This window comes from Staurois parvus, unplaced genomic scaffold (assembly GCF_062004578.1).
Source record: "Staurois parvus isolate SC_StPar_1 unplaced genomic scaffold, SC_StPar_1.0 ptg000575l, whole genome shotgun sequence".
Taxonomy (NCBI): domain Eukaryota; kingdom Metazoa; phylum Chordata; class Amphibia; order Anura; family Ranidae; genus Staurois; species Staurois parvus.
In genome coordinates, this window is record NW_028318371.1 from 6,847,813 (window position 1) to 6,991,991 (window position 144,179).

The 144,179-nt window shown below is 45.6% G+C and overlaps 2 protein-coding genes across 3 annotated transcripts; both read left to right on the forward strand.

The window, feature by feature from the left end:
* The first annotated feature begins 29,233 nt into the window (after nt 1-29,233).
* On the forward strand, nt 29,234-88,488 carry LOC149450403 (cytochrome P450 2C20-like). The gene is made up of 10 exons (XM_089692086.1): nt 29,234-29,380; nt 36,267-36,450; nt 42,490-42,652; nt 44,279-44,419; nt 48,956-49,116; nt 49,529-49,702; nt 77,318-77,459; nt 81,858-82,045; nt 83,171-83,312; nt 87,707-88,488. Exons 2-10 carry the CDS (start codon nt 36,271-36,273, stop codon nt 87,901-87,903), a joined length of 1,488 nt encoding a protein of 495 aa, XP_089548212.1. The 5' UTR covers nt 29,234-29,380; nt 36,267-36,270; the 3' UTR covers nt 87,904-88,488.
* A 38,052-nt stretch (nt 88,489-126,540) lies between these two features.
* On the forward strand, nt 126,541-134,747 carry LOC149450404 (E3 ubiquitin/ISG15 ligase TRIM25-like). Of its 2 annotated transcripts, none has more exons than XM_089692087.1 (2): nt 126,541-127,210; nt 133,819-134,747. In XM_089692087.1, the coding sequence occupies exons 1-2, from the start codon at nt 126,541-126,543 to the stop codon at nt 134,745-134,747; spliced, it is 1,599 nt and encodes a 532-aa protein (XP_089548213.1). The 2 variants fall into 2 exon arrangements, with proteins under 2 accessions (XP_089548213.1, XP_089548214.1); XM_089692088.1 differs by having other exon boundaries at nt 126,541-127,201.
* Nucleotides 134,748-144,179: the final 9,432 nt, after the last annotated feature.

Here is a 144,179-nt window from a genome sequence, read left to right on the forward strand (position 1 = left end):
CCTTGCCCCCATCTTCACTGGAGGAGATGAGGTGCTGGGCACATGCTGACGGAGCCTCCACGTGCTGGGCACATGCTGACGGAGCCTCCACGTGCTGGGCACATGCTGACGGAGCCTCCACGTGCTGGGCACATGCTGTCGGAGCCTCCACGTGCTGGGCACATTCTGTCGGAGCCTCCACGTGCTCGGCACATTCTGTCGGAGCCTCCACGTGCTCGGCACATTCTGTCGGAGCCTCCACGTGCTGGGCACATTCTGTCAGAGCCTCCACGTGCTCGGCACATTCTGTCGGAGCCTCCACGTGCTGGGCACATTCTGTCAGAGCCTCCACGTGCTCGGCACATTCTGTCGGAGCCTCCACGTGCTGGGCACACTCTGTCGGAGCCTCCACGTGCTCGGCACATTCTGTCGGAGCCTCCACGTGCTGGGCACACGCTGTCGGAGCCTCCACGTGCTCGGCACATTCTGTCGGAGCCTCCACGTGCTCGGCACATTCTGTCGGAGCCTCCACGTGCTCGGCACATTCTGTCGGAGCCTCCACGTGCTCGGCACATTCTGTCGGAGCCTCCACGTGCTCGGCACATTCTGTCGGAGCCTCCACGTGCTCGGCACATTCTGTCGGAGCCTCCACGTGCTGGGCACATGCTGTCGGAGCCTCCACGTGCTGGGCACATGCTGTCGGAGCCTCCACGTGCTGGGCACATGCTGTCGGAGCCTCCACGTGCTGGGCACATGCTGTCGGAGCCTCCACGTGCTGGGCACATGCTGTCGGAGCCTCCACGTGCTGGGCACATGCTGTCGGAGCCTCCACGTGCTGGGCACATGCTGTCGGAGCCTCCATGTGAATGTCACATGCTATCTGAGCTTTTACGTGCTCGGCACATGCTGACGGAGTCTCCATGTCGATATCATATCTCTTCTCGCTCACTGTGGCAAGCCTGCCGGGTGAGCTGTGTTTGCAGTAAATAATATTTACATCTACAATAAAAAAGAATTGAATTTAGCACCTTAATCTACATTTTATATATTTTTCTTTATACAAAATCAAAATACAGAGAAAGTTAGAAACACCTGTGCCAGGGACAGTAAGGAGACCTGACATGATAGGGACACAGGGATGACTATAGTGGCCTTCATATAAAAATGCTAGTTGGGTGGCAGTTAGGCCAAGCCTCTACAATTAAATGACTGAAGAAACCGGCAAGTTAAATGAGTGGGCGGGTCACAAGGGAAGTGGCAGTAGGAAGTAGTGGTGTCACCCGCCTGGCTCTGCATTGTGGCTGGGGTTTGTGAATCATTGGGCCAGCTAAGCACAGCCTTTTTTTACTGGCAGTTTTGCCCAGAAAGTGTCATTTATCAGCCCTGAGGTCACACAGGATACGGGTCACCCACTATGGGGGGGTCATACACCAGCCTGACAACAGCTGATTGTTTGCATTGGCAGGGAGAGTAAACACGTGACTAATGTAGTAGGAATATTTATGTCTAGTCATATGTTCATATATTCATACTTTTGCTGGTGGAGTTGCAATGTGAGCGTCACATGTATTCATGACCATCCCTATACATGTGTGCATATGGGAATGTCAGCCGTCATCAGTGTCTATGACCATCCGTATACATGTGTGCATATGGGAATGTCAGCCGTCATCAGTGTCTATGACCATCCCTATACATGTGTGCATATGGGAATGTCAGCCGTCATCAGTGTCTATGACCATCCCTATACATGTGTGCATATGGGAATGTCAGCCGTCATCAGTGTCTATGGCGTTCCCTGTACATGGATACATATGGGAATGTCAGCCGTCATCAGTATCTATGGCGATCCCTGTACATGGATACATATGGGAATGTCAGCCGTCATCAGTGTCTATGGCCCAGGGATGATGAATTCCTATCACCCTACACCTGGGACATCTTCAGTCCTGCTGCGGGCAAAATAAAAAAAAAAAATTTCTAATTTTTTTAGTTGTAAACCATGAAAGGTACACCCAAGTACATATCATCCAATCCCCCCCCCCCAGACATATATGCACGTACAAACGTAAAAGCACACGCTGGGGCTCCTACACATGAAAACGTTGATTGCAATACACGTTACATATCGCCGCACACGCCAGAATGAGCGCAATAATTCTAGCAGCAGACCCCCTCCATACACTATACTGATCACCTAGAAGGGGCTGTAAAAGCGTCAACTACAGAAAATGTCGGACTGTTACAGCCCCTTCTAGGTGATCAGTATAGTGTATGGAGGGGGTCTGCTGCTAGAATTATTGCGCTCATTCTGGCGTGTGCGGCGATATGTAATGTGTATTGCAATCAATGTTTTCATGTGTAGGGGCCCCAGTGTGTGCTTTTACATGTGTACATGTGTATATGTCTGGGGGGGGGGGGTGTTATGTGATTGGGAGGAACTTTAATTTTTTCAATTAAAAAAATATATTTTATTTTTCCTGAATTTGTTTCCTTGACATAGGGAACAATGTGCCGTCTGGGATGTATTTTGGTGACAGGTTCTCTTTATGGAGACATCTGAGGTGTAATAGACCCCGGATGTCTCCCCTGTACTACACTGGATGGACTGCAATGCACATCGGATTCCATATGTCCCGCCCTCGGTGGGCGGGGATCTCTGACCGGTAACCAGGAAGTGACATCACACCGGCACTTCCTGGTCAGGACCAGACGGGGACGGACGCTCTTCTCCTTCCTCTCCTGCTGAGGGCGGTGAGCCGGCCCCGGGGCCCGCAGATGAGGGGGCGGAGCCCGGGAGATAGTGGGCGGGGGGAGGGTCACACGGGGCGGGGGGGCCGGCACTGTGTGGAAGCGGCTGCCCCGCCCCTCCAATGCTTCCACCTGACAGGTGAGCCCCGCAGCAGGGCTGAAGGGGAGAGGAAACTACCTGCCCCACCCCCGGGACGTGTCCGGACATGCCCGGCCATATGAATTCCCCATCCCTGCTGGAATGTCAGCTCTCCTCAGTGTCTATGGGGATCCCTGTACATGTGTCCATATGGGAATGTCAGCCGGGAAAAAGGGGAAAAAAGGGTCCAGTGAGAGGAGGTGAGTTCCCTCGTCTCTCTCTAGATCCACAATACATACCATTTTGGTGTTCTGCCTTGTGGTGGCGCCCATTGACTTTACAGCCGGCTCCTAAACATCCAGCAACGGCTCTGAAGCAGCCGCGCAGAAAAGCCCGAGTCCTCTTCATGGTGGTGGGCCTCTTGGTGGTGGGATCTGCAGACTGCTCAGTGATCCCTCCTTCCATAGGGGGCTTTCCTTCCCCCGATTCCTCTTTGGTGGTTTTCTGAGAAATAAACGTTTTAATCTTCAATTGTCTCATTACGGAAAATAATGAAACCCGCTTCAACCTGTGTGAGAGAGGAAGTGCAGCCAATCGGATCAAATCCGAACCGATGAGACTGCAAGCCAAACTCAGGAGAAGGAACAATCACGTCTGCTCTGTACCGGGTACAAGGAGCGACTGAAGGGACTCTGGGAGAGCTGGCTTAGGGGGGAGAAAGGGGGGGGAGGGGGAAGGGGGAGGAGTCAGGTGATGACATCACGGTGCTGGAGAGCCTTTTTTTTTTTTTCTTCAAAGTTTTCTTAAAGGGGCCACGTCCTTTTTAAATTCTGCCACCTGCAGGTTTAATTCAAAAACAAGGACGTGGCCCCTTTAAGAACTCTAGGTGACTGTTTTTTTTTTTGTTTTTTTTCAAATCTCCTGGTACTCAGACAAACACAACTGACGATTATTCCTAAAGGGGCGGCAGTTATGTGAATGCAGCCTCAGTACATAGATCTCATATACCAGGAGAAGAGGTTTTCTCTTTTTTTTTTAATTTAAGTGAGTTATTTTGATTGATATTTCAACCTTACAGTCCCACGGCTTAAAATAAAGGTCTTTATTCCTATGAGAACTCTGTGATTGGAGCCTTATCGCTGAATAGAAAGATTTCCTGCCCAACAAATATTTTCATTTCTGTCTTGCTTTTTTTATTTATATTGTCTTTTATCGTTATTTCCCTAAATGGTGGAATTTTTTTTTTTTTTCCAATGCGAAAACGTCTCCCATAGACTTTAATGCAAAATCCCCTCCCATAGACTTCAATGTGAAATCCCCTCCCATAGACTTTAATGTGAAAACACCTTTCAGTAGCAATCCTATGTGAACTCTTATGTTCTCTTGAGGCTCTGCTCTATCACTTGTGATTCTGGAACGCACCGCAACAAACTCGCACGGAACCCTTTCCATAATGGCACTCAAAGCACAATGCGTGTGGGTGGCATCTGTGTGAACCTCCTCAATAGGAGCACATAATATCTCGCCTGTCATGTCAATCTGTGAGTTTGAAAATGCATCCAGAATGGCATATGTGTGAACCAGGGCTGCTCCTTTCACATTTGGGCATTTTGGGATTGCGGCAGAATCGCTGTGACCGCAAAACGCACTTTCAGGCGCCATTATTTATTATTAGGGTCATGTAGACGGGGCGTTTGGAAAACTCTTCTGACCTCTGGAAACTGACTGCTAGAAAACGTAGGTTATAAAATGTCAGTTTAGCCGCGTTTGCATACCGCGTTTATGCGCGTTTGCGTTTAGAAGCGTTTTTAAACAATAGCGTCAGGAGACCTTCCAAATGCCCAGAATGCACTGAAAATAGTAAATATTGAACTATTTCAGACATTTTGAGAGGAATAGAGAGAGCAGAAGCAGAGAGAGCAGTATGTGTGGAGATGACCTGTCTATTCTGGTTGTAGTCACTATGGATCCCATCATAATGCGACGCGTTTTACCATTTTTTCCTTCACGCGAAACCTGGAACTGACTGCGCTGGTGTACCGGGTCCATTGGAATACATGGAAAACGCTTTGCATGCACTTTTGATGAAGAAAATCGTCTCTGGACAGCATCTGGATATGAACCTGTCAAAAATCGCGTCTAAACGCAAACGCTTGTAAAGGCGGTTAACAGCGTTCATAAGCGTTTGGCGTTTGAAATGGCGGTAAAATCTACTCCTGAATGCAATTTTGGGGCGTTATAAAAAAGCCGACTAAACTGATCTGCCTATAAACGTCTGTAAACGCCTGTGTGTACATGGACACAGGGAGACATAAAGGAGAGTTCAGGGGCTGCTGAAAAATCTGCTCCACAGTTCCTGACCGTCAGTGTAGCAGCTGCAGTGTACATGAGCCCTGAAAACGTTTCAGTTTTGCCGTGATTGTCGTGCGGTAAGTCACATGGTGTGAAGCTTGTCCCCCAAAAGTTGCCTTGTCCCAGGAGCTGACAATCCACGCTACTCTTTACAAAAATCAGTCCGCTGGGTTGAATGAAAACAAAGCTTGTAGTGTGTACCCGGCTACAGCGCCCTCTGCTGGAGGTAGTGAGTAAACAGATGAAGGACTCCATCTCTTCCACTCTCTGCCCCTGATAACAGTCAGGTCTGTGATGGTTGAACAGTGACTGATGAAAGGTTATAGCCTGTGATAGCCGGGTGTGAAGAAGGGCAATAAACTCACAAATGATAATGTGTTCATTTCCAGGTCTTATCCCAGAGAGGTGCCTCTATGTCTGTACCACAGGGTGTTGCAGTTCATCTGCTCAGCCGGGATCAACTCTGTTGTCTCTCTTGTTACAAACTGTTCATGACCACTGTGGTTCTGGGTATGGTGCCGTGTGGTTCTGGGTATGGTGCTGTGTGGTTCTGGGTATGGTGCTGTGTGGTTCTGGGTATGGTGCCGTGTGGTTCTGGGTACGGTGCCGTGTGGTTCTGGGTATGGTGCTGTGTGGTTCTGGGTATGATGCTGTGTGGTTCTGGGTATGGGGCTGTGTGGTTCTGGGTATGATGCTGTGTGGTTCTGGGTATGGGGCTGTGTGGTTCTGGGTATGGTGCCGTGTGGTTCTGCGTATGGTGCCGTGTGGTTCTGGGTATGGTGCCGTGTGGTTCTGGGTATCGGGTTGTGTGGTTCTGGGTATCGGGTTGTGTGTGGCTCCTGGGTATCGGGCTGTGTGTGGTTCCTGGGTATCGGGCTGTGTGTTTGGCTCCTGGGTATCGGGCTGTGTGTGTGGCTCCTGGGTATCGGGCTGTGTGTGTGGCCCCTGGGTATCGGGCTGTGTGTGTGGCTCCTGGGTATCGGGCTGTGTGTGGCTCCTGGGTATCGGGCTGTGTGTGTGGCTCCTGGGTATCGGGCAGTGTGTGTGGCTCCTGGGTATCGGGCCGTGTGTGTGGCCCCTGGGTATCGGGCCGTGTGTGTGGCCCCTGGGTATCGGGCCGTGTGTGTGGCTCCTGGGTATCGGGCCGTGTGTGTGGCTCCTGGGTATCGGGCTGTGTGTGGCTCCTGGGTATCGGGCTGTGTGTGGGGCTCCTGGGTATCGGGCTGTGTGTGTGGCTCCTGGGTATCGGGCTGTGTGTGGCTCCTGGGTATCGGGCTGTGTGTGTGGCTCCTGGGTATCGGGCTGTGTGTGTGGCTCCTGGGTATTGGGCTGTGTGGCTCCTGGGTATCGAGCTGTGTGTGGCTCCTGGGTGTGGGGCTGTGTGTGGCTCCTGAGTATCGGGCTGTGTGTGGCTCCTGGGTATGGGGCTGTGTGTGGCTCCTGGGTATCGGGCTGTGTGTGGCTCCTGGGTATCGGGCTGTGTGTGGCTCCTGGGTATCGGGCTGTGTGTGGCTCCTGGGTATCGGGCTGTGTGGGGCTCCTGGGTATCGGGCTGTGTGTGGCTCCTGGGTATCGGGCTGTGTGTGTGGCTCCTGGGTATCGGGCTGTGTGTGGTTCCTGGGTATCGGGCTGTGTGTGGCTCCTGGGTATCGGGCTGTGTGTGGCTCCTGGGTATGGGGCTGTGTGTGTGGCTCCTGGGTATCGGGCTGTGTGTGGCTCCTGGGTATCGGGCTGTGTGTGGCTCCTGGGTATGGGGCTGTGTGTGGCTCCTGGGTATCGGGCTGTGTGTGGCTCCTGGGTATCGGGCTGTGTGTGGCTCCTGGGTATCGGGCTGTGTGTGGCTCCTGGGTATCGGGCTGTGTGGGGCTCCTGGGTATCGGGCTGTGTGTGGCTCCTGGGTATCGGGCTGTGTGTGTGGCTCCTGGGTATCGGGCTGTGTGTGGTTCCTGGGTATCGGGCTGTGTGTGGCTCCTGGGTATCGGGCTGTGTGTGGCTCCTGGGTATCGGGCTGTGTGTGGCTCCTGGGTATGGGGCTGTGTGTGTGGCTCCTGGGTATCGGGCTGTGTGTGTGGCTCCTGGGTATCGGGCTGTGTGTGGCTCCTGGGTATCGGGCTGTGTGTGTGGCTCCTGGGTATCGGGCTGTGTGTGGCTCCTGGGTATTGGGCTGTGTGTGGCTCCTGGGTATCGGGCTGTGTGTGGCTCCTGGGTATCGGGCTGTGTGTGTGGCCCCTGGGTATCGGGCTGTGTGTGTGGCTCCTGGGTATCGGGCTGTGTGTGGCTCCTGGGTATCGGGCTGTGTGTGGCTCCTGCGTGTCCTGACCCGGAAGTGACGTGATGATATGACTTCTGGGGCCCCATTGACAGACTCCTGACCATGGAGGCCAGGATAGAATGTAATGCAGTGCACTGTATTCCTGTCAGTGTAGTACAGGGGACACACCCGGGGCTTTTAGAACTTTGATGTCTCAATAAAGAGAACCTGTCACACAGAAAAAAAGAAAAAAAAACAATAAAATTAATGTAATAAATGAAAGTTACCCCCAAGCACATCTCCTCCCCCCTTCAAAAAAAAAAATTGAGACCCCCCCACATATATGCATGTTGAAACAACAAAGCACACAGTGGGGCCCCTACACATGAAGATGTGGATTGCGATACACGTTACATATCAGCGCACACGCCAGGATGAGGCAATAATTCCAGCACCAGACCTCCTCCATACACTACACTGATGACCTTTAAGGGGCTTTAACCCCTCCCACCTGACCAATGTACATAAACGGCCAGCTGGGAGCTCCCCCGTTCTGATTGGACGTTCCTGTACGTCCCTCAGAACATTCGCTTGTGTGCGGCCCCGGGGCCACGCAACAGCACGGATCTGTGATGGCCGCGCCCGTCGGACTCAGCCCATTACGGATCGGGATATGGGCTCTCTGATTGGACCTTCCAATGGTGATGGCAGTGTCCAATCACAGCCATCTCTGAATGTCAGCTGACACGTGTCTCTGTAGCTGTTCCCTCAGCTGAGGTCTGTGAGAGCTCAGTGAGGGGGGGAGGGGGGGATGCTGCAAATTGTGACAGTTGATGTGTGTAGCTGATGATTTTATTCCTCCATTACACAGCTCTGCAGCCCCCCCACACCAGGACACCAAGCAGCATCTGTCCCTGTCCACATGTCAGCGTCTGTCAGTGTCCCACATACATGTCACCACCTGTCAGTGTCCCACATACATGTCATCACCTGTCAGTGTCCCACAAACGTGTCAGCGTCTATCAGTGTCCCACAAACATGTCATCACCTGTCAGTGTCCCACATACATGTCATCACCTGTCAGTGTCCCACAAACATGTCATCACCTGTCAGTGTCCCACAAACATGTCATCGCCTGTCAGTGTCCCACAAACATGTCATCACCTGTCAGTGTCCCACAAACATGTCATCACCTGTCAGTGTCCCACAAACATGTCATCCCCTGTCAGTGTCCCACAAACATGTCAGCGTCTGTCAGTGTCCCACACACATGTCATCGCCTGTCAGTGTCCCACAAACATGTCATCGCCTGTCAGTGTCCCACAAACATGTCATCGCCTGTCAGTGTCCCACACACATGTCATCACCTGTCAGTGTCCCACAAACATGTCCTCACCTGTCAGTGTCCCACAAACATGTCCTCACCTGTCAGTGTCCCACAAACATGCCATCACCCGTCAGTGTCCCACAAACATGCCATCACCTGTCAGTGTCCCACAAACATGTCATCACCTGTCAGTGTCCCACAAACATGTCCTCACCTGTCAGTGTCCCACAAACATGTCATCACCTGTCAGTGTCCCACAAACATGTCATCACCTGTCAGTGTCCCACAAACATGTCCTCACCTGTCAGTGTCCCACAAACATGTCATCACCTGTCAGTGTCCCACAAACATGTCATCACCTGTCAGTGTCCCACAAACATGCCATCACCTGTCAGTGTCCCACAAACATGTCATCACCTGTCAGTGTCCCACAAACATGTCATCACCTGTCACAGTGTACAGGGCACAAAAACAAATAAATAATAAAAAACAATGTAAAGTTCCCCCATCCCCCCCTCGCTGAAGTGCAAAGGTGAGTGCAGGCATTGGTGTCATACACATACATGACCAGTGATCACATCACACATGTGAGGTATCGCGGTGAATGTCGGAGGAGAGCAATAATTCTATCACCTGACCTCCTCTGTAACTCTAAACTGGTAACCTGGAACGGCTTATAAAGTGTCTCCTATAAAGATTTTTATGTTTCAATATTTTTATTAAGTGTTTTCAGAGATAAACAGGAAAAAAAACATTGAAAAGAGAAATGGTTCAATCATCCAATATTGCAATAGACAAGATATGGCTGATGATTGTGTTGCGGTTCCCCCCGTTGGACGGAGGAGGTGTTGGTCTTATTTAGCAATATCATCCGAGGTATTCGTGTGCAATTGGTGAACCCCGGTGAGGAGATTGGTATATTAGGGGGGTTTTGGTGGGGGGGTGGGGGAGGATAGGATTGGGGGAGGAGATTGGTATATTAGGGGGGTTTTGGTGGGGGGGTGGGGGAGGATAGGATTGGGGGAGGAGATTGGTATATTAGGGGGGTTTTGGTGGGGGGGTGGGGGAGGATAGGATTGGGGGAGGAGATTGGTATATTAGGGGGGTTTTGGTGGGGGGGTGGGGGAGGATAGGATTGGGAGAGGAGATTGGTATATTAGGGGGGTTTGGTGGGGGGGTGGGAGAGGATAGGATTGGGAGAGGAGATTGGTATATTAGGGGGTTTTGGTGGGGGGGTGGGGGAGGATAGGATTGGGGGAGGAGATTGGTATATTAGGGGGGTTTTGGTGGGGGGGTGGGGGAGGATAGGATTGGGGGAGGAGATTGGTATATTAGGGGGGTTTTGGTGGGGGGGTGGGGGAGGATAGGATTGGGAGAGGAGATTGGTATATTAGGGGGGTTTGGTGGGGGGGTGGGAGAGGATAGGATTGGGTGAGGAGATTGGTATATTAGGGGGTTTTGGTGGGGGGGTGGGGGAGGATAGGATTGGGGGAGGAGATTGGTATATTAGGGGGGTTTTGGTGGGGGGGTGGGAGAGGATAGGATTGGGGGAGGAGATTGGTATATTAGGGGGGTTTTGGTGGGGGGTGGGGGAGGATAGGATTGGGGGAGGAGATTGGTATATTAGGGGGTTTTGGTGGGGGGGTGGGGGAGGATAGGATTGGGGGAGGAGATTGGTATATTAGGGGGGTTTTGGTGGGGGGGGTGGGGGAGGATAGGATTGGGGGAGGAGATTGGTATATTAGGGGGTTTTGGTGGGGGGGGGGGGTGGGGGAGGAGATTGGTATATTAGGGGGGTTTTGGTGGGGGGGTTGGGGAGGATAGGATTGGGGGAGGAGATTGATATATTAGGGGGGTTTTGGTGGGGGGGAGTGGGGGAGGATAGGATTGGGGGAGGAGATTGGTATATTAGGGGTTTTGGTGGGAGGGTGGGGGAGGATAGGATTGGGTGAGGAGATTGATATATTAGGGGGGTTTTGGTGGGGGGGAGTGGGGGAGGATAGGATTGGGGGAGGAGATTGGTATATTAGGGGGTTTTGGTGGGGGGGTTGGGGAGGATAGGATTGGGGGAGGAGATTGGTATATTAAGGGGGTTTTGGTGGGGGGGTGGGGGAGGATAGGATTGGGGGAGGAGATTGGTATATTAGGGGGGTTTTGGTGGGGGGGTGGGGGAGGATAGGATTGGGGGAGGAGATTGGTATATTAGGGGGGTTTTGGTGGGGGGGTGGGGGAGGATAGGATTGGGGGAGGAGATTGGTATATTAGGGGGGTTTTGGTGGGGGGGTGGGGGAGGATAGGATTGGGAGAGGAGATTGGTATATTAGGGGGGTTTGGTGGGGGGGTGGGAGAGGATAGGATTGGGAGAGGAGATTGGTATATTAGGGGGTTTTGGTGGGGGGGTGGGGGAGGATAGGATTGGGGGAGGAGATTGGTATATTAGGGGGGTTTTGGTGGGGGGGTGGGGGAGGATAGGATTGGGGGAGGAGATTGGTATATTAGGGGGGTTTTGGTGGGGGGGTGGGGGAGGATAGGATTGGGAGAGGAGATTGGTATATTAGGGGGGTTTGGTGGGGGGGTGGGAGAGGATAGGATTGGGTGAGGAGATTGGTATATTAGGGGGTTTTGGTGGGGGGGTGGGGGAGGATAGGATTGGGGGAGGAGATTGGTATATTAGGGGGGTTTTGGTGGGGGGGTGGGAGAGGATAGGATTGGGGGAGGAGATTGGTATATTAGGGGGGTTTTGGTGGGGGGTGGGGGAGGATAGGATTGGGGGAGGAGATTGGTATATTAGGGGGTTTTGGTGGGGGGGTGGGGGAGGATAGGATTGGGGGAGGAGATTGGTATATTAGGGGGGTTTTGGTGGGGGGGGTGGGGGAGGATAGGATTGGGGGAGGAGATTGGTATATTAGGGGGTTTTGGTGGGGGGGGGGTGGGGGAGGAGATTGGTATATTAGGGGGGTTTTGGTGGGGGGGTTGGGGAGGATAGGATTGGGGGAGGAGATTGATATATTAGGGGGGTTTTGGTGGGGGGGAGTGGGGGAGGATAGGATTGGGTGAGGAGATTGATATATTAGGGGGGTTTTGGTGGGGGGGAGTGGGGGAGGATAGGATTGGGGGAGGAGATTGGTATATTAGGGGGTTTTGGTGGGGGGGGTTGGGGAGGATAGGATTGGGGGAGGAGATTGGTATATTAGGGGGTTTTTGGTGGGGGGGTGGGGGAGGATAGAATTGGGGGAGGAGATTGGTATATTAGGGGGTTTTGGTGGGGGGTGGGGGAGGATAGGATTGGGGGAGGAGATTGGTATATTAGGGGGTTTTTGGTGGGGGAGGATAGGATTGGGGGAGGAGATTGGTATATTAGGGGGGTTTTGGTGGGGGGAGGGTGGGGGAGGATATGATTGGGTGAGGAGATTGGTATATTAGGGGGGTTTTGGTGGGGGGGTGGGGGAGGATAGGATTGGGGGAGGAGATTGGTATATTAGGGGGTTTTGGTGGGGGGGGGTGGGGGAGGAGATTGGTATATTAGGGGGGTTTTGTGGGGGGGTTGGGGAGGATAGGATTGGGGGAGGAGATTGATATATTAGGGGGGTTTTGGTGGGGGGGAGTGGGGGAGGATAGGATTGGGGGAGGAGATTGGTATATTAGGGGTTTTGGTGGGAGGGTGGGGGAGGATAGGATTGGGTGAGGAGATTGATATATTAGGGGGGTTTTGGTGGGGGGGAGTGGGGGAGGATAGGATTGGGGGAGGAGATTGGTATATTAGGGGGTTTTGGTGGGGGGGTTGGGGAGGATAGGATTGGGGGAGGAGATTGGTATATTAGGGGGTTTTTGGTGGGGGGGTGGGGGAGGATAGAATTGGGGGAGGAGATTGGTATATTAGGGGGTTTTGGTGGGGGGGTGGGGGAGGATAGGATTGGGGGAGGAGATTGGTATATTAGGGGGTTTTTGGTGGGGGAGGATAGGATTGGGGGAGGAGATTGGTATATTAGGGGGGTTTTGGTGGGGGGAGGGTGGGGGAGGATATGATTGGGTGAGGAGATTGGTATATTAGGGGGTTTTGGTGGGGGGGTGGGGGAGGATAGGATTGGGGGAGGAGATTGGTATATTAGGGGGGTTTTGGTGGGGGTGTGTGGTAGGATAGGATTGGGGGAGGTGATTGGTATATTAGGGGGGTTTTGGTGGGGGGGGGGGATAGGATTGGGGGAGGAGATTTGTATATTAGGGGGTTTTGGTGGGGGGGTGGGGGAGGATAGGATTGGGGGAGGAGATTGGTATATTAGGGGGGTTTTGTTGAGGATAGGATTGGGGGAGGAGATTGGTATATTAGGGGGGTTTTGGTGAGGATAGGATTGGGGGAGGAGATTGGTATATTAGGGGGTTTTGGTGGGGGGGATAGGATTGGGGGAGGAGGGATATATCTGGGTAATTGAGGAGACACCAGTCTCGGTATGGGATGTGATTCCATCTCATGAAAGGTCATCAGGGTTGTACAGGACATTTCGGGTGGTTTTCGGCTCCATTGGATAATAGATGTGTGATGGGATGAAGTGTTCATTGCGGATAATGTTTCCATCTGACATTGAATGTTAAGGTCTGTAATCAGTGAAGTGATTGGGGGGGATTGTTTGTGTTCCAGAATCTAGTAATATTCATTCTGGCAGCAAAGAGTATGTGGGTAATAATTGTTGGGGGATGGGAAGGGAGTTCCTCGATCCCGATGTGTAGGAGTGCTAATGAGGGGTTCGGGACTATCACGATTTTGTGTATTTCGGAGATTAATTGAACAGTAGTATTCCAGAAGGATGGAAGTGACTTGCATGACCACAGAATATGTAATGTGGAGCCTGGCTCACCACGTTGTCTCCAGCATGTAGGAGATTGTTTCGGGGAGTAGATGGAGAGTCTGACCGCGGTCAGGTACCATTGGTGGAGTATTTTTCGATATGACTCCCACTGGGAGCTGCATCGGGTCACTTTATAGGTCACGTTGAAGGTATTTTCCCAGCATTTTAAAGTTATTTAGTCTGATAAGATTTTTTCCCAGTTGGTTAGGGAGGTTGTTTGTAGAGTGAATTGTGAGTTTATGAGGTGTGTATAGAAGGTGGATATACAGGTGAAACTCCAAAAATTAGAATATCGTGCAAAAGTTCATTTATTTCAGTGCAGCAACTTAAAAGGTGAAACTAATATATGAGATAGACTCATTACATGCAAAGCAAGATAGTTCAAGCCGTGATTTGTCATCATTGTGATGATTATGGCTTACAGCTCATGAAAACCCCAAATCCACAATCTCAGAAAATGAGAATATTCCATGCAATCAATAAAACACGGATTGTACATAGAACAATATCGGACCTCTGAAAAGTAGAAGCTGCATATGTACTCAGTACTTGGTTTGGGCCCCTTTTGCAGCAATTACTGCCTCAGTGCGGCGTGGCATGGAAGCTATCAGCCTGTGGCACTGCTGAGGTGTTATGGAAGACCAGGATGCTTCAATAGCGGCCTTCAGCTCTTCTGCATTGTTCGGTCTCATGTCTCTCATCTCTCTCTTGGCAATGCCCCATAGATTCTCTATGGGGTTCAGGTCAGGCGAGTTTGCTGGCCAGTCAAGCACAGTAATCCCACGGTCATTGAACCAGGTTTTGGTGCTTTTAGCAGTGTGGGCGGAGCCAAGTCCTGCTGGAAAATGAAGTCAGCATCCCCACAAAGCTCGTCTGCGGAAGGAAGCATGAAGTGCTCCAAAATCTCCTGCGTTTACCCTGGACTTAATGAAGCACAGTGGACCAACACCAGCAGATGACATGGCTCCCCAAATCAACACAGACTGTGGAAACTTCACACTGGACTTCAAGCATCTTGCAGTGTGTGCCTCTCCATTCTTCCTCCATACTCGGGGTCCTTGGGCCTCTCCATTCTTCCTCCATACTCGGGGTCCTTGGGCCTCTCCATTCTTCCTACATACTCGGGGTCCTTGGGCCTCTCTATTCTTCCTCCATACTCGGGGTCCTTGTGCCTCTCCATTCTTCCTCCATACTCTGGGTCCTTGTGCCTCTCCATTCTTCCTCCATACTCGGGGTCCTTGGGCCTCTCCATTCTTCCTCCATACTCGGGGTCCTTGGGCCTCTCCATTCTTCCTCCATACTCGGGGTCCTTGGGCCTCTCTATTCTTCCTCCATACTCGGGTCCTTGGGCCTCTCCGTTCTTCCTCCATACTCGGGGTCCTTGGTTTCTAAATGAGATGCAAACGTTGCTCTCATCAGAAAAGAGGACTTTGGACCACTGAGCAACAGACCAGGTCTGTTTTTCTTTAGCCCAGGTAAGACGCTTCTGATGTTGTTTGTTGTTCAGGAGCGGTTTGACCTGAAGAATACGATATTTGAAGCCCATGTCCAAGATCCGTCTGTGTGTGGTGGCTCTTGATGCACTGACTCCAGCCTCAGTCCACTCCTTGTGAAAGTTCCCAACACTTTTGAATGGCCTTTTCCTGACAATCCTCTCCAGGCTGCGGTCATCCCTGCTGCTTGTGCACCTTTTTCTTCCACACTTTTCCCTTCCACACAACTTTCTATTAATGTGCTTTGATACAGCACTTCGGGAACATCCAACTTCTTTTGCAATTACCTTTTGAGGCTTTCCCTCCTTATGGAGGGTGTCAATGATGGTTTTCTGTACAACTGTCAGGTCAGCAGTCTTTCCCATGATTGTGATTCCTACTGAACCAGACTGAGAGACCATTTAAAGGCTCAGGAACCCTTTGCAGGTGTTATGGCTTAATTATCTGATTAGAGTGGGACACTTTGAGCCGAGAATATTCCACCTTTTCACAATATTCTCATTTTCTGAGATTGTGGATTTGGGGTTTTCATGAGCTGTAAGTCATAATCATCACAATGATGACAAATCACAGCTTGAACTATCTTGCTTTGCATGTAATGAGTCTATCTCATATATTAGTTTCACCTTTTAAGTTGCATAACTGAAATAAATTAACTTTTGCACGATATTATAATTTTTGAGTTTCACCTTTACCTTTACCTGGGTATTGGGGTTTGGTGAAGAAGATGTAGGCTGTAATTGGTATCGTAGTGTTGTTGGGTAAGCTTCTTGTTTGTAGACAATGAGCGATTCTTAGGTATGTATATTTTCGGTAGAAGGGATATTATATTTGGATTGAAGAATTTAGAAGGGGCATAAGGATTGATTGATATAGAGGTCTGTTATGTTGGTTATTCCTTGTTCTGTCCATTGGGATAGGTCTAATGAGGGAATGAGGAGGTGTAGTATGTTGGTGGGAGTAGGTATATGTTTAATGTCTTTGAATTTAGTGGATAGGAGGCCCCGCCAAGCTTGTAGGGAGGCTATAATACAGGGAAGTTTTAGTTGGGGTTCTATTCGTTTGGACGGTGGGGTCAAGAGTATATTTTGGGGTTTAAGTGGCTGAACAGGGAGGGTTTCCATTATGGACCAAATTTTTTCCTTCGATGGATTCCACCAAAAATATAATTGGTCTAAGAGAGTAGCTGTGTAATAAGATTTGAGGTGTGGGAGTCCTGCTCCTCCTTTAGTTGTAGGTCGTATTAGAAGATTGGTGGTACATTTCGTTTTTTTTTGAGTTCCATAGGAACTTTGTGAGGATTGTTTGAAGGTTAGAGAAGAATGAATTAGGGATTGGTATGGGGAGTGTGCGGAATATGTACAAGGTTTTTGGTAAAATATACATTTTTAGAGTCACCACTCGGCCTAGTTTGGAGAGTTCTGAGGTGTGTAGAGTGTTTAGTTCTCGGGGGATAGTTTCAAGCAACGTTTTGTGGATTGCTGTGTATAGATGGTCTGTCGATGGTGTGAGTCTGATTCCTAAGTAAGGAAGGCTGTTTGTTTCCCATAAAAGTGGGAATTGTTTGGCTAATTGGGTTTTGGAGTTGGGCTGAGATGTGAAGGTTAAGTATGGAAGATTTGGGTTCATTTAGTTGTAATATGAAACTGTAGAGTAGGAATATAGGTGTGAGCGAATCGTTTGGAGGGATTTTTTTGGGTTGGTTACCATTAATATTATATTGTCCGCAATTAGGCTGATTTTGTGTTCCATATTAAGATGTGCGATTCCTGTGAATGTTCAGTCCTCTCTGAGTTTGGAAGCTAGGGGTTCAATAAGGAGTGTAAATATTATCGGGGAGAGTGGGCAGCCTTGTCTTGTACCGTTTGAGATGTCAAAGGGATCAGATAATGTGCCATCTGTCAGAACTCTAGCAGATGGGTGTCAATATAATGACAAGATGGCTTTCATCATCCATCCTGTAATGCCAAATTTTTGGAGTGTGAGTTGCATGAATTGCCAATGTATCCGGTCGAATGCTTTCTCTGCGTCCAAAGATAGGAGCAAGGAGGGCAGTAAGGAGGGGGTCTTAGTAGTTTCTAAGTTGTGTAGGAGGGATATAATTCTACTGGTAGCATCGGGTACTTGGCGACGTGGGATGAAACCAACTTGATCCGGGTCTATAAAGATTTGTAAATCACCTAGTTTGGCACCATTCCATAATCGTGCACAATTATAAAGCATGACGGGTTTTTATGTATTTACTTGGCGCAACACCAGATTTTCTATTTTACCAAAAATGTGGGTATTATATAGTGAGGAACAGAAGTATTTGAACCCCCTGCGATTTTGCAAGTTCTCCCACTTAGAAATCATGGAGGGGTCTGACATTCACATTGTAGGTGCATTCCCACTCTGAGAGACAGAATTAAAAAAAAAATTCAGGAAATCACATTGTATGATTTGTAAAGAATGTATTTGTCTTGCACTGCTGAACAGAAGTATTTGAACCCCTGAGAAAATCCGTGTTAATATTTGGTACAGAAGCCTTTGTTTGCAATTACAGAGGTCAAACGTTTCCTGTAGTTCTTGACCAGGTTTGCACACACCGCACACTTCACATTGCACCTACAATGTAAATTTCAGACTCCTCCATGATTTCTAAGTGGGAGAACTTGCAAAATTGCAGGGTGTTCAAATACTTCTGTTCCTCACTGAGCCGCTCACTCAGCCGTGGGGAAACCTGTCACTGGTTGTGTCCACGGAACACAGCCGATGACACATCACTACACCCACCCGTTACCAGTGTCATGTGACCGATGTGGCCAATCACAGCAGATCACATGTCAATTGTCAATAGTAAAAAAAAAAAAAAAAAAAATAGAAACATTTGAAAAAAAAATACAAATTCAATTATTATTATTATTGTCACCAAAGAAATGTAGCAGAATACATTTTGACTTAAATTTATGAAGAAAGTTTATTTTATTTGTACAATTTTATAACAGAAACAAAGAAAAGGGTTTTTTTCAAGTTTCCGTTGTTTTTTGTTTTAATTAAGCAAAAAAATTTAAAAAAAATTAGTGGTGATTAAATACCACCAAAAGAAAGCTCTAATTACGTGAAAAAATGATAAAAATGTCATATGGGTACGGTGTTGCATGACCGCGCAATTGTCAATGTGTGACAGTGCTGAAAGCTGAAAATTGGCCTGGGCAGGAAGGGGGTATAAGTGCCCAGTATGGAAGTGGTTAAATGATTTCATTTATTAAAGGAAAAAAGCTGTCCAAACCTGCTTGGTCCTATGTGAAAAAGTAATTGCCCCCTAAACCTAATAACTGGTTGTGTCACCCTTGGCGGCAACAACTGCAATCAAGCGTTTGTGATACCTGGCAATGAGTCTTTCACATCACTGTGGAGGAATTTTGGTCCACTCTTCTTTGCGGAATTGTTTTAATTCAGCCACATATGAGGGTTTTCCAGCATGAATGGTTTGTTTAAGACCATGCCATGGCGTCTCATCCAGACTTAAGTGACGCCAAAACCTTCATTTTTTTATTTTTTTTGAGCCCTTCAGAAATAGACCTGCTGGTGTGTTTCGGATCATTGTCCTGCTGCATAATCCAAGTGCTCTTGAGCTTGAGGTCGGGAACTGATGGCCGGATATTCTCTTTCAGGATTTTCTGGTAGAAGGCAGAATTTTTGGTTCCATCAATTATGGCAAGTCATCCAGGTCCTGAAGCTGCAAAGCAGCCCAGGACCATCACACTACCACCACCATGTTTGACTGCTGGTATGATGTTCTTTTTATGAAATGCTGTGTTAGTTTTACGTGAGATGTACCGGGACGCACACCTTCCAAAAAGTTCAACTTTTGTCTCATCAGTCCACAGAATATTTTCTCAAAAGTCTTGGGGATAATCAAGATGTTTTTCGGCAAATGTGAAACAAGCCTTTGTGTTCTTCTTGGTCAGCAGTGGCTTTCACCTAGGAACTCTCCCATGAAGGCCATTTTTGCTTGGTCTCTTTCCAATTGTTCAATCATGAACACTGACTGACACTGAGGCAAGTGAGGCCGGCAGTTCTTTAGATGTTGTTTTGGGTTCTTTTATGACCTCCTGGATGAGCTGTTGTTGTGCTGTTGGAGTAATTTTGGTAGGCCAGCCACTCCTGGGAAGGTTCATCACTGTTCCAAGTTTTCTCCATTTGTGGACAATGGCTCTCAAAGTGGTTTGCTGGAGTCCCAAAGTGGCTTTGTAACCCTTTTCCAGACTGATACATGTCAATTACAGGTGAAACTCGAAAAATTAGAATATTGTGCAAAAGTTCATTTATTTCAGTAATGCAACTTAACCTCCCTAGCGGTCTGATTATGTCCATATTTCTGTGCTCAAAGCGGTACATTGCATGGAAATATGTATTTTTTTTATTGTAGGCCTGTAATTTTTAGGAATAATTCACTGAAATCTGTCCGAAAAAGAGTCTAGTAAACATTCCGGGTATGATAAAACTTGAAACACGAAATCATAAATTATAATTTAATAAATAATCATAAAAAATAATATAATAATAATAAATTTAATTCAATAATATAATCAAACCAAAAACACTGAAATGTGAAATATAGCGCCAAGTTCGCACATCGCTGAGCTCAGTCGCAGAATCGTTTTCAGTGTCTGATGATGAATTTCCCCCACCAATCATTATCACTCAATTCTGCAAGTGGTTCTGATTTACTATCGCTGTTCTCTAGCCGGTCTAAAACCGCTTTTGACGTAAAGAGACGCTTTTTGGACGCCATGGACGTTTCTCAGTTTCCAGGCAGAAAGAACAGTAAAAATGCAGGCAGGGCGCCGGACAAAGCACTCGGGACAAAATGTATGTGAAATGGTTTGATACAGGAATGTTATACTATGTGATTTTAGTGTATTTAGTGAATGTCACTTTTTGACATTTTCAAATTTCCCGCCAGTTCCGTCCCCCGTACGTCCCGATGCTCGCAGGGGACGGAACACAGATAACAGATGCCGGCATCGGCCGGAGGAGATGGCCGGGGACACTGCAGGGGGGACATCGCGGGAGCGCAGGACAAGGTAAGAGAAGAACAGATCCCGGATCGGCGCTGAAAGGTATTCCTGAGTGTAGCTCGGGGGGGTTACCGCTTGTGGTACTGAAACTTTACCCCGAGCTACACTCGGGAATACCGCCAGGGAGGTTAAAAGGTGAAACTAATATATGAGACTCATTACATGCAAAGCAAGATAGTTCCAGCCGTGATTTGTCATAATTGTGATGATTATGGCTTACAGCTCATGAAAACCCCAAATCCACAATCTCAGAAAATGAGAATATTGTGAAAAGGTGCAATATTCTCGGCTCAAAGTATCCCATTCTAAATCATCATGTAAAAACTGCATTTTGTATTTACTTATTTTTGTGTAATATTAAACTTTGTTTGATGATCTATATCATTTAAGGTTGAGAAATAAGCAAAAATAAATTAAAAACCCAAAATAAAATATCAGGAAGGGGGGGCAAATACTTATTTCATGGCACTGTAAGGGGACACTTTTTCACTGACCACCAATGTAAGATGTAATTTTTTTTCTCTGACCAGCAAGGGTACACCCACTGACCACTAATGTAAGGGTACACTTCTCCCACTGACCCCTAATGTAAGGGTACACTTCTCCCACTGACCCCTAATGTAAGGGTACACTTCTCCCACTGACCACTAATGTAAGGGTACACTTCTCCCACTGACCACTAATGTAAGGGTACACTTCTCCCACTGACCACTAATGTAAGGGTACACTTCTCCCACTGATCACTAATATAAGGGTACACTTCTCCCACTGACCACTAATGTAAGGGTACACTTCTCCCACTGACTCCTAATGTAAGGGTACACTTCTCCCACTGATCCCTAATGTAAGGGTACACTTCTCCCACTGACCACTAATGTAAGGGTACACTTCTCCCACTGACCACTAATGTAAGGGTACACTTCTCCCACTGACCACTAATGTAAGGGTACACTTCTCCCACTGATCCCTAATGTAAGGGTACACTTCTCCCACTGACCACTAATGTAAGGGTACACTTCTCCCACTGACTCCTAATGTAAGGGTACACTTCTCCCACTGATCACTAATATAAGGGTACACTTCTCCCACTGACCACTAATGTAAGGGTACACTTCTCCCACTGACCCCTAATGTAAGGGTACACTTCTCCCACTGACCACTAATGTAAGGGTACACTTCTCCCACTGACCCCTAATGTAAGGGTACACTTCTCCCACTGATCCCTAATGTAAGGGTACACTTCTCCCACTGATCCCTAATGTAAGGGTACACTTCTCCCACTTATCACTAATGTAAGGGTACACTTCTCCCACTTATCACTAATGTAAGGGTACACTTCTCCCACTGATCACTAATGTAAGGGTACACTTCTCCCACTGATCCCTAATGTAAGGGTACACTTCTCCCACTGATCCCTAATGTAAGGGTACACTTCCCCCACTGGCCCCTAATGTAAGGGTACACTTCTCCCACTGACCACTAATGTAAGGGTACACTTCTCCCACTGACCACTAATATAAGGGGACACTTCTCCCACTGACCCCTAATGTAAGGGTACACTTCTCCCACTGATCACTAATGTAAGGGTACACTTCTCCCACTGATCACTAATGTAAGGGGGACATTTTTCGCTATCGTGTGCTGGTTGTTGATCGTGATCACGTGTACATATGGAATGCTTCCTGTAAGATATTTAGTTTTCTTTGTTTATCTATTTGTTATTAAATAAATGCTTCGCTTTATCAGATGGTTATTATAGTATTAATTGGTCAGAGGAAGGGGAGAGGGGCAGACAGACCCTGACATGTTATGGGATGCCTTTAAATGTCCCCTGTAATAAGCAATGTTAGATCACCAGATTTAAATGTGCCTGAAAATTTTTACTTGTTAGTCAGGCACATCTAAATCTGCTGATCTTACATTGCCTTCTTCCCAGACTGACAAAGCTGCTGTCCAAAGGTGGCTCCATTGCCCCTGCATCCAGAAAACAGACACCCTAAGACAGGAAGTTTGTTACTGGATGGATCACCAGGTGCAATACAGGGAAAACAACCTAAAAAAGAAAACTAATGCAGCCACCACATCTAAGGATTGATACTGGCTTACACCCTACCCATATACCTGGAGAGGATATCGCCACTTATACGCACATCTCTGAGAGGGAGATCGTTGAAGGGAGAGGTATCCAGAGTTAGAGGAATCATATGCATGGAGGATCCGGTTTTGTGATCCCAAAAGTGTTTTGACCCCTGCGGGTGGAAGCAAGGAGGTGAGCGGCTAATCCGGCTACTTACAGATACCATTCTGTGGTTACCCACATTCACCATCCATGGGCACGAGTGTTGTTTTGGTTTTCTGGATTACATGGTGTTGTCAACACCAATTTTGGACTTTTCACAGATATATTTGTTGTTTTGGGTCATGCGTGTTTTCCATGATATAGTCACACAGATATTTGTCACTATTGTATAGATTGTTTGTTTATTTCATATATATATATACTTATATCTGTGTATGGAAACACTATGTAGTGTTTGGGGTTTATTTATTTGTTATGCATGGTTTATGCACTTCTGATATGCACTTGCATGTTTATGCATTTTTTTTTGAGTCCTAATTGTTGGACATTCCACTTATTGGTCCCCATTTGGACTAAGTTTATATATATTTTATTCATATTCACCATCACTTCCGATCCCATTCAGGATTTATTCACCTTTATACCATACGTTTTTAGTATTGGTTCACATAACTCTGCTATTACCATCCTTGTGGTGGTTTAGTATTCACTGCGTTCACTTCTGGATCCATTGAGGATCAGCTCACAGTTAGATATCTGAAGATCCCAGGAGGATCAGGTCACTTTTACGTTCTCCTGCACATTGTGTCACTTTATATATTGCCTTCACATTTATTTATATTATGTATATTTTAGGTTATATTATATGATTTGTATCTTTGGAGTAGCGCTGCATCATTTCCTTTTTATCGTATTTCACCGTGATCATTTGGTATATGATTGGATGTAGCAGCTTCTCCCTAATTTTTGCATCTATCATAGGTAGAAGTGCAGGAGGTTTACACCATTATTTATTGAAGAAGTATTGCCCAGACTTCTCCTATGGGTCACAGGAGTGCACTTAGCTCTGAACTTCTGTGACTCAGATTCATAGCAGCAGTGTGGACTATTGCACTCCTGGCGTATGACATTACATACCGTAAATTCTGAGCTGTCTGTATAAAGGTAAGAAAATATTGTCCCATTTTCTATGTCACCATTTTTTGCCTGTTTTTCCCTCCAGGTGAGGGCTGTCAGCCCCCTGTATTTTTACAGATGGTTTGAAAAAAACAAAAAACCTCCTTGCCCCCATGTCTGTGATGTGAGTTTATGTAAAAGTTTATGTAATAAAGTCTCAGGTACTGAAAGGTGGAGCATTTCACCCCCAGGTACTGCAGTTGTGCTGGCACTGTTAGTCCCACAGTGACACCATAGTTCTGGTGTCTGTAGAGAAGCACCGCTGACCACCAATACTAGGTGTTTGTAGTGGGATGTCGGGGTCACACAAGAGGATTGCCCCTGTTATGGGTTCTTCTGGGCTACACTAGGCACCTGTAACAGATCACCTAACTTTACACCCACATGGAAGAAAAATATATTTGAAATATATTTTAAAAATATTCTTCCCAAATATATTTACATATGTTTGAAATGCTACAATTTTGGACATATTCAATATATTTAAAATATATTTCAATATATATATATCCACTCTTAGAGATGAACACACATCGCGTACACTTGCACACTAACTGTCCTTCAGGTAACTCTTGGGTACCCGTACAAATACACACCTTCACTATCCACTTGCAGTTAGGAGGGATACGCTGAGTCTGTGTCCTCCTCCACCTGTCCAGCATTCTCCACTACCTCCCTCCCAGTAGCAGAATGGAACCCCACCGTGCACCTAGCGTGGACTCCATGCATGCACTTGACTCTTGACTTCTCTACCTCTGCACTAGCTGGGAACCTCAGGGGTGCTGAGCCGCTCCCATTGTTCTGGGAAACAGACAGCTTTGGAAGGAGTGCTTCCAACACCTCCCTTGCTGCTAAAGGTTGTCCCACCTGACACAGGCACACGCTTATAGGATGCTTGACTGATTGCTGGCTTCCATTACCCTCAGTAACCACTTGCTGTACGGCACTAGGATGACTCTGTAAGTTCTGTCTTCATACCCCAATGTGCCTAGTGACCCAAAGTTTTAAGTGAAGTGTACAATGTGTCGGTTACTAGCGTTACACTTATTTAAGAACTTCGGACCGAGCAGAAGGCTGGCTTTACTCAGAAAAGTGCCAGAAACATTAGAGTCCAACATATGAGAACAGTCCTTTTTTCTATGTCCCTAAACCCTAACTCAGGCTTGTGTGCTGTCCTGGCATACCTACAAAATGTAGAGTCCATTAGTGGTAAGTCCATTAGGATCTGCAGAGTCCAGCAACTGGTGTCTTCGGTGTGAACCCCGGGCCCCAGTGGCTTCCTACATCACATTGGGTTCCAAGATAACAGAGAGGTGTAATGTCATTCTCTTTCAGGCCCAGGATTCACAGCAAGAGCCTCAGATCAGTGGGTCTGACCCAAGAAGCCCGCCGAGCGGAAAACCCGGGAACTCAGGTCAACCCTAATCCTCCCATCCTGGGACATCACCTAGCTAGCTGTATTGCAACCTGCTTAAATGTTTAAAGTGGTTCTAAAGGCTGAAAGTTTTTCTATGCATAAAGGTAACAAAGCTTCAGTGTGCAGTTCCCCCCTCAGCCCTCTAATACTTACCTGAGCCCGAAATTAAAGCCCCATGAAGAAAATTATGCCACCATTGAGAAAGGAATGCTTAGCAATAAAGTGGACTTTAGACTCTCTCCGGTACTATGTCTTGGGTAGACAGTTTGAACTGGTAACAGATCATGACCAATAAAGTGGATGGCACAAACCAAAGACCAATAGGAGGGTGAATAGGTGGTTCCTGGCCCTTCAAGAAATCAGTTTTATCATAAAACACCGCCCCGGTGTTTGGGGAATGCAGATGCCCTGTCCTGAGTGCACGCATGCTTGCCAACCTGTGTTTGTTCCAACCCCAACCCCGTTTGAAACGGCAAGGGGGGGTGTATGTGACAGGAAGCCAGGAAGAACTATGGGTGTGTCCAGGATGGGGGTATTTGTTCCAGATTCATGCTGTACACTGACTGTTTTTCCTTTTGTGCTGTAAAGTGAATCTGTTTGGGTTAGTGAGCTCAGCTGTAGCAGGTTGAGTTTGTAGTGTGGCTTTCTGGGTTGAAGTGTGATCACTGCAGTGTGGTATACACAGTATTGGAGTGAAATATTGTTTTTGTAGTGCACATTTGTTGTGTTTTTCATGTTTGTAGGAGTTGCATAGGTGTGTGTATTTGTGTATGTATATATATATATGTATATGTGTGTGTATATATATTAATATATATATATTTTTTTTTTTTTCTTCTCCACGTGTGATGTGCACAAATTATATGTGTTTGCATGATCCACTATTAGTGGCACATATGTTTGATTTTTTTTTTTGAAGGGTATAACACTATGTTAGTTTATATATTTTTTTGAGGTACATGAATATTGGAAACTTCACATTGTAATCACAGGAGAGAGAATCATCTTGGAGGAAGAAGAAGGATTTTTATTATATGGTACTTTTTGAATATTGAGGACACTTTTCATTAGGGGTTTAGTGTTCATATAACAGCAATGGTCAAACTACGGCCCGGCGGACCTTTTAATCCGGCCCGCGGAGCTAGGCTCCCGCTAGGCTCCTCTCACAATCCACCCTGAAGACCGGTGTAGCATGAAAATCTGTCTCCTATGAGGATCTGTCCCCCTCGACGTATCTGCGCATGTGCCGGAGATCGCCGATCGGCTGCTAATGCCTGAAACTGGCACATGCGCAGATACGTCGAGGGGGACAGATCCTCATAGGAGACAGATTTTCATGCTACACCGGAACGGCGCTGGAACACGGCGAGAGGAACGCGCGGAGCAAAGGTAAGTGAATTGACACAGGGGGGACTTGGGGACTTAATATGGGGGATGAATTACTATATGGGGGATGAATTACTATGGGGGATGAATTACTATGGGGGATGAATTACTATATGGGGGATGAATTACTACGGGGGATGAATTACTATATGGGGGATGAATTACTATATGGGGGATGAATTACTATATGGGGGATGAATTACTATGGGGGATGAATTACTATATGGGGGATGAATTACTATATGGGGGATGAATTACTATATGGGGGATGAATTACTATATGGGGGATGAATTACTATGGGGGATGAATTACTATAGGGGGGATGAATTACTATGGGGGATGAATTACTATATGGGGGATGAATTACTATATGGGGGATGAATTACTATATGGGGGATGAATTACTATGGGGGATGAATTACTATATGGGGGATGAATTACTATATGGGGGATGAATTACTACATGGGGGATTAATTACTATGCTTACTATGGGGGAATATTACTATACTTACTATGGATGACACATACACATCATTCATCTACTCTTGGTCCGGCCCCCGGGTCCAATATATGAACCCATTGCGGCCCTCAAGTCAAAAAGTTTGCCCACCCCTGTCATATAAGAAAAGGTTTTGGACTTTAAATGAGGTTTAATGTTGATAAATGTAAAGTTCTGCACTTAGGAACTAAGAAAATGCATACATCATACATACTAGGGGGGGTACAACTGGGGGAATTAATGGTCAAGAAGGTTTTGGTAGATTACAAGCTTAGTAATGGCATGCAATGCCAAGCTGCGGTTTCTAAAGTGAGCAAAATCCTCTTGGGGGGAGGGGGGGGAGAGATCATTTTACACCGGTACAAATCATTCACCTTTCTCTCCTCTCCTTGCAGTGATGACAATACGGACTAGACATCATCTGATTGATCAGAACCGTCCATGTGACCGTGTTGACCAATCAAAAGCCTTCTAGCCCAAACTGTCATCTATGCAAGGAGAGGAGAGAAAGCCGCTTCACAGGTCTGGGGATTTGAAATCTCTGCGGCTTTTTCTCCTCTGCTTGCAGTGATGACAGTAAGGGCTAGACGGCATATGATTGGTCAGCACCATCCATGTCTCCTCCTGCTGAGAATATGGAAAATATGTCACTGTAGTATACATACCTACTCTCCCACTCTCCGCTGCCAGAAACTTCCCTGCACCGCTCCTGTGTGAACTCTGGCTATGACAGTCCGGGTTCACAGGAGCAGTGGGAAAACCGCATGCGATTTGGACAGGAATCACATTCCTGTTCAAACCGCATGCTGTTCTTTGCAGTGCAATTTGCGCCAATACATTTTTATATTGACTCAAATCGTACCGCAAAGTATTAGTAATCGATATCGTACTTGCACTTGCCAGGTATGGGTATCGTACTTGCACTTGCCGGGTATGGATATCGTACTTGCACTTGCCGGGTATGGGTATCGTACTTGCACTTGCCGGGTATGGGTATCGTACTTGCACTTGCCGGGTATGGGTATCGTACTTGCACTTGCCGGGTATGGGTATCGTACTTGCACTTGCCGGGTATGGGTATCGTACTTGCACTTGCCAGGTATGGGTATCATACTTGCACTTGCCAGGTATAGATATCGTACTTGCACTTGCCGGGTATGGGTATCGTACTTGCACTTGCCGGGTATGGGTATCGTACTTGCCGGGTATGGATATCGTACTTGCACTTGCCGGGTATGGGTATCGTACTTGCACTTGCCGGGTATGGGTATCGTACTTGCACTTGCCAGGTATGGATATCGTACTTGCACTTGCCGGGTATGGGTATCGTACTTGCACTTGCCGGGTATGGATATCGTACTTGCACTTGCCGGGTATGGGTATCGTACTTGCACTTGCCAGGTATGGATATCGTACTTGCACTTGCCGGGTATGGGTATCGTACTTGCACTTGCCGGGTATGGGTATCGTACTTGTACTTGCCAGGTATGGATGTCGTACTTGCACTTGCCGGGTATGGGTATCGTACTTGCACTTGCCGGGTATGGATATCGTACTTGCACTTGCCGGGTATGGATATCGTACTTGCACTTGCCAGGTATCGGTATCGTACTTGCACTTGCCGGGTATCGGTATCGTACTTGCACTTGCCGGGTATGGGTATCGTACTTGCACTTGCCGGGTATGGGTATCGTACTTGCACTTGCCGGGTATGGGTATCGTACTTGCACTTGCCGGGTATGGATATCGTACTTGCACTTGCCAGGTATGGATATCGTACTTGCACTTGCCGGGTATGGGTATCGTACTTGCACTTGCCGGGTATGGGTATCGTACTTGCACTTGCCAGGTATGGGTATCGTACTTGCACTTGCCAGGTATGGATATCGTACTTGCACTTGCCGGGTATGGATATCGTACTTGTACTTGCCAGGTATGGATATCGTACTTGTACTTGCCAGGTATGGGTATCGTACTTGCACTTGCCAGGTATGGGTATCGTACTTGCACTTGCCGGGTATGGATATCGTACTTGCACTTGCCGGGTATGGGTATCGTACTTGCCGGGTATGGGTATCGTACTTGCACTTGTTGGGTATGGGTATCGTACTTGCACTTGCCGGGTATGGGTATCGTACTTGCACTTGCCGGGTATGGGTATCGTACTTGCACTTGCCGGGTATGGATATCGTACTTGCACTTGCCGGGTATGGGTATCGTACTTGCCAGGTATCAGTATCATACTTTGTATTTGCACTTACTGGGTATTGGTATCAGCATCGTACTGTGTTTTTATTTTTAACAAATCCTCTAACCCAGCTGATCAGAAGTCCTTGCAGCATATTAAGTTAAAAGAATTTGGGCCAGTGAATTCCCGCATTAGTTTGCTGGGACCCCAAACCTCAAAATACACAGAAATACCCTCAGACCCAAACCCCACCTTCATCCCTACTTGAGATCTGGAAGTTCTTGTTAGACAGGTTGATAAGGTAATGTTACACAAGACAAGATCATATCCAGTGACTGCGCACTCCTTGTTTACAGGTACTGATGGCTTAATCATTAGCAGGATCCATGGGGAGGACTTTACTGAGGACAGTCAGGACTGTTAACACCAAGCCACCAGTAAAGATACAGGGAAGGCACTGATTAGTGGTCCCACCTCTACTAAAGAGCAGGTAATGATAATGGGGTTCTTTATGGGGGGCTATCATTCTGTACCTACTATTCCACCTTTTATAGAAGTGTGCATTGAATTCTTTGATAAGTGTGTCCATTTATGATGTATACCTCCAATCGTGTGTTTCCCATAGGATCTCTTGAAGGGGAATTGTAGTCTTTGTAATGCTTCTTTCTTTTTATTTATATACTGTATGAAAGATCAGCTGTACATAACCTTTTTATTATAAAAAGTGACTTTGTGGCCCAAATGTGATCATTGATCAGTGCCCCCCACCCTTGCTGTGAGTCAAAAAGCACTTCTTCTGGTGAGGATTATCTTTCTGTTCCACTTGCTGTTCTCCGATCTCCTCCAAGCACTCAGTAGTACAGAGCATAGTAATGATGGTGCTTCAAACAAAAAAGAGGGGAAGAGGGACCACTCATAGTGTAGTAATAACTTTATTAACAATAGATTGTAGAAATACATTTATATTTTCATAAAAAACATTCAGCTTTAAGTATGTAAATCTGTTGGGCAGCTGGATTGCATTCTGGGAACACCACTGTTCCATGTTCATTACACTGATCGGATGTGACGTCACCGGACACCAGAAACTCCATCCAACACGTTTCACCCCTCCCACTGGGCATCTTCAGAGGTCTCGTAATGGAGAACAGCAAGTGGAACAGATCTTCCTCACCAGAAGGAACACGGTTTTTGTTTTTATTATAACCTTTTTATTGTATGAATGTCCTAACATCTTTTTATTTATGTGTAGATTGTATTATACATGTACATAGAAGGCAGACCTGTTTACTTAGACCAGCTCTGCTTGCTGCTCAGTGATTTTGTCTGGCTGCTCCTTATATCTCACTGTGGGTCCAGGGAGAACTTGTCCCCCTCCAACCAATACAAATTTGATATGTTGCGCTGGTAGCCCTGAGTGGAGATACTCCTCCATTCACACATTGATCAAGAGAGGGGTCCACAGTGAGTGGCCCATGCTGGGCATTAGAAAGCTACCTGCTCCTTCAGGGCCGGTGCTTCCAATAGGCAAACTAGGCGGCAGCCTAGGGCATACTGCCACGTAAGGGCACCTGCAGCACTCTCTCTGTATATGATACCGCCACGTCATGAATGATCCTCCAGCTGGAAGGAGGGTTGACAGAGGGGAGGAAGAAAGGACAGAGGAAGATGTCGGGTGTCTGGGGCCAGTGTAGCAGCTGAACTGCGGCTCCTTCCAGTACTCCTCTCAGACTCAGTTCCTTACTGCAAGCCGACTGGCAGCTGCTGATCAATGTTGAGTTCCAGCCCTTCTCTTCCCATTCAACAGAGGAGGCAGAGCTGTGCCTGCGGAGGTAGGTAATGTCTGTGTGAGTGTGACCCAGCCATCCATCACATGTGCAATGTGTCAGTGAGTGATGACATCACAATCCCACAGCCTGCTCTTCTAGTGCCTGCTGATCTGTGTCAGTGTTGGTGGTGGGTTGTTGTGTCGGACCTGTCACTGTGTGGGATCACTCAGTTCAGCTGCCTGCTGTCATGGCATGTTATCCCCCCCCCCCTCCATTGCCTGGGGAATTCCAGCCTGGGATCTGTCAGTGTGGGTCCATCATCCTCCACTCACTGCAACTGTCTCTTTGCCACTGCCAGCCACAGACACAGTCAATCCGAGGCTCTGATTTTGTCTTTAATATTGGTGCTGGTGCATCTTATGGCACTTATTTTTGCAAATCAAAAGAAATTTAGCAGTTTCATGTTTTGTTGATAGAATTTTTTTAAATTAATTATGGTATATCTTTTTTGGGGGGTACAAGTAGCTGGTCTTGCCTTAGACCTACAATCACAGCTTCTGGCGTAGTGACAGGTGCTGTGATCAGTGGTCTGAACTTGGGGCAGGTATGCTATAAAATGCCTAACCTCTATCACTGCCTGCGGATACATATACAATGGGGAGGATTTACTAAAACTGGAGCACTCAGAATATGGTGCAGTTGTGCATGGTAGCCAATCAGCTTCTATCTTCAGCTTGTTCAGTTAGGCATTGGCAATAAAATCTGGAAGCTGATTGGTTTCTCTGCAGAGCTGCTCCAGATTTTTCACACACCAGTTTTAGTAACCTCCGCTATATACTGTATATACATGCATTCCACTTGTCTGTCATTCTTCTACAGCCAAGCCTCGTTGCTTATAATCTGTCTTGTTTCCACAATCTACTTTCACTTCACACCTCTCCCTCACACAATATGATCTTGTCGACTCCTGCACCACATTTAATACTCTGCCCTGCTTCCTCCATGTTCCCCTTAACAACCTGGTCTTTCTGCCTTCTCCCTCCCATTCCTTTATAATCCAATCTCATTGCTTTTGTTTTCTTCCTCCTCCACAAATTTTGATTCTGCTGCCTCTTCTGTTCCACACCTTCTCATCTCCCAACAATTCCATCTTTCTGCCCCACCTTAAAATGTCTTGCTGCCTCTTCTCAACCCATTTCCACTATCGTGATTCATTGCCTTCCCTCTACTCCCTTCCATTACCCAACTCCACTGTCTTCCCACTATTCTCTTCCATTATCCAATTCTCCCTACTCCCCTGTGTTATCCAACCCCACTGTCTTCTGTGTTTCTGCCTTCTCTCTACTATCTTCCATTATCCAGCCCCACTCCCTTCTGTCCACTCCCTTCCGTTATCCAACCTCACTCCCTTTCATTATAAAAACCCCACTGCCATCACTTCACTCCCTTTCCATTATGTGGCTTCACTCCCTTCTCACTACTCCTTTCCATTATCTATTCCCTACTGCCTTCCTTCTATTCCCTTCCATTATCCAACCCAAATGCCTTCTCTTTTCTCCCTTCCATTATCCAACCATCAGTGCCTTCCCTCTACTCCCTTCTATTATTCAGCCTCACTGCCTTCTCTCTACTCCCTTCCATTATCCAACCATCAGTGCCTTCCCTCTACTCCCTTCCATTATTCAGCCTCACTGCCTTCTCTCTACTCCCTTCTATTATCCAACCCAATTGCTTTCTCTCTACTCGCTTCCTCCAATTTTCCAGCCTCAATTATTTCTCTTCTTTCCATTATCCAATCACACTAGTTTCTCTCTACTCCCTTCCATTATCCATCATCACAGCCTTCCCTCTACTCTCTTCCATTATCCAGCCTCACTGCCTTTATTTGAACCCCTTTTATTACCAAGCTTCATTCCCTTCTCTCTACTCCCTTTCATTATCCAGCCTCACTCCCTTCTCTCAGTGCCTTTTCATTATCAAACCCTGCTCTCTTCGCTTTACTCCCTTCCATTTTGCAGCTTCACTGCTTTACCAACACTCCATGATCCATCCCTACTGCCTTCCCTTGACTCCCTTCCATTATGCAACTCAATTGCCTTCCCTCTATTCCCCTCCATTATGGCTCTCTGTTCTCCTAGATTGTAAGCTCTAATGAGCAGGGCCCTCTGTTTCCTCTTGTACCAAATTGTATTGTAACTGTTATGTCTATCTTCATTTTGTAAAGTGCTGATCAAACTGTTGGCGCCATATAACTCCTGTATAATAATAATTATCCAACTCAACTGTCTCCTCTCTACTCCTTTGCATTATCAAACCCAAATGTTTACTCTTTACTCACTTGCATTATCCAACCTGAATGCCTTCTCTCTACTCCTTTCCATTATCCAGCCTTTCTCTATTCCTTTCCATTATCCAGTCACACTGGTTTCCCTCTACTCCATTCCACGATCCAGCCTCAATGTCTTCCCTCTACTTCCTTTCATTATCCAGTGTCACTGCTTGCTCTCTACTCCCTTCCATCATCCATCCCTACTGTTTTTTTTCTACTCCCTTCTATTATCCAACCCAACTGCTCTCTACTCTTCCATCATCCAACCCCATTGTCTTCCCTCTACTCTCTTCTATTATCCAGAGGTCTGACATTCCGTCTACTAAGTCAAACCTCATACTCCCTTTTAATCATAGAGCTCTGACTAAGCAGGGGTTATATGAAACCTCTGAAAGGAGAGCAATGGTCCTTCACTACAGCATGCTGGCAGTGGACAGGTGTTTCTACTCGGGTTGTGGCTGTTTTTTAAAAGAAAACAAACTGTAGGTCTTTGCACACCTGAATGCCCTCTAGGTTCTTTTGGTATATAGAGAAGTTATTATTCCCACAATCAAACCTCGCTCATAGACTCTGAAAAACAGGAACTGTAAAGCAGAGTTTCTAACCAGCAAAGGAGGGTTTGGAATATTTGACCTGGGGGCAGGGGCGGGCTGACAACTCATGGGGCCCCCCGGCAATAGGGGATCATGGGGCCCCTGTGTCCTTGCCCAAACTCAAAAAAGCCTATGAAAAAGGTACCAGGGGCATCTCATGGGGCCCCCTACTGACCCCGAGCCCTCGGGCATTGCCCGAGTTTCCAAATGGTCAGTCCGCCCCTGGCTGGGGGCAAGCACAACCAACTAGTCTTTTCATGGTGGGGATGGATTTCTGAGGGCTAATTAAAGTCTACAGCACAAAGTGTACTATGGTGCCACAATGATTGGTGAGAAAGGTGGGTGTTCCTAAAGGATGTGGTTTATTGTGACTCAATATTTCATATCTTCTAGAATTGGCTTCTCTTGCAGCTTTTAGCATTCAGTCACATGATATGAGGTCAATGTTAGGAGACTTTCCTCTGCCAGACACAAGACCTAGTGGAGTGCAGATAGCTATATAATGCCCACCATGTGTCAATGACTACAGATCTCTATAATTCCATTTATAAAATAGAACCAAAGGAAGGAGAAAGCACATGGACAGGATGAATTGAACTATCAGAACCTCCAGTTTTCGGAGAGCATATGGAAAGGACAACATTGTGAGGTCATTTTAAAGTAAATCTAAAAGGAAAGGTTTTGGTTTTACATACACGAATGTATCTTTTCCAGTCTTCGTTCCTGGAGCTCTTTTAATCACAAATGAAATATAATCTTTGGCACAGTGAGCGTCCAGCCCAGAGAAGCGATAAGATAAGAGCAATGCAGGCGGCTTCTAGTCTGATGGACTAATATGATAAAAGGATAGCAGATAGATAGATCGATAGATATTTTGTTTTTGTTCCACATTTTGCTTTTTGATGCTATTTTGAGAAAATTGAGTCATCAACTTCAGGTGGCGAAAACTAACAGTAAGATACTATTAGTCAGGAAGTCTTAAAATGCTAAATAAAAATTATACAATAATAAATAGTAATATATAAAATACTATAAATGTAATATTACTACTAACAAAATAAATAAAAACCTAATAAAAAGTAAAGTTCTCCCAAATTACCTTAAAAAACCTATACAGAAATGTATGCTTGCAATAATCTGAGTCAGAGCCATGGCAATAGCTATAGCAGCCCAGTTGGCTGCTATGGAGCCGAGGGTGGAAGGGAGCTCCTTCGGAGGGGTTGTTGAGGCAATTTGAACATTTGAATTTCAAATCAAAAAATGTTATCAAATGTACAGGAGAATTCAGAATTATTGCTGCCAATAATAGATTTAATTTGTTGGCTTGCAGTGCGGAGAATTTGTTTGGTTGTCTCACACAGTGTAGATTTATTATTACTACAGCTTCTGGTCATCCCAGCAAGCACTGAAACTGAATCCTATCTTTGATTTAGAAATACTCTTACATTAAGCTCAATGACAGTAGGGAGGTCGCTGGGGAGCCCCATCAAAATTTTGCTGTGAAGCCCCACAGTCTGTAGTTATGCCCCAATTTAAATTGCTGCATCTAAAGCCTAACTTCACCCCATTGCTTTTGCTGTCCTGGATAGAGTTTAAATTTGTCACATTTCTATTTCTCACAGTAACCTCCTTGGGGAGGTTTTCCCTCAATTCCTGTGTCCATTACACAAAAACAGGAAATGGGGAGGATGTTTTTACTGGGAAAGAAGAGCCGAGAAAACAAGGAATATGCCATCAGATGTTCTAACACCTTCCTTATTCTACTGTAACACCCCCTGACCCCCAAAGACATGTGGGACCCCATAGGGGCAAGTTCGGCCAACGTCAAGCTATAGACTTCATACTTCTGGGAAAGAGGATTAAGGCACATAATACTCCTGGATTAGGCAGACTCCAAATAAAAAATGATATTTAGAGCTGCCAGAGAAAGAGAACCTTGAAGCTACTCCTACACTCTGTGAATTTGGCTATTATGTACAACATGGTCTAACACCCTAGGGAGTAGCCACCATACTCCACTGAGGTACAAGCTTCAATTCAGCTTCTCAATACATTTGGCATTACAGCATGGCACTTTGATCTCCGTGTTACACAAGCTAGGCCTCATGCCCAAGCCCCTATCCAACCACATGGTCACTCTCCTCTGGCAGCAGGTTCTAGGAGGATCTCACAGCCAATAACATCTGTACCCCCAGATAGGAGGTCCAGAGGAGAATTGCCTTCCACAGGTCACTCCTGAATATTTATACCCTCCCCCATTCCCCACCACTGACAAATCTCCTAGCGAGATGCACAATCACTGGTGACACTTACTGGAAGTAGGCAAAAGAAAACAATAACTAGATCCCAGGAAAGCTGTACTATCCAGCTAAGGCTGACTACAGCTTGGCAAATACTACATCTAAATAGAAACGCCTGTCTTGGGGTGGCTACATTAAAAAAAAAAAAAATTGTCTATGTTCCTGCTGGACAGATTGTCAAGGAAATACAGGGACATCTCTTGCAGGGAGACACAGGAAAAAGGAGTACAGAAAGGAGCTGATTTCAGTTATTTTGCAACTAGAGAAGAGCAAAAAAAGTATAATTAAATAATTTGAACTGAGTCATAGTCATGTGAAGAGGTGGGCTGTACAGTAGAAGGAATATTGACCTCTCTCATAGTTGGTATCTATGTGTTTCTTCCAGGAAGATGGGATTCTCCACAATCCTCGCTCTGTTGGTCACTGTTCTCATCACCCTCCATTTTATTATATCGTGGTGGAGACAGCACATACGGTACAGGTCACTGCCCCCCGGACCCACCCCACTGCCTTTCCTGGGCAACCTGAAGTATATGGATATGAGAACTGCTGATAAAAATTACACCTTGGTAAGTGACTTCTGGGATCTAATCAGATTTTGAGAGACTGTTTATTTCACGATCAGGGGTCAGGCTCAAAGACCAGTTGCTATAGCAGTGGAAAGGCTTACCTGAAACCAGCAGGATAGGTACACAGGCAGGTCACTGTGGCAGAGGAGTGGGCTCATCTAAGGTGCGAAGTCTAAGTACTAACTGGTGTTCACCAGAGCTTCTGATGTTGGAGATGGAGTTTGCTGCGTGTTAGCACCAGGTTGCGGTCCTCAGGATCACCCCACCAGGAGGTGAGCAAGGGGAGGTCCAGTAGCGTATTAAGCAGGTAAGGAAAACACGGAAGCGTGGTCAGTACACAAGCCAAAGTCAGTAATGAACAGTTGCAGGTTGGGATCAGACAGAAGCGTAGACAAAGGTCCATAACGAGTGGTAGCTAAATATGGATGACAGCAGAGAAGGCAAGGAGCACAATACTGGCTGGACAGCACAATAATCTGACAAACAGGAAGTGCAGAGACATGGCTTATATCAGGAAGTTCATGGGAGGAGCAAGGGGTTCAAGGTTCATGACAAACAAGATCAAAGCAGGATTATCCAAATATTTGTCAAGGGAGCTGACAACATTCCAGGTGGCTCAGCAAGAAGAAACATTGCCACTCACAGCAGAAGGCCCAGGTTTGGACCCAGGCTCTGACAGTTATAGTGCTGCCTTTGATGGAACTGCTGGTTAAGATGGGTTCTTAGCCTCCACCTCCAAGCGCCTCAACCCTTCTGACACACCAGGATAAGAGAATACAAACCCAATGAAACACAGCAAATAACTCTGGCGTTAGGTAACAGGAATTATCTTAAAACCAGACCCCAAGCAATGATGGGGGTAAATTCAATGTATTATTCTCTCAGACAGCTGATAACCCCACAGGTACAAGCAAAATAAAATATAAAAAGTTACAGGGGTAGCACAGTCCAGCACACTAAAGGACTAACAAAAAAAAAACTAGGTATAAGAGGTGTAGGACAACTTAATCAACAGGAACAGTAGCAGTGCCATCCTAGGATGCAATTACAGGTAGTAGTGAAACAGTCTAACAATAACAGGACTATACTGCTAGTATGCACTAATGGTGGCTGTGCTAGGCCTTGACAAGCTGATTAAATGTAGTTAGAATTTAAATAACATAAACAGTGTAAGAGTATGAGGGGAACATGTAAAATGGCTGGTTGGGTCAGGGGAAGGGGGGCACTCTCTAAGGTTGATCTCCTGCCGGCTAACATTGGGCCCCCTTTGAGGAGCATTGGTGCACTTATGATGGCCCTTAAACCTGCATGCAGTTAAGAGGTGAGGGTGCAATGTAGACTGTGGTACAAGGAACAAACTGGGCCAGAGGTGGTGATGATGCACTACAGCTGCCGTTCATAAATGGCAATAATGCGGCAGAGATATTGAGGGCGACAGTAATAAAAAATGGAGGGGTGTGGAAAGAGTACTACTTTCAGTAACTTGAATACTGCTGACAGTACAAAGTGGGTCAGAGTCCCTCTCAATGACTCCCAAAGGTGGTGATAGGCTGTTAGCGGTGGAAAGGTTCCCTTCAGTCTGGTTCCAGTGTGGTTGCAATTCATTCAAGAGGAAGGAGGATGGTGAACTCTCCAGTCTCTCCTCACCAATCTCTTATGGTCGGAGAGGCTGTTGGATGTGACTAGCTCCTTGGCGATGTCACCCATGGGTCCTCTGGCTCGATTTCCTGATCCCACCAACAGGTTTGAACCTGGACTCCTGGAATATTATGAGGGCAGGCTTTTCCTGGGCAAAAAAAGGCCTCTAGGCTCCTTCTGCATCCCACAGCCAGTTTGCATCATTCTACGGCTGCCACCTCGAACTACACCTCCCATGATTCCAGATGTCTTGCATAAGTCTATGAGAAATGAAAACAGAACCATGTATTTGTGTCAATATGTAGTAGCCCAGTGCCTGGCTACACTGTACTCAGTGGTTGTGCAAAATTTGTTTCCTACACTTGATGACAAATAAATCATCATCCATAGCAGCAGGCAAGTAAAGCTCCTCAGTAGGCGTCCAGTGGGGTTCCAGTGTGTAGTACAGGTATTTATAGTTAGCAACTTTTTTAGGTAGCAAAAAAACAGCAGAACAGTATAATATAGCACTGATGTCATCATAACAACACAGTTAAGCTTGGCCCCCATCACCCCCCACGCCCCTCTAGTGGACCTTTTTTAAAGTAGTATTAAAACCAAAAACATTTTTTGAATATTGCTGTGTATTAAATATGTTGGCTGCATTGATTTTATTTTTTAGGATTTTTTTTCCCTTCCTGCCTTGAAATGTCTATACTTAAGATGGAGGAGCAATGGAGCCACCCTTTGGGCAGCAGCATTGTCAATCTGGGGGGAGGGTAATGTTGATTGGACTTGATTAAAGCAGACCTCCAGCTAACAATGGTAGTTGTAGGCAGTTAAGTATTTTTTTTCCCCTTTTGGGATAAAGGTTTTACATAAATGAATAAAAGCTGATCATTGTAAGAACCCCTGTCAGTGTTAAATGGTTTGTTCCAATCATCTATTTGCCGCTTTTGCTATAACAGACTTGCTGGCAGGATCATCAGGTGAAAATGAAGGCAAAAAGTAAACAAATGCAGTCACAGCATCTAAAAAGTGGTGTTTTTGGGTTTAATATAACTTTAACATGATTCAGAATGTGTAGGAAAACTGAAGTGTTACACCAATAGTTCTGGAGTCCGTAATAGAAATCCAAAGTACCAATCCAACTCCTTTTGGGGATAATACAGTATCCCCCTTTCATCATGGCTGAAAGAATCTTATTATAGATGTAACAATAGAGACATTTTTTATTATTTACATACACATTATCTATGTTTTTTTTTTTTGCCCTGATGGGGGGGGGGGGGTACTTTATAACCCCACAAAAAGTGTTGGCTAGTTATCGTTGATGAAATTTATATTTTTGGATTCCAAAACTATTTGCAGTGCCCTCCTAGTGTAGACTAGGCCACTAGGTAAATTTAGTTTGCCTCGCCTGTAATCAGAGGAGTAGAGGTTGATTACTTAGGTCTGCTCACTGTTTCACTGGGTGCTGCTCTGCTACTTTCTCCTTTCGTCTAGAGGATTCTAGAATCGGAGTGGGAGGAAGGACAGAGCATGCGGCCTGAATATTTATGGGACTCTAGCTAATCCCTGTGGAGGTGTGCCCAGTAGGTGGTGAGAGAGCCCATAAATAGTTTGGGCTTCAGGGTGCATTGTTCCTGGGTCCAGTCTTGCAGGAGGAGACCCCTGTGCAAGGGCTCTACCCTTGGTGCACAATGAAGAGGAAGTCTTCAAGAAGACCCTGAGGTCCCAGCTAGGCTTAGCCAGGGGGTCTATTTGCAAATCCACTTCTGGAGATCAAGTCTGGTCAGGAAAAGCTCACTGGAGAAAGCCATGAGTAAGGTGGTGGGAAAGAGTCCTATGGTGGTGTGAGTCTGCATGTCCCTCACTAGGATGAGCCTGGTGCATATCAACAAGATGCAACTGGTGATCCTGTGGCTATGTAAGTAGATGACCCCAGTGCTGCAGAATGGTGACCGCATGTAGCTTTTAACTCTGGAAGGAGTACAAGTCACCATCAGCATAGAGATCCTGTGGGACATTCATTTTTGGGCATCGCAGCCAGAATTTGAGGAATCCTCAAGTTGTTCAGTTTTACAGTTTATTGGGGTAAACCATGCTCTCTATCACTATCGAAGTTCATCGTACCCAAAAAGAAATCCCTAGACTGTTCTTTGGAGCCAGTGGAAAAGTGCAGAAAATGTGGTGTGCCTGGCAGAGTGTGCTCTAAGGGGGAAATGGGACCAAATTCACCTTAGAGGGTGCACTACATATTGGTGGGAGTTCCTGTTTCTGTACAGCTTCTGGATTTTATCTACGATAAAAAGGTAAAAAAATCAAAGATGGCTGCAAGTGTTCACTCATGCGTGGTGGCGTACATCCCTGCTTCACCCAATGAGTTTAGTCAGATATGACGTCATCAGGGGAACTGACACCAGGATCTGTACCATCCATTCATCGGGAACAAACAATAAAAAGCGCACTTTAATAGAAGTATTTTTTTAATACTAGTAATGGCAGTGATCAGCAACTTATAGTGGGACTGTGGAGGGCATTCTGACACTGGTGGGGAACTGACTAACTGCCACTGACATCCCCAGTGACACCAATACAGTGATCAGTGCTAATAAAAAGTACTGACACTGTACTAACGACACTGGACAGGAAGGGGTTAACATATGTGGCGCGATCAAAGTGTTAACTGTGCTGTGTGTGGTTTTACTAGGGAGACATGCTGTGCAGAGCAATACAAAGCAAGTGTAAGGAGCATTCTTCTCAATGACCACAAGTGTAAGGAGCATTCTTCTCAATGACCACAAGTGTAAGGAACATTCTTCTCAATGACCACAAGTGTAAGGAACATTCTTCTCAATGACCACAAGTGTAAGGAACATTCTTCTCAATGACCACAAGTGTAAGGAACATTCTTCTCAATGACCACAAGTGTAAGGAACATTCTTCTCACTGACCACAAGTGTAAGGAGCATTCTTCTCACTGACCACAAGTGTACGGAACATTCTTCTCACTGACCACAAGTGTAAGGAACATTCTTCTCAATGACCACAAGTGTAAGGAACATTCTTCTCAATGACCACAATTGTAAGGAACATTCTTCTCACTGACCACAAGTGTAAGGAGCATTCTTCTCACTGACCACAAGTGTACGGAACATTCTTCTCAATGACCACAAGTGTAAGGAACATTCTTCTCAATGACCACAAGTGTAAGGAACATTCTTCTCAATGACCACAAGTATAAGGAACATTCTTCTCAATGACCATCACACTAATGTATCATGAGCTGTAGATTCAGTAATGTTTAGCAAGGGTTCCCCGAGACCAAAAATCATTTCAAGGGTTCCTTTGTGTTGAAAAGGAGGTCCTAGAAAATCAGACCAGTCATTGCTACTTAAATGAAACTTCTTTTACAGAAGCAAATCATTTGTACATACGGCTCTTTAGATTTTAATCGCATACAGTGCAACATTACAGAGAAACATGACATGGACCTTCTCCTATTAAAGTGCGCTTTTTATTGTTCGTTCCCGATGAATGGATGGTACAGATCCTGGTATCAGGGTCACTCCACACCTCAGCTGTATGGTCTCCTTCCAACTCCCAAGAGAGCCCGAGGGTCCAAACTCCTCCTACATACATTGCTTCTCAACCTGAAGTGACATATGCAGGAGGAAGACATTATTAACCCCTGTGTTACCAAACATTAACCCATCTGTGTTGACTATTATTATTAGTACAGGTACTTATATATCGCCGTGAATTTACGCAGCACTTTACATATATATTACACATTCACATCAGTCCCTAACCCTCACAAGGTGTACAATCTAAGGTCCCTAATGCACATTCCTACATACACATACTAGGACCAATTTACACAGGAGCCAATTAACCTCCCAGCATGTCTTTGGAGTGTTGGAGGAAACTGGAGTACCCGGAGGAAACCCACACAGGCACAGGGAGAACATGCAAACTCCAGGCAGGTGGTGCCGTGGTTGGGATTCAAACCAACAACTCCAGTGCTGCCAGGTGGAAGTGCTAACCATTTAGCCACTGTCCTACCCAAATACTACAGCATTCTCGCACCTGCCTACACATTGACTGAAATGTTATCTCTAGACATGGGCAGAATGAAAAAAAATTTGTTTTGTTTCAATCCAGTATTTAAATCAGCTGTGATTCGAACCATCTTTGGCCGGCCTTATTCCCAGCTCCCCCCTCCTTGCATGTCCTGAAGCAAGAGACAGGCAGGGAACAGGGAGGTACATCTACATTAAATATTGGGTTTAGCTGCTACATATTTGGCAACAAGGCGTGATCTGGGGGTGCCCTGCAAGTCTCTGATCCCGCAGAGGGACAATTCCTGATGCTACTGACCTCTGACTCTCTCTTGTCATTTTATTTTATCTATGACAGCTCAGCCAAAAGTACGGCTCGGTGTTCACCATCTGGAAACTGACGGAGCCGGTGGTGGTCCTCTGTGGTTATGAGACGGTGAAGGACGCACTGCTGACCCACGCCGAGGAGTTCAGTGCCCGCCCATTTATACCCACACTGCACATCCCCACCAAAGGATACAGTAAGAATTCAAGGACACTTAGAACTCATCCCTCTATATTGTACATTACGGATGAGCTGAACACACCTTGGTTCAGGTCATGGGAGGTTTGCCAAATGAGCCAAAGTACCAGGGTTATTCTGAACCCCATTTTCTCCCCACAAATAGAGCTTTATTTTTGGTGGGATTTGATTGCCTCTGTATTTTGTTTTGTTTTTTTTGAGCTATAAACAAAAGACTGACAATTTTGAAAAAAAACCCTCCAACATATCCAGTAAAAAAATAAAAAAAATTAAATTTCTTCATAAATTTAGGTCAAAATGTGTTCTGCTACATGTCTTTGGTAAAAAAAAAAAAAAGAAATCCCAATAAGGGTACAGTATATTTACCACTTGCCCTCCAGAGGATCCCCCCCCCTTCCTATCCAGGCTATTTTTTTGCAATATGTCACTGTGTCATTTTTACTGACAATTGCGCAGTCATGTAACGCTGCACCCAAAAGAAATGTATGTCCTTTTTTTCCCCCCACAAATAGAGCTTTTTTTTGGTGGCATTTGATCAAAAAAGACCGGGTAGGTGGCACATGTGAGCAAGCCATTGGCTGTCAATCATCGGGTCCCGGCGAGTGATTACCCACCAGCGCCTGGTGATTGCCAAGCATCTCTGATGGGGAGGGGGACTGGTTTGTTTACCAACAGTCCTCCTCCCTGACGGCTTTGGCACATTGCTCTGGATGGCTGTGCACATACGGTTCTGTATCTTGCTCTGTAGCTGTTCCCTATGTAAATTGATACTCGAGTCATAGAACATTGTCTGCCGTTTCAATAAGAATTACAATGTAGCAAAATTGTTACATTGTAATTACTCGGTTTCATTCAAAGCAGATCAAGGATTCACTTTTGACCTGTATATGATAGGGGTTAGTTAACCCCTTGACCTGTTGTTTTTGTGTTTGTTTTTTTCACACAAATAGAGCTTTCTTTTGTTAAAATTTGATCACCACTGTTTTTTTTACGTTTTTAATATATAAACAAGACAAACGTTTTGGGGAAAATCCCCCAATATGTTCTCAGAACTCTGCGTATGATTGGACACAGCTGATCAGCAGGTTTCAGGTGAAATCTTCTGCAAATTTGTGCTGTGTCCAATCACAGCATGGGTCGCCAAGGAAGTAGGCCAGCCACATACATGTACATGACTGTACCTGCCGCCCGCTCATAGTATATTTACTGTCTGGTGGTTTTTAAAGCAACCTTGCAAATAGCAAAAATGAAAAGTAAATAAATGTAAACCGTGTTCATAATTATCTCTTAATGTACCCCTTATACACTACAATGAACCCCTTCCTTCCACTCCTCCTGTTTGTGTTGATTTATTTTTTATTTGTGCCATGTTTAAATGTTTTTAATCATTTGTTTTCCTTAATTTTTTCATGGACACGTTATAAAAAAAATGCGCACAATCAATAAAAAAAAACCAAAAAACCATCTTCATTTAATTTAAAAACAAGTTTGCCATGCTTTTTTAATAGAAATTTAATTTTTAGAACCATTATAAATGCTCCCCTGTAGAATGTGGCTTGGTTTGCCTTTTTATTGTTGGTCGTGTGGTTTGTAACTTATTGCTGATGATGATTTTCTTCTTCAGGTATTAGTGGCCCCCGATGGCGTCCTCTGCGCCGCTTCACCATCTCCTCTCTGAGGAACTTTGGGATGGGAAAGAAGAATATGGAATCCCGTGTGCAGGAGGAGTCGAATCATCTAGCACAGGCAGCAGCCGAGACAGAAGGTGGGAAAAATGTAGTTTTATTGAAAAATTGGCTGAAGTGAAAAACATAGAAGCTTTCATGTTCAGAAAATGTAAAGGGGGCCTAACTGTCTAGGAATTAAGGCCCACTGGCTGCTTCACTCAGCTCCTCCAGCAACAGAGTACTATTGCATGTACACACCAACATCATTATTATTTATTATTATTCAGGATTTATACAGTTTGTAAAGTTTGTGCAAAACGTTTGTGCAAAATAGGAAGCGACGCAAGATTACGTCACTTTTCCCAGAGCTGCTGTTCGCCCGTAAAATGTGGGTAAGCTGTCGGCAAGTAGTTTGGAAAAAAAAAACCTTTAAAAAAAAAAAAAAATCTCAATATGGTGTTTTTTATTTTATTTTTGTAACATTTAAATTTGTAATAGTAACATTGTACTAGTGTGTGTGTGATCCGGGATTATTATTATTATTATTTTTTTTTTTTTTTACTTTGCTTTGCTTTGCAGGAGAAATAAAGATCATTTTCTCCTGCAATGCATAGCTTTCTGCCATAAACCTAACTCCTTCATGAACTGTCATGAAGGAGTTAGGTTTTTGACAGCTTAATAGTGATTTGTGATTGGCTGGAGCTGGTCACATGGTACAGGCTGCTGTGATTGGCCCCATGTATCAGCTGTGGGCCAATCACAGCTCACTAGGAAGAGAAGCAGAGCTGCTATGAATTAGATTGATTCATAACAGCTTTGCTTACATTGTGATCGCGTAGGGATCACATGATCACCAGGTCCCATTAACCGGGATCTTCATTCCGCTGTGTCCGCTGGACACAGCAGTCACGGGTGGGAAGCGCTGCGCACCCCCCTGTGTTAGTACGGCCAGAGCGATGTACACGTACATGGCTTTGCCTGTAGCTGCCGCCTGGTACAGCGGGCGGGAAGCCATTAAAATATAAAAGGAGACTACAATTACAATACATTTCAATACAGAAGGGATAGGAGAGAACTGCTCACAGAGCTTACAATCTAGAGAGGTGGAACTGGTACAAAAGGTAATACAGTAACTGTGGGGGATGATCTGATGTGGAACTAGTTTTAGGGGGAGGTGGGGTAGGCTTCCCTGAATAAATAAGTTTTCAAGGATCTTCTAAAGGCAGACAGGGTTGAGCTAACTGGACATATTGGGGTGAGGAGTTCCTGAGTATGGAAGACATTCTGGAGAAGTCCTGGAGTAGAGCATCGAAGGAGGTAACGGGAACTAGAGAGCAGGAGGTCTTGGAAGAAGTGGTGAGGACAATTTGGGTGGTAGCTGCAGATCAGATTGGTGATGTAGCTGGGGGCAGTGTTGTAGATGGCTTTGTACATTGTTAGTATTTTGAATTTTATATGTTGGGCTAGTGGAAGCCAGTGAAGGGATTGGCAGAGAGGCATGGATCAGCAGCATTCATGATAGACTGAAGGGGGGATATTCTGTATAAAGGTGGTGTAGCACCATCCTAGGTAGCTAGGGGGAGTTAGATTCTAATTTGTAGATAGGGGCTGAGTGGCAGCCCAGGTGTAACAGTCAGGGGGGCAGATTTCAGTCAGGGGCTGAGAGGTCCTGCAGACCAGCTCTCTGGGACTTTCCCCTGCTTTAGGATTTTGCAGAAAAAAATAGAAGCAGGGGGAGAGAGTGAGGAGTGGCTTTCTGCGCTGTCAAGGGATCCTGACCAATCCTCAACAGGAGGCTTGGCATGGAGCCAGGACAGCCCTTGAGAGTGTTTGAGTCTGCTCAGCAGTGGGGGAGTTCAGGTGGAAGATGGAGACGTGAGGCTGGAGAGGAGGAGCCAGGGAAGGGGCCCAGATGGGAAGGGACTCATCTACAGGCAGGGAAGCTTGGAAGGAGAAGCTTGGGACTTCACAAGCCCTTAGAGCGAGGACCACCTATGCAGCAGCGAGTGGCCCAGCAAAAGTCCTGAGAGCAGCCACCAACCCAACAGCAGCATAGGAGAAGGACTGAGTGAGTAGACCTGCACCTCCTGGGCCAGTAAGGGGAAGGAGCACTCTGATTGGAAACTGGATTAGCTACTATCTGGGACTTCTCTTAAATTGACTGCCCAGGGATTCACCCAGAACAGCTGGATAAGGGGTATCTAGGGTCTTGGGAGGTATTACAGGAGATGCTGGCTAGCTCTCCAAGAAGGATTTGTTCTTTTGCTGCTAAGAGACTTGTATATAGTTTAGGAAGATTGTCCTGTTGCCATTACCCATACACACCTTACCCCATCCACATTTATATCCCCCTAATAAAATCCAAAAAACAAACTCAAGGACTGGTTACTATCTCATGGATGCAAGTTTGAATGGGAAAATGTGAGCAGGACTATGGAGAGACCCCAAACCAGCAACTCCTAAGGGTAGTGCTACAGTAGGCCAGTAAGGAGAGAGCTGCAGTAATCAAGGTGGGATATATCCAGGGAGTGAATAGGTTGTTTTGTGGTGTCATTAATTAAAGTGGTTGTAAAAGTAATTTTTCTTTACATGAATGCCTTCTGTGCACTGAGGTAAAAACCCTCTTAATAGTATCTCCCCTGCAGCCCCCCAAATACTTACCTGAGCCCAGTCTCTGTCCAGTGCTGTGAGATGTGTAAATTCTCCAGCGCCTCGAGGGAACCAATGCCAGGGGAAGGCCAGGAGATCAGATGTATAAGTGGCCTATGGATAACGTTCCAGAGATGCATCCCTCCTCAGATGAGGAGATCAACAAACTGGAAGAAAGCATGCAGGTGGTGCAAACATCTAGTGCATTATCCAAGGTTTATTAAAAGTATAAAAGGACAAAAAATATACACGTTTCATATAGCTCTGAGGAAAGGGATTTGTCCCCGAAAACTTATTTTAGACACATTTGGGAGGTTCTCACGTTTTTAGGGTTGACCATATGATTGCACAAAGATAACCTGGGTATTGTGGGGGTTACCCATAAATATTTAATGCTATATTTAAATAAGTAGATTCAGGTGAAGAACATAAGTTGTGTAGAAGACAATATTAATTGTGATTGACCAGAAACGTGAGAGCTGATTGGACAAATATTGGGTATAAAACAAAGACAGGAAACATAAGAAAACGGTAACCAAGATTTAGCATCGTTCTGCTGTGTTGGTGGGGCACATGCTATTTGCTGCTAAAAAACAAAGGGTTTCCCTATGCTTGGTCTACACTGACTTCATGTGGTTAACCAGACATGTTACCTTCTCTCTAGAAGATGCAGACACATTCAAGGATATTCTTAAATGGCATATAGTGAAGATTTAGATTTTGAAAAGATCTACTTTACCACAGGTGGATCTTTCCATCCAGTGGCTGCCCTTACACCAGTGGCCAAAGGCGTTTTGGACCAATCATGTTGAGACGGCAATTTTGGCTGCTTCTCCTATAGAGGATATAGTAGCTGCCTTGCAAAACATCAGACTTGTGTCTTGTTTTGTTGGAGAACCAACTATCAACATTGTATGTTTGTGTGCCAGAATTGCTCTGGTCCATGACAGCCAAAAGTGTGCTCTGGCTCAAGCTGTGGTTGGTTGACTCATCCTCAAAACAATGACGTGAAATACCCTCATAAGGCTACTCCTTGTTCAATGATAAGTTGGAGATTATCAATAAAGCTACTAGGGGAAGTCTTTGATGATTCTGCAGGACCAAAATCTTCCTAAACAGCAACAGAACTCTAGGCCAGAAGATGAGGCTCAGAACGAGCTGGAAAAATCCAATAACCTGGAAAGGCATTCCAGTGAAAAACTTTCTAAGGTTACCACCTCAGCTCAACTTGAATCCAGCCCAATATAAGGGATGGCTATCCAGGCCTACAAGATCAGGCAAGACTTGTAGGTTTTAGGCAGGTCTGGATAGAGAACATTTTGGAACTGTGGGTACTATTCCTTAGAGGCATTCATAGAAATTTGTTAGAATGAAATAAGAAAAATCCACCATTACCTGGATGGTCTGTAACATCTGGCTCATTCCAAAAGAAATCTAATCACATTCGGAGAAGTAACTGTTTGGACTCTGACCAACTTTGGCTTGATAGTCCAGTTTAGGCCATCCTCAAGATCTGGCCTACCTCAGAGCTAGCTTACAACAGGGTCCACCCAAAATGGCGAGCTTACTGCTAGGTTCAGTCTCTGACTGAGGTCTTCCATACCCCAAAAAATAAATAGGACCCCAGTTAGTAACTGAACTTAGCAGTTGGCTCGCCATTTTTGGTGGAACCTGTTTTTGGAGTTAAGTTTCTACCTCAGAGCTAGACTGAAAACCCAGTTAAAAATATTATTTCTTCCACAAGAAAAGATTGCAGTAGTCCGGGTCTAAGAGTGCTTAGCTCTGGGTGTTTATCATCTAAAAGCATTGCAGTGCCTCAGTTATGACATGATGGCTTTGTCTACCCCCATGGACCCATATTGGCCCCAATGGCACAGTTCCCTTTCAGACAAGTGGCTCTTATTTTTTTCATCTCAAAAGTGTAACGAAATTGTAAAAAAAAATTTGAACTGTAAAAGTTACTTAATTTTTTTTCTCTATTTCAGGAAAACCATTCAATCCGCTACTGATCATGGCCAGCGCTGTTGGGAATATTATCAGTTCAGTGCTGTTTGGAGAACATTTTGACTACAAAGACACAAAGTTACATGATCTGATGTCTCACACCTCCCGACACATTAAGAATGTTACATCCCCATTACACATGGTAGGTTACAGTCATTGGTGGATTTGTCTTCCACTAGCACCTCTAATTACATAGTCACTGGAGGAAACCAGTAGAGCATATTACTAGGTTTTCTTGAATGACTTATACTGGGCCTAAAATTTCAGTGCTGTTTTTTGGCAAACTTTTCTTCCTGTATTGTATTTTATCAAAATTGTTAGCATATCATTGCATTTCCTATCTTTAGAAATTTCGGGTGTACATTTAAGGTATTTTAGATTTTATGGTTAGTTTTAGAGTTTACACTGAGGTTAAAGTATATGTAAACCCAAAATCTATTAAAAAAAAAAGGAAAATGTGCATTATTGCAGAGACGTACATATGTGCATTTTTATTTTACACCAACATGCATTGTAATTCTTCATTTTTTACTCCTTGTGTTTCTTATGGTCAGCTCTGCAACGTCTTCCCATTCCTGCTCAAGCTGCCATTATTACGAAACATTGCCTTTAAAGAAAACGCCTACCTGCAGAACTTTGTGCTAGATTACATCAAGGAACACAAACGCACCCTGAAGCTGGAGGCCCCCCGAGATTTGATTGATTATTTCCTGCTGAAGATAAAAGAGGTACATACACTGAACCTTATCTATTTGAAGAGTCTATGATTAGCTTTGGCCGTATCACCATAAACCAGCCAATCCAAATTGAACTGGAGAATGGTGGTGTGCAGGGCTGGTGCTACTACTAGGCGAACTAGGCAGACACCTAGGAACACTGATGCCTATGCTGCAGCCACAGCTGCTGGTTTCCTTACTCTCCACCATGGCTGGATCTAGGGGGTCACTAGGGTGAGCTACACTATCCCCCAGATTGTGGTTGTACTACCCCAGACCGGTCTTTCCATAGACACTGATCCTGGGGGACAATTTATGCTGGGAAGGGTAATTTGGAGATGTGTTAGCTAGAGAAGGGATTTGGGGGAATTTTTCATAGGTGGGGGGGGGGGGGGATTGAAGGAAGAGGATTGGTGGTGGGAGAGGAGATTTGAGGTTGGGAAGGAATTTGTGTTAGGAGAGGGGATGGGGGGATTTGTGTTAGGAGGGGAGATTCAGGGGGGGGTTTGTGATAGGAGGGGGGGGGGGGAAATTTGTACAGTCAGGTCCATAAATATTGGGACATTGACACAATTCTAACATTTTTGGCTCTATACACCACCACAATGGATTTGAAATTAAACAAACAAGATGTGTTTTAACTGCAGACTGTCAGCTTTAATTTGAGGGTCTTTACATCCAAATCAGGTGAACGGTGTAGGAATTACAACAGTTTGCATATGTGCCTCCCACTTGTTAAGGGACCAAAAGTAATGGGACAATTGGCTTCTCAGCTGTTCCATGGCCAGGTGTGTGTTTTTCCCTCATTATCCCAATTACAATGAGCAGATAAAAGGTCCAGAGTTCATTTCAAGTGTGCTATTTGCATTTGGAATCTGTTGCTGTCAACTCTCAAGATGAGATCCAAAGAGCTGTTACTATCAGTGAAGCAAGCCATCATTAGGCTGAAAAAACAAAACAAACCCATCAGAGAGATAGCAAAAACATTAGGCGTGGCCAAAACAACTGTTTGGAACATTCTTAAAAAGAAGGAACGCACCGGTGAGCTCAGCAACACCAAAAGACCCGGAAGACCACGGAAAACAACTGTGGTGGATGAGCGAAGAATTCTTTCCCTGGTGAAGAAAACACCCTTCACAACAGTTGGCCAGATCAAGAACACTCTCCAGGAGGTAGGTGTATGTGTGTCAAAGTCACCAATCAAGAGAAGACTTCACCAGAGTGAATACAGAGGGTTCACCACAAGATGGAAACCATTGGTGAGCCTCAAAAACAGGAAGGCCAGATTAGAGTTTGCCAAACGACATCTAAAAAAGCCTTCACAGTTCTGGAACAACATCCTATGGACAGATGAGACCGACATCAACTTGTACCAGAGTGATGGGAAGAGAAGAGTATGGAGAAGGAAAGGAACTGCTCATGATCCTAAGCATACCACCTCATCAGTGAAGCATGGTGGTGGTAGTGTCATGGCGTGGGCATGTATGGCTGCCAATGGAACTGCTTCTCTTGTATTTATTGATGATGTGACTGCTGACAAAAGCAGCCAGATGAATTCTGAAGTGTTTCAGGCAATATTATCTGCTCATAGTCAGCCAAATGCTTCACAACTCATTGGACGCTTCACAGTGCAGATGGACATTGACCCAAAGCAGACTGCAAAAGCAACCAAAGAGTTTTTTAAGGGAAAGAAGTGGAATGTTCTGCAATGGCCAAGTCAATCACCTGACCTGAATCCGATTGAGCATTTCACTTGCTGAAGACAAAACTGAAGGGAAAATGCCCCAAGAACAAGCAGGAACTGAAGACAGTTGCAGTAGAGGCCTGGCAGAGCATCACCAGGGATGAAACCCAGCGTCTGGTGATGTCTATGCGTTCCCGACTTCAGGATGTAATTGACTGCAAAGGATTTGCAACCAAGTATTAAAAAGTGAAAGTTTGATTTATGATTATTATTCTGTCCCATTACTTTTGGACCCTTAACAAGTGGGAGGCACATATGCAAACTGTTGTAATTCCTACACCGTTCACCTGATTTGGATGTAAATACCCTCAAATTAAAGCTGACAGTCTGCAGTTAAAGCACATCTTGTTTGTTTCATTTTAAATCCATTGTGGTGGTGTATAGAGCCAAAAATGTTAGAATTGTGTCGCTGTCCCAATATTTATGGACCTGACTGTAATAGGAGAAGGGATGGGGGGGGGGGATTTATCATAGGAGGGGGGGGGATTTGTCATAGTAGAGGGGATAGGGTATTTGTGATAGGAGAGTGCATGGGGGAATTTGTGATAGGAGAGGGGATGGAGGGGTTTTGTGATAGGATAGGGGATGGAGGGGATTTGTGATAGGAGAGGGGATGGGGGGGAGATTTGTGATAGGAGAGGGGATGGGGGGGAGATTTGTGATAGGAGAGGGGATTGGGGAGGTGGGAATTTGTGCTAAGAGGGGGATTGTACGAGGAGAGATGGGGGGGGGGGGTTGTGATAGGAGATGGTATTGAGGGGGATTTGTGATAGGAGAGGGGATTGGGGAGGTGGAAATGTGTGCTAAGAGGGAGGATTGTACTAGGAGGAGGGATTGGGGGGGGGGGTTTGTGATAGGAGAGGGGATTGGGGAGGTGGGAATTTGTGCTAAGAGGGAGGATTGTACTAGGAGGAGGGATTGAGGGTGGAGGGAGGATTTGTGCCTGGAGAGGGGATTGGGGGGGGATTTGTGTTAGGAGGGGGGATTTGGGGGAGAGTATTTGTGCTAGCATGGAAAATTTGAGGTAAAAGAGGATGTGTGCTAGGAGGGGTGAAGTAAAACTACAGTTAAAGTCGTTGGTTTAGCCTAAGGCACACAATAGTCTGGCACCAGCCCTGGTGGTGTGAATGTAATAGGTTGTAGTGGAGAGGATGACATCTTGGTGATTGCTTTGAATGGTCCTTTATGGTGTTCTATACTCACCACCCTACCAGATATACCAATGTTATATAAACAGAAGTTATTTATGAGGGCTATTTGTGAATGGTGCTGTCAGCCTTGGGATTGTGTCATTTCCTGTCATAGGGTATCTAGATTTGGGCTTCTTGCTTCTATGGGAAAGCGGTAAAGGCCATACAGGAGAGATATAGTTACTACTTAGCGTGGATGAGTGAACCTTGGTGGGATCCAAACATGGGAATGGAGGAAAGAGCTGAATAGTCACTAGTGGGAGGGGTCATAATTAAAGGTATGCACCCCACTGCCATAACCACAGCTGTGTATACTGTATATTGAGTCTTTGCTGGCCTTCCTAATAGCCATCTTTGCTGTATGTGAAAGCCGCTCTGTTGCTGGACTATATTCAGTGTATTTAGGTTTCATGCTGCCCTAGGCAACACAAACATAGTCTGCCCCCAGGGACACTGACCAACACAACCCCCCTTCCCCCTCCATCAGAGAGCCTGACATTTACCAACAAAACCCCTTCTCCCCACCCGGAAGAACCTTCCACAACCCCCCCACCCCAGTGATAGAGAGACACTCATCTTCACAACTCCGAACATCACCGGACACAAAAGTCAGGCTCTACATACACCATCAAGCGGTCTCTCTGGGATCCCACATGGTTCCCACAGTGCCACGTGTCAGTCCCTTCTTTCATCCCTTCTTCTGGGGGGAGGTTCTTCCCCCTTGAAAAATGCCACCCTAGGCAAGTGCCTTGTGGTAAATACACCCCTGACTATATAGATACAGTGCATAAAGTGTAAAGACACCATCTTCAGTAAAGCAAGTTTTGTTTATTCAACAATGTCTGGTTTGGTCATTGGATGAGAAAGGAAAGTGTTCTCCTGCAGTAAATTCTAACAGGGAATGAAGTGTAATGGAATGGTGATGGTCAAGTGAGTAGGAGAGTAGCATCTATGCAAGGAAGGAAGAGCAGCCAGTTTGTGAGAGGGAGCAGTGGTGGCCGGTGACAGAAGTTCTGTTAATGGGGTGGATTGATGATTGTTTAGTCTGCCTTTCTAAGCAGTAGGGACCCTATCTCAGGGCACGCTGCAGAGCTTCCCAGGGACTGGGCCTGGACCACGAATGTGCCAAGTATATGGTCGATTCCCTACACGCCTTCAGGTGGAAGCATGTGAAGTGTATTGCATGTAAGGACTGGTGGAGGATAATTCGTGTTCAGAAATATGTCCCTCAAAATTACTGTAGTAAATGCTGGGAGAGGTGTCATCGAAGGGAGTGAAGATAAGCTTGTTCCAGTGTGGAGCCCGGTGAGGTGGTCTGGTTATTGGCCAGTAAATTCATACGTCATTCAAGCAAACAAATAAATTCTGTTTGACAGCATGTAGTTCCCTGGTGCTGTCAGCACTTGGCTTAGTCAGCAGAATACATTGTATGACAGGAATTCACTATGAAGAAAGGAACAAAAGATCAGCACCTGAACCAGACTGGAAACCAGTACATGGCCAAGAGCATGACCAAGTGTGAGGACAGAAGCATTATCAGCATGTGGTCAGGTGATGTAAGTGCTTTGTGATTGGAAGATGCACAAATGTTTGGGACTTCATGTGGCTAAAGTTTGGCTGGAATTCAGGTCATAATGATACCATGGAAGCTTCCCACCCACATCCCGATCCAACCCCTGAGGGCTTTGACACCAGCCTTTGTTTCCAGATGTGGAAAGGGTTTGCCCTGTGTCATTATGGGAGCCAGTGACAGGAGTAGGGACAGTGGCAGGGATTTTGGCAAGAAAGTGACTGCTGGGTGTAGGATCTCCTAAGCTTGCACATCATGAAAGGGGGTAGCGTGGGCACAGTTTGGCATCTTTTGCCCTGGATGCTAGATGACCTTGTCCCAGCACTGATGGGAATGTCATGTTTCCTTGTGTATCCTGATGTTCACTGACATATATGAACATCATATTATAAGTATGGGGACGTACTGCATTTAACAGAGGGGACTGTAGACAGATGCAAACTGTTTGTATTTGTAATGTGAGTTATGGAATTAGTAACCGGAGTTGTTGGAGTTAACTGTGACCGCTGGTGCGTTGGCCTTGGGATTATGTCATTTCCTGTCAGAGGGTAAATAGATGGAAGGAATCGGCACCTTTTGGACTTTTGGTTTTATGGAAAGCATGTGACAGCCCATACCATAGAGATGTAGTCACTCCTCAGCACGGTGGAGTAACCCTTGGTGGGACCCAAACATGAGACTGGAGGAAGAAGCTGAATCGTTACTAGTGGGAGGTGTCATAATTCAGTGGTACACCACTGCCATAGGCAAAGCCATAGCTTATGTTCCCAGTAGAATACTGAATGTTAAGTGTTTGTTAATAAAGAAACCTTCTAAATAACCATAATTATGTAAAAAACTTCTCTGTTTCTGGACTGTATTGATACCACTCATAAAATGTAAAGATGCCATTTTCAGTAAAGCCTGGTCTGATCACTTGATGAGAAGAGAATGAGTGTGCACTCCTGCAGTGAATGCTAATGGGGAATGAACATCTATGCAAGAAAGGAGGAGCAGCCAGTTCAGGAGATGGAGCGGTGGTGGCCAGTGATGGAAGTCTGTCACAGGGGTAGATTGATGCCTGTTTAATCTGCCCTTCTCAGTGGTAGGGACCCTATCTTAGGGCCCGCTGTGGAGTTTCCCAAGGCTGTGCATGGACTGTGAATCCGCGAGGCCTCGAATTATACAGTGGCTTCTCTTTATGCCTTCGGGCTGAAGCAAGTGAAGTGTAATGCATGTAAGGACTGGTGGAGGTTAATCAGAGTTCAGCACTATTACCTTCAAAATGACTCTGTAATCCATGCCGGGACAGGTGTTACTGGTGGGTGAGAAGATGTGACCCTTCCGGTGTGGGGCCTGTTGAGGTGGTCTGGGTATTGACCACTAAGAGATGTTCTCTCATACATCAAGCAAACCAATACATTCATGTTCTCCCTGTGCCTGCGTGGGTTTCCTCCAGGTACTCCGGTTTCCTTCTGCACTCCAAAGACATGCTGGGAGGTTAATTGGCTCTTGTCTAAAATATGGCCCTAGTATGTGTATGTATGAATGTGAGTTAGGGACCTTAGATTGTACGCTCCTCGGGGGCGGGGACTGATGTGAATGTACAATATATATGTAAAGCGCTGAGTAAATTGATGGTGCTATACAGTATAAGTACCTGTAATAAATAACTATTAGCCGCCCGGCCAATGGCCGAATGGCGGCCGGCAAATCCCAATCACAGCAGGTCACATGACAGTTGTATACAATGGATGGCTTCATTCATGCCATCCATTGTATACTAGTGTCTAGCTGTGAATGGTCACAGCGATCACATGCACATGTCATGTGATTAGCTGTGGCCAAATCACAGCTAAGCACCAAAAAAAAAACAACAACCCTGAATGAATCGATGTCATTCAGGTAAATGCTTGCTTATAGCAAAGTAATTCTTTGCTATAAGCAAATTGTGTAAAAAAAAAAATACTGATCACTTCCCCAAAGTAGTACAATGTTACTATGGTAACATTATACTACTTTGGTCATAGTGAAATATGAAAAAGAAATCTTAAAAAAAAAAAAAATTTACATTTTTTTTCATAATGTCACTAGTCAGTGTCCCTGATCACCACCATGCCAGTTATATGATGACGCTGTACTGCACTGGTGACAGTATGTAAAAAAAAAAATAGTGAAAATAATTGTTTTCATTTTTTCATTTTCTGTAAAATTATGACAAACAAAATACAACTTCAAAAAACTCGCCATTCCTCTTATGAAGTACGTCGGACTGTCTACTTTACAAAAAGGGGTCATTTGGGGGATATCTGTACTGTTCTGACATTTGGGGGATATCTGTACTGTCCTGACATTTGGGGGATATCTGTACTGTTCTGACATTTGGGGGATATCTGTCCTGTCCTGACATTTGGGGGATATCTGTACTGTCCTGACATTTGGGGGATATCTGTACTGTTCTGACATTTGGGGGGATATCTGTCCTGTCCTGACATTTGGGGGATATCTGTACTGTTCTGACATTTGGGGATATCTGTACTGTTCTGACATTTGGGGGATATCTGTACCTTCCTGACATTTGGGGGATGTCTGTCCTGTCCTGACATTTGGGGGGATATCTGTACTGTCCTGACATTTGGGGGATATCTGTACTTTTCTGACATTTGGGGGATATCTGTACTGTTCTGACATTCTTGGACCTCAAGAAATTAGATTGGCCGTCAGTACTTCAGGATTGATCAATATTCAGATCTATACCATAGTTTGTGAACTCTATAACTTTCCTACAAACTAAAAAATACATCCTAATTTGGGTTATTTTCACCAAAGACATGTAGCAGAATACATCTCGGCCTAAATTTATGAAGAACAATTATTTATTTGTAAACTTTTATAACAGAAACAAAGAAAAACATGTTTTTTTTCAAAATTTTCGGTCTTTTTTTTGTTAATTTAGCAAAAAATAAAAATCCCGGCGGTGATTAAATACCACCAAAAGAAAGCTCTAGTTATGTGAAGAAAATGATAAAATTTTAGTTTGGGTACAATGTTGTATGACCGCGCAATTGTCATTCAAAGTGTGAGAGCGCTGAAACCTGAAAAATGGCCTGGGCAGGAAGGGGGAAAAGTGCCCGGTATGGAAGTGGATAATAAGAAAATACATTTCTGACAGCATGCTTGCTGTGCTCAGCATCCTCCCTTCTCTATTCCTCTCTTCCCCTCTCAATTCCATCCTTACCCTCTCCTCTCAATTCTTCCTATCTCTTTTCCTCTCTCCCACTCTCAGTTCCATCCTTTCCTTCTCCTCTTCACTTTTCCTATATCTTTTCTTCTCTTCCTCTCTCAATTCCATCCTTTTTCCTCTCCTCTCCATTCTTCCTATCTCTTATCTCCTTTCCTATTCTCTCTTACCTCTTTTCTGTTTCTTTCCTCTTCATTTCTCTCCCCAGCCCCTTCACCTCTCTTTCTCCTCTTTTTCCTCTCCACTCCATCTAGCCCTCCTTTCCTGTTAGAAATTCTATTCTACAGAACTGACTGTGCACAGACCACATGTTTTCTGCTTCACTACAAGCAAGGAAATGGGAAACTTTATTCAGAGTAAAGACATCGGGGTTGATTCACTAAAACTGGAGAGTGCAAATCTGGTGCAGCTGTGCACGGTAGCCAATCGCCTTGTTCAATTAAGCTTTGACAAAAAAAACTGGAAGGTGATGGCGTCTATGCAGAGCTGCTCCAGAGTTTGCACTCTCTAGTTTTAGTAAATCAACCCCAGAGTATACCAGAGATGCAGTTACAAACTTAAAACCGCTGCCATCTATTGGTTGAAAAATATATCTCTAATGAATAGTGATGTAGTTGCACAAAATACATAAACACTGTATTCCAGCACCCTCACTCAACAACTACTCCTTATATTAGTCCCATTTGAGATCTCGGTTCTATAAATCTGTTCTTTGTCAGCGAGCAGTTTTAGGTAGCTCTGAAAGTGTCCATGTCTGCAGTTCACTAAGAGATGTCATCTCTTCATCAGCAGCTCTGATCCAACTTTGTTTCTCCTGGGTTGGCAGTCTTTGCATCTGATCCCATGAATCTGGCTCTGGTTTTAATTCTACATGAGCAACATAGGACAAACGTTTGGCTGGGATGCCTTTTATTACTTCTGGTGGATTTCCTGATTAAAGCCTCTCGTGGCCTGGTTTATTCTTTTACAGTAATTGAATTGTCTGTGTTAATTTTATTTCTGTGTCACTTTGTTGCTTATCTTCATTTGACACTGATGTGGAATTTCCAGTTTTTTCAGTTTGAAACATTTGTGTTCATGAAATGTTGAACACACTGCAGTTTCATCGACAATTGCACTTCTACTGATGGTTACCTAGTTTGTGTCTTGGTGTAGAATTCTGTATCCCTTTTGAGATTCCCTGTACCCTGCAAGTACACCTTTCTTTTGGGATGTGCATATAGGCTTTGCTTCCCAAAAGTTTTAGATGGTTTATATTTCATAGCTCATATAGAGTTTTCTCAGCTGATTTTTCTGGTAGTCCTTTTTTGGAGATGGCATGCGGTCATAATTGCCTCCCCCAGTATGTGGTTGGCATATCTGCATCCAACAGCATGGTTCTTCCACTCTCACATAGAGTACAGCTCATTCCTTCTGCAACCCTGCTTTCTGTTCTGGGTTGTATGGTACAGTAGTTTAAAATATTATGCCATGCTTTCTGAGAATCGTCTGTGTATTATCACCTGTATATTGAGCTCCATTGTCTGTGCGCATTACATTCTGCAATTTGCCAAATTTGTTGCTTACGTGATCCAAATGTTGTTCAAGTTTCTCTGGCACTTTCTTACATTTTTCTTTTTATACAGCTGATGCATTTCATTGTTTGATCACATGGACTAATTTTTATTTCACTTCCATTCTCAGTTAATTTCTTTATTATGTCAGCACTTTTGTGCCCAATCTGTCTGTGCCATGTGTGAATGCAGTTTGAATTTTTTTCCTCCTTGGTAGTATTAACCATCTCACTGTAATGTTAGCCTTTTCAAGCAAGATATCTCTTTTTGATGGCACAACTAATCTTGGCAGCTCACTACATTGCTTTGTTTTTGTGAGCTTCTTCACTGATAAAAGATTAGTTTCAAGAGCAGGGACACTCTGGGAAATAGGACAGTAAAGAAAATATCTCCTATTCCTTCTGATTCCATTATTTGCTCATTAGCTATGGTGATTTTTTTTCTGTTTTTACTCTGGTCAAGGTGAATAAACACACCATGCCTGTGTAGCACCACCCCCTTAGGAGTTGCAAGAGATTTGGGTCCCCCTATAGCCCTGCACAGCCAGGCAATACACCTTTCATTCACTCAGACTTGCAGTAGGAGACAGTAACCAGTCCTTGAGCTTTGTTTTGAAGTTTTTTTTACTGAAGGGTTTAGAACTTGGATGGCGTAAAGGGGTGTATGGGATTCCCAAGGAATGGCAACTGAGGACAAACTCCTTAGCAAATATGTACAAGTCTTTACAGCAAAGATTTTCTTCTGGAGAGCTAGCTAGAATCTCCTGAAGTACCACCCTAGATGTCTCCTCTCCTCATCCAGCTGTACTGGATGAATCCCTGGGCAGGAGATCCACTGCCTGCCACTGCAGTGTGAAACAGTCCCGGTTAAGACAGCAAATCCAGTTCCCCACTACAGTGCTCCTTCCCCCTTACTGGCTCAGGGGGTGCAGGTTTACTCACTTGGTCCCTCTTCTGTGTTGTCGGTGGATACTACCAGGCCTTCTGCTGGGCCACTCCTTCCCTGCCACACAGGTGGTTCTCTTTCAGGGGGCCAGTGAAGTCCAATGTTTTCCACCATCCAAGGTCCTCTGTCTGCAGGTGAGCCCCTTTCCATCTGGGCCTCCTCACAGGCTCCTGCCCCCAGCCTCACATCCTCCTCTCTCTCTTCCACCTGAACTCTTCTACTGCTGATCAGGCTCAATCACATTAAAGGGTTGCCCTGGCCCCTTGTCAAGCTTCCTCTTGGGGATTAGCCAGGATCGCCTAAGAGTACAAACCAGCCACTTCTCAGATCCACCCATTGCTTCTAGACCTTTCCTCAAAGATCTGGAGCAGGGGGGAATTCCAAAAGGCTGGTCTGCAGAGCCTCTCAGCTCCTGACCCAAATTTAACCTTCTGACTATTGCACCTGTACTGCTACTCAGCCCCTGTCAATTTAGGATCTAACTCCCCCTAACTACCTAGGAGGGCGCTACACCTGCAAAGATGAGGTCCAACTTTTGGATTGCAAAACATATTCATTATCTAAAGAAAAATAGGTTTCTTCCTTCACACTTTTGGCCTTTTGCAGTTTAGTTCGATTTTACATTCCAGCTTTCCAGATTCTGCAATCTGCTTTTTAAAGTACCTTGTTTTTTGCACACGTAGCAATCAAGTGTTTTCTTGTTGCATGTTACTGTTTTTTATTTTTAATCTTTAAAGCAGACTTTGCCACAGAAGCACCGTTACTATTAATGCTGTTTTGCACTTATATTCATCCACCAGCTTGCCCTTACACATTCCATTGTCCATTCATTATTTGGATATGCATAAAGTGCTGTGACAAGCGTTTCATAACTTTTCTGGTAAACCTCTAAAAGTGATAGTGCTGCAACATGAAAACCTTTATTTCTTCTCCTATAACTCACAGGCGTTAAACCATTTCCATGGTGTTCCTTATGTAATCCTGCATATCCTGGCTTTTCATCAGCTTGGTTTGGTATAATCAAAAACAGTTTATTGCTGAGATTAGCTCTTTCATGCAGCTTTTGTAATCCTTCCCACATTTCTTTAGCAGTTTCATCATTGGCGTAGAAGTTGATCAAATCATACATATATTTAAGAGACATTGTATTCTGAGCTTTCTGATCTTTCTCTTTCCACTCCTCCTGAAGGGTGTTATGGCCTGACTTACTTTATACATTTTCACATACAGTCATGGCCAAAAATATTGTCCCCTCCTGCATTTGTCAGATAATGCACTACTTCGCACAGAAAATTGTTGCAATTACAAATGTTTTGGCATTCTCATTATTATTATTATACAGTATTTATAAAGCGCCGATAGTTCGCTCAGCGCTGTACAAAGGGGGACAGAACATGTGACAGAACAATACCAATACAATGCAAAACATGAGGGGATTGAGGGCCCTGCTCTTTCGAGCTTACAATCTAGGAGGGAGGGGATGGTGGCACAGGAGGAGATAGCTGTGGGGGATGGAGTGGTAGGAAGAGTGGAGGAGGTTGGCAAGTTAGCAGGGGGTGGGGTAGGCTTCCCTGAAGAGATGGGTTTTCAGGGTGCGCCTAAAGGAGAGGAGAGTAGGTGATAATCTGATGGGTTGGGGCAGGGAGTTCCAGAAGATGGGTGACACCCTGGAGAAGTCCTGTAGGCGGGCATGGGAGGAGGAGACCAGGGAACTAGAGAGAAGGAGGTCTTGTGAGGAGCGGAGTGTGCGTGTTGGGCGGTACTTGGATATTAGGTCAGTGATGTAGTTCGGGGCAGTGTGGTGGACGGCTTTGTACGTCAGCGTTAGGATTTTGAATTTGCGTAATCGGAAGCCAGTGGAGGGATTGGCAGAGGGGGGTGGCGGAGATGGAGCGGTTCTCATGTTTCTTTTGTTTGTATTGGTATGATACAAAAAGCCAAGAAAAAGCCAAATCTGACACATTCCACGCAAAACCCCAAAAATGGGCTGGACAACATCAATTTAATATTTGTTAGCACGTCCCTTGGAAAAAAATAACAAATTAATGGCTTCCTGTAACCATCAATTAGTTTCTTCCACCTCTCTACTGGAATTTTAGAGCACCCTTCTTTCTCCAACTGCTCCAGGTCTCTCAGATTGGAAGAGTTCTGTTAGGGATCCGGGTATGACCAGAAATGTGTGGACTGACACAGGGAAACACAGGCTCCAGGTATAGTATAAACAATACAATTTATTAAAGACTAAACAATACATAAACACAGTGCAACCAAACCTCCAACAGATAACAATAAGAACAATACTAAACGTAGTCGGGCAGGCCGGGTCGGTAGCAAACGGGCAGGCAAGGTACAAGGAGCAGGCGGAAGCGTAGTCAGGAATAGCCGAGGTCAGGACAGGCAGAGTTCATGCAGAGTCAGGATTAAAGCAGAATCAGGATCAGGCAGGAAGCAGACAGGATGCAGGTACAGGGGCTCATGGGAAACATTACACCAAGGCCCTGATCACAGGCCTGGCCATTCCTCAAATACACCTGTTGTAATCAGCCACAGGTGATGGCTCATTGCAGGAGTGAGCCTCTGGTTGCTGAGAGCACCCGCTGGCCAGCCCTGGTACTGCAGCCCACAAGGCAGGTGAGTCCCACCACCACTGGCAAGTCCATTCCTGACAAGTTCCTTTTCCCAACTGCTGTTCTGTGATCTCTCCACAGGTGCTCTATGGGATTGAGATCTGGACTCATTGCTGGCCAGTTCAGTCCTCTCCAGTGCTTTGTCTGAAACCATTTCTGGGTGCTTTTTGATGTGTGCTTTGGGTCATTGTCCTTCTGTAAGACCCATGACCTCTGACGGAGACCCGACTTTCTGACACTGGGCCTACATTGCCTCCCAGAATTATTTGGTAGTCTTCAGATTTCATAATGCCATGCACATGGTCAGGACATCCAGTGCCTAAAGTAGCAAAGCAACCCCAAAACATCAGTGACCCCCCCCACCATGTGTGACTGTAGGGACTGGATTCTTTTCTTTAAAGGCTTCATTGTTTTCTCTGAAAACAGTAGAATGATGGGCTTTACCAAAAGGCTGGAATTTTGTTTCGTCTGTCCACAGCACATTCTCACAGAAGTTTTTGGCTTCCTCAGGTAAGTTTTGGCAAACTCCAATCTGGCTTTTATATGTTTTTGTGTCAGCAGTGGGGTCTTCCTGGGTCTCCTCCCATAGTGTCCCTTTTCATTCAGATAGGGAGAGCTGTAACAGTTGTACCCTGGAAGTTCTTTATCCACCAGTCAAACAATTCTTTGTTGCAATCTTTGATCAATTTTTCACTTTTGTCCATGTCCAGGGAGATTAGATACAGTGTCATGGGCTGTAAACTTGACAATGTTGCGCACAGTGGACACCGGAACATTCAGATCTTTAGAGATGAACTTGTAGCCTTGAGATTGTCATGCTTTTCCACAATTTTTGTTCTCAAACCCTCAAACAATTTTTTGCTGCTCTTTCTCTTCTCCATGCTCCATGTGGCACAGACGCACAACAGAAAGGGTTACATTTTTCACCATTTTAGCTTGTTGCGGGTATGATTTCTATATTGTCAGCACCTGGTCATTGATACAGATGAGTTTAACTGCAAATTACAGGAGCATCACAAACTTAGGATGCAATTATTTCTTAGTTTTAAGAATGTGCCAATATTTTTGTCCAGTCCATTTTTGGAGTTTTGTGTGGAATGTTGTAGATTTGGCTTTTTGTTTCTCTATTTCTTTACTTGTATTGGTATGACACAAAAAAGTGAACATGAGAATGCCGCAACATTTATGATTGCAACACATTTCTGGAAGTGGTGCATTAAATGACAGAAATGCGGGGGTGCCAATATTTTTGGCAAAGACTGTACCATCTTTTATTAGCAGCATTTTCATATTGAATTTCCAAGATTGGTAGTTCTGGTTTGTCAGATTTGCAAATGAAAGCTTTGTTACAGCTGTGTTACTGGTCATTTTTTCATTTATTCTGTTGCACAAAACATACCATGGATGCAGCTACAAACTTTTATAAACACTGCCATCTACTGGTTGAAGAATATATCTCTAGTGAATACTGATGTAGTTGTTGCACAAAATACAGGAACACTGTATTCCAACACTTACCTCTCCTCTTCTTCCCACTCCTCTCCTTCCCCTCCTCTCCTCTCATTTCTTTTCTTCTCATCTTCCTCTTTCTTTTTATCCCCCCCCCTTCCCCTTCATCTAATTATCTTCTTCTGTAATTCTCCCCCTCTATTCCCTTTCCTTACCACAGCATATTGCCTTCCCTTTCTTCTCCTCTCCACAACTTTGTAACTTTTTTTACACCCTACAAAAAATAAAAATTGATCAATTATGTAATTGTCTGGTGAGTAGTGAGACCTTTATTTGCTCAGTTAAAGAACTGCAGACACGCTTCTGGGTTTTATGTTGCCTTGTCCCTCAATGAAGGAACATCGGCACGCCATAAAGACCCAGGCACATGACCTACAGCGGGGCATAGTTTCTAAACTTAAAGAAATCTGAACAGGTAAGTAGAGATGAGCGAATCGAAGTATCCGAAGTGGAATTCGAGTCGAATATCGGAAAAATTTCGATTCGTGCCGAATCCGAAAAATAGCCTAATTCGGACGCGCGAATCGAAATTTTTCAGAAAATGGCGGCTGACATGTGCGGCGACGGAGCGGGGATGTCTGGGAAGGCGCGCAGACAAGGCGCGCTGACCCATAATGCATTCCTCAACGACATGTGATCGCATCAGCCAATCAGCAGCCAGCCAGCCAGCACTGTGTAATGGTTGAGCTATAAATAGCGGCCATTTTGGAATTCTTCATTTGCCTGCAGTCATTGAACAGAGGCAGACCGCTCTGTACTAGGGACAGGGACAGAGTTAGGGCCACAGAAACGAGAATTGGGGACAGAGAAAAGTTACATAGGGACACAGAACCATTAGTCAGGGACACAGATTTGTTAATGAGGGCCACAGAATCGTTATTTAGGGACAAAGAAACGCTAGTTAGGGCCACAGAATTCATACTCAGGGACAGACAGAATTGTTACTCAGTGCCAGAGAATTGTTACTTAGGGCCACAGAAACGTTATTAGGGCCACAGAATTTTTACTCAGGGACAGACAGAATTGTTACTGAGTGCCAGAGAATTGTTACTCAGGGACAGACAGAATTGTTACTGAGTGCCAGAGAATTGTTACTCAGGGACAGACAGAATTGTTACTGACTGCCAGAGAATTGTTACTCAGGGACAGACAGAATTGTTACTGAGTGCCAGAGAATTGTTACTCGCACAGACAAAGAATTGTTACTCGCACAGACACAGAATTGTTACTCGCACAGACACAGAATTGTTACTCGCACAGACAAAGAATTGTTACTCGCACAGACACAGAATTGTTACTCGCACAGACACAGAATTGTTACTCGCACAGACACAGAATTGTTACTCGCACAGACACAGAATTGTTACTCGCACAGACACAGAATTGTTACTGAAGGCCACAGAACTGTTACTTTGGGCCACAGAAGTGTTACTCGCACAGACACAGAATTGTTACTCGCACAGACACAGAACTGTTACTGAGGGCCACAGAACTGTTACTTAGGGCCACAGAATTGATACTCGCACAGACACAGAATTGTTACTCAGGGCCACAGAACTGTTACTTAGGGACAAAGAAACGCTAGTTAGGGCCACAGAATTCATACTCAGGGACAGACAGAATTGTTACTGAGTGCCAGAGAATTGTTACTCAGGGACAGACAGAATTGTTACTGAGTGCCAGAGAATTGTTACTCAGGGACAGACAGAATTGTTACTGAGTGCCAGAGAATTGTTACTCAGGGACAGACAGAATTGTTACTGAGTGCCAGAGAATTGTTACTCAGGGACAGACAGAATTGTTACTGAGTGCCAAAGAATTGTTACTCAGGGACAGACAGAATTGTTACTGAGTGCCAGAGAATTGTTACTCGCACAGACACAGAATTGTTACTCGCACAGACACAGAATTGTTACTCGCACAGAAACAGAATTGTTACTCGCACAGACACAGAATTGTTACTCGCACAGACACAGAATTGTTACTGAAGGCCACAGAACTGTTACTTTGGGCCACAGAAGTGTTACTCGCACAGACACAGAATTGTTACTCGCACAGACAAAGAATTGTTACTCGCACAGACACAGAATTGTTACTCGCACAGACACAGAATTGTTACTCGCACAGACAAAGAATTGTTACTCGCACAGACACAGAATTGTTACTCGCACAGACACAGAATTGTTACTCGCACAGACACAGAATTGTTACTCGCACAGACACAGAATTGTTACTCGCACAGACACAGAATTGTTACTGAAGGCCACAGAACTGTTACTTTGGGCCACAGAAGTGTTACTCGCACAGACACAGAATTGTTACTCGCACAGACACAGAACTGTTACTGAGGGCCACAGAACTGTTACTTAGGGCCACAGAATTGATACTCGCACAGACACAGAATTGTTACTCAGGGCCACAGAACTGTTACTTAGGGACAAAGAAACGCTAGTTAGGGCCACAGAATTCATACTCAGGGACAGACAGAATTGTTACTGAGTGCCAGAGAATTGTTACTCAGGGACAGACAGAATTGTTACTGAGTGCCAGAGAATTGTTACTCAGGGACAGACAGAATTGTTACTGAGTGCCAGAGAATTGTTACTCAGGGACAGACAGAATTGTTACTGAGTGCCAGAGAATTGTTACTCAGGGACAGACAGAATTGTTACTGAGTGCCAGAGAATTGTTACTCGCACAGACACAGAATTGTTACTCGCACAGACACAGAATTGTTACTCGCACAGAAACAGAATTGTTACTCGCACAGACACAGAATTGTTACTCGCACAGACACAGAATTGTTACTGAAGGCCACAGAACTGTTACTTTGGGCCACAGAAGTGTTACTCGCACAGACACAGAATTGTTACTCGCACAGACACAGAACTGTTACTGAGGGCCACAGAACTGTTACTTAGGGCCACAGAATTGATACTTGCACAGACACAGAATTGTTACTCAGGGCCACAGAACTGTTACTTAGGGACAAAGAAACGCTAGTTAGGGCCACAGAATTCATACTCAGGGACAGACAGAATTGTTACTCAGGGACAGACAGAATTGTTACTGAGTGCCAGAGAATTGTTACTCAGGGACAGACAGAATTGTTACTGAGTGCCAGAGAATTGTTACTCAGGGACAGACAGAATTGTTACTGAGTGCCAGAGAATTGTTACTCGCACAAAGAATTGTTACTCGCACAGACACAGAATTGTTACTCGCACAGACACAGAATTGTTACTCGCACAGACACAGAATTGTTACTCGCACAGACACAGAATTGTTACTGAAGGCCACAGAACTGTTACTTTGGGCCACAGAAGTGTTACTCGCACAGACACAGAATTGTTACTCGCACAGACACAGAACTGTTACTGAGGGCCACAGAACTGTTACTTAGGGCCACAGAATTGATACTCGCACAGACACAGAATTGTTACTCAGGGCCACAGAACTGTTACTTAGGGACAAAGAAACGCTAGTTAGGGCCACAGAATTCATACTCAGGGACAGACAGAATTGTTACTGAGTGCCAGAGAATTGTTACTCAGGGACAGACAGAATTGTTACTGAGTGCCAGAGAATTGTTACTCAGGGACAGACAGAATTGTTACTGAGTGCCAGAGAATTGTTACTCAGGGACAGACAGAATTGTTACTGAGTGCCAGAGAATTGTTACTCGCACAGACACAGAATTGTTACTTGCACAGACACAGAATTGTTACTCGCACAGACACAGAATTGTTACTGAAGGCCACAGAACTGTTACTTTGGGCCACAGAAGTGTTACTCGCACAGACACAGAATTGTTACTCGCACAGACACAGAACTGTTACTGAGGGCCACAGAACTGTTACTTAGGGCCACAGAATTTATACTCGCACAGACACAGAATTGTTACTCAGGGCCACAGAACTGTTACTTAGGGACAAAGAAACGCTAGTTAGGGCCACAGAATTCATACTCAGGGACAGACAGAATTGTTACTCAGGGACAGACAGAATTGTTACTGAGTGCCAGAGAATTGTTACTCAGGGACAGACAGAATTGTTACTGAGTGCCAGAGAATTGTTACTCGCACAGACAAAGAATTGTTACTCGCACAGACACAGAATTGTTACTCGCACAGACACAGAATTGTTACTCGCACAGACACAGAATTGTTACTCGCACAGACACAGAATTGTTACTGAAGGCCACAGAACTGTTACTTTGGGCCACAGAAGTGTTACTCGCACAGACACAGAATTGTTACTCGCACAGACACAGAACTGTTACTGAGGGCCACAGAACTGTTACTTAGGGCCACAGAATTGATACTCACACAGACACAGAATTGTTACTCAGGGCCACAGAATTGTTACTCAGGGACACATAATCGTTGAATTAAAGAGTATGTCAGACAACATGCAGAGGAGTGGCAGAGGAGGCAATGTTTTAGGAGCGAGCAGACGTGGCAGCAGAGGAAGGGGTCGAGGCAGCACTATTCGCAGCCAGAGGCCAGTGCTCCCGGTGTCATCCAGCGGTCGTGTCTCCACCGACAACCCTGCCGTCATTGATTGGTTGGCTCGGTCGTCTTCCTCTTCCCAGGTCACCTCTGACACCTACAGCCAACGGTCGGTGGGTACGTCAGACACAACCGTTAGTTGGCATGGCCCGGGAGCAAGCCCACTGAAATCACATGTCCTCTACCTGCCCCTGTCCTTTGCTGTTCCCTCACCAAGCGAAGTATCGCATGCTGTGGGCTCAGCCCCACTGTACAGTGAGGAAGAGCTAACAGAGGGCGGTCAGGAACGGGGGGAGACATCGGCCTTTTCAGCAGCCAGGCGAACAAGTACTGGCGAGGAGAGTGGCTCGGTAGCCGGTCTAGAGACAGGTCTGTCTCCTGACCCACACGCAGCCGAGGGGGCTAGTAGTGAGGCGGAGACCGTACTTGATGATGAGGGGTTGATCGCACTTGGCTGCCTCGTCGTCATCAGGCAATTTCTTCCGCATCATCAGGAGAAGAGGGTGCCAGCTTGGCAGCGAGCGAAACAGTCGGTGGGTTGCCCAGGAGGCAGCAGGGTCGCATCAGTGTCAGTGGAGCCAAACGGCCACGGAGTAGAGCACCAGCTCCACTGCAGCCTACCACCACGGCCAGTAGTGGTGCCGGTGCGCACGGAGGAAGTAGCAGTCAGCCAGTGAGGAGTAGCGGGGGCAAAGTTTCCTACTCGGTGGTGTGGCAATTTTTCGTCAAGCCGCCCGAGGAAGTAAACGTAGCCGTCTGTCGACTATGTGGCCAGAAATGCAAGCGTGGTCAGGGGGCCCATGTTGGGACTACAGCGTTGCGTCAGCATATGCAGCGTCACCATTCGGTGGCCTGGGAAAACCGTGATAAAGATACGGCGGTTCTGCCTGCCCCAGCCCCCGCTCCATCACCCGCTCCGTTACTTGCTCCGTCACCCGACGTCGTCAATCGCCCTCTATCAGCCAGTCAAAGCTCCAACACCTCTGCTGAGGGGAGTTGTCGCTCGTTGGCATCTTCCGCTCGTTCAGATGCTCCTTCTCCTGCTACTCCTCTTCTCGGATTCCGTCAACAGTCTTTCTTGGAATCCGTTTCCAAGAGACAACAGTTTGCGAGCACGCACCCGACGGTGCAAAAGCTGAACGTCCTCCTGTCCAAGTTGCTGGTGCTGCAGTCCCTCCCTTTCCAACTGGTGGACTCAGCACCTTTCCGAGAAATGATGGCTTGTGCCGCGCCGCGGTGGAGAGTGCCAAGCCGTCATTTCTTCGCCATAAAGGCAGTGCCAGCCCTGCATTCACATGTAGAAGAGATGGTGGGCCAGTCTTTGAGCATGTCGGTCTCTGCCAAAGTGCACGGCAGCGCCGACGTGTGGAGCTGTAACTACGGTCAGGGACAGTATATGTCATTTACGGCCCACTGGGTGAACGTGGTGCCGGCACAGCCGCACCAGCAACTTGGACAGGTCACGACGCTTTTGCCTCCACGTTTGCACGTCCTTGGTCCAGCAAACATGTCCGCCTCTACCACCTCTTTTTCCGCCGTGTCCTCAGCCGCCACCCCCGTGCCAGGTCCCATTACCCGACCGGCATATCACATGTGCAGGGCGCAACGGTGTCACGCTGTGCTGCACCTGGTATGCCTTGGCGAACGTAGTCACACAGGGGAGGAACTGCTGAGTGTAATGAACAGAGAAATCGACAGATGGCTGTCTCCGCGCAAACTGAAAATCGGAACCATGTTGACCGACAACGGAAAGAACATGGTGTCTGCTCTGCGTCAAGGAAGGTTGTGCCATGCGCCATGCATGGCTCACGTGTTCAATCTGGTTGTCAAGCGGTTCCTAAAATCCACCATCCCACTGCAAGACATCCTTAAAATGTCACGTAAACTGTGCATGCATTTCAGCCATTCCTACACCGCAAAGAACACCCTCCTTGAGCTGCAGCGGCAGAACGGAATTCCACAGCATCGCCTGATCTGCGACATTGCAACAAGGTGGAATTCAACCCTACACATGTTAGACCGCCTTTACGAGCAGCAAAAGGCCATCACCGATTTCCTGATGTTACAAGCGGATAAAGGTACTCCCCTGTGTAACTTCGATGTCAGCCATTGGCAGCTGATGCGTGACACCTGCCGCTTGCTCAGGCCCTTTGAGGAGGCCACGCTATTCGTGAGTCGGCAGGACTATGGGATGAACGACGTCATTCCTCTGTTGCACGTCCTGGAACAAATGCTGTTAACAATGGCTGGTCAGGGTGCGGTAGACGTGGCGCACAGATCTCAACGCCACATGACCCCTGTGGGGCCAGGACAGGAAGAAGAGGAGGAGGTAGAGGAGGACATTTGTGCTCAGGAATTATTGAGTGAAATGGGTGGTTTTTCCACTCAGCGGACAGGAGTGGAGGAGCAGGAGCATCTGGTAGAGGAGGAGGAGGAGGAGACAGAGGACCCAGATGCACCGTGGCAGTATGCTGTGGAGATGGAGGCAGGGAGTCCCTCGCATTCCTTGGCGCAAATGGCCCATAGCATGCTCGGTTGCTTGCGTAGCGACAGCCGAATAATAACCATCAGACAGAGGGATGACTTTTGGCTGTCCACCTTGTTGGACCCTCGCTATCGTTCCAAAATGGTGGCCTTTTTCACACCTGCTGAGAGGGAGGCCAAAATTACGTACTATAAAAACCACCTATGTAGTCAGTTGGTCTCTGCCTTTGTGCGCCAACGTCCATCCTCAGACACTGTGGGCCCTGTGCGCTCGCGTTCCGCTGCCATGGCAGCAGGGGAGGGGTGGGGTGGTAGGAGCAGTGGCAGCTCCACCAGCAGCGGCTGCCTCAGTCTGCAGTCGATGATGAGTAGCTTTCTTCACCAGCGCAGTGAGGAAACTATGAACCAGCCGCAGCAGCAGCAGCAGCATCAGGTGGACCTGGAGCAGGAGCTCAAACAACAGGCTTGGGCCTACTTGGACAGCACCCTGCCAACCGAGGTAGACAATCCCCTTGACTACTGGGCAACGAAACTTGACCTTTGGCCCCAACTAGCTGAATTTGCCCTTGAAAGGCTGTCATGCCCGGCTAGTAGCGTGGCATCGGAGCGCGTGTTTAGTGCGGCAGGAGGTATTGTAACTCCGCGGAGGACACGACTGTCCACCCAAAGTGTGGAGAGACTCACGTTTGTGAAAATGAATCAGGCGTGGATTAGTCTGGATTTCAAACCACCAGTTCCTGACACAACTGACTAAATGCGCCATGAATCATGCCCCTGCCATGTGCCACTTTCAGGTCTCCTCACACACTGCTGGTGTGTTCCATTTCTTGTCATAGGGTGCTGGCAGATTACGGGCCTCCCATTGCTGCTGTCTCCATCGCCACACTCTGCCATGTGCCACATTCAGGTCTCTTCACACTGCTGTTGTGTTGAATTTTTTGACATAGGGTGCTGGCAGATTACGGGCCTCACATAGCTGCTGCCAGGCCCCTAATCTGCCATGGGCCCCTATATACCGCCTCCTCATGCTGCTGACAAGTCTAGAGTCTCTCATGGGTCCCTGTACGGCCTCCCATTGCTGCTGTCTCCATCGCCACACTCTGCTGCCATGTGCCACTTTCAGGTCTCTTCACACTGCTGGTGTGTTTAATTTTTTGACATAGGGTGCAGGCAGATTACGGGCCTCACATAGCTGCTGCCAGGCCCCTAATCTGCCATGGGCCCCTATATACCGCCTCCTCATGCTGCTGACAAGTCTAGAGTCTCTCATGGGTCCCTGTACGGCCTCCCATTGCTGCTGTCTCCATCGCCACACTCTGCTGCCATGTGCCACTTTCAGGTCTCTTCACACTTTAGTTGTGTTTAATTTTTTGACATAGGGTGCAGGCAGATTACGGGCCTCACATAGCTGCTGCCAGGCCCCTAATCTGCCATGGGCCCCTATATACCGCCTCCTCATGCTGCTGACAAGTCTAGAGTCTCTCATGGGTCCCTGTACGGCCTCCCATTGCTGCTGTTTCCATCGCCACACTCTGCTGCCATGTGCCACTTTCAGGTCTCTTCACACTTTAGTTGTGTTTAATTTTTTGACATAGGGTGCAGGCAGATTACGGGCCTCACATAGCTGCTGCCAGGCCCCTAATCTGCCATGGGCCCCTATATACCGCCTCTTCATGCTGCTGCCAGGTCCAGAGTGTCTCATGGGTCCCTGTACGGCCTCCCATTTCTGCTGCCAGGAGGCAGCAGGGTCGCAGCAGTGTCAGTGGAGGCAAACAGCCACGGAGTAGAGCAGCAGCTCCACTGCAGCCTACCACCACGGCCAGTAGTGGTGCCGGTGTGCACGGAGGAAGTAGCAGTCAGCCAGTGAGGAGTAGCGGGTGCAAAGTTTCCTACTCGGCGGTGTGGCAAGTTTTCGTCAAGCCGCCCGAGGAAGTAAACGTAGCCTAATGTCGACTATGTGGCCAGAAAGTCAAGCGTGGCCAGGGGGCCCATGTTGGGACTACAGCGTTGCGTCAGCATATGCAGCGTCGCCATTCGGTGGCCTGTGAAAAACGTGATAAAGATACGGCGGTTCTGCCTGCCCCAGCCCAGGGTTCCATTTTGTCATAGGGTGCTGGCAGATTACGGGCCTCCCATAGGTTCCGCCAGGCCCCATATCGGCCATGGGCCCCCGTACCTCCTGGTCACGCTGCTGCTGGTCCCACAGTGTGACCTGGGTCCCTGTACGGCCTCCCATTGCTTACACTCTGCCATGTGCCACTTTGAGGTCTCCTCACACTACTGCGGTTGTCCATTTTGACATAGGTTGCTGGCAGATTCCAGGACTTCCATAGGTTCCGCCAGGCCCTATATCGGCCATGGGCCCCCGTACCTCCTGGTCACGCTGCTGCTGGTCCCACCGTGTGACCTGGGTCCCTGTACGGCCTCCCATTGCTTACACTCTGCCATGTGCCACTTTGAGGTCTCCTCACACTACTGTGCTTGTCCATTTTGACATAGGTTGCTGGCAGATTAGAGGACTTCCATAGGTTCCGCCAGGCCCTATATCGGCCATGGGCCCCCGTACCTCCTGGTCACGCTGCTGCTGAGCCCACAGTGTGACCTGGGTCCCTGTACGGCCTCCCATTGCTTACACTCTGCCATGTGCCACTTTGAGGTCTCCTCACACTACTGTGCTTTTCCATTTTGACATAGGTTGCTGGCAGATTCCAGGACTTCCATAGGTTCCGCCAGGCCCCATATCGGCCATGGGCCCCCGTACCTCCTGGTCACGCTGCTGCTGAGCCCACAGTGTGACCTGGGTCCCTGTACGGCCTCCCATTGCTTACACTCTGCCATGTGCCACTTTGAGGTCTCCTCACACTACTGTGCTTGTCCATTTTGACATAGGTTGCTGGCAGATTAGAGGACTTCCATAGGTTCCGCCAGGCCCCATATCGGCCATGGGCCCCCGTACCTCCTGGTCACGCTGCTGCTGGTCCCACAGTGTGACCTGGGTCCCTGTACGGCCTCCCATTGCTTACACTCTGCCATGTGCCACTTTGAGGTCTCCTCACACTACTGTGCTTGTCCATTTTGACATAGGTTGCTGGCAGATTAGAGGACTTCCATAGGTTCCGCCAGGCCCCATATCGGCCATGGGCCCCCGTACCTCCTGGTCACGCTGCTGCTGAGCCCACAGTGTGACCTGGGTCCCTGTACGGCCTCCCATTGCTTACACTCTGCCATGTGCCACTTTGAGGTCTCCTCACACTACTGTGCTTTTCCATTTTGACATAGGTTGCTGGCAGATTCCAGGACTTCCATAGGTTCCGCCAGGCCCTATATCGGCCATGGGCCCCCGTACCTCCTGGTCACGCTGCTGCTGAGCCCACAGTGTGACCTGGGTCCCTGTACGGCCTCCCATTGCTTACACTCTGCCATGTGCCACTTTGAGGTCTCCTCACATTACTGTGCTTGTCCATTTTGACATAGGTTGCTGGCAGATTAGAGGACTTCCATAGGTTCCGCCAGGCCCCATATCGGCCATGGGCCCCCGTACCTCCTGGTCACGCTGCTGCTGGTCCCACAGTGTGACCTGGGTCCCTGTACAGCCTCCCATTGCTTACACTCTGCCATGTGCTACTTTGAGGTCTCCTCACACTACTGTGCTTTTCCATTTTGACATAGGTTGCTGGCAGATTCCAGGACTTCCATAGGTTCCGCCAGGCCCCATATCGGCCATGGGCCCCCGTACCTCCTGGTCACGCTGCTGCTGAGCCCACAGTGTGACCTGGGTCCCTGTACGGCCTCCCATTGCTTACACTCTGCCATGTGCCACTTTGAGGTCTCCTCACACTACTGTGCTTGTCCATTTTGACATAGGTTGCTGGCAGATTAGAGGACTTCCATAGGTTCCGCCAGGCCCCATATCGGCCATGGGCCCCCGTACCTCCTGGTCACGCTGCTGCTGGTCCCACAGTGTGACCTGGGTCCCTGTACGGCCTCCCATTGCTTACACTCTGCCATGTGCCACTTTGAGGTCTCCTCACACTACTGTGCTTGTCCATTTTGACATAGGTTGCTGGCAGATTAGAGGACTTCCATAGGTTCCGCCAGGCCCCATATCGGCCATGGGCCCCCGTACCTCCTGGTCACGCTGCTGCTGAGCCCACAGTGTGACCTGGGTCCCTGTACGGCCTCCCATTGCTTACACTCTGCCATGTGCCACTTTGAGGTCTCCTTACACTACTGCGGTTGTCCATTTTGACATAGGTTGCTGGCAGATTCCAGGACTTCCATAGGTTCCGCCAGGCCCTATATCGGCCATGGGCCCCCGTACCTCCTGGTCACGCTGCTGCTGGTCCCACAGTGTGACCTGGGTCCCTGTACGGCCTCCCATTGCTTACACTCTGCCATGTGCCACTTTGAGGTCTCCTCACACTACTGTGCTTTTCCATTTTGACATAGGTTGCTGGCAGATTAGAGGACTTCCATAGGTTCCGCCAGGCCCCATATCGGCCATGGGCCCCCGTACCGCCTGGTCACGCTGCTGCTGAGCCCACAGTGTGACCTGGGTCCCTGTACGGCCTCCCATTGCTGCTGCCAGGAGGCAGCAGGGTCGCAGCTTTGTCAGTGGAGGCAAACGGCCACGGAGTAGAGCAGCAGCTCCACTGCAGCCTACCACCACGGCCAGTAGTGGTGCCGGTGTGCACGGAGGAAGTAGCAGTCAGCCAGTGAGGAGTAGCGGGTGCAAAGTTTCCTACTCGGCGGTGTGGCAAGTTTTCGTCAAGCCGCCCGAGGAAGTAAACGTAGCCTAATGTCGACTATGTGGCCAGAAAGTCAAGCGTGGCCAGGGGGCCCATGTTGGGACTACAGCGTTGCGTCAGCATATGCAGCGTCGCCATTCGGTGGCCTGTGAAAAACGTGATAAAGATACGGCGGTTCTGCCTGCCCCAGCCCAGGGTTCCATTTTGTCATAGGGTGCTGGCAGATTAGCGGCCTTCCATAGGTGCCGCCAGTCCCCATATCGGCCATGGGCCCCCGTACCTCCTGGTCTTGCTGCTGCTGAGCCCACAGTGTGACCTGGGTCCCTGTACGGCCTCCCATTGCTTCCACTCTGCCATGTGCCACTTTGAGGTCTCCTTACACTCCTGCGGTTTTCCATTTTGTCATAGGTTGCTGGCAGATTAGCGGCCTCCCATAGGTGCCGCCAGGCCCCATATCGGCCATGGGCCCCCGTACCGCCTGGTCACGCTGCTGCTGGGCCCACAGTGTGACCTGGGTCCCTGTACGGCCTCCCATTGCTTCCACTTTGCCATGTGCCACTTTGAAATCTCCTCACACTCCTGCGGTTGTCCATTTTGTCATAGGTTGCTGGCAGATTACAGGCCTCCCATAGGTGCCGCCAGGCACCATATCGGCCATGGGCCCCCGTACCTCCTGGTCACGCTGCTGCTGAGCCCACAGTGTGACCTGGGTCCCTGTGCCGCCTCCCATTGCTTCCACTCTGCCATGTGCCACTTTGAAATCTCCTCACACTCCTGCGGTGGTCCATTTTGTCATAGGTTGCTGGCAGATTACAGGCCTTCCATAGGTGCCACCAAGCCCCAAATCGGCCATGGGCCCCCGTACCGCCTGGTCACGCTGCTGCTGGGCCCACAGTGTGACCTGGGTCCATGTACCGCCTCCCATTGCTCCCACTCTGCCATGTGCCACTTTCAGGTCTCCTCACGCTCCTGCTGGTTTCCATTTTGTCATAGGTTGCTGTATGGCCTCCCATTGCTGCTGGCTCCACCGCCACACTGTGGCTCCAAACACTGGTTTTGGCCCCGTGACTGGCCAAAGGAGTGAAATGTGCGGTGATTCTAAGATCGACGGCACTCATCTGCATGTCATACTGACTGACAGTATTATTTCTCTTCCCCAGCAGACTCCAAGGGCATTTAAATTAAAGGTACAGTGTTCTGCACTAATATTAAGTCTCTCTGAAGCCTAGAAACACCCTTTTTTAAGTTAAATTCACAGCGAATTTATTCGACTCGAATCGAATATTGTCCACGAATTCGCCGAATCAGTCGAATCGAATTTTTCATTTCTTCGCTCATCTCTACAGGTAAGTATTAAAATATATATACTTTTTTTTTACATATATTAAATAATATTTTTGCAGGGTGCTTAAAACAATTCTATAGTGTGTATATGTTATACTGTCATACCATGGCAACCTGCTGTAGTATGTGACTCATTCGTGTTGTTTATGCCTCCTGATGTTGTTCCCCCTTTTGTCTTCTCAGGTGGAGAATGAAAAGGACCCAGATTTTTGTGATGACAGCCTGATGGCCATGGCGGTGGGTCTGTTAGCAGCAGGTTCTGAAACCACCGCTACCACCCTGACATTCTGCCTGATCTTCTTGGCTCACTATTCTGAAGTCCAGGGTAAGATCAATAATAACCTCGCAGAATTCAATATGATCTCTTATGTTTATTTGTCAGATATTCCAACCCTTACCCACTTCATCCAACACTTCACCACAAAAGAAAAATGGCTGCAGTTCAACTTTTGAGTTGATAATGTTAACATAGGCAGTGCTCCGAAAAGACACAGAAACATAGAAAAGCAGAAAAAAAGATCAACTGGTCTATCAAGTCAGCCCCATTTTATTTAAATTTATACATGTTTTGGATTTTTTTGGGGTTTTTTTATATAATGTTTTTTTGCTGAGAATAGATCTATGACTGTACCAAGCATGATTGAATTGACTTGTGGTTGGCTAACTTCCTACCGTTGCTGGAAGTCTATTCCAAGCATCAACTACTCTTTTGGTAAAATGATTCTTTCTAAGGTTAGTTTTGAACGTTCCCACATCTAGTTTGAGGTCGTGTCCCCGTGTTCTTCATATTTAAAATACTGCCCTCCTGAACCTTATTCAACCCCTTGCTGTATTTAAAGGATTCAGAATTTAAATATGAAGTTCCTCTCCTGATGTGATTTATCCCTCAGACCTTTCATCATATTAGTTCTTTGATTTCTTATCAATATCTTTTTGTAAGTGAGGTCCCCAGAATTGGACACAGTACTCTATATGAGGTCTAACTAAAGGTCTATATGTTGGTTATGTGTTAGAGAAGACACTGGTAGTGATGAGGCAGAATTCAGACTTTACTTGTGTGGCTTAAGTTGCAAACATACAAAGCACATTTCAGCAGTGATAGCAGACATGTTACTTCCTGAAGAGAGATAGAGAGGAGACAGAGAACTAACAAGTCTCACACATATGCACAACTAGTGACCTTAGTGTACAGTGCCATCTACTGGCCAAGTGATAGTAACACAGAAATACTATATACAGTACATTATAGTACATGCTTTTGCATTCCCAACACTATATAGGGGAATCAGGATCTCCTTCCTCCTGCTGGTGACCTCTCTAGTGATATAAAGATCTATATAGAGGAATCAGGACCTTCTTCCTCCTGCTGGTGACCCCTCTAGTGATATAAAGATCTATATAGAGGAATCGGGACCTCCTTCCTCCTGCTGGTGACCCCTCTAGCAATATAAATATCTACAGTATATAGAGGAATCAGGACCTCCTTCCTCCTGCTGGTGACCCATCTAGTGATATAAATATCTATACAGAGGAATCAGGACCTCCTTCCTCCTGCTGGTGACCCCTCTAGTGATATAAAATCTACAGCATATAGAGGAATCATGACCTCCTTCCTCCTGCTGGTGACCCCTCTAGTGATATAAATATCTATATAGAGGAATCATGACCTCCTTCCTCCTGCTGGTGACCCGTCTAGTGATATAAAGATCTATATAGAGGAATCAGGACCTCCTTCCTCCTGCTGGTGACCTGTCTAGTGATATAAATATCTATACAGAGGAATTGGGACCTTCAGGGATATCATCAGCAAACAGATACAGCTGACCCACCAATCCTCTAGTTATATTACCCATGTACTGTATAGATTAAATAAAACAGCACCTAGTACAGAGCCTTGTTCTACACCAGTAGTGAGTGGTCTCTGTTCTGAATGAACCCGATTTACAACCACACTCTGGTATCTATCCTTTAGCCAGTTGTGTGTAGCACTACAGTGCATCCAGAAAGTATTCCCAGCGCTTAACTTTTGCCACATTTTGTTATGTTACAGACTGATTCCAAAATGGATTCAATTATTTTTTTCCTCAACATTCTACAAACAATACCCCATAATGACAACATGAAAGAAGTTTGTTTTGAAATCTTTGCAATTTATTAAAAATAAAAACTAAAAAAAAATGTACATAAGTATTTGGAGAGCTCTCCAGCCTCTCCTAGTATACCACCCCAGACCCCAGATAAATCATTCTCTTATCCAGCTGCCTGAGGGAATCCCTGGGCAAGGGGGTCCAGTGCCTGCCACAGTAAGTTGTACAGTCCCCGGTACAGAGCTAATGAGGTTTCCCACCAGAGTGCTCTCTTCCCCTTAACTGGCCCGGGAGGTGTAGGATTACTCACTCAGTCACTCTCCTGTGAGCTGGTGTAGGTAGTTAGCTGACTACAGGTCTTCTGCTGGCCGGCTCCTTTCCTGGCTGTACAGGTGGTGCTCGCTTTGGGGCCAGTGAGGATGAGCGATCCTCCTTTCCATCTTCTTGTCTGTAGGTAGGCCCATTCAAGGTGGGCTTCCTCACAGCTTCCACCCGAACTCTCCTGCTGCTGAGTAGGCTCAGTCACACTTAAGAGCTGGTCCCATGCCAACCCTCCTGCTTAGGGACTGTCCAGAGTCCCTTGAGTAGGCAGATCAGCCCCTCCTCATTTCTGCTCATTTGCTTCTAGAATCTTCTCCAAAATTCCAGAGCAGGGGGAGGCATCAAGGCAGTGATCTGCAGAGCTTCTCAGCCCTGACCTGAATGTGACCCAGCTGACTATCACCCAGGCTGCTGCTCAGCATTTCTAACTAAAAAAACCTAACTAGCTCCCCCTAGCTAACTAGGAGGGTACTACATGTGTATTCACTGAACCACCCAAGGGATAAGCACAACTTTTGTATTAGATCATTATGCGGAACTGTATCAAATGCCTAGCTAGGGTAGGCTGTGTCCACAGCACCACCTTAGTCCAAAACATTGGTAATATAGTAAAAAAAAATAATAATTAGATTAGTCTGATATGATCTGCCACCAGTAAAGCCATGCTGCTTTGGGTCCAGCAAGTTGTCTGTTTTTAAGTATTCATTGATCCTTCTTTTCAGGAGTGATTCCATTAACTTGACTGCTATTGATGTTGAACTCACTGGCCTGTAATCACCAGATTTTACCTCGCTGCCCTTCTTGTGGATAGGTACAATATTAACTGTCTGCCAGTCTTGGGGAACTTTTCCTCTTAGAAGAGATTGATTAAAAAGATCCATTAATGGTTCAGGAACTAGACCTCAAAGTTCTCTTAGAACTCTGGGATGATCCATCACAGCCCATTGCTTTATTAAGCTCTAACCGAGTCAGTTCCTCTGCTACCTCTGCCTCCGGAAATCCTAAAAATGAACCATCATTATTAGGCTGCATGCACACTGGGCATTTTAATAACGCTGGTAGTATTAGCTGTGTAAAATCGCGTTAAAAATGCAAGTTTTTCAGCTTTTTTTGTTAGTGTTTTTGCATTAGCATTTAGCTGCATTTTTCCACGTTTAGAACTTTTTACCATTTTTCTTTTTTTTTTAAACAGAAATAAATATTTTTTTGCTAAAAAAAAGTCCAAACACGCAGTTTTGCCATGTTAGAGTGTTTTTACAGCTAAACAAAATCCTCTAAAAACCCACTAATTCTGAGGGGGGTGTCAGCCAAAAAATGCTGATTAAAACCTATGTGTGCATAGATACAAAGGATAACATGCTGGGGAGTTTACCGGATGTAGAAAAAAAACCTCCAAAAACCACAAACAGCCGCTGTAAAAACGTCCCGTGTTCATGAGGACTAAGAACTAATATGATTTCTGACTGGGAAGACTGAACAGAAGTAATTGTTTAAATGGTTTGCTACATCCAGGCCTCCCTCAACATAAGTGTTGTGCCCAGTTCTCATTTTAGGGATCCCATTGTAAATTTTTCCTTCCATCACTGATGTACCTAAAAAAGGTTTTATCTCCTTTCTTAATAAGTTTGGCCAATTCCTCCTCTTTCTGTGCTTTGGCAGCTCTGATAATGTGTTTGGCTTTCTTTTGGATATTTTTATACACTTCTCTTTCAGCTTCATCTCCTTTTTCTCCTATAGGCTGATTTTTTTTTCTCCCTTGCTATCCTACATACCTCTTTAGTGAACCATTTAAAACATTTAAGTGAAGATTAAGAACCTAAAAAAATGTTCTTTATACCAACACGTCTCATGGAACCCACAGGTCACATTCTTCATTGACCACCACGTGTTTCTTCTGAGCTTCTCTTTAGCATAGCAAATTCCTGAGACTGTCTCCGGCCAACAAGTGCACAGCGCTGCAAGAGACGACTAGTTATTTGATGGCTGCATGGAGACAACTGATAGATCGAAGGGTTGCCATGCACATGAATAGAGCATGGAGTTTGTTGTCCAATGCTTGCCAGTACTAGCTGAAGCCTTGAGAAAGAAGGGGAGCACACTATTGCAATGTTGGGTGATTATGGACGAGTACCATTTATCCTATACAGTTGCCCAATACTTTGCAACACTCAACTCCATCAGTTGTCTCCATGAAGCTATCAAACAACCAGCCATCTCCTGCAGCTCTGTGCAGTTTGTTTTCTTTTTTTTCAAAAAGTCTACCAATTCCCTAGATGTTTTTAGGAACTCACAGCCACCTCCTTTTTATATTTCAGCAAAGGTTCAACAGGAAATTGATGAGGTGACACAGTCATTGCGTCTACCTGGAATTGAAGACAGACCTCAACTGCCGTACACCAATGCCGTCATCCATGAAATACAGAGAGTTCTAGATTTGGCACCAATTGCTCTCTTCCATGCCGTGACCAATGATATCAAGTTCCGTGGATACACCATCCCGAAGGTATACGACTGTGATATACGTCACAGCGACCTCCATAAGTCTCAAATGGAAAATGTTTGGCACAACCAGGACTCTTCCAATAGCTGGTGGCCCGGCCAAACTGAGCAATCGGGGGAGAAGGACCTTAGTAAGAGAGGTGACCAAGAACCCGATTGTCCCATCTCCACGCAGGATCTCTGGAGCTCAGTCAGAGTGACCAAGTTCCAGAAGCTCTGATTTTGCAAACTCCAAGCGGGTTTTCATGGGTTTTGCAAAAAACATTCTGCACTGAAGGTTTCCAAAGAGCACAGCGACCTCCATAAATCTCAAATGGAAAATGTTTGGCACAACCAGGAGTCATCCAAGAGCTGGTGGCCCGGCCAAACTGAGCAATCGAGGGAGAAGGACGTTAGTGAGAGAGGTGACCAACAATCCGATGGTCAGTCTGACTGAGCTCCAGATATCCTGCGTGGAGATGGGACAAAGTTCCAGAAGCTCTGATTTTGCGAACTCCAAGCGGGTTTTCATTGGTTTGGCACGAAGGAGAGGCTTCCATCTGGCCACTCTGCCATAAAGTCCAGATCTGGTGGAGGGCTGTAGTGATGGTTGTCCTTCTGGAATGGGAAAACGTGCACTCTGACTGAGCTCCAGAGATCCTGCGTGGAGATGGGACAAAGTTCCAGAAGCTCTAATTTTGCGAACTCCAAGCGGGTTTTCATGGGTTTTGCAAAAAACAATCTGCTGCACTGAAGGTTTCCGAAGAGCACATCAACCTCCATAAATCTCAAATGGAAAATGATGTATTTCTGCCTGCCAAAAAAATGACCACTTACTTGTACTGCACTTGGCCAATTGTTATTATTATTATGTCAACCAGTCGATTCATTCTGAGTTTTTCTATTAATATTTTATGTTAGCAGAATGTATTCTACTGTTGTGTAGAAAAGCTTATGAAAAACAATCCTCTTCCTGTTCGGGCGCCTAATACTCCTCGTTACTATACTCTTCCTCATTATTCCAACATTTACTGCTAGATAAATAAGTTACATTTTCACCCAGACATTCACATGATTTAATTGGCATTGAGCTTGTACAATGTATAATGTGATTGTTCTCATGTATAATAGTGACTCTCTCCTTTACCAGGGCGCCATCATCATCCCATTCCTGACATCAGTGCTTAATGACCCCTCTCAATGGGAAACACCAGAAAGGTTCAATCCCGGACACTTCCTGGATGAGGAGGGCCAGTTCCGCAATCGGGTGGCCTTCATGCCATTCTCAGCCGGTAAGAAATCCAAAACATTATTCTGTCAGTGCCAGGCTGGGGTAAAGTAAACAATTTCTTCACTGAAATACATAGAAATATATCACACAAGTGTCTGAAGATCTGACTTCTTGTAGAGTTTTTAAAGCAGAGCTCAACAAATCCCAGGTTCCAGGTCACCATGGCTACTAGAAATTGCCTCCTGGCACCTGGCTTCACACACTGCCTCCCATAGTCTCCAATGGGGAAGTCACGCCACATAGTCTACAATGGGGAAGTCGCGCCTTATAGACTCCAGTGGGGACGTCGCGCCCCATAGACTCCAGTGGGGACGTCGCGCCCCATAGACTCCAGTGGGGACGTCGCGCCCCATAGACTCCAGTGGGGACGTCGCGCCCCATAGACTCCAGTGGGGACGTCGCGCCCCATAGACTCCAGTGGGGACGTCGCGCCCCATAGACTCCAGTGGGGACGTCGCGCCCCATAGACTCCAGTGGGGACGTCGCGCCCCAAAGACTCCAATGGGGACGTCGCGCCCCATAGACTCCAATGGGGACGTCGCGCCCCATAGACTCCAATGGGGACGTCGCGCCCCATAGACTCCAATGGGGACGTCGCGCCCCATAGACTCCAATGGGGACGTCGCGCCCCATAGACTCCAATGCGGGAAGTCGCACCCCATAGACACCAGTACAAAAACTCCTGTCAATAGCAATCCTATATGAACACTTATCTCCACATGCCACTCTACTCTATCACTTGCGAGTCTGGAATGCAGTGCTACAAACTCACACAGGACCCTGTTCATGATGGCACTCAAAATACAATTTGTCTGGATCGTATCTGCGTAAACCACCTCAATATGAACACAAAATATCTAGCCTGTCATGCGAACCTGTGAGTTTCAAAGCGAGTCCAAAATCGCATACAATATGTGTTAACTAGGGCGGCTCTATTCACACCCGGGGCGTTTTGGGATAGCAGAAAAATTGTTGTGGTCACAAAATGCAGGTTCGGGTACCATTATTTTCAAAGGTGCCTAAAATGTGGTGCAGTTTTGCCATGATGGTCATGAGGCAAATTACATTGCATGAAGTCCCAGACGCTGACAAACCCACTTTTACGTTAAAAAAAACCTGGCTCCTAACTTTTTTAGCTAGCTTCTAGATTCTAAGAAAATTTTGTCAAGCCTTGTTTTTAAAGAGACCTTGTTGCCTTGCCCACTTAGGGAAAAGAGACTCCCTCAACCACCTTATACTTCCCCCTTACCACCTTCACAGTGCTCCATTGCCAGTCCTTCCACTGTCATTCATCCTGCAGAATATCCATTGTTGGAGCTTACATGGGATGCTGATGTCATCCCTCAACCATGTGACAGTGTTCTGGCCTAGTTATTAGTCACTAGTCCCAAGGACTGCATCACAGGTGTGGATCATGTCTTCTTCATACTTGGAAGCACTGGGTATTTTGTGGTGACCAACAGAAGGAGTGACGGGAGGATTGTGAAGATGGATATCAGATTGTTGGGATATGGGCTTTAAACAGACCTATTACATTGTCCTGAACAGACAAGGAGCCAGACAAGGAATAAACACTTCATTCATGACTGAAAAAAAGGCACTAAAATTCCGTCATAGAGCCCAATCTATAACATGATTTCATTAAATGTTCGTTGTAAACAACAAGCACATACTGGGAAGATAAAAACACTCAACTTAAGTAGAACAAATTTTCCAAGGATGAGGCTGTTCTCTAGGACTTTGACTCGGAGGGAATATTGGCATCGATGAACACAGGATTAAAAATTGGAATTCTTCAAAAAGACTGAATGTGAACACACTGAAAAATACACTATATTGCCAAAAGTATTGGGCCGCCTGCCTTTCCACGCACATTTGTCAGGTCAGGCACTGATGTCGGGGGAGGAGGCCTGGCTTGCAGTCTCCGCTCTAATTCATCCCAAAGGTGTTCTGTGGGGTTGAGGTCAGGACTCTGTGCAGGACAGTCAAGTTCCTCCACCCCAAACTCACTCATCCATGTCTTTATGGACCTTACTTTGTTCACTGGTGCGCAGTCATGTTGGAACAGGAGGGGACCATCCCCAAACTCTTCCCACAAAATTGGGAGCATGAAATTGTCCAAAATGTCTTGGTATGCTGACACCTTAAGAGTTCCCTTCACTGGAACTAAGGTACCAGCCCCTGAAAAACAACCCCACACCATAACCCCCGCTCCACCAAACTTTACACTTGGCACAATGCAGTCAGGCAACTACTGTTCTCTTGTCGACCACCAAACACAGACATGTCCATCAGATTTTCAGACAGAGAAGTGTGATTCGTCACTCCAGAGAACAGGTCTCCAGTGCTCTAGAGTCCAGTGGCAGTGTGCTTTACACCACGGCATTATTATACAGGATTTATATAGCACCAACAGTTTGCTCAGCGCTTTACAAAATGAAGGCAGACATTACAGTTACAACACAATTTGGTACAAGAAGAAACAGAGGACCCGGCTCATTAGAGCTTACAATCTAGGAGGAAGGGTTGAGCGATACAAAAGGTAATAGCTGTGGGAAGATGAGCTGATGGAGGAAATAAATGGCGGTTTGCTAGGTAGAAGCAGGATAGGCTTCTTTAAAGAGAAAGGTTTTCAGGGATCATCTAAAAGGTGGACAGATTAGGAGATAGCCGGACAGATTGGGATAGGGAGTTCCATAGGATGGGAGAAGCCCTGGAGGTGATCATGGGAGGAGGTGACACAGGAACTAGAGAGCAGAAGGTCTTGGGAGGATCAAAGAGATAGGCAGACAGCTATCCTGAGAGTCTGCAGGAGCCTGAGACTACACCTGTGCTCTGCGTTGTTTTACCTTAATGCATTCTGTAAATTAAGGTAAAATAAAATAACCTTCTGCATGCAGCTCCACCCCCTCCCCAGCCCTGTTTATACTTACCTGAGCCCAATTCTGAGCCAGCACTGTGCAGAACAGAGCCTTTCCCTCCTTATCAGCTCAGAGAGACAGCAGTGAGAGCCATTGGCTTCCACTCCTGTCAACCACAGCCAGTGAGGAGGGTGCAGGGCCCAGCAGCGCTCTGTGGGGCTATGGACATACAGTGGTGCCTCGGTTTATGAATTTAATGCATTCTGTGGGACATTTTGTATTGCAAAAAATTTGTAAACCCGAAAAGCGGTTTCCCATAGGAATGCATTGAAAACACATCCACGGCATCCGATGCTTTGCATTGCACTTGGTGATGGAAGGCTTGGATGCAGCTGCTCGGCCATGGAAACCCATTCCATGAAGCTCTCTACGCACTGTTGTTGGGCTCATCTGAAGGTCACACCAAGTTTGGAGGTCTTTAGCTATTGACTCTGCAGACAGTTGGCGTCTTCTGTGTGCTGTGCACTTCAGCATGCGCTGACCTCGCCCTGTCATGTGACGTGGCCTACCACTTGGTGGCTGAGTTGCTGTTGTTTCCAGTTGCTTCCACTTTGTTATAATCCCACTAACAGTTGAGCGTGGAATATTTAGTAGCCAGGAAATGTCACGGATGGACTTATTGCACAGGTGGCCACCTATCACGGGACCACGCTTGGAGTCACTGAGCTCCTGAGAGCGACCCATTCTTTCACCAATGTTTGTAGAAGCAGTCTGCATGTCTAGGGGCTTCATTTTATACACCTGTGGCCATGGAGGTGATTGGAACACCTGAATCACATGATTTGGAAGGGTATCCCAATTCTTTTGGTAATATAGTGTATATACACTAATCTCTATATCATTTATAAACAAGTTAAACAGAATTGGTCCCGGGACAGAGCCCTGGGGCACCCCACTCACAACTCCTGACTATTCAGAAGTTACGCTGTTTATCACCACCCTTTGCATTGCCCCTGCAACCAACTTTCTCTCCAGGTATATACACTATCGTTGATGCCAGCAGACCTCAATTTGTAAATTAAGCGTTTATAGGGTATCGTGTCAAACGCTTTGGTGAAATCTAGATACAATACATCCACCGGCTTTCCTCTATCCAGATTACAGCTCACTTCCTCATAGAATGTTAACAGGTTGGTCTGGCAAGAATAATCTTTCATAAAGCCATGCTGGTTACCGCTAATGATACTTTTTTTCATCAGCAAATTCTTGGATATGGTCCCTTATTTGGTGAATCCCTACATTAATCCGGGGATTCCCTCCTCAGTTCTTGTTCTGCATTGATCTACAACCTTGTGCACATTATTTCTAACAAATATTGTATTTACAATTAGTGTCATTCTAATCTGTGTTACTAATCTGGGCTGAGCAAATCTTTTGATGCATTTGATGAAATATTAAACAGAGTAAAACAGCCATGTTTTTTGTGTGGATTCATAACGCTGCCTCATTTTCCTCAACCTCAACTCTTCTACAGGAAAGCGTGTTTGTGCCGGAGAGGGTTTGGCCCGAATGGAGCTCTTCCTTCTCCTCTCTGCTCTGCTCCAGAAATTCACCCTCAAGCTGCCCCCAGGAGATGAGCGTCGGGACTCCAAATGGCTGCATGCTAATAAACGTGACGTTGTGTCTAATGCTAAGCTATGTGCCATCCCCCGAGCGTTACCCACCAAGTAACTTGTTATGAAAAAAGCATCTTAGGGGTTTGTGATGGACCTCATCATAGGGATTTGTGATGGACCTCATCATAGGGGTTTGTGATGGACCTCATCTTAGGGGTTTGTGATGGACCTCATCATAGGGGTTTGTGATGGACCTCATCTTAGAGGTTTGTGATGGACCTCATCTTAGGGGTTTGTGATGGACCTCATCATAGGGGTTTGTGATGGACCTCATCATAGGGGTTTGTGATGGACCTCATCATAGGGGTTTGTGATGGACCTCATCTTAGGGGTTTGTGATGGTCCTCATCATAGGGGTTTGTGATGGACCTCATCATAGGGGTTTGTGATGGACCTCATCATAGGGGTTTGTGATGGTCCTCATCATAGGGGTTTGTGATGGTTTTATCTGTCCAAACTCTTTAATTAAAAACAATATTATAAAAATCAGTTGGGCCCCGCTCATGTATAAATAGTTACATACAAAATACATAGGAAGTGCTATCATTGCAAATTATGAACAAATTAAATGTTCAATCCAAGTTATGTTCAATCCAACTTATGTGTAGCAAACCGCAAATAAACACCATCCAAGCACCTGTATCAGTGTATGTCTCCATTGAACTCTACAAGGATAATTCAACCAGGTTAGAAATATGGTGCATACACATTTTCCACACGTGTAATATTGTAATATCACTGAATAGTTTATCCTGTTGGATCAATGTAGTAATGTTGCTTCTTAGGCCACTGTAAATATAGACCACCAGAGTTGAGAATCTAATATAAATGCTCGTGTGGTGGTACTGGGTTCCTGCTTGGACAGTCCATGCAAAGTCCAGATGTAGGAATTAATGCTCCATGAATTATGGCCAGCAAGGGGATGTCTTACATATTTGCTGGACGTGTCTGCAGTTGACTGGTTTTTGGTCCAGAGTCTTAGGTCTCTTACATACTGTTTCACCTGACGATTGTTAAGGATGCCATGTTAGCTCCACTACATTGCCTCATTCAGAAATTGACTTCCAATTTATTTTTTGTCTGCTAAGTGGACCATTCCACAGGCCTGGAAGAAACCAACTGTCTTCTTTTAAGGAGCGAAAGACCATATGACCACTTTAACCATTAGCCGCCCGGCCAATGGCCGTTTGGCGGCTTCAGATGTGCTCCTCCATTCCGGGTGCACGCCATTTGGCGTGCTCCCGCACATGCGCCGTTTGCGCTAGTGCAGAGCGGCGCAGCAGTGCGATCTGTCGTCGGCCGTGCACCTCGGACACGGCCGATGACAGATCCGAGTACCTGCTCCCGTTGCTGGTACCATGTGACCTGCTGTGACCAATCACAGCAGGTCACATGACAGTTGTATACATGGTTGGCTTCATTCATGATGCCATCCATTGTATACTAGTGCCTAGCTGTGAATGGTCACAGCTAATCACATGCACATGTCATGTGATTAGCTGTGACCAAATCACAGCTAAGCACAAAAAAAAAAAAAAAAAAAAAGCTGAATGAATAGATTTCATTCAGGTAAATGCTTGCTTATAGCAAAGTAATTCTTTGCTATAAGCAAATTGTGTAAAAAAAAAAAAAAAAAAAAAATACTGATCACTTCCCCAAAGTAGTACAATGTTACTATGGTAACATTGTACTATTTTGGTCATAGTAAAATATGAAAAAAAATCTTAAAAAAAAAATAAAAAAAAATGTAATAAAAAATTAAATATAATAAAAAAATTAAAAAAAATATATATTTTTTTTTTTTCATACTGTCACCAGTCAGTGTCCCTGTTCACCGCCATGCCAGTTATATGATGACGCTGTACTACACTAGTGACAATATGTAAAAAAAAAAATAGTGAAAATAATATTTTTCATTTTTTCATTTTCGGAAAAATTATGACAAAAAAATACAACTTCAAAAAACTCGCCATGCCTCTTATGAAGTACGTCAGACTGTCTACTCTGCAAAAAGGGGTCATTTGGGGGATATCTGTACTGTCCTGACATTCTTGGACCTCAAGAAATTAGATTGGCCGTCAGTACTTCAGGATTGATCAATTTTCAGATCTATCCCATAGTTTGTGAACTCTATAACTTTCCTACAAACTAAATAATACATCCTAATTTGGGTTATTTTCACCAAAGACATGTAGCAGAATACATCTCGGCCTAAATTTATGAAGCACAATTATTTATTTGTAAACTTTTATAACAGAAACAAAGAAAAATGTGGTTTTTTTTCAAAATTTTTGGTCTTTTTTTGTTAATTTAGCAAAAAATAAAAACCCCAGCGGTGATTAAATACCACCAAAAGAAAGCTCTAGTTGTGTGAAGAAAATGCTAAAATTTTAGTTTGGGTACAGTGTTGTATGACCGCGCAATTGTCATTCAAAGTGTGAGAGCGCTGAAACCTGAAAAATGGCCTGGGCAGGAAGGTGTAAAATTCCACGGTATTGAAACGGTTAATGATCAATGAACAGAAGTCCAGCATTTTAAAGGACTCTCTCACTAAGTTTCTCAAAAATGTGGAATCTTGGATCGATTATTCTTTCCCTTCTTTGCACCTGGCCAGTTCTGGCCATTAATAGTTGATGCCTGAGATGGTCCTGAGTCTATGGTACCTCTTTGCCCTCTCTTCCCCCCTCCCTTCATTCTATTCCTTTTTATTTACTCATATTTTCTTAGGTTCTTTCATATTTTCTGGTTGCATCCATTGATATGAAACCTGCTTTTATGGAACTTGCCGAATTCTGATTTTTTTTTTCTAGTATTTGAATCAGACTCCCCATACAGTCGACTTAATCTTAGTGTTTGATTCATTTGGATACAATGTATATTTGCTATTCTGTGTCATTTCTTAGCCCCCTTGTTGTGGGTGCACATGGAGCATGTTATGTTTTTGGAAAATGAAAATAAAAATTATTGAAAAGAAAATGTAATATAAAGACAATACTCTGAGTATTTGTATATTGTTGTCATGATGCTATTCAACAACTTCCAACTATTCTGGACAAACAGGAGATTGAATGTTTAGATGAATCCAAAAAATGTATTTGTTAGGTGAGTAGTAATTAGAGCCCCAGAGTCATGACAGTGGCAGGTGTAAGGGCTCATGATTCGTATTTTACCAGTAGCAGCTCTTTTTCAGTATCATACACAGATGAACACAGGATTACCTTCAGCAATTCCACTGGAAATCTCTTGAGGATTTTAGTACAAAACGAAAGAGTTCAAACTACCCTTGGGCAAATGACTGCATGCTAATACAATGCTGAGCTATGTGCTGTGCCCCCAGCCGCATCCACCAAGTAACCTGTAACATCCTCAGATATGAAGGGGAACTCCTTTTACACTTCAATACCGGGCACTTTTACCCCCTTCCTGCCCAGGCCAATTCTCAGCTTTCAGCACTGTTGCACTTTGAATGACAATTGCGCGGTCATGCAACACTGCCCCCATATGACATTTTTATAATTTTTTTCAAGTAAATAGAGCTTTCTTTTGGTGGTATTTAAACACCACTGAGTTTTTTATTTTGCTAAATAAAACAAAAGACACCTGAAACTTTTGAAAAAAAAAACCACACTTTTCTTTGTTTCCATTATAAAATTTTGCAAGTAAATAACAATTCTGCATAAATTTAGGTCAAAATGTATTCTGCTACATTGCTTTGGTGAAAATAATAATAATTGAATTTGTATTTTCTTTGTTATGTTTCTATTTTTTTTATTACATTTTCTTTTTTTTATACTATTATTTTTCAGCACACTGTGACCAAAGCGATACAATGTTACCATAGTAACAATGTACTACTCTGGGCAAGTGATCAGGATTTTTTTTTTTAAGAAACTTTATTGGGTTTTCAATTATACATAACCTCAGCCATTGAAATCCTTCAAGGGTGCATCATGGCAACATAGCATCATTAGTAATAGAACTGACAGATTAACCAAGACAGGCAATAATAAAAATTTTGCATTAAAAATCTGAGCATAGAAATTCACATAATACCTCTGAAGAGTTTTCAGAAAATAATGATGAATCAACTAGATTGCACAAATTCTTGTGCGTTGGAGTACATAAGACCTACTCCAAGGTGCTCTGGAGATGGGAACTCTGCATACAGGTGACGTCATCAGGTGGGGTTGAGTCACCAGATATCATCAAACCATGGCAGATTTCCTCATTCCAGTAATGTGCAAAACCATCAGATTAAATGCATCTTGTAGTATGGATTTCAGCCGTCGGGGGATCATACACTTAAGTGTGAATCGCCTATTAAAACACATCTTGAAGGGGGGGGGGCTCAAGATATCAAACAAATGAACCGACCAGCCTGCAAAACAACCCAATTAGCCCTGGCTAACAGTTTGCGCTAAAAACAGAGGGTTTTGTTTGCACACATTTTGCAAATATATGCGGAATCCACAGTGCCCACACCAAGGGAACTCTGTATATACTCTGCTCCTAATTTAGCGTTAGAAGTAATGAACTTTGGGGTCCAAAAATATGAAAGCAAGTTACTCGCTGGGAGGAGAGCCATTGGGGGATTCCGGGATGGAAAAGGATCTGGGGGTCTTAGTAGATCACAGGCTCAGCAATGGCATGCAATGCCAAGCTGCAGCAAGCAAAGCCAGCAGAATATTAGCGTGGAACATGGAATCTCCTCCAGAGATAGGACTATAATTCTACCACTTTATAAAACTCTGGTTTGGCCAGACAGCTGGGTGAATCTAATGTGGGCAGGGAGAGTGCTCTGCACAACGGGGGGGGGGGGGGGGGGAGCAATTCCTGGAATTGATCCCCTGTATGGCTCTCTCTGCAGCAGCTGAAAGCTGGCTTCCTCTCCTCTCCCTCCTGCCATTTTTCAGCCATAGCAGAGAGAGCCATACAGGGGATTGGTTTCAGTAAATAACCCCCCCCGCTGCACCCATCACCCTCACTGTGCACTACACATTTCCCCCTGTTGCCCAGGCCCCCTTGTGTGCCCCACCCCCGCAGTGCTTCCTTCCTCTCCTTCCCACCAGCAGCTGCAAGCATACAATAGGATCTTCAAGGATGCAGAGTGGGGGAAGGGTAAATATGTCACATTTACCAGCCCCTTCCTTTCCTTAATGAACCTAATGAAGCAATCGCACCAATCACTCACTGTGTTCATTCACAACTGAAACATAGAAAACTGTGGAGGGGGAGGGGGGGGGGCTGTCGGGCTGGCTGTATGGGTTTTCTAGCAGCAGCCCTGGGTGATTCCAGCAAACAGAGAAAACAATTCATTTTCCGGGGGGCTTAAGAAGACACACGGCCCCTCCATGAAACTAGAGAAGTGGTTAAACCTTAAACTGCAATGGGGGTTCTTTACTGGTAAAGCGGTAAGGATGTGGAACTCCCTTCTACAATCGGTGGTGTCAGTGGGAAGTATAGATAGTTTAAAAAACCTATTAGATGGGTGAATGTAGTATACAGGGATATGGGACATGATATGGACATACACACACGCATACACACCCACACAGGTTCAACTGGATGGACTGGAGTCTTTATTCAACCTTACCATCTATGTAACTATGTAAACAAACTGCATTTTTTCTTATTGAGCAATGTTAGTTTAAAAATAAATCATGTTCCTGCACATGAAATGTGCGCCTTTTATGCTTCAATTTGTCCTGTTTAAAATGACACCAAAATTATGATTCTGGTACAAAGCATTGCAAAGTTATTAACAAATGAAATAAAGTTGTTGTTTTTTAATTGTGTGCTATTTTTAAATGGGAATATGTAAATATATGTTAAATGAGTAAAAAAAAATTAACAAACAAAAGTTACCATATTAACAGTTAATGAACCAGTTAACGACCGCCCTCTAGCAGATATACTGCTACAGGGCTGCACCTGTGCACAGGATGACGTACAGTATATATACGTGATTTTGCATTTCCAGGTAGGGGGCACAAGCAACCTGTGTATTCGCACCGTACCTGTGTTGCCGATCGTGGCCACGGCCGGTGATTACCGGCAATCACAGACAGGGAGGAGAGCTGCATTGTTTACCAACAGCCCTCCTCCCTGTCAGTTTGGGCACACTGCTCTAGATGGATGAGCTCAGCCTTCCGGATCAGTGTGCTTACAGTGAAGCACACACCCCTTCCCCCTAGTAAAACAATCCTATCAGAGGCATCCCTAGGGTTGGTGTCACCCTGTGCGGTAACACTGGGTGACACCCCCTCCGACGATCCCTGCAGAATGGATCAGATTTGCGGATTGAGCATAATGGATCGGACTCTGATCCATTATGCTCAATCCGCAGATCGGATCCATCCTGCGGGGATCGTCGGCTTTCTTAACAACTTACCTTTTTGTGGAGCTGGTCCGGCATCACCCCGTATACGTTGCATGCCATTTTATTCACTAGGGTGTTTGCTTTAAAAAAATATATAATGTTTGGGGGTTTAAATTAATTTCCTAGCAAAAAATAGTATTTTTTTTCATGTGAACAAAAAGTGGCAGAAAAGGCTTGGTCTGAAGGTGGTTTGAAGAGTGAATGATGTGTGGCATAAACTTCTAATGCTGGGCATAAAATGCCCCACCCCCCAAAATGACCCCTTTTTGGAAAGTAGACACCCCAAACTAAGTTTTTGGACAATGAATACATTTTTTTTTTTTTACACAAAATTGTCACTTAAATGATTTATTGCTCACACATGCCATGGGTATATGTGGAATTACTCCCTAAAATACATTCTGCTACTTCTCCCAAGTATGGGGGTACCACATGTGAGAGACGTTTTGGCAGTCTAGCCAAGTACAGGACCTCAAAATCCAATAAGCACCTTCAGGCTTTTAAAGGGCTTTATTTCCTCATTACTCTTCTTGACTACCTCACAGTTTTGGAGGCTCTGAAATGCCAGGATAGCACCCCCCCCCCCCCCAATGACCACTTTTTGAAAAGTAGACACCCCAAGGAATTTGATAAGAAGCATGGTAAGTATTTTGCAGATCTCATTTGTTGCCACAAGTTTTTGGAAAATGAAGAAAAAAAACAAAAACATATTTTTTCTTTTCTTTTTTAATATTTCAAAACCTTGTGAGAAAAAATGAGATCTTCAAAATACTCACCATGCCTCTTCTTAAATTTCTTGGGGTTTCTACTTTCCAGAAAGGGGTCATTTGGGGGGGTTTGGTGCTATCCTGGCATGTCAGGACCTTCAAAACTGTGATAGGTAGTGAGGAAGTGAAATGAGAACATTACGCACCTTCAGGCATTCAAATTGGTCATTGGATTTCAGGCTCCTGTATGTGGCTAGGCTCCCAAAAAGTCTCACACACGTGGTATCCCCATACTCAGTAGCAGAATGTATTTTGGGGTGTAATTCCACATATACCCATGGCTTGTGCGAGAAATAAATCATTTAAATGACAACTTTGTGTAAAAAAAAAAAAAAATGTTTGTCATTTTCCAGAAACTTGTGGAAAAAAAAAAAAATCTTCCATGGACTCAATATGCCTCTCAGCAAATAGCTTAGGGTGTCTACTTTCCGAAATGGGGTCATTTGGGGGTGTTTGTACTATCCTGGTGTTTTAGCACCTCAAGAAATGTGATGGGCAGTCAGAGAGTAAAAGCTGTGTAAATTCCATTATCTATACCATAGTTTGTAGACGCTATAACTTTCACACAAAGCAATCAATATACACTTACTGGGATTTTTTCTACCAAAAACATGGAGATGAATAGATAAATATAGTGCAGCGCTAAAGATAACAAACAGAAAATTCGATCTAGAAAATTCTGATCTAGAAAGTTCAATCTAAAAAGTTTGATCTGAAAATAGTTATGAAAAGTTCATTTAATCAACGATATAATAAACTGGACACAGCTTATGAGGAATCCGGAACAAATGGCAGAAATGCGCACTCACCGACCGCGCATAGGAAATGCGCATGTGTATATTAAATTCCACAGAATATCGATCTCCCTCAGGAAGGGGTGTTACCAAGCGATGGTCAGCTGGGCTCACAGAACCTCCTAAGGATCGGGATGGATCGGCCGGATAAAGACGCCAGGTGAAGGCTTCCCTCCTCTGGATGAAGTTGGAAGCTGTGTCTGCTGACCCCTCAATAAGGGGCAAAGAGTGGGAGAGTACCCATAGTGTAGTATGTCAAAAAGAACTTTATTGGTAACAGACTTAGTGCAGGGTATATCAGTAATAATGCTGGCAGATGACCAAACATATAGGATAAAAATGAAATAAAAAGCAAAACCACTGACCCTGAATGAAGTGGCCGCCAGACCTCCTCGTGGTCTGGGTGGCAATAAGGCGTCACAGGCTGTCAGTTCCTCCTGAGGCCTTTCGTGCTAAGGCACATCATCAGAGGGGATACTGACAGCTCTGTGACAGACGCCCAATCTTCAAATAGTGAAAAACGGGAGTCGCGCATGCGCACTGACTCGCCGCCATTTTCAGAGAGACCGGGCAACTGCGCATGCGCGCGCGGCTAAGCGCCATTTTGCCGTGGATATTTGGAACTGTCAGCTGAAATGTATTACATATCGCTGACAGAGCACACAGAACGGTGCATTTGAGCCAGAAGCAATGGCTCTCAGTCCCAGGGGAGATGATCAGTATAAAGATCCTGGTTTTCATCCAAATAGGATAGCCACAAGCCACTTCCCAGATAATGTAGCACCAAGATTGGTGACAAATCAGGGGAATAGACTAATATACCCTCGGCGTAAAAGGTGCTCCGGGTCCTCAAATCTATAGATTAAAATAAATAAAGCAGAAAATACAATAGTATTTACAGTAATATTAAAAAATATATATATTAAAAGAGCGGGGACAATATTCTAATGTGCATTAATTGTCCCTGTCATAAAATACCAATAAAACGGCATTTTGAGACAAACTTTTCTGCCAAGGAAAATTAAAACGAAAGCTGGGATATAATAGTACCCAGCGATCCATAAACAAAATAGACACGCTAAATGCCACTAATTAGTGGTATAGTCCCGGGGAGATAATTATAAGTTGCAAGTCCCCCTACTAAGTGATTAATCACCAATAGGTGAGATATCGGAAAAAATATATACTAATTTGTCCATGGCATATGAAGGTGCTCAAAAAGCAGCAGTCAATAATATACATAAAAATATGCGCAAATATATGAGTAAGAAGAAGGAAATATATTCCTATATAAAAACACCAATATTAATACTCTAAAAACAGTTCATAAACTAATGAATAGGATAGCATAAAATAATGAATAGAATAGCATAGAATGAATAGGATAGCCATAAAAATTGTGAACAAAAGGCCCATACTTGTCAATCCTGAGTATTCAGTCAATAAAAAGTCACAAAATGTGTCAAAAGAAAGACAATGGGTATACCGGATAATAATTGTTTGCTATAAAGCAATTAATATCGATCTCAATATTGTGTCCCCTAGGGTATAGGGTATTCAATTCGTAGACCCACTTAGTTTCTGATTGCTATACGGCTCTGGTTTTATTCATGCCCCTCCAATGTGGTGATATCACATCAATACCCACAAACTTAAGGGAGGAGGGGTCATTGTTATGGAACATTCTATAGTGATTTGAAAGAGAATGTTCCCTGTAGCCCTTCTTGATGTTGGCCACATGCTCTCTTAAGCGATCACGGAGTCGTCTAGTCGTGCGCCCCACATACTGTTTAAGGCATGGACATTGGAGGAGATACACCACAAATTTACTATTACATGAAATGAACCGATTGATTGTATATGGTTTCCCAGTTGTAAATGATTCAAAGGTGTTAGTTCTACGTTTCCTAATGCCATTATATTTACAAATGACACACTTATTACACGGAAAAAACCCTTTTAGCTCATCAAAGAATGTAGTGCCAATAGGGGGGTTCACTACATTCGGTGCTATTTGATGCCTGATTGCTGTCGCTTTCCAGAAAATGATCTCCGGTTTTTCAGGCAAAATTTTAGACAGTGTGGGATCCAGTTTCAGTAAATTCCAATTTTTCTTTATAATACCCCCAATCTGTCTGAATTGCGTAGAAAAGGTTGTGACAAAGGGGCAGACCTTTGATTCAGTTGGTCTGTCGGATAGCATGTTATTTCTGTCACATTGAGCAATCATCTGTATAGTGTTGTCAAGACTGTCTTCCTTGTATCCCTTTTCTAGAAACCTTTTCTTCAGTGTCATAGCCTGATCAAGATAGGTCTCCACATCTGTACAGTTGCGTCGGATACGCATAAACTGACCTTTCGGAATGTTCTTCAACCAGTTAGGGTGATGGCAATTACTGGTTGGAATGTAGCTATTCCTATCTGTACTTTTAAAAAACGATTTTGTGACTATTTTACCATTAAAATTAATAAGTGTAAGATCTAAGAAATGAAGAGATTTGCCAGGCTGGGGGCAAACTTGGCCCCCATTGCAACTCCTTTAATTTGCAAGTAATATGACTGGTTAAACCAAAAATAGTTGCAAATTTGCCTGAAAAACCGGAGATCATTTTCCGGAAAGCGACAGCAATCAGGCATCAAATAGCACCGAATGTAGTGAACCCCCCTATTGGCACTACATTCTTTGATGAGCTAAAAGGGTTTTTTCCGTGTAATAAGTGTGTCATTTGTAAATATAATGGCATTAGGAAACGTAGAACTAACACCTTTGAATCATTTACAACTGGGAAACCATATACAATCAATCGGTTCATTTCATGTAATAGTAAATTTGTGGTGTATCTCCTCCAATGTCCATGCCTTAAACAGTATGTGGGGCGCACGACTAGACGACTTCGTGATCGCTTAAGAGAGCATGTGGCCAACATCAAGAAGGGCTACAGGGAACATTCACTTTCAAATCACTATAGAATGTTCCATAACAATGACCCCTCCTCCCTTAAGTTTGTGGGTATTGATGTGATATCACCACATTGGAGGGGCATGAATAAAACCAGAGCCGTATCGCAATCAGAAACTAAGTGGGTCTACAAATTGGATACCCTATACCCTAGGGGACACAATATTGAGATCGATATTAATTGCTTTATAGCAAACAATTAATATCCGGTATACCCATTGTCTTTCTTTTGACACATTTTGTGACTTTTTATTGACTGAATACTCAGGATTGACAAGTATGGGCCTTTTGTTCACAATTTTTATGGCTATCCTATTCATTCTATGCTATTCTATTCATTATTTTATGCTATCCTATTCATTAGTTTATGAACTGTTTTTAGCATATTAATATTGGTGTTTTTATATAGGAATATATTTCCTTCTTCTTACTCATATATTTGCGCATATTTTTATGTATATTATTAACTGCTGCTTTTTGAGCACCTTCATATGCCATGGACAAATTAGTATATATTTTTTCCGATATCTCACCTATTGGTGATTAATCACTTAGTAGGGGGACTTGCAACTTATAATTATCTCCCCGGGACTATACCACTAATTAGTGGCATTTAGCGTGTCTTTTGTTTATGGATCGCTGGGTACTATTATATCCCAGCTATCGTTTTAATTTTCCTTGGCAGAAAAGTTTGTCTCAAAATGCCGTTTTATTGGTATTTTTTGACAGGGACAATTAATGCACATTAGAATATTGTCCCCGCTCTTTTAATATATATATTTTTTAATATTACTGTAAATACTATTGTATTTTCTGCTTCATTTATTTTAATCTATAGATTTGAGGACCCGGAGCACCTTTTACGCCGAGGGTATATTAGTCTATTCCCCTGATTTGTCACCAATCTTGGTGCTACATTATCTGGGAAGTGGCTTGTGGCTATCCTATTTGGATGAAAACCAGGATCTTTATACTGATCATCTCCCCTGGGACTGAGAGCCATTGCTTCTGGCTCAAATGCACCGTTCTGTGTGCTCTGTCAGCGATATGTAATACATTTCAGCTGACAGTTCCAAATATCCAAAATGGCGCTTAGCCGCGCGCGCATGCGCAGTTGCCCGGTCTCTCCGGAAATGGCGGCGAGTCAGTGCGCATGCGCGACTCCCGTTTTTCACTATTTGAAGATTGGGCGTCTGTCACAGAGCTGTCAGTATCCCCTCTGATGATGTGCCTTAGCACGAAAGGCCTCAGGAGGAACTGACAGCCTGTGACGCCTTATTGCCACCCAGACCACGAGGAGGTCTGGCGGCCACTTTATTCAGGGTCAGTGGTTTTGCTTTTTATTTCATTTTTATCCTATATGTTTGGTCATCTGCCAGCATTATTACTGATATACCCTGCACTAAGTCTGTTACCAATAAAGTTCTTTTTGACATACTACACTATGGGTACTCTCCCACTCTTTGCCCCTTATTGAGGGGTCAGCAGACACAGCTTCCAATTTCATCCAGAGGAGGGAAGCCTTCACCTGGAGTCTTTATCCGGCCGATCCATCCCGATCCTTAGGAGGTTCTGTGAGCCCAGCTGACCATCGCTTGGTAACACCCCTTCCTGAGGGAGATCGATATTCTGTGGAATTTAATATACACATGCGCATTTCCTATGCGCGGTCGGTGAGTGCGCATTTCTGCCATTTGTTCCGGATTCCTCATAAGCTGTGTCCAGTTTATTATATCGTTGACTAAATGAACTTTTGATAACTATTTTCAGATCGAACTTTTTAGATCGAACTTTCTAGATCAGAATTTTCTAGATCGAATTTTCTGTTTGTTATCTTTAGCGCTGCACTATATTTATCTACTTTTACTTGAGGCTGTTGTGATCTCCTTTTAGTGCTATTAGCTGCTTATTTTACCGTTATACAAGAAGCGCTCACTACATCTTTTATACTTTATGTAGATGAATACATTTTGGTCTAAATTTATGACGAAATTTGAGTTTTTTGGATATTTTTTGTGACAGAAATGAGAAAATTATTTTTTTTTTCAAAATTTTGGTATTTGTTTATAGTACCAAAAATAAAAAGCGCACAGGTAATCAAATACCACCAAAAGAAAACTCTATTTGTGTGAAAAAAAGGATGCAGCATTGCATGACCACGCAATTGTCAGTTTGTATAGCAAAAATGGCATAAATTGCAGTATCTATACCATAGTTTGTAGACGCTATAACTGTCACACAAAGCAATCAATATACACTTATTGGGCTTTTTTATACCAAAAACATGGAGCAGAATACATTTTGGCCTAAATTTATAACTAACTTTAAGTTCACTATATATTCTGTATAGCCAAAAGTAAAAAATATTCTTTTTAACAAACTTTTCGGTCTTTTTTTGTTTATAGTGCAAAAAATAAAAAGTGCACAGGTGATCAAATACCACTGAAAGAAAGCTATTTGTGTGAAAAAAAGGACATAAATTTTGTTTGGGTGCAGCATTGCATGACCGCGCAATTATCAGTTAAAAACAGTGCAGCGCAGAATAGCAAAAAGAGATCTGGTCATTAAGGGGGGTAAATCCTCTGGAGGGCAAGTGGTTAATGAGAAATATCTTCTAGGTGTAGATACACATCGGGAAATACTAACACAATCACACTCCTCCCACATTCGGCATACACCTTTGAAGACCAGGAGAAATACAAAGTTGTATGACAACATAACAATCATTCAAGAACAAGTCCTAAATTCCACTCCAATGTGATCATTCATACCATCTCCTGCAGCAAAAGCAACACTGGAGGAACCAGCAAGAGATTGGGGGGGAGGGGGGGTGTTAGCCGATGTGGCCTTTTACCTATTAGTCCACTAGCTATAGGCTGGAAGACATTCCATATAGTAGACTTTCTTTCTAAAGCAAATGATTGTCCCCTGTAAGATGTCCTGACACGCCTAGACTTGTTTTGTGTTCAGTGAATGTTGGAGGAGACTCGCAATACAGCTCTTAATGTGGAGCAAAATTCACTTCCCGAGTCAATGTTATTAAGGTTCCTCAACTTAAATGTCAACTTAAATGTCATGTACAACAATGAATGCAGAAATGTGAGTGTACATGACGGACAATATTAACCCCTCGCCTACCGGGCACTTCTACCCCCTTCCTGCCCAGGCTAATTTTCAGCTTTCAGCGCTGTCGCACTTTTAATGACAATTGCGCGGTCATGCAACACTGCCCCCATATAACATTTTTATCATTTGTTTTCACACAAATACAACTTTCTTTTGGTGGTATTTCATTGCCGCTGGGTGTTTTGTTTTTTTGCACTATTAAACACAAAAATAAAGAGCAAAAAATGTGAAAAAGAAAAAGTTTTTCTTTGCTTCTATTATAAAATTTAGCAAACAGGTATTTTTTTTATCCTTCACTAATGTGCGTTGATAAGGCTGCACTGATAGGCAGCACTGATGGGCACTGATAGGCAGCACTGATGGGCACTGATAGGCGGCACTGATGGGCATTGATAGGCAGCACTGATGAGCTGGCACAGGTGGGTGGTACTGATGGGCAGAGGTGGGTGGCACTGCTAGGCACAGGTGGGTGGAACTGCTGGGTGGCACTGCAGGGCACAAGTGGGAAGCACTGATGGGCACAGGTGGATGGCACTGAATGGGTACAGGTGGGCGGCACTGATGGGTACAGGTGGGCAGCAATGCTGGGCACAGGTGAGTGGCAGGTGGGCGGCACTGCTGAGCACTGATCATCAGTGCATTGATCATCAGTGCCCTGATGATCAGTGCCGATCACTTCTCTGACAATTGCCGGTTATCGGAAATACTTTCCTCACTCTGTGACAGCATGAGGAAAGTGCAGCCAATAACCGCAACTGTATTTACCCGGAGATCTGCTGTGTCATTGGACACAGCTGATCACGTGGTAAAAGGTCACTGTGATTGGCCGTTTACCATATCCCGTGATCAGCTGTGTCTGTATAACACAGAGATCACTGGCGGTGCCGGGTGCGTGCTGCACAGGGGGCGTGTTCTGGAATGAAGTCCATGGACGTCGTCCCAGAATCAGACAACCGTGCTGTAGCCCTCCTTCAGCTATAGTAGGGAACTGGTTAAGTTGCTGTAATTTCCAACATTACAATCTAAACACAACTCATGAAAGTAGGTTTTTATATTAAAAAGTCTATTTAAACCAATAAATTAGGGTTTTTATCTTGGAAATACACATTTAATTACATGGTGGTAACAGGACCCTACTTTTTAGAGCGTATAAAAAGCTCAATCTCAGTGTTTTCTGATGATACAAAGCTAAGCAGGCAATAACCTCCCAGCAGGATGTAGGTTCCTTACATGAAGACCTCCATAAAATAAAGGGGTGGCCAACTACACGGCAAATGAGGTTTAATGTTGAGAAATGTAAAGTAATGCACTTTGGGGTCCAAAATATGAAAGCAAGTTACTCACTGGGAGAAGAGCCATTGAGGGATTCCGGGATGGAAAAGGATCTGGGGGTCTTAGTAGATCACAGGCTCAGCAATGGCACGCAATGCCAAGCTGCAGCAAGCAAAGCCAGCAGAATATTAGCGTGCATTAAACATGGAATCTCCTCCAGAGATAGGACTATAATTCTACCACTTTATAAAACTCTGGTTTGGCCACATCTGGAGTGTGCCGTCCAGTTCTGGTCACCAGTCCTCAGGAAGGATGTGCTGGAACTGGAGAGAGTCCAGAGAAGGGAAGCAAAGCTAATAAGGGGACTGGAGGACCTCAATTATGAGGAACGACTATAAACACAAAATGTATTCTCCCTGAAGAAGAGACACTTGAGAGGAGATATGAGAGCGATATACAAATACATCCATGGTGATGTAATGTACCTGATGGAGGAGCCTGGAGTGCGGGGGAAGGCCTCTCTTATAGCCCCGGATCAGGAGCCCCTGGTAAGGTGACAGGAAACCCCAGAGCATGGGGTGGAAGGAGTCCCTGAAAGTCTCTCGCTGGTTGATGCTGATGTGTCATCAGGAGAGCAGGACCCCAGGACCAGATAGGCTGCAGATGACCTGGAACTGATGCTGACACAGGATGGCAGAGGCAGCTGAAGGACAGGCACAAGGCAGGATCAGACGGTCCGGGTCGGCAACTTGCAAGCAGATGAAGCGGCAGGCAGGAGCGTAGTCAGAAGTCAAGCCAGAGTCGGTAACAGCAGATGGTATATGACAGCAGGAGCAGGCAGGGATGTAATCCAAGAACAGGCCAAGGGTCGGTACAGGCAGCAATCAGAGCAGAATCGGGGCAGACCGGGTCAGTAACAGAAGATCAGGCAGTAACTGGTATCAGGAACACAGGAACGCAATAGACCAAATGGCACCGACAGGCTGTAATAGTGCAATCCTTGTGGCACCAAAACTAATTAGTGTTCGCACATGCGCATGTGTGATCCGCTCATGCACTGGTTTTTGCACATGTCTGCGCATTTACAGAGTTCCTTAAATTCATGTGCCTGCACACATGGGGATTCCTTTCCTGACAGGAGATTCCAGGGTTGCGGATAAGGGGGTACCACCAGTCCTCCTGTATGAGGCCCAGGCCAGACAGCTGGGTGAATCTGATGTGGGCAGGGAGAGTGCTCTGCACAACGGGGGGGGGGGGGGCAATTCCTGGAATTGATCCCCTGTATGTCTCTCTCTGCAGCAGCTGAAAGCTGGCTTCCTCTCCTCTCCCTCCTGCCATTTTTCAGCCATAGCAGAGAGAGCCATATAGGGGATCGGTTTCAGTAAATAAACCTCCCCCCGCTGCACCCATCACCCTCACTGTGCACCACACATTTTCCCCTGTTGCCCAAGCCCCTTTGTGTGCCCCCACCCCCGCAGTGCTTCCTTCCTCTCCTTCCCACCAGCAGCTGCAAGCACACAATAGGATCTTCAAGGATGGAGAGTGGGGGAAGGGTAAATATGTCACATTTACCAGCCCCTTCCTTTCCTTAATGAACCTAATGAAGCAATTGCACCAATCACTCACTGTGTTCATTCATTACTGAAACATAGAAAACTGTGGGTTTTTTTTTTTTTTGGGGGGGGGGGGCTGTCGGGCTGGTTGTATGGTGTTTCTAGCAGCAGCCCTGAGTGATTCCAGCATACAGAGAAAACAATTCAGTTTTTGGGGGGCTTCAGAAGACACATGGCCCCTCCATGAAACTAGAGGAGAAGTGGTTAAACCTTAAACTGCAATGGGGGTTCTTTACTGGTAAAGCGATAAGGATGTAGAACTCCCTTCCACAATCGGTGGTGTCCGTGGGAAGTATAGATAGTTTAAAAAACTTATTAGATGGGTGAATGTAGTATACAGGGATATGGGACATGATATGGACATACACACACGCATACACACCCACACAGGTTCAACTGGATGGACTGGAGTCTTTATTCAACCTTACCATCTATGTAACTATGTAAACAAACTGCATTTTTTCTTATTGAGCAATGTTAGTTTAAAAATAAATCATGTTCCTGCACATGAAATGTGCGCCTTTTATGCTTCAATGTGTCCTGTTTAAAATGACACCAAAATTATGATTCTGGTACAAAGCATTGCAAAGTTATTAACAAATGAAATAAAGTTATTTTTTTTAATTGTGTGCTATTTTTAATGGGAATATGTAAATTTATGTTAAATGAGTAAAAAAAAATTAACAAACAAAAGTTACCATATTAACAGTTAATTAACCAGTTAACGACCGCCCTCTAGCAGATATACTACTACAGGGCTGCACCTGTGCACAGGATCACGTACAGTATATATACATGATTTTGCATTTCCAGGTAGGGGGCACAAGCAACCTGTGTATTCGCACCATACCTGTGTTGCCGATCGTGGCCACTGCCGGTGATTACCGGCAATCACAGACAGGGAGGAGAGCTGCATTGTTTACCAACAGCCCTCCTCCCTGTCAGTTTGGGCACACTGCTCTTTATGGATGAGCTCAGCCTTCCAGATCAGTTTGCTTACAGTGAAGCACACACCCCCTTCCCCCTAGTACAGTGGTCGGCAAGCCGCGGCTCGCGAGCCACATGCGGCTCTTTACACATTTTAATGTGGCTCTTCTGTGTGCCGGGCGCCCGCTCCCCTCCCTCCTCTCGGGCGGCCGAGGACTCTGCAGCTAACCCAGCAATGATTGTCCAGTCTCGCTGCCACTCACATCCTGATAGCTAGTGATTGGCTGTCAGGATGTGTGTAGGCGGGGCAGCGTGACGAACGTGAGGGGAGCTAGGCTCCTCTCACAGTCCGCCCTGAAGACCGGAACGGCGCGGGGAACACGGCGAGAGGAACGCGCGGAGCAAAGGTAAGTGAATTGACACAGGGGGGACTTGGCTTACTACTTGCTACTTACTACTACTATATGAGGGATGAATTAATATGGGGGATGAATTACTATATGGGGGATGAATTACTATATGGGGGATTAATTACTATATGGGGGATGAATTACTATAGGGGGGATGAATTACTATGGGGGATGAATTACTATATGGGGGATGAATTACTATGGGGGATGAATTACTATATGGGGGATGAATTACTATGGGGGATGAATTACTATATGGAGGATTAATTACTATATGGGGGATGAATTATTATGGGGGATGAATTACTATATGGGGGATTAATTACTATATGGGGGATGAATTACTATATGAGAGATGAATTACTATATGGGGGATGAATTACTATGGGGGATGAATTACTATAGGGGGGATGAATTACTATGGGGGATGAATTACTATATGGGGGATGAATTACTATGGGGGATGAATTACTATATGGGGGATGAATTACTATGGGGGAGGAATTACTATGGGGGATGAATTACTATATGGGGGATGAATTACTATATGGGGGAGGAATTACTATGGGGGATGAATTACTATGGGGGGGATGAATTACTATATGGGGGATGAATTACTATATGGGGGAGGAATTACTATGGGGGAGGAATTACTATATGGGGGATGAATTACTATATGGGGATGAATTACTATATGGGGGATGAATTACTATATGGGGGATGAATTACTATATGGGGGATGAATTACTATGGGGGATGAATTACTATATGGGGGATGAATTACTATAAAAACTTATTGAAACTAAAAACAGTGTACCATCCTATGTATTTTCAGTTTTAAAAATGTGGCTCTCAAAATAAATTTCAATCGTGGTTTTGGCGAGATTTGGCTCAGTTGAAAAAAAAGGTTGCCCACCACTGCCCTAGTAAAACAATCCCATCAGAGGCATCCCTAGGGTTGGTGTCACCAAGTGCCGTAAACACTTGGTGACACCCCCTCCGACGATCCCTGCAGAATGGATCAGATCTGCGGATTGAGCATAATGGATTTGACTCTGATCCATTATGCTCAATCCGCAGATCCGATCCATCCTGCGGGGATCGTCGGCTTTCTTTACAACTTACCTTTTTGTGGAGCTGGTCCGGTGTCACACCGTATACGTTGCATGCCATTTTATTCACTAGGGTGTCTGCTTTAAAAAATATATAATGTTTGGGGGTTTAAATTAATTTCCTAGCAAAAAATACAATTTTTTTTCATGTGAACAAAAAGTGGCAGAAAAGGCTTGGTCTGAAGGTGGTTTGAAGAGTGAATGATGTGTGGCATAAACTTCTAATGCTGGGCATAAAATGCCCCACCCCCCAAAACGACCCCTTTTTGGAAAGTAGACACCCCAAACTAAGTTTTTGGACAATGAATAAAATTTTTTTTTTTACACAAAATTGTCACTTAAATGATTTATTGCTCACACATGCCATGGGTATATGTGGAATTACTCCCCAAAATACATTCTGCTACTTCTCCCGAGTATGGGGGTACCACATGTGAGAGACGTTTTGGCAGTCTAGCCAAGTACAGGACCCCAAAATCCAATAAGCACCTTCAGGCTTTTAAAGGGCTTTATTTCCTCTTTACTCTTCCTGACTACCTCACAGTTTTGGAGGCTCTGAAATGCCAGGATAGCACCCCCCCCCCAATGACCACTTTTTGGAAAGTAGACACCCCAAGGAATTTGATAAGAAGCATGGTGAGTATTTTGCAGATCTCCTTTATTGCCACAAGTTTTTGGAAAATGAAGAAAAAAAACATTTTTTTTTTCTTTGTTTTTATATTTCAAAACCTTGTGGGAAAAAATGAGATCTGCAAAATACTCACCATGCCTCTTTTTAAATTCCTTGGGGTGTCTACTTTCCAGAAAGGGGTTTGATGCTATCCTGGCATGTCAAGGCCTTCAAAACTGTGATAAGTAGCGAGGAAGTGAAATGAGGAAGTTACGCACCTTCTGGCTTTCAAAGTGGTCATTGGATTTCAAGCTCCTATATATGTGGCTAGGCTCCCAAAAAGTCTCACATGTGGTATCCCCATACTCGGTAGAAGTAGCAGAATGTATTTTGGGGTGTAATTCCACATATACCCATGACTTTTGTGAGAAATATATCACAGTGGCTTAGTTGTTAGCATGTCTGCCTTGCAGTAAATGGTTCATGGGTTTGATTCCCAACCATGGCGCCTCCTGCTTGGAGTTTGCATGTTCTCCCTGTACTTGTGTGGGTTTCCTCCAGGTGCTCTGGTTTCCTCTCACACTCCAAAGACATGCTGGTAGGTTAATTGGCTCCTGTCTAAATTGGCCCTAATATGCGTATGTATGAATGTAAGTTAGGGACCTTAGATTATACACCCCTTGAGGGTTAGGGACTGATGTGAATGTACAATATATATGTAAAGTGCTGTGTAAATTGACAGCGCTATATAAGTACCTGAAATAAATAAATACATTTAAATGACAACCTTGTGTAAAAAAAAAAGAAACGTTTTTGTCATTTTCCGGAAACTTGTGGGAAAAAAATAAATCTTCCATGGACTCAATATGCCTCTCAGCAGATAGCTTAGTGTCTACTTTCTAAAAAGCGGTCATTTGGGGGTGTTTGTACTGTTCTGGTAATTTAGCACCTCAAGAAATGTGATGGGCAGTCAGAGAGTAAAAGCTGTGTAAATTCCATTATCTATAACATAGTTTGTAGATGCTATAATTTTCACACAAAGCAATAAATATACACTTATTGGGATTTAACAAAACTCATGTAGCAGAATACATTTTGGCCTAAATTTATGATGACATTTTTGTTTTTTTGGATATATTTTATGACAGAAATGAGAAAATATTGGGGTTTTTTTTAAATATTTTTTTCTTCTCAAAATTTTTTTGTTTATAGAGCAAAAATAAAAAGCATACAGGTGATTAAATACCACCAAAAGTAAGCTCTATTTGTGTAAAAAAAGGACATAAATTTAATTTATGTACCGTATTGCATGACCGCGCAATTGACAGTTAAACTAGTGCAGCGCTGTACAGCAAAAAAAAGGCGTAAATTGCAGTATCTATACCATAGACTGTAGACGCTATAACTGTCACACAAAGCAATCAATATACACTTATTGGGATTTTTTTACCAAAAACATGGAGCAGAATACATTTTGGTATAAATTTATAAATAACTTTGAGTTCACTATATATCTTTTATAGCCGAAAGTTTTTTGTTCATAGGGCAAAAAATAAAAAGCGCACAGGTGATGAAATAAAACCGAAAGAAAGCTCTGTGTGAAAATAAGGAGATGTAAATTTTGTTTGGGTGCAACATTGCATGACCGCGCAATTACCAGTTGAATTAGTGCAGCGCCGAGTAGCAAAAAGAGGCGTGGTCATTAAGGGGGGTAAATCCTCTAGAGGGCAAGTGGTTAAGCACGCAGAACTTTTTTCTTCATATTGGATTGGGGACTCATATATATATATACATGCGTTTATTTTGCATTGTACTGTATATCATATATTATTTGACGGTATATGTATTGCAGGTTGCACAATTTTGCATATTATACACATTATTTGATGACACGTGAATTTTTAGTTTGCACATAACGCTTTATTTATTTATCACAGTTTACGTGAACAGCGCACTTTTTTATGCTAAAATAAACAACCCAAATGTGAAACATAATCCTCCAATATACACCTTGTTGAATCTATGCCACGAAGAATGAAGACAGTTCTGAGGGCAAAAGGGGGTCCAACCCGATACTAGCAAGGTGAACCTAATAAAGTGCAAATATAATAAAATAAACAACCCAAATGTGAAACATAATCCTCCAATATTTGTGTATAAAATAACATTCATGAATCCATATGTAATGCTCAAAAGTTCCAACCTGTCCAAAGAAATAGAGTGAATCATCAAAAAATGTCCAACATCCTAAAACATCACAACTTGAATCTTCCAAGAGTTTGCCTCCAGCAGTGTTCCCTTCACCACAGTTAGGAAATGCTCTTACCCAAAGTGCATGCCGATCTTATTACAGAGGAGGAATACACAGCTTGTACATCTGTGTTGCATGGAGTCACCCAACTTCTGGCCCCTGTGATCAGGTATTCCAGCCCAGGATGATTGGACGACATTCCACAGTTCTTCTCTATTTCTTGGTTTTGCCTCAGAAACGGCATTTTTGGTGTCACCCCACAAGTTTTCTATTGGATTAAGATCCGGGGACTGGGCTGGCCACTCCATAACGTCAATCTTGTTGGTCTGGAACCAAGATGTTGCACGTTTACTGGTGTGTTTGGGGTCGTCGTCTTGTTGGAACACTCATTTCAAGGGCATTTCCTCTTCAGCATAAGGTAGCATGACCTCTTCAAGTATTCTGATGTATTCAAACGGATCCATGATCCCTGGTATGCGATAAATAGGCCCAACACCGTAGTATGAGAAACATCCCCATATCATGATGCTTGCACCACCATGCTTCACTGTCTTCACAGTGTACTGTGGCTTGAATTCAGTGTTTGGGGGTCGACTGACAAACTGTCTCCGCCCACTAGACCCAAAAAGAACAATCTTACTTTCATCAGTCCACAAAATGTTGCACCATTTCTCTTTAGGCCAGTCAATGTGCTCTTTGGAAGATTGTAACTAGAGATGAGCGAAGTATTCAAAAATTCGATTCGACTGATTCGGCGAATTCGTGGAAAATATTCGATTCGAGTCGAATATATTCGCTGTGAATTTAACTTAAAAAAGGGTGTTTCTAGGCTTCAGAGAGACTTAATATTAGTGCAGAACACTGTACCTTTAATTTAAATGCCCTTGGAGTCTGCTGGGGAAGAGAAATAATACTGTCAGTCAGTATGACATGCAGATGAGTGCCGTCGATCTTAGAATCACCGCACACTTCACTCATTTGGCCAGTCACGGGGCCAAAACCAGTGTTTGGAGCCACAGTGTGGCGGTGGAGGCAGCAGCAATGGGAGGCCATACAGCAACCTATGACAAAATGGAAACCAGCAGGAGTGTGAGGAGACCTGAAAGTGGCACATGGCAGAGTGGGAGCAATGGGAGGCGGTACAGGGACCCATGTCACACTGTGGACCCAGCAGCAGCGTGACCAGGCGGTACGGGGGCCCATGGCAGATTTGGGGCCTGGCAGCACCTATGGGAGGCCTGTAATCTGCCAGCAACCTATGACAAAATGGAAAACCGCAGGAGTGTGAGGAGACCTCAAAGTGGCACATGGCAGAGTGGGAGCAATGGGAGGCGGTACAGGGACCCAGGTCACACTGTGGGCTCAGCAGCAGCGTGACCAGGCGGTACGGGGGCCCATGGCAGATTTGGGGCCTGGCGGCACCTATGGGAGGCCTGTAATCTGCCAGCAACCTATGACAAAATGGAAAACCGCAGGAGTGTGAGGAGACCTCAAAGTGGCACATGGCAGAGTGGGAGCAATGGGAGGCGGTACAGGGACCCAGGTCACACTGTGGGACCAGCAGCAGCGTGACCAGGCGGTACGGGGGCCCATGGCAGATTTGGGGCCTGGCGGCACCTATGGGAGGCCTGTAATCTGCCAGCAACCTATGACAAAATGGAAAACCGCAGTAGTGTGAGGAGACCTCAAAGTGGCACATGGCAGAGTGGGAGCAATGGGAGGCGGTACAGGGACCCAGGTCACACTGTGGGACCAGCAGCAGCGTGACCAGGCGGTACGGGGGCCCATGGCCGATTTGGGGCCTGGCGGCACCTATGGGAGGCCTGTAATCTGCCAGCAACCTATGACAAAATGGAAAACCGCAGGAGTGTGAGGAGACCTCAAAGTGGCACATGGCAGAGTGGGAGCAATGGGAGGCGGTACAGGGACCCAGGTCACACTGTGGGCTCAGCAGCAGCGTGACCAGGCGGTACGGGGGCCCATGGCAGATTTGGGGCCTGGCGGCACCTATGGGAGGCCTGTAATCTGCCAGCAACCTATGACAAAATGGAAAACCGCAGGAGTGTGAGGAGACCTCAAAGTGGCACATGGCAGAGTGGGAGCAATGGGAGGCGGTACAGGGAATCAGGTCACACTGTGGGCCCAGCAGCAGCGTGACCAGGCGGTACGGGGGCCCATGGCCGATTTGGGGCCTGGCGGCACCTATGGGAGGCCTGTAATCTGCCAGCAACCTATGACAAAATGGAAAACCGCAGGAGTGTGAGGAGACCTCAAAGTGGCACATGGCAGAGTGGGAGCAATGGGAGGCGGTACAGGGACCCAGGTCACACTGTGGGACCAGCAGCAGCGTGACCAGGCGGTAGGGGGGCCCATGGCCGATTTGGGGCCTGGCGGCACCTATGGGAGGCCTGTAATCTGCCAGCAACCTATGACAAAATGGAAAACCGCAGGAGTGTGAGGAGACCTCAAAGTGGCACATGGCAGAGTGGGAGCAATGGGAGGCGGTACAGGGACCCAGGTCACACTGTGGGACCAGCAGCAGCGTGACCAGGCGGTAGGGGGGCCCATGGCCGATTTGGGGCCTGGCGGCACCTATGGGAGGCCTGTAATCTGCCAGCAACCTATGACAAAATGGAAAACCGCAGGAGTGTGAGGAGACCTCAAAGTGGCACATGGCAGAGTGGGAGCAATGGGAGGCGGTACAGGGACCCAGGTCACACTGTGGGCTCTGCAGCAGCGTGACCAGGCGGTACGGGGGCCCATGGCAGATTTGGGGCTGGCGGCACCTATGGGAGGCCTGTAATCTGCCAGCAACCTATGACAAAATGGAAAACCGCAGGAGTGTGAGGAGACCTCAAAGTGGCACATGGCAGAGTGGGAGCAATGGGAGGCGGTACAGGGACCCAGGTCACACTGTGGGACCAGCAGCAGCGTGACCAGGCGGTACGGGGGCCCATGGCCGATTTGGGGCCTGGCGGCACCTATGGGAGGCCTGTAATCTGCCAGCAACCTATGACAAAATGGAAAACCGCAGGAGTGTGAGGAGACCTCAAAGTGGCACATGGTAGAGTGGAAGCAATGGGAGGCGGTACAGGGACCCAGGTCACACTGTGGGCCCAGCAGCAGCGTGACCAGGCGGTACGGGGGCCCAATATCCGATTTGGGGCCTGGCGGCACCTATGGGAGGCCTGTAATCTGCCAGCAACCTATGACAAAATGGAAAACCGCAGGAGTGTGAGGAGACCTCAAAGTGGCACATGGTAGAGTGGAAGCAATGGGAGGCGGTACAGGGACCCAGGTCACACTGTGGGACCAGCAGCAGCGTGACCAGGCGGTACGGGGGCCCATGGCCGATTTGGGGCCTGGCGGCACCTATGGGAGGCCTGTAATCTGCCAGCAAACTATGACAAAATGGAAAACCGCAGGAGTGTGAGGAGACCTCAAAGTGGCACATGGCAGAGTGGGAGCAATGGGAGGCGGTACAGGGACCCAGGTCACACTGTGGGCTCAGCAGCAGTGTGACCAGGCGGTACGGGGGCCCATGGCAGATTTGGGGCCTGGCGGCACCTATGGGAGGCCTGTAATCTGCCAGCAACCTATGACAAAATGGAAAACCGCAGGAGTGTGAGGAGACCTCAAAGTGGCACATGGCAGAGTGGGAGCAATGGGAGGCGGTACAGGGACCCAGGTCACACTGTGGGACCAGCAGCAGCGTGACCAGGCGGTACGGGGGCCCATGGCAGATTTGGGGCCTGGCGGCACCTATGGGAGGCCTGTAATCTGCCAGCAACCTATGACAAAATGGAAAACCGCAGGAGTGTGAGGAGACCTCAAAGTGGCACATGGCAGAGTGGGAGCAATGGGAGGCGGTACAGGGACCCAGGTCACACTGTGGGACCAGCAGCAGCGTGACCAGGCGGTACGGGGGCCCATGGCAGATTTGGGGCCTGGCGGCACCTATGGGAGGCCTGTAATCTGCCAGCAACCTATGACAAAATGGAAAACCGCAGGAGTGTGAGGAGACCTCAAAGTGGCACATGGCAGAGTGGGAGCAATGGGAGGCGGTACAGGGACCCAGGTCACACTGTGGGCACAGCAGCAGCGTGACCAGGCAGTACGGGGGCCCATGGCAGATTTTGGGCCTGGCGGCACCTATGGGAGGCCTGTAATCTGCCAGCAACCTATGACAAAATGGAAAACCGCAGGAGTGTGAGGAGACCTCAAAGTGGCACATGGCAGAGTGGGAGCAATGGGAGGCGGTACAGGGACCCAGGTCACACTGTGGGACCAGCAGCAGCATGACCAGGCGGTACGGGGGCCCATGGCCGATTTGGGGCCTGGCGGCACCTATGGGAGGCCTGTAATCTGCCAGCAACCTATGACAAAATGGAAAACCGCAGGAGTGTGAGGAGACCTCAAAGTGGCACATGGCAGAGTGGGAGCAATGGGAGGCGGTACAGGGACCCAGGTCACACTGTGGGACCAGCAGCAGCGTGACGAGGCGGTAGGGGGGCCCATGGCCGATTTGGGGCCTGGCGGCACCTATGGGAGGCCTGTAATCTGCCAGCAACCTATGACAAAATGGAAAACCGCAGGAGTGTGAGGAGACCTCAAAGTGGCACATGGCAGAGTGGGAGCAATGGGAGGCGGTACAGGGACCAAGGTCACACTGTGGGCTCAGCAGCAGCGTGACCAGGCGGTACGGGGGCCCATGGCAGATTTGGGGCCTGGCAGCAGCAATGTGAGGCCCGTAATCTGCCAGCATCCTATGACAAAATGGAACCCAGCAGCAGTGTGAGGAGACCTGATAGTGGCACATGGCAGAGTGTGGCATTGGAGATAGCAGCAATGGGAGGCGGTACAGGGACCCATGACACACTGTGGACCTGGCAGCAGCGTGAGGAGGCGGTACAGGGGCCCATGGCAGATTAGGGGCCTGGCAGCAGCTATGGGAGGCCCGTAATCTGCCAGCACCCTATGTCAAAAAATTGAACACACCAGCAGTGTGAGGAGACCTGAAAGTGGCACATGGCATGAGAGACTCTGGACCTGGCAGCAGCATGAGGAGGTGGTATAGGGGCCCATGGCAGATTAGGGGCCTGGCAGCAGCTATGTGAGGCCCGTAATCTGCCAGCACCCTATGACAAAAAATGTAACACACCAGCAGTGTGAGGAGACCTGAAAGTGGCACATGGCAGAGTGTGGCGATGGAGACAGCAGCAATGGGAGGCCGTACAGGGACCCATGAGAGACTGTGGACCTGGCAGCAGCATGAGGAGGCGGTATAGGGGCCCATGGCAGATTAGGGGCCTGGCAGCAGCTATGGGAGGCCCGTAATCTGCCAGCACCCTATGTCAAAAAATTGAACACACCAGCAGTGTGAGGAGACCTGAAAGTGGCACATGGCATGAGAGACTGTGGACCTGGCAGCAGCATGAGGAGGCGGTATAGGGGCCCATGGCAGATTAGGGGCCTGGCAGCAGCTATGTGAGGCCCGTAATCTGCCAGCACCCTATGACAAAAAATGTAACACACCAGCAGTGTGAGGAGACCTGAAAGTGGCACATGGCAGAGTGTGGCGATGGAGACAGCAGCAATGGGAGGCCGTACAGGGACCCATGAGAGACTGTGGACCTGGCAGCAGCATGAGGAGGCGGTATAGGGGCCCATGGCAGATTAGGGGCCTGGCAGCAGCTATGGGAGGCCCGTAATCTGCCAGCACCCTATGTCAAAAAATTGAACACACCAGCAGTGTGAGGAGACCTGAAAGTGGCACATGGCATGAGAGACTCTGGACCTGGCAGCAGCATGAGGAGGCGGTATAGGGGCCCATGGCAGATTAGGGGCCTGGCAGCAGCTATGTGAGGCCCGTAATCTGCCAGCACCCTATGACAAAAAATGTAACACACCAGAAGTGTGAGGAGACCTGAAAGTGGCACATGGCAGAGTGTGGCGATGGAGACAGCAGCAATGGGAGGCCGTACAGGGACCCATGAGAGACTGTGGACCTGGCAGCAGCATGAGGAGGCGGTATAGGGGCCCATGGCAGATTAGGGGCCTGGCAGCAGCTATGGGAGGCCCGTAATCTGCCAGCACCCTATGTCAAAAAATTGAACACACCAGCAGTGTGAGGAGACCTGAAAGTGGCACATGGCAGAGTGAGGCGATGGGAGACAGCAGCAATGGGAGGCCGTACAGGGACCCATGAGAGACTCTGGACCTGGCAGCAGCATGAGGAGGCGGTACAGGGGCCCATGGCAGATTAGGGGCCTGGCAGCAGCTATGGGAGGCCCGTAATCTGCCAGCACCCTATGTCAAAAAATTGAACACACCAGCAGTGTGTGAGGAGACCTGAAAGTGGCACATGGCAGAGTGTGGCGATGGAGACAGCAGCAATGGGAGGCCGTACAGGGACCCATGAGAGACTCTGGACCTGGCAGCAGCATGAGGAGGCAGTACAGGGGCCCATGGCAGATTAGGGGCCTGGCAGCAGCTATGGGAGGCCCGTAATCTGCCAGCACCCTATGACAAAAAATGGAACACACCAGCAGTGTGTGAGGAGACCTGAAAGTGGCACATGTTTGGGGCATGATTCATGGCGGATTTAGTCAGTTGTGTCAGGAACTGGTGGTTTGAAATCCAGACTAATCCACGCCTGATTCATTTTCACAAACGTGAGTCTCTCCACACTTTGGGTGGACAGTCGTGTCCTCCGCGGAGTTACAATACCTCCTGCCGCACTAAACACGTGCTCCGATGCCACGCTACTGGCCGGGCATGACAGCCTTTCAAGGGCAAATTCAGCTAGTTGGGGCCAAAGGTCAAGTTTTGTTGCCCAGTAGTCAAGGGGATTGTCTACCTCGGTTGGCAGGGTGCTGTCCAAGTAGGCCCAAGCCTGTTGTTTGAGCTCCTGCTCCAGGTCCACCTGATGCTGCTGCTGCGGCTGGTTAGTAGTTTCCTCACTGCGCTGGTGAAGAAAGCTACTCATCATCGACTGCAGACTGAGGCAGCCGCTGCTGGTGGAGCTGCCACTGCTCCTACCACCCCACCCCTCCCCTGTTGCCATGGCAGCGGAACGCGAGCGCACAGGGCCCACAGTGTCTGAGGATGGACGTTGGCGCAGAAAGGCAGAGACCAACTGACTACATAGGTGGTTTTTATAGTACGTAATTTTGGCCTCCCTCTCAGCAGGTGTAAAAAAAGGCCACCATTTTGGAACGGTAGCGAGGGTCCAACAAGATGGACAGCCAAAAGTCATCCCTCTGTCTGATGGTTATTATTCGGCTGTCGCTACGCAAGCAACCGAGCATGCTATGGGCCATTTGCGCCAAGGAATGCGAGGGACTCCCTGCCTCCATCTCCACAGCATACTGCCACGGTGCGTCTGGGTCCTCTGTCTCCTCCTCCTCCTCCTCTACCAGATGCTCCTGCTCCTCCACTCCTGTCCGCTGAGTGGAAAAACCACCCATTTCACTCAATAATTCCTGAGCACAAATGTCCTCCTCTACCTCCTCCTCTTCTTCCTGTCCTGCCCCCACAGGGGTCATGTGGCGTTGAGATCTGTGCGCCACGTCTACCGCACCCTGACCAGCCATTGTTAACAGCATTTGTTCCAGGACGTGCAACAGAGGAATGACGTCGTTCATCCCATAGTCCTGCCGACTCACGAATAGCGTGGCCTCCTCAAAGGGCCTGAGCAAGCGGCAGGTGTCACGCATGAGCTGCCAATGGCTGACATCGAAGTTACACAGGGGAGTACCTTTATCCGCTTGTAACATCAGGAAATCGGTGATGGCCTTTCGCTGCTCGTAAAGGCGGTCTAACATGTGTAGGGTTGAATTCCACCTTGTTGCAACGTCGCAGATCAGGCGATGCTGTGGAATTCCGTTCTGCCGTTGCAGCTCAAGGAGGGTGTGCTTTGCGGTGTAGGAATGGCTGAAATGCATGCAAAGTTTACGTGACATTTTAAGGATGTCTTGCAGTGGGATGGTGGATTTTAGGAACCGCTTGACAACCAGATTGAACACGTGAGCCATGCATGGCGCATGGCACAACCTTCCTTGACGCAGAGCAGACACCATGTTCTTTCCGTTGTCGGTCAACATGGTTCCGATTTTCAGTTTGCGCGGAGACAGCCATCTGTCGATTTCTCTGTTCATTATACTCAGAAGTTCCTCCCCTGTGTGACTACGTTCGCCAAGGCATACCAGGTGCAGCACAGCGTGACACCGTTGCGCCCTGCACATGTGATAGGCCGGTCGGGTAATGGGACTTGGCAAGGGGGTGGCGGCTGAGGACACGGCGGAAGAAGAGGTGGTAGAGGCGGACATGTTTGCTGGACCAAGGACGTGCAAACGTGGAGGCAAAAGCGTCGTGACCTGTCCAAGTTGCTGGTGCGGCTGTGCCGGCACCACGTTCACCCAGTGGGCCGTAAATGACATGTACTGTCCCTGACCGTAGTTACAGCTCCACACGTCGGCGCTGCCGTGCACTTTGGCAGAGACCGACATGCTCAAAGACTGGCCCACCATCTCTTCTACATGTGAATGCAGGGCTGGCACTGCCTTTTGGGCGAAGAAATGACGGCTTGGCACTCTCCACCGCGGCGCGGCACAAGCAATCATTTCTCGGAAAGGTGCTGAGTCCACCAGTTGGAAAGGGAGGGACTGCAGCACCAGCAACTTGGACAGGAGGACGTTCAGCTTTTGCACCGTCGGGTGCGTGCTCGCAAACTGTTGTCTCTTGGAAACGGATTCCAAGAAAGACTGCTGACGGAATCCGAGAAGAGGAGTAGCAGGAGAAGGAGCATCTGAACGAGCGGAAGATGCCAACGAGCGACAACTCCCCTCAGCAGAGGTGTTGGAGCCTTGACTGGCTGATAGAGGGCGATTGACGTCGGGTGACGGAGCAAGTAACGGAGCGGGTGATGGAGCGGGGGCTGGGGCAGGCAGAACCGCCGTATCTTTATCACGGTTTTCCCAGGCCACCGAATGGCGACGCTGCATATGCTGACGCAACGCTGTAGTCCCAACATGGGCCCCCTGGCCACCCTTGACTTTCTGGCCACATAGTCGACATACGGCTACGTTTACTTCCTCGGGCGGCTTGACGAAAAATTGCCACACCACCGAGTAGGAAACTTTGCCCCCGCTACTCCTCACTGGCTGACTGCTACTTCCTCCGTGCGCACCGGCACCACTACTGGCCGTGGTGGTAGGCTGCAGTGGAGCTGGTGCTCTACTCCGTGGCCGTTTGGCTCCACTGACACTGCTGCGACCCTGCTGCCTCCTGGGCAACCCACCGACTGTTTCGCTCGCTGCCAAGCTGGCACCCTCTTCTCCTGATGATGCGGAAGAAATTACCTGATGACGACGAGGCTGCCAAGTGCGATCAACCTCCTCATCATCAAGTAGGGTCTCCGCCTCACTACTAGCCCCCTCGGCTGCGTCTGGGTCAGGAGACAGACCTGTCTCTAGACCGGCTACCGAGCCACTCTCCTCGCCAGTACTTGTTCGCCTGGCTGCTGAAAAGGCGGATGTCTCCCCCCGTTCCTGACCGCCCTCTGTTAGCTCTTCCTCACTGTACAGTGGGGCTGAGCCCACAGCATGCGATACTTCGCTTGGTGAGGGAACAGCAAAGGACAGGGGCAGGTAGAGGACACGTGATTTCAGTGGGCTTGCTCCCGGGCCATGCCAACTAACGGTTGTGTCTGACGTACCCACCGACCGTTGGCTGTAGGTGTCAGAGGTGACCTGGGAAGAGGAAGACGACCGAGCCAACCAATCGATGACGGCAGGGTTGTCGGTGGAGACACGACCGCTGGATGACACCGGGAGCACTGGCCTCTGGCTGCGAATAGTGCTGCCTCGACCCCTTCCTCTGCTGCCACGTCTGCTCGCTCCTAAAACATTGCCTCCTCTGCCACTCCTCTGCATGTTGTCTGACATACTCTTTAATTCAACGATTCTGTGTCCCTGAGTAACAATTCTGTGTCCCTGAGTAACAATTCTGTGTCTGTCCCTGAGTAACAATTCTGTGGCCCTAAGTAACAGTTCTGTGGCCCTCAGTAACAATTCTGTGTCCCTGAGTAACATTTCTTTGGCCCTAAGTAACAGTTCTGTGGCCCTCAGTAACAATTCTGTGTCCCTGAGTAACAATTATGTGTCTGTCCCTGAGTAACAATTCTGTGGCCCTAAGTAACGGTTATGTGGCCCTCAGTAACAATTCTGTGTCCCTGAGTAACGTTTCTGTGGCCCTATGTAACGGTTCTGTGGCCCTCAGTAACAATTCTGTGTCCCTGAGTAACAATTCTGTGGCCCTAAGTAACGGTTCTGTGGCCCTCAGTAACAATTCTGTGTCCCTGAGTAACAATTCTGTGTCTGTCCCTGAGTAACAATTCTGTGGCCCTAAGTAACGGTTCTGTGGCCCTCAGTAACAATTCTGTGTCCCTGAGTAACGTTTCTGTGGCCCTAAGTAACAATTCTGTGGCCCTCAGTAACAATTCTGTGTCTGTCCCTGAGTAACAATTCTGTGGCCCTAACTAACGTTTCTGTGGCCCTAAGTAACAGTTCTGTGGCCCTCAGTAACAATTCTGTGTCCCTGAGTAACGTTTCTGTGGCCCTAAGTAACAATTCTGTGGCCCTCAGTAACAATTCTGTGTCTGTCCCTGAGTAACAATTCTGTGGCCCTAACTAACGTTTCGGTGGCCCTAAGTAACAGTTCTGTGGCCCTGAGTAACAATTCTGTGGCCCTGAGTAACAATTCTGTGGCCCTCAGTAACAATTCTGTGGCCCTCAGTAACAATTCTGTGTCTGTCCCTGAGTAACAATTCTGTGGCCCTAACTAACGTTTCTGTGGCCCTAAGTAACAGTTCTGTGGCCCTCAGTAACAATTCTGTGTCCCTGAGTAACGTTTCTGTGGCCCTCAGTAACAATTCTCTGGCCCTCAGTTACAATTCTGTGTCTGTCCCTGAGTAACAATTCTGTGGCCCTAACTAGCGTTTCTTTGGCCCTAAGTAACGATTCTGTGGCCCTCAGTAACAATTCTGTGTCCCTGAGTAATGTTTCTCTGTCCCTAAGTAACGTTTCTCTGTCCCCAAGTAACGTTTCTGTGGCCCTAACTCTGTCCCTAATACAGAGCGGTCTGCCTCTCTTGAATGACTGGATGCAAATGAAGAATTCTAAAATGGCCGCCATTTATAGCTCGACCATTACACAGTGCTGGCTGGCTGGCTGCTGATTGGCTAATGCGATCACATGTCATTAATGAATGCATTATGGGTCAGCGCGCCTTGTCTGTGCGCCTTCCCAGACATCCCCGCTCCGTCGCCGCACATGTCGCCGCCATTTTAGGAAAAATTTCGATTCGCGTGTCCGAAGTAGGCTATTTTTCAGATTCGAAACGAATTCCACTTCGCCTACTTCGATTCGCTCATCTCTAATTGTAACCTCTTCAGCACACGTCTTTTTTCCAACAGTGGGACTTTGCGGGGGCTTCTTGCAGATAGCTTGACTTCACATAGGCGTCTTCTAATTGTAACAGTCCTCACAGGGAACGTCACACCTTCTTTCATCTTCCTGGAGCTGATTGTTGGCTGAGTCTGTGCCATTTTGGCTATTCTTCTATCCATTCCAATGGTAGTTTTTCGCTTTCTTCCACGTCTTTCAGGTTTTGGTTGCCATTGTAAAGCATTTGCGATCATTTTAGCTGAGCAGACTATCATTTTATGTACTTCTTTATATGTTTTCCCCTCTCCAATCAACTTTTTAATCAAGGTATGCTGTTCTTCTGAACAATGTCTGGAACGACCCATTTTTCTCAGAATTTCAGAGAGAAATGCACTGTAACCAGCATGTACAACATTTGCTGCCTTCCTTCCTTAAATAAGGGCAATAATTGCCACCTGTTTTTCAAAGAATGAATGACCTCACTAATAGAACTCCACACGGCTATTATTTTGAACACGCCCCTTTCAATGAGTGATTCAATGACACAGAATCAGCAGCATGCATGTCATGACTGTTGGGTCTGTTGGATTTCTATTACTCTACTACACCTGCTGGGAAATTATTTGCCATGTAGAAATATAATTTCCACCAAATCAATGATTGATCCGGTTAGTGATGTCTGACTGATATTACTTTGAACACAACTGTATATACTGTATTTTTTCATTGATCACTAGTGCTGTATAAGTTGAGGATTTTGGTTGTCCGTGGTCTTCACATACTGTAGTTGCGCTTATTTAATGTGTTTTTATTATAGCAGTTAAGTGGCAGATACTTTATTCATCTAAATAGACATTTTGGGTGTTGTTGGTTTTGGCCATGGCACAGAAGGGTTTATCTATAGTGTCTTTATTTTACTATTCCTGCTTTTTCTGTGAATTTTTCATTTTGTGCAATGTTGGGTGTGACGGGAGTGACTTTTGGGGGTGGGGGGACCGCTTGGTCAGCTCATGTCCCCCTCATTATGTTTAACCCACCCTGTGCCTGTTAAGGGGTACAGGGTGTGAATGTGAATGTCTCAGTATTGTGTATAGTGTGTGTTCCTTTGTCCCTGCCATGTGCTCCCCCCCCATGGTGCTGTGTCTTCCTGTCCAGCCAATTATTATGGGATGTACTGTTTGTGTATTGGTGTGGGGGTTGGTCAATGTCCTTTGCCACATGGTTGCATCCCATTGTTCTGTGTCTGGTTGGATGGGGAGGGGTGATGAGGTGTTTCCTGCCTATACTGTAGCCCTTCCCACTGAGAGGGTGGGCTGATGATGTATTTCCTGTTCCTGGTTGTGTTTCCCCACCCTCTGTATAAAACATGTTGTTTGTGTAAAATAAAGAGTTGTTGGCTTCCTGTTTTAGTAAGAGCTGGGTATTGTCTATTTTCCTGAGGGATTTCAAGGGCGTGGTCCGTGAATGGTGTTCGGACAGGGGAAGTTGTGCTATAACGGAAAACCCAGTGCGGTCTGGGTTCCGGTTCCGTTACATTGGTGGCAGCAGTGAGATTGTGCTTCCAGCTGTAAACACATCCAAACCACCACCGATTCAAGAGCAGGAAAAGACGTCAGTCACCCCAGTGGAGATATGGACCTGGCATCAGAGTTCCCAGGGCTGCTACAGACTGTTCTTGCAACATACCCCAGGACTGTGTCTACGGATCAGTACCTGGAGCTCAGGCAGCGGATTTGGGAGGTGCTTTGGAGAGGAGCCGTCCAGGCTGCTGGTATGGACAAAAGCAAGTGGTATCCAACCCCCGAGGAGAGGGCCAGGGACCAACGGAAGTTACGGATGCCATTCCTGGGAGAGCAACCCCAGGAGCAATGGGTGACTGAGTTGGACAGGCTGGTCCAGCAGGAAATACAACTGGACAATAGATATCGGGCTCTGCGGTGGTACGCAGAGCAGGAGTATTTAGGGGAGGCAACAGAATGCTTTCCTGAGGGACATGACTTTGGTGGGCCTGGATTGCTGTGGGAGAGCCTTACAAATCTTTTTGTGTTTGGCGATAGAGGAGAACTTACTCTGGAGGAGTTGCGAGAAGGCAGAGAGGCTATGTTTGGTCTCAGAGGGGTCTCAGAACTTAAACCAGATCTGGAATACCTGCTGAAGAAAGAACTGGATCTAGTAAGGGCATACAGGCAGCTGCTAGGACATGTTCGGCAGCATGCCCAAGAATCAGCAGTGGAAATTCCAGAGACTGGGGATCTGATAGACTTCTCTGCTGAGGAGGAACCAGCAGTAGACCTGGCAACAGGGCCAAACAGTACTGAACTCTGCCCAGCACTGGTAACGTCTCCTGAGTTCCACGGACAGGAGATGGTGAGCCCCGATCCCCAAACCCCAGTTCCAGAGGCTGGGGATTTGATTGATTTATTTTCTGAGGAGGAACCAGCCGGGGAGCCGCCAGCTGAAGTGCTGACAACCGGACAGAGGGTCCAGGACCTCTGTCCCATGCTTGTGATAGTTTCAGAGGCTCAGGGTGAGAAGGGAGAGGAGGTTGTTGTCCTCTCTCCCCCACAGTCAGCCAGAGTGGAGGAAACTCTTTTCCCTCCCAAGCCAGGATCTGTGCACCAGGGGGACAGTGACAGAGGAATGCCATCCTAGCAGCAGATCCACAGTCTGGGAGGGGAGGAAGCCGGCCTCCCTCCCCTACAGTTAGCCGGAGCAGATGTGGGGTCCCCAGAAGTTCTGGCAACAGGGCAGAGCGCCGCTGGCCTCTGCCTAGCAACTACAGCCACCACCTGGATACCCCAGGGATGCTGGGCAGTCGGCCCAGATCCCCCACAGAAGGATGAAGGCGGCCCAGCCACCCTGTCTTCTCCCCAGCGGCTGAGAAGATTCCCGGGAGAAGGACTAGTCCGTACTTCTCCCCAGCGGCGGGTATGTTCTACGGGAGAGGCAGAGGTTGGCTGGGTGAGTAACGCTTGGTGTGGGACAATTTGCATGGGGTACTATGCGGGTGCTGGCATTGGGGGACTGGAGGTGCAGAGTAACTTCAGAGTACATCCGTCTGGGATCTACTCCTGTGTTACTCTCCTTCCGAAAGGGGAGATATGTGATGGGAGTGACTTTTGGGGGTGGGGGGACCGCTTGGTCAGCTCATGTCCCCCTCATTATGTTTAACCCACCCTGTGCCTGTTAAGGGGTACAGGGTGTGAATGTGAATGTCCCAGTATTGTGTATAGTGTGTGTTCCTTTGTCCCTGCCATGTGCTCCCCCCCCATGGTGCTGTGTCTTCCTGTCCAGCCAACTATTATGGGATGTACTGTTTGTGTATTGGTGTGGGGGTTGGTCAATGTCCTTTGCCACATGGTTGCATCCCATTGTTCTGTGTCTGGTTGGATGGGGAGGGGTGATGAGGTGTTTCCTGCCTATACTGTAGCCCTTCCCACTGAGAGGGTGGGCTGATGATGTATTTCCTGTTCCTGGTTGTGTTTCCCCACCCTCTGTATAAAACATGTTGTTTGTGTAAAATAAAGAGTTGTTGGCTTCCTGTTTTAGTAAGAGCTGGGTATTGTCTATTTTCCTGAGGGATTTCAAGGGCGTGGTCCGTGGATGGTGTTCGGACAGGGGAAGTTGTGCTATAACGGAAAACCCAGTGCGGTCTGGGTCCCGGTTCCGTTACATTGGGGTTTTAAAATTTAATTTAGATCGGAGTTTGTCAGGAGTCAAAACCCTTTGTATAATTTGAGGGGCTCCAAAAGAGGGAGACAAAATAACTTGGAGGGTTATTAAAGTTATTACAGGCATCACAGCATAGAAACCCATTGGCTGCATTGTTAAAGCCCAACTTCGGGCTTCATACTTTTCCAGGCGGAGCCCCCCTCCCCCATTCCTCTGCATATCACATGCAATGTCTGTGCAGACCCTTTTTTCCAGCACCTGTTTCACATTGCATGGTTCACACCCATGTGATCCGATTTCTGGCAATCACTCTGCATTTTGCGATCTGTTTCGGGGTGCCAATAATTTTACATGACACCCACACCAGATCACATGGATGACGTGCGATTGCAATGCGGTGCGGGAAAGGTACAGAATTTGCTGCATTTCACGCACCACATTAGTGTGAACCAGGTCTTAAAGAGAAGCAGAAAGCTGCCATTGAGGACCTCTAACATTCAAACATTAGTCGCCTGGTTGTCATGCAGCTTTCTGACTCCAACACTTTTTTAGAACAAGTATTTTTGATTGAAAGTTCTCACCAAAAGTTTCTAAAAGAAGGTCACCAGTAACACCGTCCATATATCGCTCAGGACGGGTTTCTATTAACTTTGCAAATGATTTTCTCTGAGGCCGGGTTCACACTGATGTGATTCACCACATCGTATGGTATTCACCCAGGAATTGCACCACATTCCTGTGCAAATCACATGCCATTCTGTGCGGGGCAATCTGATCCCATCATTTTGTATGGCTCATATCACACCACATCCACATGGAGAAGTGCAGGCACCTTTTTTTACCACGCTGGATTCGGATCGGAAGGATATTCATACCCATGCGATCTGATCTGATTCAAGCAAATGCAATATGTTCTGCCACCTGCTTTCGGGGTGTTGTTAACTTTTAGTTGACACCTGCAGCAGATGGCATGAACACAGTGGGATTGCTATGTGGTGGGGAAATGCAGCGATTCCTGTGCGTTTGTGTGTGAACTCAGCCTTAACCACAAAATACAACAAACAGAAACATGCCAATAGCATTTCACGCTGCGGTATATAACCCAGTTTTATGTCTTGTCTGCAGATGCAATTTACAATTTAAAATCAAAACAACGTATAAAAAAACAGAGATCAGTTCACAAATGTCGGAATATATCCCTTTAATTTATAAACATTTGCTTTATCCACAAACTTCCTGAAGATGAAACTGCAACACCAGCTCAGCCCCGCCCTGTGCTGAGAAATGTGAGACGACCTTTAGATTTTCCGTGTTGGAGACTTTCACTTGCATTTCTCTCTTCTGCTGTCAGCGATGGCGTCTGCTGATCTGAGAGAGGAGCTGGACTGTTCCATCTGTCTGAACATTTATACCGATCCTGTAAACCTGAGATGTGGTCACAACTTCTGCCGGGTCTGTATTGATCGATCGTTGGATACACAGGAGGGGTCTGGAGGTTATTCCTGTCCTCAGTGCAGAGAAGAGTTCCAGGATCGGCCTGCATTGCAGAGGAACATCACACTACGTAACATAGTGGAGACCTTCCGGTCTACTCAACCAGATGAGAAGAAGACTGGAATCTTCTGTACTTACTGCATTCACTATCCTGTACTCGCTGTTAGATCCTGTCTGCATTGTGAAGCTTCTCTGTGTGATAATCACCTGAGAATCCACAGCAAGTCACCAGAACATGTCCTAACTGACCCCACCACTTCCATGGAGAACAGAAAATGCGCCATCCATAGGGAGCTTCTTAAATATTACTGTGCTGCAGATGCCACCTGTATCTGTGTGTCCTGCAGGCTGGATGGAGAACACCAGGGACACAAGGTGGAGACTCTGGGTGAGGCTTCTGAGAAGAAGAAACAGAAACTGAGAAACGTTCTGCAGAAACTGATGACAGAGACAGAGAAGACGGAGAAAAGAGTCCAGAGTCTGCAGGAACGTAAGGGAAAAGTACAAGAAAAATCAGCTGGTCTAACAGGTCTAAAATTTTTTTATTTATAATTTTGTATTTATATTCTAATTTTTCTAATTATTATTTTTTGCAGTTTTTGAATTTTCCCAACTCCGTCCCAGATTATATGGTCCCCCTACCACAACATCGTCATCATATCTATGCATCATCCCCCCGCTGCTTCATAAATAATTAATAGTTCCATTCCCCGTATCTACATTTATATATATATATATATATATATATATATATATATATATATAATTTATTACCTTATTAATACCTTGTCATCCAGTCCTCGTCACCTCTTTTCTACTTTTAACTCTACTTGCTCCACCTCTACCCCCACCCAGTACCTCACTCACTGCTCATGAGATTGTAAATCATTTCAAAAACAAAATTGACACAATTCCTAGGGGCATCGCCACTGCACAGACATCCATCCCACTTAGCATACCTTATACTAAACCTCCCTCAAAACTTATCTCTTTTGACCTTGCTACTCCTAAAGAGGTCACTGAGGTTTTCTCAGAAGCCCGTCTCACTACCTGCCCCCTGGATCCTGTCCCCTCACGGTCACCCTCCTCTTCCATCCTATGCTCCCTCACTCACATCTTCAATCTTTCCCTCTCTACAGGTGCCTTCCCCTCCCCTCTAAAGCATGCGCACATCACTCCCATACTTAAAAAGCCCTCCCTGGACCCCACCAACCTGAACAACTTAAGACCCATCTCCCTGCTGCCATTTACCTCTAAACTCCTAGAACACTTAGTCTACAATCACCTGAGCTCCCACCTCACCGACAACAACCTTCTTGACCCTTTACAGTCTGGCTTTCTCCCCCTACACTCCACTGAAACTGCTCTACTAAAACTCACTAATGATCTACTAACGGCTAAAACCAATGACCACTACTCCGTACTCATCCCAACCAATGACCACTACTCCGTACTCATCCCAACCAATGACCACTACTCCGTACTCATCCCAACCAATGACCACTACTCCGTACTCATCCCAACCAATGACCACTACTCCGTACTCATCCCAACCAATGACCACTACTCCGTACTCATCCCAACCAATGACCACTACTCCGTACTCATCCCAACCAATGACCACTACTCCGTACTCATCCCAACCAATGACCACTACTCCGTACTCTTACTACTTGACCTCTCTGCGGCTTTTGATATGGTTGACCATCCCCTCCTCCTAAAAAAAACTCCACTCTCTTGGTCTCAGAGATTCTGCTCTCTCCTGGTTCTCCTCCTACCTATCGCAGCGCTCCTTCAGTGTTACCTATATAAAGAGGCCTCCTCCTCACTCCCTCTTTCTGTAGGGGTCGCTCAAGGCTCTGTCGTTGGACCCCTTCTCTTCTCCATCTACACCTCCTCCCTTGGTCACTTGATAAACTCCCATGGCTTTAAGTACCATCTCTATGCTGATGACACACAAATCTATCTTTCTACCCCTCACCTCACCCCTTCAGTCTCCTCTCGCATTACTAACCTACTAAGTGACATATCGGCATGGATGTCACTCCACTTCCTCAAACTCAATCTTTCCAAAACTGAGCTCTTAGTATTCCCTCCAGCCCGTGCCCCCCCCTGACTTCTCCATCAAGATCTATAATACAACCATCAGTCCCTTCCCTCATGCCAGGGTACTAGGTGTAATCCTAGACTCCCATCTGTCCTTTCAGCCCCAAATCCAATCACTGTCCAAATCTTGGAGACTTCACCTCCGCAATATCTCAAAGATATGCCCGTTCCTAACCCTGGAAACCACTAAGTAACTTATCCACTCCCTTGTTATATCTCGCCTCGACTATTGTAACTCCCTCCTCATTGGCCGACCTCATCGCAGGCTATCCCCTCTTCAGTCTATAATGAATGCTGCTGCCAGACTCATCCACCTTACTAACCGTTCTGTATCTGCCACCCCTCTCTGCCAATCCCTCCACTGGCCTCCACTCAGTGTCCTCCACCCCTCTCTGCCAATCCCTCCACTGGCTTCCACTCAGTGTCCTCCACCCCTCTCTGCCAATCCCTCCACTTACCTCCACTCAGTGTCCTCCACCCCTCTTCCAATCCCTCCACTGGCCTCCACTCAGTGTCCTCCACCCCTCTTCCAATCCCTCCACTGACCTCCACTCAGTGTCCCCCACCCCTCTCTGCCAATCCCTCCACTGGCTTCCCATTACCCAACGGATAAAATTCAAAACATTAACAATAACATATAAAGCCATTTATAACTCTGCCTCAAATTACATCACCAATCTTGTCTCTAAATATCACACAAACTGCACTCTCCGCTCCTCGCAAGACCGCCTACTCTCTAGCTCCCTTGTCTCCTCCCATGCTTGTCTCCAGGACTTCTCCAGAGCTTCCCCCATCCTCTGGAACTCTCTACCCCAATTTATCAGACTATCACCTACTCTGCTCACTTTTAGGCAATCTCTGAAAACCTCTCTCTTCAGGGAAGCCTATCCTGCCCTCAGCTAATACTGGAATCTTCCACTTTTCATACTAGTCCATCCCCCACAGTTACTACCTTTTGTACCACTAGCCCCTCCCTCCTAGATTGTAAGATCCAAGGATCAGGCCCTCAAATCCCTCTTGTATTAAACTGTATTGTAGCTGTATTGTCTCCCATTATATTGTAAAGCGCTGAGCAAACTGTTGACACCATAAATCCTGTATTATAATAATACTTTTATTTTTCTTTTTATATTTGTAATATTGTCGTTATTCTACAGGTGAAACTCGAAAAATTAGAATATCGTTCAAAAGTTCATTTATTTCAGTAATGCAACTTAAAATGTGAAACTAATATATGAGATAGACTCATTACATGCAAAGCAAGATAGTTCAAGCCGTGATTTGTCATCATTGTGATGATTATGGCTTACAGCTCATGAAAACCCCAAATCCACAATCTCAGAAAATGAGAATATTGTGAAAAGGTGGAATATTCTCGGCTCAAAGTGTCCCACTCTAATCAGCTCATTCAGCCATAACACCTGCAAAGGGTTCCTGAGTCTTTAAATGGTCTCTCAGTCTGGTTCAGTAGGAATCACAATCATGGGCAAGATTGCTGACCTGACAGTTGTGCAGAAAACCATCATTGACACCCTCCATAAGGAGGGAAAGCCTCAAAAGGAAATTGTAAAAGACGTTGGATGTTCCCAAAGTGCTGTATCAAAGCACATTAATAGAAAGTTATGTGGAAGGGAAAAGTGTGGAAGAAAAAGGTGCACAAGCAGCAGGGATGACCGCAGCCTGGAGAGGATGGTCAGGAAAAGGCCATTCAAAAGTGTTGGGGACTTTCACAAGGAGTGGACTGAGGCTGGAGTCAGTGCATCAAAAGTCACCACACACAGACGGATCCTGGACATGGGCTTCAAATGTCGTATTCCTCTTGTCAAGCCGCTCCTGACCAAGAAACAACGTCAGAAGCGTCTTACCTGAGCTAAAGAAAAACAGACCTGGTCTGTTGCTCAGTGGTCCAAAGTCCTCTTTTCTGATGAGAGCAACTTTTGCATGTCATTTGGAAACCAAGGACCCTGAGTATGGAGGAAGAATGGAGAGGCTCAAGGACCCCGAGTATGGAGGAAGAATGGAGAGACCCAAGGACCCCGAGTATGGAGGAAGAATGGAGAGGCCCAAGGACCCCGAGTATGGAGGAAGAATGGAGAGGCACACACTGCAAGATGCTTGAAGTCCAGTGTGAAGTTTCCACAGTCTGTGTTGATTTGGGGAGCCATGTCATCTGCTGGTGTTGGTCCACTGTGCTTCATTAAGTCCAGGGTCAATGCAGCCGTCTATCAGGAGATTTTGGAGCACTTCATGCTTCCTTCCACAGACCAGCTTTATGGGTATGCTGACTTCATTTTCCAGCAGGACTTGGCACCACCCACACTGCCAAAAGCACCAAAACCTGGTTCAATGACCGTGGGATTACTGTGCTTGATTGGCCAGCAAACTCGCCTGACCTGAACCCCATAGAGAATCTATGGGGCATTGCCAAGAGAAAGATGAGAGACATGAGGCCGAACAATGCAGAAGAGCTGAAGGCCGCTATTGAAGCATCCTGGTCTTCCATAACACCTCAGCAGTGCCACAGGCTGATAGCTTCCATGCCACGCCGCATTGAGGCAGTAATTGCTGCAAAAGGGGCCCAAACCAAGTACTGAGTACATATGCAGCTTCTACTTTTCAGAGGTCCGATATTGTTCTATGTACAATCCGTGTTTTATTGATTGCATGGAATATTCTCATTTTCTGAGACTGTGGATTTGGGGTTTTCATGAGCTGTAAGCCATAATCATCACAATGATGACAAATCACGGCTTGAACTATCTTGCTTTGAATGTAATGAGTCTCATATATTAGTTTCACCTTTTAACCCCTTCCAGTCCGGACACTTTTACTCCCTTCCTGTCCAGGGCACTTTTCAGCTCTCAGAGCTATCACACTTTGAATGACAATTGCGCTGTCATGCAACGCTGTACCCATATGAACTTTTTACCATTTTTTTGAGACAGATAAAGCTTTATTTTGGTGGTATTTATTTACCGCTGGGATTTTTATTTTTTTGCTATGTAAATGAAAATGTCCAAAAATTTTGCAAAAAGTTTTTTTCTTATAAAACTTTGCAAATAAATAATATTTCATAATAAATATTGTCAAAAATGTATTCTGTTATCTTTTTAGTAAAAAAAAAATAAGCCAAATTAGTCTATAACTAAAAATTATAATTTTTAAACATTTTTTTTTACATTTTTATTTTATTTTTTTATTATTTATGTTTTTTTTACATACTGTCACCCTAGCAGTACAGTGTTACCATGGTGACACTGTACTACTTGTGGGGGGTCATGAAGATTTTTTTTTTTTAACATTGATTGCTTTTACACCCATATAGGATGTAAAATAAATAATTTCTCTTTCTCTCTGTCTGCATTCCTGCAGCCATTGAGAACTACTGAGTGAGCTGTGATTGGTGTGATTGTGATGCTGTTGTGAATAGCCTTGTACCATGTGACCTCTGTGATCATTCACAGATTTCACACGTAGTAAGCAATGATGTGACATCTTGCTTACTACTTTGCATGTGATCACTGATTGGCCAATCAGTGATCACATGATCGGGCCCTCCTACAGAGGTCCCATCCAATGATCGGTGTTTCACTGCGTCTGGAGGATCGTGCACAAGCAGGGTGCGGGGAGGCCGTTTATAAACGGCCACCCGACCCTGCACTGCCACCGTCCAGCTGTTTATATACAACGGCCGGACGGGAGGTGGTTAAGTTGCATTACTGAAATAAATTAACTTTTGCAAGATATTCTAATTTTTTGAGTTTCACCTGTATTTGATTATCATCATTACCGTTACCATGGTTATACTGCATTTTTTACTCACCTAATTATTTTATATACCACTGTTGCCAGGTGATCTTCACATCCTATGCCAATAGCTAAATTTATGAGCCATCTCACCAAGCATACACTATTGTATGCAACATATCTAATTTTATATATTTTTTTTTTATTTTAATTCTTATTTTTTAATTTTCAATTAATTTTTATTAATTTTAATTTTTTTATTTTTTATTTACTTATTTTTCTATTTTTCATTCTTGTATTTCATTGATTATTTTTTAAATTTTGTAATTTTTTAATTTTACAGTTTATTATTTTTTAATTTCCCAATGTATTTATATTTCATGTATTTCAATTTTATTTATTTTTTATTTAATAATTTTTTGTGTATATATATTTATATATATATATATATATATATATATATATATATATATATATATATATATATTTATATATATATATATATATATATATATATATATTTATATATATATATACATTTGATTTTACATTATTATTTTTCATTTTGGCCATTTCTATTTTTATTCACATTTTATAAATATTGATAACCAAATGTCTTTTTTACTTTTTCTTTTCTTTTCATTTACTCTATTTTCCATTTTTCCCTGTTTCATTTTTTCCCATACCATTTTATTTTCACTATTAATACCTTCTTATTTTTTCATCCATTTACAATTTTAATTCTCTTCCCGTACTCTTTTAACCACACAGTGTCACCTTACAACAATGGCAGAATCACATTATTGCTGAAACAATTGGTTAATTAATTGCCAATCAGCCCCTCTGAGGATTAACTCGGTATATATACAACTATCGGACTCCCACTTCCCCCGGCTTGATAAAGGAGCGCACTTCCGCCTCTCCAGGCCAGCGCATGCTCCGAAATGCATCGCAGTGCACCTTGGGTAACTGACGTCATCACGCCCATGTCGTCGCTGCCTTCCAGCGTGCGTTCCTCCCGGCTTTGAGGAGGACGTGCACGCCGGCCGGCTCCATAGCTGTCCCCCTCCAGCCACCACGCTGCTCCAGCGGAACGCTGACACATTGTTACCGATGACAGCTCAGTGACACCGATGACAACCCCCTCCTGTCCCATGTTACACCACACCACTTTATTTCATGCATTACTTGTACCTCATACATGGGAGGGTTCCTACTTCTCATCTTCATTAAAGTGTTATGCTGCACTTAGAGGCGCTTCTTCTCCTTCTCTCATCCTAACAGAGAGAGTCACTGCCCTGTTCATAGAGCTCAGGAGACAACTGGAGGACCTGGAGAAGAGAGTCCTGAGGGAGATCGCCAGCCAGGAAGAGCGGCTTTCATGTCCATTGTCTGAGATGATCCATCAACTGGAGATAAAGAAGAAGGATCTGTCCAGGAAGATGGGGGACATTGAGGAGCTGTGTAACATGACCGACCCCCTGACTGTCCTCCAGGAATCAGACACAGGGGACTTGTGTGATACTGAGGAGGGAGATGATGAGGACAGAGAGAGACATGATAGACTCCTCCATGATGGAGGGGATCTGGATGGGGCTGGAATCTCACACACATTACACACAGGGATATCTGATATGATAAAAGGGGGAAATGTATGCTTCAATATACAGGAAGCTTCAGACTTATTACTGGATGTGAACACAGCTCATAATTATCTACAGATATCAGATGACATGAAAACTGCATCCTGGTCAGATATAGAGCAGAATCGTCCAGAAACACCAGAGAGATTTCAGATCTATAGCCAGGTATTAAGCAGTCGGAGTTTTTCCTCGGGGCGACATTACTGGGAAGTGGATGTCAGTGAGGGAGAAGATTGCATAGTCGGGATGTGTTATCCCAGTATAGAGAGGGGAGGAGGGCAGTCAGGGATTGGATGTAATAACAAGTCCTGGGGATTGTGGAAGTATAACAGTGTGTGTTGTCTATCACATGATAATAAACCAATCCCCATATCTCCCGATACCCCCCCTGATAGAGTCAGGATCTATGTGGATTATGAGGCCGGGCAGCTGTCCTTTTATGATCTGTGTGACCCCATCAGACACCTCCACACCTTCACCACCACCTTCACTGAGCCCCTCCATGCCGGGCTATGGGTAATAAAAGGTCGTGTAAAGATCTCTGGGGGGGTCAGGAGACGTGTAAAATGATCATATGACAGGAAATCTGACCTGAATCTGGTGAAATCTGCTGAGAAATGTGAATCTGGTTCATAGGATGACACCGTTTGTAGAGATCATATATTTATTCAATCGGTAAATCTGGTAGATCTCAGCCGAGGAGAGTGTCCTCCATCACTTCCACACCCAACAAGGCAAGATTTGGGGGGGGGGGGTTATTTAGCATTAGGCTGACCACACACTATACAATCTGATTGTACAATAACCTTTAGATCTCCCATCAGCTGTGTAGTATACGGGTCTGCCTGATGTGACCCAATAAAGAGCTGATTCACACATGTGCGGTGCGGATTGAAGCTCAGGATTCACAGCTAATTGGCACAGTAGTTGTTCAGTGGTTCAGATCAGGTTTACATCAGGTTCAGGAAAGGTTCAGGTCAGGATTTTATCCCGTTCACACATGTGCGGTTTACAAACGGTTCCCATAGAAGTCAGTAGCCTGTAATCCGCACCTGAACCGGACCGCACTGCTCAGAAATCGCACATGACTCCTTCTCACCGCCAGTGCACCGGACCTATGTGGACAGGCACCATAGGAAGCAATGTTATGTCACATGTCATGCGGATTGGATGCGGTTCAAACCAATCCAATCCACATATGTGTGAACCGGCACTCAGAGGATTGTTTAAGTTTGTCTTCATAGGAGATAGTTTTGGTAAAGCTAAAGGAGATTTGGTGTAGAGTGTGGTCAGCCTTAGATTTACCAAAAGTATGTCATATAAAGCCGGACATGAGCAATCCACTCATATTGTATCCAGGCAGACCCTCGCATTACATACAGTAGTTGCTGGAAGATCCGAAACAGATTGTATAGTGTATGGTCAGCTTTAGGGGTTCAGGTTGGGGGTTATGTTAAGGTTGGGGGTTATGCTATGGTTGGGGGTTATGTATCTTTAGCTCCCGCCCCCTTCAGTTTTCTGAACTTTTGGACAAGCTGTATAAATTCTGTACTTTGAACAGATGTAGAGAAGAGAAGACTGCAGATACACAGGTACAACTTATGTAGGAGGATTTGTTTCCTCTCTGTGTATCTCCTGAGGCCAGTCACTGCACTGGGTATAGGTAAGGGTTGACAACCCCTTTGAAGATTTAATCATGAGTCTGTTTTATGGCCCTTTTACCCGTCTGACTGCTGAACAGCAGAGATTATGCTGGATGGTTATTCACTGTTATAAATAAGTCATCTAGAAAGGTGAAAATATTTTATTCTGTAAAGTGGTTATAAGGGAAGGACATTCTGTACCTCAAAGCCGTATTAAACCCAAAGGGAAACATTTGTTATATTGCAGCTTACCAATTCTTAGATGTGACGGCTGCATTAGTTTTATTTTTTAGGCTTTCTTTCTTCTATTTTTATCTGGTGATCCTGCCAGTGTGTCTGTTGTTTTTCAAAGGAACAAGCTCTCTTCCAGATATAGCGGTTACAGGGATGAGACAAACCATCTGCCAATGACAGGGGTGATTACAATACTCAGCTTTTATTTATGTAAAAACTTTATCCTGAAAGGGAAAGCATGTTTGCTGTAACTGCTTGGAGTTTGGCTTCAATTTGTTAGTGTATTTAAATCTGCTAGTCCATTTAACACTCCCCTCCCCCCAGACAGAAAATGCTGCTGTCCAAAGCTGCCCCCTGTGCTCCTTCCTCCAGAGTGGGGGCGCTCTAATACAGGAGGTGTGTTACTGACCAGCAGTGCCGGGACAAGATCATCTAGAGCCCAGGGTGAACATGCTGAATTGTGCCCCCCCAAGATGTATGAGCATTATGTGTTAGCAAAAATCCCCTCCCCCACAAAAAAATGGACTAATCTGCCTGCTTATCCCCTAAGCATTCCCCCTCCTCCCAGTACAAATCTGCTCCTTGCTGAAATCCCCTTCCCAGCACAAATATTTGGCCCCCCAACCCCCCAGCTCAAGTCCACTCATTCCTCATTTCCTGGAACAAATCCTCTACCTCTCACCTCAAATTTCACTTCTGAGCACAAATCCTCTCCCCCCACTCTAAATCCCCCCTCCCAGCAAAAATTCTCCCCAATCCCCCATCCTAACACAAATCCTCCCAAATTTCCCCTCCTATCACAAATCCCCCCAATCATCCCTGCTAGCACAAATCCCCCTCCAACAAAAAAAAAATTCCCCTACTTACACAAATCCCTCCCCCAACCTCCTTTTGGTGCCCCCACCTCACATGATATCACAGTGCCCAGGTCAGCCGCCCCCCTACCCAGCCCTTGTCCCAGCCCTTCTGACCACATCACCAGGTGAAAACAGAGGGGAAAAAAAAACCTAAAAAAGAAATCTAATGCAGCCAAGAGAAAAAAGCATTGGGTGGTAAAAAAAAGCAAAATCCACCTGTTGGTTGTCTCTGTGGAATTCTACTGAGAAGTCATTTTACCCTTTTATATGTGTTGTTTTATATATTCCATACATTTTAAGGTTTTAGATTCCACTTTTATGCATTTTATCTTGTCTCTATTTTTGTGCCATTTTATGTTCTGGGATTTGATTATTGTGTGCCGACATTTTATTGTACATTTTATTGTCCAACTTTCATCTTTGATGGTTCAATAAAGTTTTGTTGAATCCTTAAAGTGTTTGTTTTAGTATTTTGAAGCGTTCATTTTCAGGCTTTGGTTACAATGTATCTAAAGCCTTCCTTTGTTTTAGTTTTGATAGAGTAGGGAAGGGTTAGAACCTCGCTCAGTTTTGTTTTTTTGCATATTTTCATTTCTTGTTCACAGAGACACAAGGAAATCTCTCCGAGGTCAGAGGAATCCCCCTCTTAGTCTAGGTTCACACCTATGCAGGTTGCGTTTGATGTGTTTCTGCATTGCGTTTTGCATTGTGTTTTGCGTTTTTGCCACGTTTTTGATGCATTTTGTGGGTTTTTTTTGTGGGGGGGTTCATTTTTTCTTGTTGCTAGGCAGATTTAAAATGCAAAACACAGCAAAAAAGCAGCAAATACGCAATACATGCTTTTCTGTAGAGTTCCCATTGAAGTCTATAGAACCAAAAAAGCAATGTTTTGTGTTCAAAAATGTCCCTGATCCTTTCCAAAAAACGCACCGGTTGAAAACGCAGAGATGTGAACCTGTCCCATAGGAAATCATGTTAAATGGACTGCTGTGCGTTTCTTCAAAATGCTGCAGAAAATGCTTAGGTGTGAACCTGGGGTTAGATAGGTGTCACTGGAACACATGGGGGGGGTTACGAAAACTGGAGCACTCAGAATCTGGTGCAGCTGTGTATGGGAGCCAATCAGCTTCTAGCTTCTGCTTGCTCAATGAGCTCTTTCAAGCCTAAAGGTAAAACAAATGTTAATGCCTAAGCACAATTTTACAACTTTGACATGTGTTAGTGAAACCGTACATATCATCACTACTACTGTGTGCATCCAGGTGGATTATACAGCGATTTATTCCGGAGAATTTGCGCTTTCATTTGATGGTAAATGGTAACGGATATCTCCTGATTTTTTATATTTTTTTGGAAGGAAATCTGACCCAAAATAATACTTTTTTTTTAAATGTAGCTGTATATTTCTTGCTTCTACCATAACCTATCACCAAAGAACAACCCAAAATAAATTCTCCTGCTCCTGACGATCGCAGTGATACCACATGTGTGTATGTTAGTTGTGTTTGTACCCGTAGTACAGCCTAGAATCAACAGTGTGCATTCTGATTTTCTTATCCTACCTAAAAACACACCGACACTAACTGACACTGATACTGATTAAAAAATAAAAAATTGTGCTAAAAAAAATACTGATTCTGACCCAAACACTAACCCTGGCACTGACCTAGACCAAACCTTGATCTAGGATTTTTTAAAATTATTATTTTATTTCTTTTAATAATTTTTTTACAGTTTTTTTTCTCTCTGCAAGGAGAGAGAGAGAGAAAATGTTTCAGAGAGAGAAAACACGGGGGCCGGTTTCACAGTGACTGATCACTGTGATAGCCAATCAGAGGCCATCGCAGCAATCAGATGACCGTGAATTTGTCTATGTGCTGGGAGAGAGCAGCATTTATAGGAGAGGGCAGAGCTCCCCCCTCCAAACTGGGGGAGTGGACCCTGATGGAAGAAAGGGGGGACTCTGAGAACCCTGATGTAAGCAGGGGGTCATAAGTAGCGTGTACCCAGACTGGTCTGGAGAGGTAAGTGGGGTACCCAAGGCTCTGTCCTGGGACCTCTTCTGGTGAACTTATTCATACATAATCCAGAGGTCGGTACGCTCTAAAAACAAATGTTTTGGCTCAACAACAAAAATGAAGACAACAGTTTGCGTTGAGCTTTTTAAGTGCCGACAATGTCTGGTGAAATGAAGTGGAAGCAACAAACTACATTGCATAGAGGTCATTCGCTTTCCTGCTAGAAATGAATGCATTTTTATTTACCGCCAACTTCATTCCTGGCATTATAAACACGTTTGTAAGTTGAATACTTAAACATATTAAGTCACTTCAAATAGTTTTTCCAGTTTTTATAAGAAACCTTCAAGTCACGTGGACTTAATTGCTACAATTATCAGCAAGTTTTTCAAAGTGAATAAGCAGTTACAAATCAAGTTGGTGCAAATTGATTTTCTGTATTAGATTTTACCTTTTTGTTTTTTTATACTAGCTTTCAGAAATGAATTCATCCAGTTTAGGCTCACACTAGAATGTGGTGCAGAAAACCTGCAATCTGTGTGCGTTTCACGCACCGGATTCAAATCGCACTGCCCTTGCGATCCGCAGTGGGTGTCAGTGCATTCTTAATGACACCTTCAAAAGCAGGTTGCAAACGCAGTGCATTTGCCTGCACCAGATTGCATGGTACAAAACAAACATGCAATCCGGTGGCACTGCGGTTCCAAAATCGCTGCATTCACGTCTTTGGTGCGATGTGGTGCGATTTGAGCTCATTCAAAATGAATGGACTCAGATTGCATTGCACTGAATCACATGAGAATTGCACAGGAGTGTGTTGCAGTTCCTTCGTGATTCACTTGCACTTCATTGTGTGAACCAAGGCTCAGCAATACAATTGTCACACAATGAACATGTTTGCACACAATAGTTGTGTATTCCAACATAAGTATTAACCATTAGCCGCCCGGCCAATGGCCGTTTGGCGGCTTCAGATGTGCTCCTCCATTCCGGGTGCACGCCATTTGGCGTGCTCCCGCACATGCGCCGTTTGCGCTAGTGCAGAGCGGCGCAGCAGTGCGATCTGTCGTCGGCCGTGCACCTCGGACACGGCCGATGACAGATCCGAGTACCGGCTCCCGTTGCTGGTACCATGTGACCTGCTGTGACCAATCACAGCAGGTCACATGACAGTTGTATACATGGATGGCTTCATTCATGATGCCATCCATTGTATACTAGTGCCTAGCTGTGAATGGTCACAGCTAATCACATGCACATGTCATGTGATTAGCTGTGACCAAATCACAGCTAAGCACAAAAAAAAAAAAAAAAGCTGAATGAATCGATTTCATTCAGGTAAATGCTTGCTTATAGCAAAGTAATTCTTTGCTATAAGCAAATTGTGTAAAAAAAAAAAAAAAAAAAATACTGATCACTTCCCCAAAGTAGTACAATGTTACTATGGTAACATTGTACTATTTTGGTCATAGTAAAATATGAAAAAAAAACTTAAAAAAAATAAAAAAAAATGTAATAAAAAATTAAATATAATAAAAAAAAATAAATAAATAAAAAAAAAATATATATATTTTTTTTTTTCATACTGTCACCAGTCAATGTCCCTTTTCACCGCCATGCCAGTTATATGATGACGCTGTACTGCACTGGTGACAGTATGTAAAAAAAAAATAGTGAAAATAATTTTTTTCATTTTTTCATTTTCGGAAAAATTATGACAAAAAAATACAACTTCAAAAAACTCGCCATGCCTCTTATGAAGTACGTCGGACTGTCTACTCTGCAAAAAGGGGTCATTTGGGGATATCTGTACTATTCTGACATTCTTGGACCTCAAGAAATTAGATTGGCCGTCAGTACTTCAGGATTGATCAATATTCAGATCTATACCATAGTTTGTGAACTCTATAACTTTCCTACAAACTAAATAATACATCCTAATTTGGGTTATTTTCACCAAAGACATGTAGCAGAATACATCTCGGCCTAAATTTATGAAGAACAATTATTTATTTGTAAACTTTTATAACAGAAACAAAGAAAAATGTGTTTTTTTTTCAAAATTGTTGGTCTTTTTTTGTTAATTTAGCAAAAAATAAAAACCCCAGCGGTGATTAAATACCACCAAAAGAAAGCTCTAGTTGTGTGAAGAAAATTATAAAATTTTAGTTTGGGTACAATGTTGTATGACCGCGCAATTGTCATTCAAAGTGTGAGAGCGCTGAAACCTGAAAAATGGCCTGGGCAGGAAGGTGTAAAATTGCCCGGTATTGAAACGGTTAAACAAACATCAATGAACTGGCACTTTATGTTTCAATGTTCTTATTAAGTTTACAGAAAAGTAAAGTACAACAGATGGCATAGTACGTATACATGCGTCCATTATCAACCATCAATAACAAATGACATCCCATCTCTTACAAAGAACAATATATACCTATGTGTGATGTCACTTTAGACATGGAGGGAAACACAATATATTGTATAAGATTGGAGCCAGTAAGAACAAAGATTTTTATATACAAAACATTATCCTGAATATATATTTGCAAGCATCAGTAACAAACCTATAATGCGCATATCTGAGTGGGCAATTGCCAGAAAGAAACGCAAAGGCCAATCTTATCCATAAAAGAAAAAAAGGGAAATATTACTAGTAAGTAATCCAATGAAAGCAGCAATATTAGATGGTCATGTTGGAGCTGAGGTATCAAATACAAATTCACATAGAACTATGTTGTTAGAAATACTTTTTGCCCCAAATGGGGTCAAAGAAACGAAAGAACTAAATGAACAAATGTAAACAAAAACCCAAAGAAACATATAAAACTGGTGATATCCCAGAGCCGCTCTGTTATCCACCAACCTCACAGTTGTGACATTACATAAAAAAGAAAAAGAAAAAACTAAAAGCACCAGAGAGACCTTCAAGGGATCCTTGAAGCCTTAAGAGTAGATAACCAAACGTTCTATAAAGCTGTTATATGATTTAATTAGGTGTGTGACAACATTTGTTACATTACTCAAACTCAATTTTTTTCACACCGAAATCAAATCCTCAAAGTTGTACTGATGAATGAGTAAGCACTTTGCATTAAGATTGTTTTATATTGTCTGTCTGGTGCAGAAACTGTTTCTCTACCAGACCTTTGCTATGTGTTGCAGCAAATTGTGGCAATACAGCGAAGCTATTGGTGGATATTGAAAGCTGATATTTTGTGAGCTTTCTTACAATTTGCTATATTCTTTCCGCATTACCCTGTGGCAACCATTTTGTGAACTGAAATAAAAGTGAAAAATGTCATCTGAGAACAGTGTGAATGTGCTATAGAACTTGTACGTTCTTCAGAAAATACTGTACTTGAGACCAGGGGCGGACTGACAACTCATGGGGCCCCCGGACAATAGGGGATCGTGGGGCCCCTGTGTCCTTGCCCATACTCAAACCACTCCCAAAAAAGGCTATGAAAGGTACCAGGGACATCTCATTGGGCCCCCTACTGACCCCGGGACCTCGGGAAGTGCCCGAGTGTCCGAATGGTCAGTCCACCCCTGCTTGAGACCCATTACTTTTGCACTGGCTTTCAGTCCATCAAGTTCAAGGAACAGTTTCTGAAACACTTGAAAAGTGTATTTAAGTTCCTTGGGATAGCACAGATTCAGAGCATATATTATACCCATCAGCAAAGCACGGCACCTTGGAATATTACATCCCTCCAGGATTTTGGTTCCCTCCACCAGAATGGTTGCTGTCTTGTGGTCATATCCTGAGGTGGGCTGGTTACCGATGATAGCAATTTTCATCACTTGCATGTCAAGGTTTGCTTCGAACTCTTCCAAATCCTTGTAAAAGGAATTCAAAGAAATGTTAGCTTGTTGAAGATAATGAATTTGATAATTACCACGGACTTCTTTGTACTATGACACCCTTTATTCTATTGTAAACCTGGCCATACATTGTATGGTTTTTTTGTACAATTTCTGAACAATCTCCTCTAGATTTACCTTCAGCTATGTAGTGTGAGGGCCTGCCTGACTGGATAGACATTGGAAGTGTTGTTTAGGTTTCACCTCATATTATATGGTTTGGTGAATCTAAAGAAAAATGATCCGATAAGATGATACAATATATGGCCATCCTAAAAGAGAAATACAGGGTTTAAAAAAATGATGCTCATCTAGGTGGATGCAGCATTGGTCTGATGCTGCATCTATTTCCTGCCACTTCTAAGACTGAGAACTGACTTATCAAAGACTGCTGATCTTTCAGTTCTCAGTCTTCTGTGTGCAGAGAGTGGTGACCGTCAGTCACCGGCTCTCTACTCTGCCCCTCCAGCACTCACTGGAGCGCTGGGCTGTGGAGGGGAAAGGCTCTCAGCGGCATGCTGAGTGGTTGAGCCAGCTGCTGGTAAATAAATCTGGGTGGATCCTGACCATATCATTGGGTTCTTTTGGGAGCCTGGACCGCCTATGTGACATCTGCCGACAGCAGGCTTTAGGCTACTGTCAGCTGAAAACAGGTTACAGGAGTGCAGAATGAACTGCAGTTCTGTGATCCATAGAAGAAGTACAGCCAAAAGAGCTTTGGCCATACTGCTCCATGAAGTCTTAAGCAGGCCATCGATTACGCAGTTTTCTTTCCTTTCTACCACAGGTAGAACGAAATAAAATTGTTTGTTTCCCCCATCAACCCATTTAGAGTTGATGGGGGAATCCCTCCCGAAGCACTATTGTGTTCTGCCAGTGAGGAGCCTTCCCCACCGCCACAATACAAAGATTCGTCTTGCAGGCTATAGCCGGCGGCACTAATCATTTGGGAAAACTCCATCCAAATCTCCATCTATGTAGGGCCAGCTTTAGACCAGCACACACAAAAACACACACATGTATTCAAATTGGATAAATTAACAGGTTGCATAAATAACTAAAAGAGGGGGGAGGGGAACTATGAAATGATTGACACTTTTACAAAAAAAAAACAAACAAAAAACAACAACACACACAAGAATGGTTTTGTTTGTCACACAAGTAGAATAGCATAGTTTATAGTATTACGGAGCGATATGCTTCTATAAATGTTAATGGATCAACATCAAGCTAATCAAGGCTAATCACATCGCTGACTTAGGTGCTCTAATTATATCTAGCAATGGAAAAGCAGAATGTGCTTCTCACCTATGTACAGTCACGGGGAAAGGAAATGAAACATTTGGAATTTCCTGGTTTTGTACATAAATTGGTCATAAAACA

Bases quoted from the DNA above. Each gene is read 5' to 3' on its own strand.
- LOC149450403 (XM_089692086.1), top strand. From the start codon at position 36,271: ATGGGATTCTCCACAATCCTCGCTCTGTTGGTCACTGTTCTCATCACC. The intron at 49,703-77,317 runs GTACATACACTG...TTGTCTTCTCAG, and splicing joins TCCTGCTGAAGATAAAAGAG to GTGGAGAATGAAAAGGACCC. The intron at 83,313-87,706 runs GTAAGAAATCCA...ACTCTTCTACAG, and splicing joins CTTCATGCCATTCTCAGCCG to GAAAGCGTGTTTGTGCCGGA.
- LOC149450404 (XM_089692087.1), top strand. From the start codon at position 126,541: ATGGCGTCTGCTGATCTGAGAGAGGAGCTGGACTGTTCCATCTGTCTG. The intron at 127,211-133,818 runs GTCTAAAATTTT...TCATCCTAACAG, and splicing joins AAAATCAGCTGGTCTAACAG to AGAGAGTCACTGCCCTGTTC.